The sequence below is a fragment of the Nyctibius grandis genome, chromosome 2 (assembly GCF_013368605.1).
Source record: "Nyctibius grandis isolate bNycGra1 chromosome 2, bNycGra1.pri, whole genome shotgun sequence".
NCBI lineage: Eukaryota > Metazoa > Chordata > Aves > Nyctibiiformes > Nyctibiidae > Nyctibius > Nyctibius grandis.
This window is the reverse complement of record NC_090659.1, coordinates 62330111-62474289: the sequence shown is the minus strand read 5'-3', so window position 1 is coordinate 62474289 and position 144179 is coordinate 62330111.

Sequence of the window (144179 nt, the reverse complement as noted above, 5' to 3'; positions counted from 1 at the left end):
GGTGGAAAGAGACCTGGGGGTGTTGATCGACAGCCGGCTAAACATGAGCCAGCAGTGTGCCCAGGTGGCCAAGAAGGCCAGTGGCATCCTGGCCTCTATTAGGAATAGTGTAGCCAGCCGATCACTTCTAAGGAAGTGATCGTCCCTCTGTACTCGGCACTGGTGAGGCCGCATCTTGAGTACTGTGTTCAGTTCTGGGCCCCGCACTTCAAGAAAGATGTTGAGGTGTTGGAACGAGTCCAGAGGAGGGCAACCAAGCTGGTGAAGGGTCTGGAGGGTCTGACCTATGAGGAACGGCTGAGGGAGCTGGGGTTGTTTAGAGGAGGCTCCGAGGTGACCTTATTGCAGTCTACAACTACCTGAAGGGAGGTTGTAGTGAAGTGGGAGTTGGCCTCTTCTCCCGGGCAACTAGCGATAGGACAAGAGGGCACAGCCTCAAGCTTCGCCAGGGGAGGTTCAGGTTGGACATCAGGAAGAATTTCTTTACAGAAAGGGTTATTAGACATCGGAATGGGCTGCCCAGGGAGGTGGTGGAGTCACCATCTCTTGATGTGTTTAAGAAAAGACTGGACATGGCACTTAGTGCCATGGTCTAGTTGACAGGGTGGTGTAGGGGCAGCGGTTGGAGTCGATGATCCCTGAGGTCTCTTCCAACTTGGTTGATTCTGTGATTCTGTGAAGACACAGCCCAGTGCCTAATGAACAGTTCATTTACAAACTAAATAGTTTTGACATTGACTTTGAAAGGGTCAGGATTCACACCTGCTTTCTCAGAAGTTTTGGTGATACCTGATGTTGTAATATTACTCCTGTTAGAAGTTGTGATATTGTGGATTTTACTGGATGAACCGTAACTGTTGTATGTTAGCCATATGTGTTACCAATTAATTGTTAAATATTTTCTTCCAGAAAATATCTACCATATGGGAATTTTGTAAAAGGTCATGCCACAAAGCACCTTAAATTTATTTCCATTATGTTTTTTTTGGTCACAGAATTTCAGCATTTAATTAGAGTGCATTTACTTGGAGTACAACTGTACTGAGCAATAATGTGTATAAATTGTCAATGTTAAATCAAGACAGTGTGACTCACTTCACATTTCACTTGTACCTTGCTCCTGAAGGAGGGTAGGGGAAGAAGACAGAGGAGGAACGGTATATGAGTAGATAGAAATAAGGAAGTGGGTTTGAGGGTATAGCAAAGTCTTTACAAAATCTGTGACTATAATTAGAATTGTCCTCTAATCTGCTCTAAATTTTAAGAAATCAAAAAATATGTATCTTTCTATTCAATGCCTATTCTTTAAACCTTTTATAAAACAATTATATTAATAAGCAGAATGCAAGCAGGTAAGCCCTTTCTACTGAGAGCGCTAAGAACATTTTATTTTCATAATACACTGTTGATTCAAATTTAAACAAAATTGGCTATGCTGATGTTATCCATTCTGGCTCCTGGAAAACCTCTCTCTCTGCTTCTTGCACGTTTTTCTGTCACTTTTTGTTCACAGGATCTAAAGGGCTGCTCTTCAACTCTTTATTCAGTATGTCTGGATGAAAAGAAATCAATTTACTGGTCAGGGCCCAAAGGACAGTTTGTTTAGTTGAGTAATCCTCAGTAGCTACTGTTTCTAATCATAAAAGGATAGTATTACTTAATGTATTAATTTGTAATATGTAGTACTGTTATAGATTGGTGCATTTATAAAATTACTTTTGGTTTAAAATAATAAAGATTTATTCAATATGACTAACGTAGAAGGCTACTATGAAGCTATAGACTGGTATCTGTCTATGAAACAAGAATTCTTATTCCTCTGAGATTTAGTTACAAGGACATTTTCATCTCTGTAACTAGTTACTCATCTGTTCAGACAGCCTTACTTGTTCTTTCAAAAACAAATAAATCTCTTCGCTTTCCCTCTCTCTAAAAACTGTCTTCCTATGTATCTTGCCTAACTACTTTGTACGAGATAATGAACTCACCATGAGATGTCAACATGCTTTTGAACCGTTCCATTGTTCACGTGTTACACAGATTCTACGTGTCATACCGTGCGTTACGTACATTAACTTGCTGCCTGTTTGTTAGGTATTTAGCTCAGAGAGTTACTCAATCAAAGCCACGTTTAGGTACATCTTATATGAGCAAGAGGAGAACAGACAAAGAAAATTGTGCCATTTCACTTTCAAAAGATGTTTTTACTGACGCAAATTAAATCACCCCAAACAAAGGTCTTAGTTATTGAGAAAAAATGTATGTGACAGTAGGTATTAACACCTGGAAAACATTCCTGTGCATGTGAAAAACAGGTCTGGAAATTGACTGCAAATGGGAAAAAGCAGCAGCAACATTTTGTGCATTAGCCATGAAAATATTTTACATTTTTGTAAGTAATTTAATAGTTTTTTTAAATGGTTTTATACTTAAATTCATTTTGAAACAAAACACATTCCTTTCTAAGATTGTTAATATATGTGGAGTACAAGAGTGTGATGTGTTATACAAGTGCACAATATAGACTACCTAATTTTAAAACACAATATGCTCCTAAATTTTAGTTACCTCTTGAGAGACTGATTGCTTTCATTCAATTGTTAGTCAGTTAAGAACAGTAGAAGCCACAGAAAGTCTCCAGAAGGAGACAGTGTCTGTGTAAATGAGATCTCTCTTCATGAGAGCTAGGCTAGAAGCATTTTAGTTTGGTTTGCTGAGACTACCTGTTGCAAAACCATGACTTGCCTTCAGTATTCATCATCATCCCTGCCCTCTTTACCAGAAAAAATGTGCTTGGCTTGACTTAGAAGACTGCTCCTCATTTTCTTCCCTTTCCTGCTAAGCTTGGATTCAGAAATGCTTCCCGAAAAAGCCGTTTTGGGGATGCTATGTCAGAGAAGGAGAAAAATACCTTTTTGAGGCACATATTTTATCCAGTATTGGAGGGTCAACACTTAGCTTCCATACACAAAGCAAAACAAAACAAAGCAACATGCAATACTCTTATTGCTACAGAATGTTTTATACAATACAGAACAGAAAAAAAAATTGTGAATACTTCATACTACTCAGGGCTTTTATTTGAAATTATTTACTTGTGTGTATGATGCTAAATACTTTACCTGTTTTGAGCTTCATGAAAGAGAACTCAAAGAGAGCTATAAAAATCTGTTAAAAATTATGGATACCTTTTCAGTACATAAAAATGTTACAGCTTTAAAGTTCATTATCTCTCATCCTCTAGGGCTAGAAGTGAGAACTGGTTCCTATTTGGAAAATGTTTTTCCTGCTACAGTCATATAGCTCCCTGTAGCTGGGAAAATCTAAAATGCCTTCTTTAATATACTGTACCCATGTTTTTATAGGACTTTTGAAAAAAACCCCAAACAATAGTATAATATTTTATGTGCATGTTTAAAAATTAAATAAATTATGGGTTACAGTGATCTGCTTCTGTGCAAAGTGTCATAAAACTCTACCATTCTGATTTTTTTGTCTTTTATTTACAACCATTTTACGTTCTTGCAACAGTACATGAGTGTACACAGAGAAGTGTAGAAATAAGAACTAGTATCTGAACAGAAGAATTTAGGATTTGATCCAGATTTTGTGGAAGTCAAGAAATGTTATTCTGGAAAAGAGGAAGAGAAATATTTCATAACTAAATCACAGCTTCGGAAAACATTTCTTTGAAATGGCCTTGATATCAAAAGAAAAAAAAAGAAAATTAAATGACGGATATAGAGGGAACTGAAAGCTACTGAATCAAAATAAAAAAAAGAACTAGATAAAGCTAAATATTAGGTAAAATAAACTCAGGATAAGCTCTATTTCCCCAAGGAATAAAATCTCAGTGATAATTCATGAACACATCCAAATCAAGTGTACATGTTAGGGATATCTAAATTATCGAGCAATTCTTCAATAGCAGTAAAATAAGTCACAACATTTTAACATATATTTTCCATCACCAATTTTTATACTATGAAAATTTAGTTAAGTAATGGAACAACTTTTCATCATGAAATAACCTTTATGTTACTTTATTGTTCAGTGATCTCTTGGGGAAATAGTCTTTGCAGTCTGTTAGGAGGGCTGATGGCATGGAGTTGAGCAATACTTAACTTGTGACTTACCAAAATTATATTAAATATCAGAACTCATATTACATGTTTGAGCCTCTTGTCTATTCTACCACTTCACCTCCTGCCTTTTGTGGTTGCTTTGATATTTCTGAAGGCTTTGTGTTGAAGATGTGGTTTCCTACTATTTGCTTCTTATTCTGTTTTTTACCCAGCTGGCCTTTGAAATGTGGCCCTCCCATTGAACATGGAGACTGTACCATCTGGCTGAGAAAAGGCAAAGACTTTTGATCTCTAACAGAAGCCATTGAAGCTATAAAACCAACCAAAAACAAAGAACCAACACAAATAAATGTAAAATTGTAGACTTAAGCATTGATCATTATTATTGCAGTGACAATAACAGTGATAACTGAGAAAATGAAAACAAAGACAGAAATTCATAAAGATAAGCGAATGAAACTAGCATTCAAATTCAATAACCCAGAATAATCTATGATCAATAACAAATTATAAAAAGTATAATTTATACTATTTTCTGTAAGGGTTTATTATGAGAAATTTTAAAAAATCTTGTATTATAACTAACATTTTAAAGCTTTTATTTTAAATCAGCTTAACAGAAGGAGAATAATTGTAATGAGATTGTACTTTGGGACAGATTTAGTGAAGAAAGGTTAAAGATTTTGTATAAATAAATCTGATTTTAACGGATACATAAAATTAAGAAATATGGGTTTGAGTTAGGAAAGTAGTAGAGGCAGGCATTCTTAATGTTACACTTCATAAAACTTCTAGACTGATTTTATATATAAGGCTTCATGTGTACAGCTACAGATATTTGATATGTAAGTTAGTGTGTGAATATATATACATATTTACATGTAAAGATATTCTGGTCAGATGAACTGTTAATAGCAAACGTCTGTATTTATTTTCCTTGCTTTCTATTTGATTTCTATAAATTTGTGTTTTTCGTAATAATTTGGCAAACCATCCTATTTGCATACTTCCACTTTTGTAATGCTTTACGTTAATTGATAGCTTTTTGATCATTTAGCTATGCTACACCCTGATTGGTTTAGTTGTTTTTTTAAGGTGAATGGAGGAAAGCCTAATTAATTAGCCATTGCATTCTTTCAATGAAAGGATAGTCCGTTTAGGCTCCTTAGAAGTTAAAAGTACATAAAGCTGATTCAGAGAATCAAATCTCTCACCCATTTACAATGTATATGTAGATGTGTGGACAGTCTGCACACTAAGTCTGCTCCAACTTCTAGTGGAAAATCCTGTTTCTACTGTCACAAAGTTCTCTAGGAGCTTTATAGACCACATTAAAAAGGAAAAAATGTTGTATTATATCAATAGGAACCACTCTTCAAGAATTATCTGCAAGTACTTGGATATGCTGAACACTTCCTTTGTAATTACTTTTCACAAATATTGTCCATAGGCTCTCCTTTGACTCTTGAAGTCTGTTTGCAAATCTTGGGCTATTCATTAAACTTTACTAGACTATGTAGGGTTATACTTTACCTGTGCAAATCTGCAAAATGCTTTTCTTACCCCATGATTCCTGTGAAAGAGGGGTGAGCACAGCAGTTCAGAGTTGTTACATTTCACCCTTTAACAAATATTTATGTTCTATTCATGTAAATACATACAGAGTTGTGTGGGATTTTTAAAGAAAAGTTATGAAAGCCTGAGAGACATAAAAGTTTAAGTGAATCAGCTGATGGCTGGTAGATTTTTAAAGATGACTCTACATTTTTACCCCAAATTTTACAGAAATAGAATATAAACCACTGACTCAAATGTATAAACTTAATAAATCTTTCCACTTGAACATGTGTCTCTCACCACAGCTATATGGTTAGCTTAAGTGGTTGTACCTCTTTCCTGAGATGGACTATTCAGATCTGGACTAATTTAAACAAATTTGACCTTGAAAAATTTAAAGCTCATTTATTCTAGGGAGTGAATGAAGTATATTTAGTTTAAGTTAGTTGACAGATGCATATAGATTATCTTCAGAGACAAAAATCCTAGCTGTGCTGAACTCAGTGGAACCAAGATTTAGTCCAAAGTGTCAGGAGCAACTGGGCTGGTGACAGCCAGCTCTCTGATGCACTTGTGCAGATTTGCAAGTGTGTTTGATTTCGGTTGCCCTTGTAGTGCCATAAATAATCTTTTATCTACTCAGTTAACATTCCTTTGATGAACAATGTCTACAGCAATAATTATGAAGGAGCCTCTTCTTTGACATGGAGGAGAATAGTGCTCAAAGCATACTCAAATAGCTAATCAGATACCTCTGTTTCTCCAACATGTATCATCTCCCCTTCCCTGTCTCAAAAGAATTAAAAAGCAATCCAGCACCATAGAAAATAACAAGGAGAGATGATTCAGTTCATCTTCTCAAGTTGCAGCTTTTAATGATGGGAAGATCGTCCTGGGGTTTCTTTTGTGTGTGATGTAACAGCAAAATATATTTTAGCAGTAATTTCTAACTGAGAACAAGATTCTGCTGTGTCTGACATCCAACCAGCCATGAAGAGAGCTAAATACAGTGGCTGCCCTGGAGAGAATCCAGCAGCCCCACCACATGAGAGCAGTATATAACAGATGGGACTAGGATGACTGATTTAATTAGAATATTTTAATAGAAGAATGGGGAAACATTGCACAGCTCTATCAGTTAGTGAAAAATCCCATTAAATTCCCCAAATTAATTGTTCCATAGGGAGAATATGTCAAATAAAACATATCTTACTGTAATCTCTCTCTCTTTTTCTGTATTTCTCCCTCTTCACCTCCCTCCTCCCCTCCTCCCCCCTTCTTTTTTTCTCATTTGGGGAAATTCCAGATTATCACCATGGAAAAGAATCTGTTACATTAAATTTTTAACACACCTAAAACTCTAAAAGAGAAATAATCATTTGGGTATATTTATCTAGGTCTGTTCATTAAAATCCTGAACGGCTTAAAGCATTTGAATTTTTCTGATACCTTCAGTTCCAAAGATTTATTGTAGAAATATCTTTCCTAATCATAAATTCATAAAAAAAAAACCAGAAACCCAGCTGCTCATGACAAACTATTTGTTTTATTTCATATTAGATGCAAGCTTTGTCCAAAAAAAGTAATTTGCATTTTTTTCAGGGCGGGGGAATTTTTTGTTAATAAACAATAGGTTGTACCATGTATTTGAATTGCCTTTTAGGATAATATTAATTAAATTAAATGGATTTTTGTTTAGGCTTTTTTTTAAGAAATGTCAAAAGAAGCCTTTAAATTCTCCGAATAATATCTCATTATATCATCGCAGGACAGAAAATTCTGTAAACTATCTTTCCAGTTCTTAATAGAATCTGTATTAAATAATTTCAGTAATATAATAATTTCATCTTTGGGTTTGAAAAAAAGTTCTATTTTAGGAAATATAGCAAGCCTACTGATGATAATGAAAGAACGACATACCAAAAAACTTAGCAACACAGTGCATAATAGTAATTCAGTTGTTGGAATAATGGAATCTATATCAATTAGCCATGATGGAACCTCCTATCCAGTAACTGTTCAAGTGCCAAGAAGAAGAACAAATAGTCTAGCTAATAGCACAAGAAGAGAATCTCAGTATTATTTTGTGGTGCCTTTCTATTATATCAAATAATAAAGAGCTGGAAAATTATTGAAAGAATATTTAAAGAAAACAAACAGAATATTTAATAATAATCATCATCATCATCATCACCAGAAGTGGGGATAGGTTTTTTTATTTAAAGAGAGGGCTTCATTGTTGATGGTGATTCAGATTTTTATCTTTCCTATTGCGAAATGACAATGTTACATTACTTGAATGTGAAATTTAGCAAATCCAGATTTTTTAAAGAAAATAAGGGTGATGTGTTTTTCTGCATATGCTAACCAGACATTATCATTTTCATGATGATTTCACTGAAACAACCGTCTTCAAGTTGCTCTTATTTTTTCCTGGAGGATTTTTGTATAAGAATTTCATTCCACAGTTTTCTAGCTTTTTAGTCTACATTATTCTTTCTTAGCCTTCAACAATGGTCTATCACAAAAGCACATACAGTAACTCACCATTCAGGAGTAGCTCATAACTGCCTTTGAATTTGTTGATTTCTACAGAATATTTGGAATGATACTCAAAAAAAGGGAAAAGATCCACATTTCTTTCTATTATGTGGCCTGTCAATCTGAGCTCCTATGTTTTTCCTTGTTCAATAATTCAATGTGACGTACACTAGTATACTTTTTCTTTGGAGTCACTGAATATTTCAACAACAGCCTAGATCGGAATCCTACAGAGCTCAAAACTTGCACCTCTGCAATGTCATTCTGACATTGAGAGTGTCCCAATAAAGAAATTAATGTAACATACAGAACGCAATTATGGTACAATTAATGCCTCAGTAAGAACAGCAGTTCAGGTTAGAATTTACAACTTCTAATACATCACTAAATCTAAGTGGTTCCTTAAATTTTCTAAGTTTTGAGAAGGAATTAATGTTGCCTTAGTTATATATTAGTAACACCATGTTCTGGCATTTATTGTGCATACTCAAGCTCAGCAGTACCATCTCTGTTCTAACTGCAATAAGGTTACTTGTTAAATTTGCTAAAGCCACTGAACACAGATCCTTTACTGCTTTGGAGTATATTGTCCTCCTTGGGAGAGAGAATTTCCTCTTCATATACCTATTACTTTAGGATTAATTTGTTGCTGTCTGCATGCTAGTGCATTTGGAAGGTGAACAGTGCTCAAAGTTTAAGGAGAATAGGAGGAAACTAAAATGGTAAGTACAAGCTAAATGAGTTGATCTTCAGAAAATGTACAAGTAATTGTTATTGAGGTCATGTAAAATGGGCCTCTGAGGAACTGTCAAACATATACAGTGGGTGAGAAATGACAACGTGAAGGGTGATATTGCTTGACTAATAAGTCAACTTCTTGCTTGGAGTTAATTTTCAATTAACGCTTCAACTTTATCTTTTATTATAGTGTGTAAGAATATTTAAAAGCTAAAAAATACAGAATAATAAATGAAAGATATGTGTATTTCATCACAGATTTGAAACTAGAGCCATCATGTGATTAAGAAAATGTCCATGAAGGCTTCTACAAACATTGGCCACCTATAGTCTAGGTGATGTTCCTTTTCTACTTTTCCATCACTTTAGAAATCTTATAGTTTGAAGATCTGAGATGAGAGGAAAGGAGGAAGAAATGAGAGCAAAGGGTTTTTTGGTTTTGTTTCGTTTTGGGGGGTTTTAATATCTATAGAGAATAATTAGGGTCACAGCTGTGATTACAGATTTTGGATCCTCTGCAAATAAAAAAAAATAATAAACCTAGAATTTTGCTACTATGTGTATATAATTTTACTAATTGCTCTGTTCCCAACGACAGTGAATCAGGATCTCAGCTGGACTAAATTATTTATGAACATTTTTGTCTTCCTTTGTGTATTGCATTATATTTGCATTAGAATGTTTTTATATACTTAAAATATTTCTGATGCAAAGTAATATTTTTTTTAGAATTCCAAATTAAAGTAAAATGTGATCGAACTGTGAAAATTTGAGGAATGAAACAATATAAATTTTATGAAACAAAAGCAGAGATTGTGGTTTTCTTTCAAATCCCAATAAATGGTTATCTTTTCTGTGATTTTTCAGTTGTTGCTCTTGTACTGATTAACTGAAACTAGGAAGAAATCTAAAATACATAATTAACATTTTGCTTGAATTATGCAAAAACACCTGATACTTTTAAAGTAAAATAAGACACGTATTTCACATATAGGACTATCTTTACATTAAATATATAACTGAACCTATACTAAATATTTCAAATATCTCTTATGATTATAGAAAATTAGTCATTGGTAAGCAGGAACATATGTTGGATGGAACCTTCAAGGCATTATATGCTGAAGCTTGATATTTGACATTAGCATATGATCACAGGATCATTCAGGTGGGAAGGGATCTCGGGAGGTCTTCAGTCCAACCTTGTGCACAAACAGGATCAGCTGTGAGATCAAATCAGGTTGATCAGGGATTTTTTTTGAGACATATCCTGCAAAGCTCTGAGGATGGAGACCGCCCAACTTCTATGAACAAATCTGTTCCACTGCTTAACTTTCCTCATGGTGACAAAACTTTTCCTCATATTGTCTGAACATCTCTTGCTTCAGCTTATGTCCTTTCTCTCTTGTGTAGTCCCCTTTTCCGCAAATCATGCTCCACTGAGAAAAGAACAGCTCTGTTCTCCTTGTTCAGGGGCTCTTAGGTGTCCCTGAAGCCATTTTTGCCCCAGGTTGGACAAGTCCCTCTCCTTCAGTCTCTCCTTGTGGTGCAATTACTCCAACCCTGAATGTCTTCGTGGCATCTGCTGAACTTGCTGCAGTTTATCAGTGTCCTTCCTGTATTAGGGGGCTCCAACATGTTAAGGTGTGATTTTAACAAGAGTAGAGTAAAAAGAAACAATCAGTCCTTTGATCTGCTGATACAATCCCAGCTTCTTTGCTGCTAGGACACACTTCTGGCTTGTGTTCAGTTAGCTGGCAATCAAAGCCTCCAACTCCTGTTCCACATAGCTGCACCCCAGCCAGAGAATCCCCAGCCTGTGTTGCTGAAAAAGGTTTTTCCTTCCCAGGTGCAGGTCTTTGTTGAGTTTCGTGAGGTTCCTGTTGGTCCGTTCCTTCTGCCTGCTTAGGTATCTCTGGATGACAGCCCTGTCCTTGAGCATATTCACTCATCCACCCAATTTCGTGTCATTCACAAACTCTGTTAGTGCTCTCTGTTCACCTCTTTCAGATCACTGATAAAGATGATGTATAGTACAGGTGCTAATGTAGACCTCTGTAGTATGCTACTTGTTAATGGCCTCTAGGTATAATGCGATGGATTAACCATGATCATCTGACTCCATCCATTCAACCATTTTTCCTATATAGTCGTCCATGCACCCAGACAGCAATGTGCCAACTTGGATACAAGAATATTGTGGGACAGTGTCAAAATTCTTGCTTTCTATACTTTCTTTTTTTTCCCTTTTTTTACACTTAGTCTTAAGCTCATCTTGTGATACGTCTATTTGTTTTCCTGACTATCAAGATGCACTGTTCTTGTTGTACTTAAGTACCCACAAGCTTTCCTGAGCTCCTTCACTCTTCAGAGCTGATTGTCACATTCACAGACAGTATTTTCTGGTTTATGAATAGAAGATCCAACTGTGTTTGACCTCTGGTTCAAAGGTGTCAAGCAATTATCCTTGACAACCTCCAGTTACCTCTCAGATTGTTTGCATCCCTCCATGTTTCCCTTCCAATAGATGTCAGAGACGTTAATCTGCCCCATGAGAATTAAGGTCTGTGATTCAGAGACACTTCTAATTGTTTAAAGAAGACTTCACCTGCTTGCTTATCCTGTTCAGGTGATCTGTAACAGATTCCCACCACGATGTTACTCTTATTGGCCTCTCTGATTGTGTTCTACAAGCTCTCAACCAGCTTGTCATCTGTCCTATAGGAGAGTTCCATACATCCGATTGGCTTCTTCACACAAAGGGCAACCCTCCTTCTTGTCTTCCCAGCTTGCTTTTCCTGAAAAACTTGTATCTGTCCATGGGAGCACTCCAGTTGTATGAGCTGTTCCCTCAACATCTCAGTTATTCCAATGATGTCACAGGTCTGACACTGCACCTAGATCTCTGCTTCCTCTTGCTTGGTTCCCAGGTTGTGTGCATTTGAGCACATACATTTGACATGTCCCCCTTTGTATTACTGTTTATTGTTCCTGAGGTCTACCTTGTTACCCTCACCCTACACCTTTGCTTTCACCTCCAACTACCTATGCCTCACTTAACTGTGGGACATAATACCCTTCCCCTGTTGTTCCCAGTTTAAAGGTCACCTCACCAGGTTGGCCAGCCTGCTAGAAAAGATGCTCTTTCCTCATTTGGTCATGTAGATCCTGCTTGTCCCTAACAATTTTCAGTCTTCAAAGAAGTTCTTGTGGTCATAAAAGCCAAACCATTCTGTAACTGCCTACAGCAGTGGAATAGTTTTTGACCTGAGGATCTCTCTGCTCTTCCTCAAGCCTTTGTCTTTATCACAAAGATAGAGGAGATCATCTCCTCCCTTACCAGTTGTCATCATTATCTGGTTATTTCTGTCAGCTTTGGATGTATGACCATGATGGCAGTAGGCCATCCACATGGAGAGTAATTTGAACTCCCTAATCTCCCATTTATACAGATATGTAATTTAATGAAATATGTACCTAGGAATGGCAATGTTGGCCCAATCTCCAAAAACGCAAATGAGTTCTGGAAAGGTAAGGCTTTCAGTAAGGTTTGTGATTCATAATAGGAAGTCTTACAATGACAAATTTAAAGAGACCATCTTATAGACATTTTAAGAGGTACCTTGCTTAGATCATACACATACATTCTAGGAAATGATAGTAAGTGATAAGAGACTTCTGCTTTCTAAGTAAAACAAAACCAAAAAAAAGGGGGAAAAAACCATTGATTTTTTTTGTAGTCATTTTACAATACTTCTACAGGAGCACCATTAAGGTTTTGATCAAAATTTCATTTAAGATAATGGCAGGGGGTCTTTGATCCTTTTACTCTTTCTTTCAATTTGAAAATATTCAAGTCCTTTTTATTTTTTTTTAAATTCTCTAGAATTTCTCTGAAACTTTCTCATTTCACAGTTTTAAGCTTCACTGAGGGAGTTTGCTTCATCCTCTTTTTTAGGACAGAATTAATGTCACTATTAATGTATCAGCAAGGAGAATTTAAAGAAATATGTTATAAAAAAAAATAAAAAAAAACAGTGAACCATCTTTTGGGCTTCTGTGATCATTATGAAATCAAAGTTGATGTGTTCCTCTATAATTTTTGAATATATCTGTATTTTCCTATGCATATACACAATAATGTTGTTTGTCAGTAGTGGCACTTGAATGGACGATTTAGATATTATTTAAGTAATGCATGTAATTGCAGGAATTCATGCAGTTTCTGTTACACCAGTGTCTTAACTATACACCTTCTTTAAAAGAAGACAAGTTATGACTGGAATTCTTGCAGTTAGAAAATTTGAATTTCTCTTTAGCTGGATTGGCATCTGTTCAAACTCTAAAACAAAGCACTACGTAAAGAGAAAACAAATGAGTAAGCGCTTTGTGCTCCACGATCACAACTACTCTTCAAGTTACTCTTAAATAATTTTGTGCTTGGTTGTAGGGTTCTTTGTTTCAAGTCACAGGTTTCTTGTTCAAAAGTAAGCTTTTAGCTTGAAAGCATGAGTTGATTTCAAGTGAGTACTAGAGTTGGAAAAAAGCCACCACGCTGCATCTGTGTTTTACTTCTGCGAAAAGAGGACTAGGAGATTTAGAGATATCCAGGAAAAATCAGTACATCTATTTTTTACAAGAAAAATATCTGAAAAAACTTTCAGAAAACTTTCCTAAAATCTGTAGAACTCCCCTGTTCTAAGAGATGTGATAATGGAGGATTTGAAGTTGTAGAGAGAAGTGTAAATCATTACTTGACAGGCCTGTTAGGCAGTGGCTGTGCTATATGATTGCCTCTCTGTCTCTGAAAGCACAATTGTTTTTCTTGGGAGTAAGGTGAGTACAGATACCATAATGAGAGCTGTGGGCAGAGCTGCACAGGGTAAGTTAAGTCAATGGTTTGTTTTTGTCTATTTTGCTGCTGCTTTTTTGGTCACCAAGACGTGGTTTGCAGAATTTAATGCTATACCAACCCTTTATTTTCCTTCTTTTCTACTAATAAAGCTTAGCTGAAATTGAAGCCAGGTGTGATTAGCACTGACTTAAGAGTTTCTATGCAATATACATAGAGTTGCAGTTCCACCATGTTTATAAATCTTCATAAACCAAACAAAACTAAGACCCTAATAAAGCAGAAGGTGTCAAAATATGTAAAATTTGGTTCCAGGAAGGGTTAGGGTAGTACTGTAAAGCTCAGAACAATTTTCTCTGGCTATACTATTAATTTATTAAGGGAAAAACCTCTTAATGAAAAGCTTGATTAACAAATTTCACATGATCCTATCTGATATATAAATGGTAAGGTCTCCTGTGATACAGCCTATTTAGATTGATCAAAGTTTTAAATAAGAGATATAAATCCAGCAAAAGCTACCCATGTATTGTAAAATCTTAGTGTAACAAAAATATGGCCAGGGACAAGGGAGAACTGTTGTTCATCTTGAGGATAACTTCTAACACCTGATATTCTGTTATTCTGCATCCCATGCCATACTCAACTTCCCATGAAGAAAGATGATAAAGGTAAGGTTTAGGTGTTCATTAAACTTAAACCCAGGTAATTTATTATTCATCATACTTAAGATTTTTGTAACAAGTATAAAAAAGCACGCATATCTAAAGTATACTCTGCTGAGTAGCAATAAATATAATTAAATGAAAGCAGCAACAAAGAACTTCGAACAGCTGACTCAAATTTTCAGTGGGCCCCTTACTACTCTACACATTTTTTTTCAGGAAACTAGATGGCAGTCTTATTTTTAATATTTGCCAGTTGGAGGGCTCATAACTTCGTTTTTACCTTCTATGCAAAAAAAAAAAAAAAAAAATCAGTGAAGACTTGTTCCTGAAGTATGAAATCGCTGAATGACATATTGGCAAATACTTTCTTCTGTTCTTTCTCTGAGGTTGTGCATTTAAACACACTATTTCTTCATTTTCAGTGAAACACACTGGCAGCAAATTCATTTTCAGTGAAACACACTGGCAGGATATGTCCAAGTATATTTAGTCTGAGGCACTAGAAGTTCAAGCACACAGTATTATGTAAAAATCTTTCCTTGTCTTCTACTAATCAAAAGACAAATACCTTTGTCAGCAATAAGTGGCAACAGGAAACACATACGTTAAGCAATACCTAATTACTATCTTTCTTTATTGCCTTGCTAATACACCCTTTTAATTCACCACACAGACCTTCTAAGACTGATCACTCCATACAGTGTATGTCTCTATACATCTGGTGAAAAGAAAAACATAGTACTTCTTTTTTTATCCAGCTGTATCACACAAATTCAATTCCATTTCATGTTTTGCACTTTGCATTGAAGAATATCTCATAATTCAAATTATGAACAGTTTAATGCTGAGCTCCCATTTCCATATCTCCTCAAAATAAATGACAAATGTTTACCTCCTCGCAACAGGGTCAGACTATTCAAAAAGGAAAATCTATACAGTGACCTAATTTGCAGTTTAAACTTTTCAAGGGTCATAATGTCTAGTGTAGTCATGACTGTAGAAGTCTAGAGAATAAAGGGTTTATTGTGTCTGTGCAGACTGTGAAGTGCCTGCATACTTATAAGCAGAGAATGCTGAAGTATTATAATTAATTAATTTATCTGGTGATTTATAATTTAGTCTTTGTTCTCTTTTTGAATTATGCATGAGACAGTGACAATTTTGAAAAAAAGTGTTTATTTGTACCTTTTCTAATTTTAACCTACAGTTAGTTCAGTCACTGCTAGCTGCATTTGCCTATCCCTGCTTATGAATTGGGAAAATAGCTCTGTAGGAAAATTTTCATAATGTGTTTTACTCTTATTTTCCCTATTTAGGAGGGCTTTTTTTTTGAAAGAGTGATTTTACATTGTCAATGCTGTTCAGTGAGTATAGAATTATTAACTGACAGCGACACTCTTGTTGTCATAAAACTCAGGGCTTTTAAAATTCCTAGCAAGAAGCAGCTTCCTTCATTCTTAGGTATTTTAAATCACAAAAGTGACTTTGTACACTTATTGTAGAAGATATTGCCTTTAGTGCATAAAATGAAACATTTCTTACCACCCTGTGGCTTGTACAATTTCTCTCATTTGCACCGTGATATCCCATATTGCTGGCTTCTGAAGATTTTTTTCTTGGTCCACACATTTAATAACATCCAGCAAGAACAATCAAAAGGTGGATGTATTAAAAAATCAGAGGTATTTTAGTGCTAGTTTCAAGAACTATCTTCAGTATTCCATCACAATACAGTACACAAAAATATCAGTTCTTGAAAAGTGTGAGGTTATGGTTTTATGGAGGCTTTGCTTTGTTTCAGTTTTTTAATTTAACATCTCAGCTAACACCCCTAGTCAGTAATATGATTAAGTCTGTGTTTAAAACTAAATATTTGGTAACTTTCACTCAAGCCAATCCCAAATTTGCTGTTCTTTCTCACTAATTATATCTTAAACCTCAAAGCAGGTATGTCGGTTCTACAAGTGCTGTATGACATTATGAGCTGCTAAAATTGCTATAAAACACTTCATTTAAAAATAAGTGTTTTCATAATGACTAAAATTACGTGCCTGAGCTTTCTCATTTGAATGTTCAGGTAAGTGATGTGAATAGTGAAATGACAATGTTTGGCACTGTTACAAATTACTAAAGATGGTTCAATAAAACAAGACTAGTCACAGAAGAGTTTCACAGTACCAAGTGATCAGGCAAAAATTCTGGATGAAAGTTAAGGCTGATAAAATCTAAACAATCTGTGTGAGTCAGCAGTGACTGGGTGTGTCCCAGGGCAGGAGAGGCTGCAGTCGTTTGCAGCTCGTTGGGGAGGGCACTGATTCCCTCCCGGTGCACAAGGCGAGGAAGGTGCCAAGGAGCTGTGAACCAGGGGTGTCACCAACAGGTATTTCCCAGCTCAGTGAAAGAATAATGGTATCTACCCGGCGGAAGAAGACCAAAATGGATGTGGGAACCCAGACAGAGCTCCCACAGAAGGAGGCGATGGTGCAGGTCGCAGGCTGCAGGGAATGCTACACCGTCTCTGTGGTGTCAGGGGGCTGTGTGCGCTGTGAGCAGTTAGATGATCTGCTCGACCGAGCAGCACAGCTGCAAAGCCAGGTTGAAAGGCTTCAAGCCGAAGTAGAAAGGCTTAGGAGCATTCGGGAGGCTGAAATGGAGATAGACTGGTGGAGCCAGGCTCTGCCCTCCCTGCAACAAAAATGGGAGCACCTGCCGGAGAGCTCCCAGGGTCGAGGGACAACTGTACTCTGCCCCTCTCAGGTGGAAAACAATAACCTAGAGGAGAGGAGTGAGTGGAGGCAAGTCTATGGCCGTGGCAAAAGGCGAGTGCCCTCCTTGCCTACTTTGCCTCCACAGCTGCCTCTGAGCAATAGATATGAAGCCCTAGTGGAATACAGCTGGTCCAATGGGGATGTGGTGGAGAGGCAACCTATATCAGAGGTCCCACCACAGTCAGAAAAACCTGACAGACGTATAACTACCTCCTCCACAAGGAAGAAGAGAAGAGTTTTAGTGGTTGGAGACTCCTTTCTAAAGGGATCTGAGGGCCCAATATGCAGAGCTGACCCCCATCACAGGGAGGTCTGCAGCCTGCCTGGAGCCCGAATCAGGGATATCACCAGGAAACTCCCCAACCTGGTGAAGGCCACAGACTACTACCCCCTGCTGATCTTCCAGACAGGTAGGGAAGAAGCTGCATCCCGTAGTCTGAGGGGGATGAAGAAAGACTACAAGGCCCTAGGACGGTTGGTGAAAGAGTCTGGGGCACAAGTTGTTTTCTCTTCCCTCCTTCCATTTTCAGGTGATGATGTGGGATGGAATAGCAGGATTCTCTCTATTAATGCCTGGCTACGAGACTGGTGCTACAGGCAGGGCTTTGGGTTCTTTGATAATGGCTGGTTTTATAAGACACCAGGCGTGACCGTAATACATGGGAAAGGTTTATGTGGTAGGGGCAAAAGGGTTCTGGGACAGGAATTAGCAGGGCTCATTCGGAGAGCTTTAAACTAGATTCGAAGGGGGATGGGGTAGTAGCTGGGCTTGCACCACTGGGGCAACGCTCTAGTGTTGAGGTAGACCAGGAGGCCCCCCATCCCCCTGGGGTGAAATCGGTGTGCTCAGCTCGCTCCCTGAAATGCCTGTACACCAATGTGCGCAGCATGGGGAATAAACAGGAGGAGTTGGAAATCCGTGTTCGGTCGGGGGGCTATGATTTAGTGGCAATTACAGAGACTTGGTGGGACGCCTCGCATGACTGGAATGTGGTCATGGATGGCTATGTCTTGTTCAGGAAAGACAGGCCACTAAGGAGAGGTGGTGGAGTTGCTCTTTATGTGAGTGAGCAGCTAGAATGTATTGAGTTCTGTCCAGGGGCAGATCAGGAGCGAGTTGAGAGTTTGTGGGTGCGAATTAAGGGGCAGGCTGGCAGGGGTGATACTGTTGTGGGTGTCTATTACAGGCCACTGGATCAGGATGAGGAGGGTGATGAGGCCTTCTACAGGCAGCTGAGAGCAGTCTCGCAATTACAGGGCCTGGTTGTCGTGGGGGATTTCAACTACCCTGATATTGGCTGGGAGGCCTACTCAGCCAGCCATCCTCAGTCCAGGAGGTTCCTCCAGTGCATTGATGATAACTTTCTGATGCAAATTGTGGATGACCCAACTAGGAGAGGAGCGCTGCTGGATCTGATCCTCACTAACAAGGAGGGTCTGGTTGAAGAGGTGAAGGTTGAGGGCAGCCTTGGTTGTAGTGACCATGAGATGGTAGAGTTCAGGATCTCATATGGCAGGAACAGAATAGCTAGCAGAATCACAACCCTGGACTTCAGTAGGGCCAACTTTGGCTTTTTCAAGCAATTGCTAGGGGAAATCCCATGGGACAGGGTACTAGAAGGTAAGGGGGCCCAAGATAGTTGGTTAGCATTCAAGGACTGCTTCTTCCGAGCTCAAGATCAGAGCATCCCAACAGGCAGGAAGTCAAGGAAGGGTACCAGGAGACCTGCATGGTTAAACAGGGAACTGCTGGGCAAACTCAAGTGGAAGAAGAGGGTGTACAGATCATGGAAGGAGGGGCTGGCCACTTGGGAGGAATATAAGTCTGTTGTCAGAGGATGTAGGGAGGCAACTAGGAAAGCTAAGGCCTCCTTGGAATTAAACCTTGCAAGAGAGGTCAAGGACAACAGAAAGGGCTTCTTCAAATACATTGCAGGTAAAGCCAACACTAGAGGCAATGTAGGCCCACTGATGAATGAGGTGGGGGCCCTGGAGACAGAGGATAAAAAGAAGGCGGAGTTACTGAATGCCTTCTTTGCCTCTGTCTATACTGCTGGAGGCTGTCCTGAGGAGCCCCGGACCCCTGAGATCCCAGAAGAGGTCAGGATAGAGGAGGAATCTGTCTTGGTAGATGAGGGCTGGGTCAGGGACCAATTAAGCAACCTGGATGTCCATAAATCCATGGGCCCTGATGGGATGCACCCGCGGGTGCTGAGGGAGCTGGCGGAAGTCATTGCTAGGCCACTCTCCATCATCTTTGCTAAGTTGTGGGCAATGGGAGAGGTGCCTGAGGACTGGAGGAAAGCGAATGTCACTCCAGTCTTCAAAAAGGACAAGAAGGAGGACCCGGGTAACTATAGACCAGTCAGCTTCACCTCCATCCCCGGAAAGGTGATGGAACAACTTGTTCTTGGTGCTGTCTCTAAGCACATCAAGGATAGGGGGATCATTAGGGGCACTCAGCAGGGCTTCACCAAGGGGAAGTCATGCTCAACCAACTTGATAGCCTTTTATGAGGATGTAACCCGGTGGATAGATGATGGTAAAGCTGGGGATGTGGTCTATCTCGATTTCAGTAAAGCGTTTGACACAGTCTCCCACAGCATCCTCGCAGCTAAACTGAGGAAGTGTGGTCTGGATGATCGGGTAGTGAGGTGGATTGTGAACTGGCTGAAGGAAAGAAGCCAGAGAGTGGTGGTCAATGGGACAGAGTCCAGTTGGAGGTCTGTGTCTAGCGGAGTTCCGCAAGGGTCGGTACTGGGACCAGTACTATTCAATATATTCATTAATGACTTGGATGAGGGAATAGAGTGCACTGTCAGCAAGTTCGCTGATGACACCAAACTGGGAGGAGTGGCTGACACACTGGAAGGCTGCGCAGCCATTCAGAGAGACCTGGACAGGCTGGAGAGTTGGGCGGGGAGAAATTTAATGAAATATAACAAGGGCAAGTGTAGAGTCCTGCATCTGGGCAAGAACAACCCCATGTACCAGTACAAGTTGGGGACAGAGCTGTTGGAGAGCAGCGTAGGGGAAAGGGACCTGGGGGTCCTAGTGGACAGCAGGATGACCATGAGCCAGCAGTGTGCCCTTGTGGCCAAGAAGGCCAATGGCATCCTGGGGTGTATTAGAAGGGGTGTGGGTAGCAGGTCGAGAGAGGTTCTCCTCCCCCTCTACTCTGCCCTGGTGAGGCCGCATCTGGAGTATTGTGTCCAGTTCTGGGCCCCTCAGTTCAAGAAGGACAGGGAACTGCTAGAGAGAGTCCAGCGCAGAGCCACGAAGATGATTAAGGGAGTGGAACATCTCCCTTATGAGGAGAGGCTGAGGGAGCTGGGTCTCTTTAGCTTAGAGAAGAGGAGACTGAGGGGTGACCTCATTAATGTTTATAAATATGTAAAGGGCAAGTGTCATGAGGATGGAGCCAGGCTCTTCTCAGTGACATCCCTTGACAGGACAAGGGGCAATGGGTGCAAGCTGGAACACAGGAGGTTCCACTTAAATATGAGGAAAAACTTCTTTACGATGAGGGTGACCGAACACTGGAACAGGCTGCCCAGAGAGGTTGTGGAGTCTCCTTCTCTGGAGACATTCAAAACCCGCCTGGACGCGTTCCTGTGTGATATGGTCTAGGCAATCCTGCTCCGGCAGGGGGATTGGACTAGATGATCTTTCGAGGTCCCTTCCAATCCCTAACATTCTGTGATTCTGTGATTCTGTGTAATCTACATAAGGGAATATACTGATCTTTTATATAGAATGATGATTTCTAAATTAATTATTGCTGCTTAGAAAAGAAATCAGCAACACTCTTGTCCTGGTTTTCTTTCAGCGATTTTTCCTTGCAGCTAAGTTTCTTCTAAGTAACTGCACTTTCTGAAACTAACTTCATGTTTTGCAGACAGTGTCTGCTTCTGCTTCTAGGACTGATAACGCTCAAAGTTTATAGTTATTACTGAGACAGCAGTAGGAATGATATGCAGAAGAGCTCTTGCTTAGACTTATTCCTATAGAAACCAAGGTCACTGCTAAATTCCTACCAAGGTCACTGCCAAATTCCTCACTAATTACATGAAGGGCGTGTGTAGAATGGTCGCACCTCCAGGGAGGACCAGACAGGACAGGTGACCCAAAGCTGACCAACGAGGTATTCTATCCCATACACATCGTACTCGGTTTAAAACTGATGGATCACGAGGGTCTCTCTCTCTTCTATGGCTGGCATCTGAAGAGGAATCTGTCTGATTTCCTCCTGCCCTCAATCCCAGTTCATGCATTCTTGAATCCAGTTCCCATCTGTCATTGAGTCCAGTCCGGGACTTCCCAGAGCCTGTCCTGAAGCGCCAGTGGTGACGTGTTCATCATTGGGGGAGCTTGATCTTGGTTTTGTATGTATTTGTATGTATTTAATTATTTCCATTATTATTATTATACTCTTTTTCATTGTTATAGTTTATTAAAACCGTTTTAACTTTCCAACCCATAATTCTCTCTCCCTTTTCTCTTTTCCTTCCCATTCTAGAGGGGGGAAAGAGTTAATAGAGAGCATCTGCCATCGGTTTAATAGCTTGCCCAGCTTTAAACCACGACACTGTGAATACAAGAAACAAAACAGCAAATCAGAATTTACCAGGGGAATAGTAGAAAACAAAGCAATAAGTTCATTATGCCAATGAATAAATCCACAATAACCTATATCCTGAATGCTACATAATGTTCGGTCCTTTCATCTCTAATATGTTACTTTGGAACCAGAAAATATATGGAGAAGGGCAGCCTCAGTGATCAGAGATATATAATGGCTTCCATACAAGGGGAGATTTAATAGAGGAGAATTATTAAGTTCAGAAATTTGGAAAACATCTACACGGTTATCTCTGGTTTTATATTGTTTTCTTAAGCATCTGCTAGTTCCTCTTGACAGTATAGGCGTATAGTGCTAAATACGAGGTACAGGATCTCTGATCCTGGCCCGGTGGTGTAGACTGCCCTGTATTCAGGCTGTGTATTTGTCTTGAGGAAAGTGAGGTGGAACAGTCCAAAAAGAAACCAAGGGTGTGAGCTAGAGAAACAACCCAAGGCCATCCAGAGCTTGAGTGTTCTCCTTGACCATCCTCTATTTATCTATAAATAGCAGCCCATCTATAGCACTACTGATGTACTCCTAGAGGCAGGATCATCATCTAGATGAAATTTTGTACCGAAGCACTTTGGCTGTTCTCACATTCTTGTGCCTACTGGTGACATGCAATGGGAGTTTAGATGTAAGAAAAAACATGTATACAGAGTAAAGCAAAATTGCACAATTTTTAAGATTACCTGCTAGAGGACAGTTTAGGTAGAGTATATAATGTTTTCTTGTAAGAAGGTATGCAGAAAGAGTACCTTAGTTTTGCTGTCAGAGATATTTTCATGTTCCAGTTTGAACAAACAGCTATTGTGACTGAACTTTTGGGAAGGAAAGCCCTTTTGCATAAAGCTATTGCTTTGGAAAACAGGCTGAAGGGACAGATGAAAGGTCTATCAGGGATGGGATCAGCCATACTGATTGCGATGCACTTCTAGTGATTTTGAGGGCTTTAGCTTGTGTCAAGAGTGGACAAAGACGATGGACTGAGAATCAAAGCATCCCTTTCCTATTCTCATGGTTCATTCAAAGAAAACTCTTGACTGGACTGTAGCTGGCAAAAAAAAAACAACATTCAACTTATGCTCTAACATTGCTTTGACAGTCAGGCTGGTCAAAGCCACCTTTTCTTGACATTTAAGGCCAATAACAGAGCCTGTAGTAAAGTGGCATTCCCCAGCTGGTGTGTGGGATAGACACCTGTTGTTCAGCAGCAAAAACAGAGAAATAGATGTGATTATAAGCAAATAAAAGTGTTCAGTTTTCTTTCAGAGCATTCTTCAATCCTTTAAGTCAATCCTTAAATCTTGTTGTAATTTAGAGTGGGTTTCAAAGTGCTGTAACATTATGCAGGGGAACATCCATGAGCAGACCAGCAGGAGAAACAGGACATTCAAAAGTGAACTGAAAGATGTATTACACTCTGTATGTGTTGTTAAACAAAATGATCTAGTAATGTGGTGGGGTTTTTTCTTTCCTTATGTACCAGATTTTCCTCTCCACTTTTAGTTTGTTCCTGAATTAATTTTTAATATATTAATTGTATTTTAATTGTCTTTTGACTAATGGAAAGGAGAGGAATAGATATGGCTTCCAGCAGTTACAAAACCTTAATTAGACATGGTGCTGATAGGAAAGAGGATAACAGTACTATGTGGATTTGTGTTTTACTTGATATTTTACTCTAGAGACAGCATGTTCTGAAAGTCTGCAAGTTTCAGAAGAAAGCACTGTGCAAGAGTTGCACTGAAAGAAAGCTAAAGGACATTGGTGTTGTCTTTTATATTTTTAATCTTGGAGTTCTAATTTTTTTAAATTCCAGAGAGTCCATGAGTTTACTGCTTTGTAAAGTAAATGCAGAATATTGCAAATGTCAGTTTCTGGGTTTTGCTGGATGCTAATGACTTTTGCCTGTTTGTCTTTGGTGTGTTAAGGAAGGGTGATAAAGTTGTAAATAGAAGTTAAGCTGCAGTATATCTTTAAATTAAGAACAGATTGAGGACACCGATTGCTTTGTGGTGAAAAAACAGACTTTTTCCTGTGGGTTTTTCTTCTTTTTTTTTTTCCTGTTTATCACTTGTCTTGAAATATGCTGTTAAGTTCTTAACAGCTATTTCTTTTGCAGCAACACTTGCTACCTTTCCAGTGTTCCAAATATGACATTTATTTTCCCATTTGTTATTTTGGAAGTTTTTAAATGGAGGCTTTAGTGGCACCTGAGGAGAATAATTCAAAACAATTTTGAGTGTTATTATATTCTACCTAACTGGCCAACAACAACTTGTGCATTCACTGCAATTAAATAAAACCCCATAATTAGATGTATATAAATCTTTAGCTTCTCCAGGCCCCTGCTTCTCTCTAGCTGGACTGGAACTACTTCCAGCAAAAATATTTACCATAAAATTATTAAAATTTAATATTGGTCTCTTGGATCCAACTCCTTTCTAAAAGTGAGTTTATCTTGTTAAAAAAATGCACATTTTTATCCTGCTGTATTTCTTTTCTGTCTTGCTTATATTTTTTTAAGTTTACATTTGTTTCTCCTTCATGATGGCTAGTGAATCATTTTATCTACTGTTTCAAATCAGTATGTTTTGTAAGCAATAATTGTCTAAAATTCAAATCTTTTCTGTAACATTTTTACAGTTGAACTATTTCCTGTGTACTTTGTGCTTTATTAAAGTTCTTCACAACTCAGTACAATTTCAATTTCGATTCAAAATCAAAAATTTTACCTCCACTATACAACTAATAATGTTATAGAGAGTTGACAGCTGCCTGCAAGAAATAATCCAAACCCACCCTTCATACACGTTCAACAGTTAGCTCAATTCCACAAGAGTTAGTCTGGAGAACCTTTCTACCCTGGAGTTACCAGAGTACCTCTCCCATTGTGTACAGTGCGGGGCTGTTTAGGGCAGCCTGTTCAGGGCAGGTGGTTTTGAATCAAAGGAAATCTGGTTCATAAATTGAACAAGGAAGTCAGTTAATAAAAAAAATACCAGAACCAGAAGACAATGGAAAATTTCAGCGATTGACTAACAGCTCCCATAAAGCACCTTTTTGAGTTTTCAGAGATCTTTTTAATCTGATTTTAAGGAAAATGCCTAAATATGCAAAAACTGCCATTCACAGCTTTAAATATGGGGCATTACACTAAAAATATTTTTAACAGATTAAAATATGCACAAAATGTCCGTTTAGCTACTAGTATGTTCTGTGTTGAGACCTCCATTGTGTAAGTTTCCGTTACTTGTTCAATTTCACAAGTTAAGCAAATTAATAAAATAGCAGGCTGTATTTTCTAGTCCTATGTGTTGTTGTCACTGTCATCGTATGTATTGTTAACTTTGTAGAGTTACAGAATCATCTGAATATTTCACAAGACAAAATCTTATGGATTATCAATTTCCTCTCTAAAAGGAGAATGAAAGCAATCAGGAAACTTAACATGTGGAAGTACACACTATCCATTGGAAAAACAGTTCCCAGACCATCTAAACAGAAGTCCCACTGGGATTTCAATAACACACTCTTCTCTATAGTTAAACAGCTTAATGGATTTGGCAGCTTAACAAAATCCATTTCTTTCTGAGTGTAACATCCATGATTTTGAGTTTGTTTTTTGAACTCCATGATGCATCTCACACTCTCCTCACATAGAGGGCATCTTTTACCTCTCTATAGCAGATCCATATGCCATTTGAATCAACCTTTTCCCAGACAGGCAAAACTGACTAATGTCCAAAACATTATAATAACATTTGTATCTGTAGTTGAGGAGGGCCAGCACATATTAATTTGTCATTTGGTGCATATTTATCAACCAGATTGCACACTGTTGCCATATTTAGGCTGTTAAAAGCCTTTATTAAGACTAGTGCTGCTGAAATCAAATGGCCTTCATTATTTTTGTTCTAAGTGTACACATACTTTTATAAAAAGTTTATTATATATACTATAGTGTGAGTGTTTCTAAAAGACAGCAGGTTTTGAAAAGCTAATAAAAAATCCAGCACAGTGTGAGCAAGGAAGTATTTTCCTTTCCTTTGTTGCATTACAAGTCTAGCATATCCTTAAGAAAACTGTATCACTGGTGGCACTGGTACAATAGCAGGTGGTAGTTACCATGACAATCATAATTTTAAAATATTTTTTTTCCCATAATCTTTCTTATACTACATCAGTTGAAGAAAATGTATTCAATGCCAGGCAGGCTTATAGTTCAATAAATATTTTCGTATATCTTTGCAATGGACGCCATCTAGAAAAATAGAGGAAACATGCATGCTGGATTATCTTCTTCTTTGTGACAGTTCTTACTTGATGAGAATAGGTCTGTACCCATTCATAGAATAAATATTTGTGCCTAGGGGAAAAAAATGTAATGTAGATATTAAAGGACATACTATGCTGTAGCTAGATGAAAGATGTTCTCACTGCATTTTCTCACACTTAATTTTACATACCATTAAAGTACTTCCTCTTTAAAGTATAGTTAGTGAATGCATAAAGATTTTAAAAAGGCAAACAAAATTTTATATATATGATCCAGATTATTGTGTAAGAATTTCTGTTTCACAGCACACTGTACTCCTTCATTGTACATCTCCCAAAATAGTTCCAGTTTAAAACACAATAAAAAAAGGAAAATATATAAAAAAAAATATTTACAAATTAGGTGAACTCTGTTTTCTCATTTCCTGTTGCTCTTTATTCACATGAGTGTTAAAGATTAACAGGAAGATACTTTATAGCAGAAAAAAATGAAGGTATCAGTGTTCTCATTGCCCCAATGGTTTTCAGTGAAGGTTCTAGTGGAATAAATTGTGGGGGTTCATCTTTTTAAATTAACTGCATGTATTTAATACAAATCAGATTCAAACAATAGTGGTCAGTGAATCACAAACCATCCTGTTCTTATGCATGCTTCTGCTCATTACACGTACAGTCAGTTTTTCAGGTGGGTGCAATCCTATTATGTAAATATTTTTCTCCATACAAATAAAAGAAAAGCCCTATAATTTTTAAATATATGATTTTTCTTTAAAAAAAATTTTGGGACAAGGTTGCATTTGCAAGAATAACCTAGACTTACATGGACAGACTTCTAGTTCAAGTTCTGAACTAATGCGCTAATAAGAGCTTGAAGAAATGAAGTAAGTATTCAAGTTCCAAAAATAAGATTTGTCGTACCTAATTTTGACTGATGAGGCATATAGTCTTATGCAGATTATCCCTATCATAAATGGAGACATGCAGGTAACTTCAAAGGTTGATTCCCTTCTCTAGAGCAAATACTATAAAAGTCTAGAGGAATAATTTGCTTACGATTTGAAATTATCAAGTAAATATTTTGTGTGGTCAAATTGTAATGTCTGAAAAACTTTCAAGTTTTGCTGTAGCAAGTGCTTTGAGAGTGAGTGGCAGATACTGCACAATGAGTGACCTAAATCAAGGGACTTTGATGCTACCTATTGATTGGAAGGCTAACATAAAGTATCACAACATTTTCAGGTCTGGAGTAGTTTTCATAAATATTTTTTCACAAATGTTACCAAAAAACAAGTATAACTCTTCACTGCTAAAAGTAGTGAACTTTTAATCAAATAACAGGTTTGATTCTGTTTTATCTATTCACTACTAGGAAAGTTCTGTTTTCTTGTATAGGTAGTCAACACTCCTTTAGATAAATTACCTTCAGGAAGTTTATCAGTTCATTTCTACTGCTCAGATCTCTCTGCAATGCATACCATCCTCCCTAGTATCCATATTGAAAGGTAAAAATCATGAACGCTGTTTTCCGTGAGGGACAGGCTCCCTCACAAATATGGATAGCTCCCATGATTGATAAACTTTTTTCCTAGGTGAAATACTTCCACCTCTACTTTTGTCTATAGGATCAGGATTCTACTTAAGCCCTTGCATAGACTTAAATGAAAAGAAGGAGATCTTGAAAATTGTTATGAAATGCATTTAGTTCTTAATGGAAGAAGTAAAGGCATGGGTTCATTTAGTTGCCTTTTTGTGCATGCTGACTTCAGTGGCCTAACTCATGCTTGACATGTTTAAGATCTTCCTGTAGACTGTGTCTGGTAGGCTACCAGCAAGAGAGAGAATTACAGTGTATATAGAATCAAAGAACAGAATAAAGTAGGATTGAAGGGATCTCTGAGGTCATCTAATCCAATCTGCTTCTCAAAGCAGTTAGACCAAGTAGCTCAGGGCCTTGTCCAGTCAAATTCTGAGTATCTCCAAGGGTGGAGACTGGACTTTTCTGTGTGATTCAGGAGCAGAAACCCTACTGAAATCAGGAAAAGTTTTCCATATTTAACTGTAATCTCAAAATAACTCTTTTTAATGTTTATTTAAGAATGCATAGAGATGTTCATGTGAATTTAATGTAAGTCAGTAAACAGAGAAATATTTTTGGCAGCTATGAATGAAGAATGAATTATTTTCTGTACTCGGTCTGAGAATGTTTTATTCCCTGCTATGACCTTGTGTAATCACATAACATCTCATCTTTCCTGCATGGTTTTGGAAATCTTTTTTTGCTGTTCACTTGTCAAAAGTCCTTGACCACCTGTCACTGGATCCAAACTTGCAGGGAAATGGAATTTTTGCTATACCTTCCTCCTGACCAGTTGGCATACCTAGCCCCATCTGGAAGGTTTTCCAGGAGTAGGAGTGGATAAATGTCTGCAGATTCTGTTGGAGGTTTTAATTTACTGAATTTAAAGGCCTAAGAGAAGCATTCCATTTGCTTTCTTCTGTGGAAGAAACCTTAAGTTAACTATTTGTCTATTAAATGGTTTGGAAAGTGGCAGTAGGAAATATTTTCAGTTTTCCACCCCACAGCACTTACACACATAGGAATTTTTTTCTGGAACAATTTTCAGGAATGTACATTCAACTGAGTCTGGTTTCTTTTCCATTCTTGGTCAAACATTTCACAGAATCCAGTTTGATGTGTCCAGCTCTGTACTCTGTCATAATTTCAAGTAACTTTTCATAATGAGAAACTTTTGAAAACTTTCTATTTGAGATGATGGTAGATTTTTTAAGATATTTAAAAGAAAACTTTGTCTTTTGTAACTAGGTTTTGATGGCTCATTTTCTTTATATTTTTGTATGTATAGAAATTTCCCATCATCTGCAGTGATGAATGTTTCACAAATACTACTCAGTCAATCTACAGGCTACATAGATTTCTATATACAATACACTGCCATCACTGAATTGTTTGATTACTTATTAGGAGCGTCACACACATACAGTCTTCTATGTCTGGAAAAACATAAATAAGAAACAGAAGTTAAGAACTTCCTAAAGCAGAGAAAGGTTTTTTAATTTTTACAGAGAGGGACAAGCCCGGTGGCTGCTGAGATAGGAAAACTTAAGCCTAACATACATCTGTGCTAAAGTGAGAAAGGACTGTAAAGTACATATTGTTTCAAAAAGACCAGTGTAGAAATACTTTAGCTGATTCCTAGATCAGCTAATAGGACCAGCTCTTACAACAGTCACCTAGCATGTGGGAGATGATAGCAGTCAGTTCTTGAACTGAGGTCACCTACATCCTGTAACTCCAACCTACACCCTGTATCTCCAGATGTACAGATATTAGAGATTATAGAAAGTACCATGATCTTTTTATGCATAGTACTGACCCAAAATTGTGGCTTGGGCCCCAAAATAATTTCCTCCAGAAGGTGAAATTTATGTTCCTCTTGAAAATTTCATTTAATTAAGGTGACATTTTCTGACATTACATGAGTGGCACACTAGCTAAATAATTAGTTAGAAGGAACATAGGAAAATACTGACTGGAAACAACGGAATAACTTGTTATTAGATGACTGCTGTAGTGTTTCGTAATTCATAAACTGGTGTCTCTGCTCTTATCATTGCCTAATTTTTTATCAGTAATAGATGTAGAGTTAAATAGTATACATTTCCAGTGGATCATGAGCAGCGTCCTAGTGGCACTTCAGCAAAATTTTTGCAGCTTAACTAAGGACCTCTTATATCTAAAATGACAATAGGTTTTTGCATCACTTTCATCTTGGGCATAGTTTTATGGAGTAGAAAGGAATTCTAATATAAAATTACTCTTCATTGTAAGCTGCACAGTACATAAAGATGTTGAGAGCTTTCAGGTTGCGTAAGGGCACCTGTACTTATCTCCAAAGCTGTTTGTACTACCAATGGAGTCTTTAGTATATATCCTCAGAAAGGCTTTCAGTATTTACTGGAGGTTAAGGATGGTTCAGAAATTGAGAGGACAAGCCTATTTGTGGATCATATATTCCCTTATTTGTTAAAGCCAAACTTGTTTCTACTCTGCATTTCAATTTCAGGCATGTTAAATAGCTTTCTGCTGTGTAGAAAGCAAACACAAAAGATCAGAGATATTTGCCTTGATTTTTGAGAGGTCAGCAAGTCATTTCCTGTTCGTGAGAGAAATGAAAGGATGAAGATGTATAATGCTTTACTGAGTCTGCTTTTATGTATAATATACATAACCTTCCTGATGACTGTTTTTTTGAACAGAGGTATGAAGTAATCAGAACAGACTTCAGAAATCATTTGAGTTCCCAGCAAGACTCTCTGTAGAGAAGCTGCTATAAAACAGCATTGAATGGCCTAACATACTAAGCCCTTGTTTTAATAACTAGATGCTCTTGTTATCAATCAATAGCAGTTGATCTGGTGAGTAAGATGTCAGTTAAAGCTCATATTCATGGATTTGGACTTGTATTTCTATGTGAATTTTGCCGGCAAGTGATCAAGCCACACAGCCCAAGTCGCAGAAGGCAAATGCAGGGACTGGGAGGATGAAGAATCGCCCACTGCAGGAGAAGATCAGGTTCCAGACCATCTAAGGAACCTGAAGGTGCACAAGTCCATCATACCTGATGAGGTGCATTCGTGGGTCCTGAGGGAACTGGTGGATGAAGTTACTAAGCCACTATCCACCATTTTTGAGAAGTCGTGGCAGTCTGGTCAAGTTCCCAATGACTGGAAGAGAGGGATCATAACCGACATTTTTAAAAAGGGAAAAAAGGAAGACCCAGGGAACTACAGGCCAGTCAGCCTCACCTCTGTGCCTAGCAACATCATGGAACAGATCCTCCTGAAAATTATACTAAGGCACATGGAAAATAAGGAGGTGATTGGTGACAGCCAACATGGCTTCACTAACGGCAAATTGTGTCTGACAAATGTGGTGGCCTTCTATGACAGGTTTACAGAATTGGTGTATAAGGGAAGAGCGACTGATGTCATCTGCTTGGACTTGTGCAAAGCATTTGACACTGTCCTGCATGACATCCTCATCTCTAAATTCGAGAGACATTGACCTGAGGGATGGACCACTTGGTGGATAAGGAACTGGCTGGATGGTCGCACTCAAAGAGTTGCAGTCAACGCCTCAATGTCCAAGTGGAGACCAGTGACGAGTGGCTTTCCTCAAGGGTTGGTATTGGGACCAATGCTGGTTAACGTCTTTGTCAACGACATGGACAGTGGTATTGAGTGCATCCTCAGCAAGTTTGCTGATGACACCAAGCTGTGTGGTGTGGTTGACACTCTGGGGGGAAGGCATGTCATCCAGAGGGACCTTGACAGGCTTGAGACATGAGCCCATGCAAACCCCATGAAGTCCAACAAGGCCAAGTGCACAGTCCTGTACACTAGTTGGGACAATCCCAAGGACACATAGATGCTGGGCAGAGAATGGATTGAGAGCAGCCCTGAGGAGAAGGACTTGGCTGTGATGGTTGATGAGAAGCTCAATGTGAGCCGGCAATGTGCACTTGCAGCCTAGAAGGCCAAACGTATCCTGGGCTGCATCAAAAGAAACGTAGCCAGCAGGTTAAGGGAGGTGATTCTGCCCCTTTACTCCACTCTCATGAGACTCCACATGGAGTACTGTGTTCAGCTCTGGGACCCCCAACATAAGAAGGACATGGACCTGTTGGAGTGAGTCCAGAGGAGGGTCATGAATAAGATCAGAGGGCTGGAGCACCTCTCCTATGAAGACAGGCTGAGAAAGTTGTTGTTCAGCCTGGAGAAGAGAAGGCTCTGGGGAGACCTTCTAGCAACCTTCCAGTACCTGAAGGGGGCCTACAAGAAAGCGGGAGAGGGGGTTTTTACAAGGGCATGTAGTGACAGGATGAGGGGGAATGGTTATAAACTGAAAGAGGGTAGATTTAGATTAGATATTAGGAAGAAATTCTTTACTGTGAGGCTGGTGAGACACTGGAACAGGTTGCCCAGAGAAGTTATGGATGCCTTGTTACTGGAAGTGTTCAAGGTCAAGTTGGATGAGGCTTTGAGCAATCCAGTCTAATGGAAAGGTGTCCCTGCCCATGTCAATGGGTTGGTATTAGATGATCTTTAAGATCCCTCCCAACCCAAACCATTCTATTATTCTATGATCTTCTGTAACTACAGCAGTTTTCAGTACATAATTTTCAGTAAATATTTCCAGATAATTACAGGAGATACTTTTGTCTTCTGTGAGCATGTGGCACTGGTGTTATATTCTAACATGATATTCTGAAGTGTATTCTGCATAAGAATATTACCCACAACTTGATAAACAGCAAATTTAATTTTTCAAATAATGAAATTGATAAGTCACATAAAAGCATTTCCTAAGAATTTTTGTATGATCTGTAGCAACAGAATGTTTTCTTTTTACTTAGAGAAGAGAACAGAAGATCAAGTGACAGATTTTCTCAAGTATTTGTAAGATTTGTTAAATAAAACTATTTTGATTGTGTTTGTGGTTATGCGTTTTTTTTTAAATAAAAAATAAGAAGTGTATTTTGGGTGATTGGAACAATTAATGTTAAATTAAATTTAAAATACTTAAATACTTTTGTGCTACGAAGTTGATACTAAATGTTACCTTGTTCTTAAGAGGCAGCTAAATCTAACAGGATGATTTATTCCTCCAATCAAAACAGAATGAATTCCAAATATGAAATATTTATTATGAAAGCACAGAAACTCCACACCATAACTGTTTTATTAAATTTTGTAATAAATGACATGAACAGTAAATGAATTAAAGAAGTTCCATTTACTGACAATATATTACTAAATATACATTTTGTTCTAAATTACTTCCACAATTGTAATCTATGCTACATTGAATACATTTCATATTCACCAGCATAAATTTAACATTTTATTTTATGGAACAACCTGGATACTTGCAGCTGCACTCAGGGAAAAAAATTATTTTTTCACTCACTGTGATTTCTTTGCAAATATCTGAAAAGAAGTATGTTTCATATATCACAGAATTAACACGATTATACTTAAACTGTGTGTCCTGGCTTTAACTGACATTTTGTTTTACTTTAGTACTCCCACCTCTACCATGTAGATCTTAGAATTACGTTAAACACAGGCATATGGATCTACTTAACATGGTTTCACGCTAAATTTGTACAGTGCTTGATCTTCCCACTATATAATGGCACTTTTTTGTTGCCAACACGTTCATGGCCTACAGCTGACTGCTTTTATAGCTTTTAATTAAAATCTGAAGTGGAAAGTGTCTATTAGTCAGTGTGTGAAACAGTCATAAAGAAGAGGTTGTACAAACCCTGCATAAGATGGATAGCAGTTACATCACTTTTCCCACCTTTGTCTTCATGACGAGAAGCTCATTCAAGTTAATTGTATCAAAGTGGGAGGTCTGTGAGGCAGAGCCTATTGTGACAAGTGCCCTCCATTATTAAGGACCTACAAATAAATTTGCAAGCCAGGGGTTTTATCAATATTTTATTGGCTTTCACAGACTCGTTAGAGAATCTCTCCTACAGTTTGTGGACTCATTTTTATTCATGTGGTTCTTTTTCTTTTAGATTGGCAGCTGACCTTGTATGTCATGTTGCAGCTTTGGATATTAACTTTTTCTCTAAAATGTATGTTTTCCAAATGCCTGGAATCTACATACACATTTACACTTGTGAATTTGAAAAATGTTAATTTGTCACACACTCTGTAATACATTTCCATGAGTGTCTTTACCTTATATGTGTGTTTGACCATCACAGGCAGTTTCAGGGCCTCTTCTCATGAGCAGCACTGCTGCTTCATTGCCTCAGTAAATGATACTGAAACTTGTCTCATTCCCTTGCAGATATCTCCTCTTCCTATTCATAAGCACACTGCTGAAACACCCACAACAGATTTGAAATAATTTAAGAAAAATCTTAATGTACTTTGACTGCCTTTGTTAAGAAAGTTTTTAGTTCCTTTTTGGAAGGAAAAAAAAAAACACACAAAAACTCCCACAGCAAAAAAGCTATTGCACATTCTGATATAGCTTTGACTTTCAGATTCTTACTACTCTCTTTCTTTCCTTCTCCTTAGTCTGCAAATAACTTCCTGCTTTCCAACGCCTTTCTCCTTTCTTCCACAAATATTTTTTTCCACTTTCCCTCTGTTACTTTCCCTGCATGTCCCTTCACCTCTGATAATGTTTTGTAGTTTTCTTCTTTGTATCTGGAATATATTCCTCATGAAGGTGGTTGTTTTTCTTGGTGTCCTTGGTGACAGACTGATTTTTTTTATGCTTTTTGAGTGGTTTTGAAAGCTGGCTTTTTCTTTGCAGTAAAAGAAGTGTCTGTCAAGAGAGAAATCAATGTCATGATAAATTCCTACAAATGTTGGAAAAACTTAATTTTAAAAGGTCTTCAAAAATGAGGTCATATAAAATGAAGTCGTATCATTACAGTGTTCATAATTTTGGATCTCTGTATTTAAATCAAAATCTGGATCATAATATGTTAAATGAATGTAAAATTATTTATACATTAATAAGATCATTTATTATCACTACAAATTTATAAATATGCATATGGCAATATTCTACTTTTTTTTAATTGAATGAAACAAAAATCTGATTTGATTTTTTTTGTTCCAATAAAAAAGCACATTTTATTCTTTTGAAGTTATCAACCCAGAGCCCAACTTAAGTATTTCAGGCAATGAATGCCAATAGGCACAGCCTGTGGTAGTGAGTACAGAAGGACTGGCAAAGTAAGATGTGTAGAGATTACTAATTACACTAAAAAAGTTACAAGATATCTAACTTGATGTGTTTCAACTTGGCATAGAAGATGAACTCTCTATTACTTAGGTCTACAGAGCTTGTAAATATTTGGTAATTACACAAAATGTTACATATTCCAGCAATTTCATTATGTAAACTACTTTTGGCCTTTATTAGTGTCATTCTGTGCTCTAGCAGTCACTGGCATGCACCTAAATCCTAACTGACCAAGTTCAGTCCAGTGACAGGTTTTAATATTTTTGATTAAAGAAGACAGCTTTTCTGATTTTGCTTTGTACTGTGAAAGAAGAGAGATTGATTAGCTGTGGTCTATAATGTATTTGCTAGAGGTCTACAAAGAATTCAGTCACATGGTACCAACCTTCCTTTTGCTTAGCTGTTTCTTTCATGGTAAAGGAAAAAAAAAAGAAAAAAATCCAAACCAACAACACACAGATGTATCCTAACTTTGACTTAATTTATGGTCACATTTCTATGAACATATAGCTCCAAAGAAGGGAATGTCTTCCCTAGTAATTTTGAGTAGATATTTTAAAATTACTCTGGTCTCTTAAATGTCAAAATAAAAGTAAGATTGTATTTGGGGGAAAAAGGTAAATCCATTATGCATAGTAATTTTCATGAGAAGTCAAACCAGTGTTCCTGAACATAAAAATATGCAATATATGTCATTGTGTGTTAGTAGCATTAATTTATCAGACAAAGACATAAAGTATTTATATCAAACATCAGGGAACAGGTTATCAAAGTTTTTGTATTAGATAAATTTATGATACTTACTAGCATCTAAGCACCCAGAAGAAAATAATGCTTTCAATTGTATCTGGTTTGGATTTTCAGAATCTTAACAGCTATTTGGACATTCAAAGACTCAATTATACAAAAAAAAAAAAGCAAAATATACCACTGCATTATATAAAAATGGCTGAGTTTCACATCATTAAAAAAATGAATTTCATAGGAAATTATCTTGTAAGTACTGAATTTCAATGATTAAGAAATATTTTTTCAGGTGCAAGAGGAATATTGCTTTAATTGGACAACATGAAAGATGAATGTTTATTCAACAATATACAGGACAGGTGGTAATTTAATTGCCTAATTCTTGATCAAAGGATTTTAGGAAGCTAATAGTAAGTAATATTCAATTATACAATTCTCTGACAACCAGTCTATGGCAAGTCTTTATACTATTCAAAGCTACTAAATCTTGGATATCATATCTGGAGGTCAAGGGAATGTAGTACTGGAGTCCCAACTCAGTCTGGCGGTCTGAAGAGTGACTAAATACCGAGAAGAGCCTGAGCCTCTTTATCATTCCCTTTGAGGGGACTTGTGACAACCGTATCAGAAGGATGTTCTTTTTCAAAATGGACTGGTGCAGGTAGATTAATTTACCTAACATTCCTCATAAAAAATAAACAAAACAACTAAAAAACCACGAAAATAAACAAACAAACAAAACCTTAGCAACTTAATTCACTTCAGTAACAGAGAAAACTTGAGTACTAGAACTTTTAAATCTGAACCTATATTTAAATTGTTTCATTTTTCTACTCGTTCCTAAGGTTTTAGTTGTTCCCCATCTTCAAGAGGGAAACAAATAAAAGAAAATGATGGAAATGCATAAGCATCTCCACTGTTCTGCATCTGGCACAAAAGCAGAACTCAATGTGCAGCATGAGGAATGAGGTTATATTTATAGCAGGAGTTAAGTAGAATTAGTCCGTCTGGAAGGACAACTTGGATGTGTGTAAAATATCTTAGAGGCTGAAGATTCAGCACAGACCAGGACTGTCACAGAAGGTTATTATCAAGATAAGTCTGTTGTGTTTGTGAGTACAAAGAGGCTACTGTACTGGTAACTCAAGAGGGATTTAAGGACTGCACCTTTTCAAATAACTGTGTTTTTTATCAACTGCCTTCTATACACCACATATTTCAAAAAGGAGTGTGTTTTGTAGAAGGTGCTACAGTGACTGATAAGTGAATACTTTGTCCATTCTCACAGAACGCAGTCTTAAAACAAGCAGTTGCTGCCATGCAGACATTCCTCGAATTACAGACTATCATCAATAATTGTGACAGAGAAGGCCAGAGAATAAAAAAGGACGTTAACAATGTGATTTGACAAAAGAAGAGTCAGGGACAGTCTTTCTACAAAAAATAAATGATGCTTTGCTTTCTACAGATTTTTTTATCAACTTAATGGAATAGTAGAAGAGCAAGTAATTTTTATTTTTTTTAATGACTTACCAAAAAGAAATGTATTATCTGCTACACACCTTCAAACAGTATGTTCTGTTAATATTATTAGTTTCTTAAAAATGTGTTTCCCAGCTAATAGTTTTAACCAATTCCAGGAGTAGTTTTATAAGAGAAAAAGTGAAGTCTGCTATGTTGTCACATGCACAGACTTTCTGAAACAATATGAGAAGACGTTTATTTCCTCTTAATTTCTTTCAGTTGTAGTCTTTGTAGTTAGTGTATGTGGTATACTAAAGTCAACATTTTCAGACAGAAACATAACATAATCTGACAGTGTCCCTTTGTATTGTGAAGTGGGAGCCACATGGAAAGCGCAAAAGAAAATAGTTTCTGTGGAACAGACAGCCCATTTACCAGCAATAGCTTTCATTTTATATATTTCATGTATGACCTGTTGTGCAAAATCACTTTGTTCTTTGAAATATCTGTGGTATGTTGCTGAGGAGAGAAGAGATGGATTATTGTGTTATACGTTATTTTTTTATTTTTTCATCCTTTGTGGGTTTGGTGCCAAACAGCAAAATTTAGGAACATAACATGGGACAAAACCTGTCGCTATGACTCTATTTTCTTCTCCTTCATCCTCCCAGAGAGTGGCATCCAGTACAAATAAGCAGTAAGCTTTCCTCCACATTGAACCACCATGGTTTTTTTAAGAGAACACAGCAAAGAGCAAGATGCAGAAAATTAAATGCAATAAATTTCCATTTGCTATACCTCATTATATGATAGTTTTATTTGGTTCTCTTTTATAGTGGATACTTCCAGGCCTCCAGTGACAAATGGATATCAATGGGCTTGTCATAGGAATGCTGGAGATTTTGAGATTTATCATACACTAGGGTTGAGAAAACAGCCATCCTTCTGCTTCACTTTATGAAGTGACACTGGGAGCCCTGGAGCTGAAAGGAGCTGAGTATTTTTCATATTTGTCACCTTCCAGCGGTAGACACTGCAGGGAAGTGATACGGGCAAATCTGTCATGCAGCAGGAATGTCCGGTGATTCCAGGCAGGCCTGAGAAGGGGGTGTTGACTGGGACACTTGCAGCAGCACATCATCCAGACCCTTTGTTGAATTTGGCCTGGGATCAGTGCTGCATGTAGCAGATCTGCTGCTAACGGAATTGGCATATGTCCAGTGGGCTGATTGATATGCCAACTACTGTTTCTATGGGAGTACTTGTTTTTTTGTGGTGTGGGTTTTTTTTGTTAATTCCCCTAACAACCGTTGCCTTTTTACCAGTCCTCACTGAAAGGCAGATTGACTGGTTTAGTGTTTTCTTTTCCTGCTATGAAAACTTCATCTTGTCATTTTAATTATGAATCTATGGAGCACCCATATACAAAGCAAATTGTGTCCGAAACTGCCTGGAGCACTTCATAATCTATGGGTAATGCATATTTTGGTTAGTCATTGCTGCTGAGTATTCGTGGAAATGGAAATTAAATACAATTTGTTGTTTGGTCATTTAAGCATTGTTCTCATATTGTCACGGAAGCCTTACTATCAACTGAAAATAAATGATAATTTATGTCAATGCATATTAATGGCATCAGATTGTCATGGCAACATTTGCATAAACGTTGTCTGTGGCATTAGATAGTCATATGACAGTTGCACCCTGAAAATGATGTCTTTTCATAAACCAGTGATTTAGCTAGCCAGACCTTTGCCCTTTTCATTCCATGAACAGTACTAGCAGTTATAGGTGTTGTGTGCATATGAAGCATTTCCTGGTGGACAGAGGTTTTCAAAACAATGTATAACCCAGGTCTGCATATCATATTGAATGATGCAGATCTAAAATGCTCTTCTTTCTTTCAAAAGTACATATACAATTGTAGGATCTTAATCTATGCAAATGGTATCCATAAATAGCAGCCAAACTTCTGTCATTCTCTTTCACTGCTGTGGCACTAAAAGTGTGATAGAAAATATGTGGCCTCTGCACTTTCCCAGTTCCAGATTCTGCCACAAAATTAGTATTCAACTTAATGTTTAGGGGCTTAGCCATTGTAATTAATCACGTTGTAACTGTAGAAAGATACCTAATACCCCATCCCTATGCATTATTTAGGTTATTTCTGTAGTGAAAGGCACAGGCAAGAGATTAATTAAATCAAACACTTTGGGGTCTGTTTTCCCACTGATGAACAGAGGATTTATGTGCAAAACTCAGGATAGCATTAATGTAAGTTTTTTGCATAAATCACCTAGGTATTGACAGGAGTGCTAAGACTTTTAGTGACTTCCTTACACACTTTTGTACATCACTGCTGTTTAGATGGTCATCGTTGTTAGTGAGTGAATATTATTATAATGTTTTATTGGACAATGTAACAAGTAATTTCAGTCATGAACTGTAGGTGAAAACTCACTGTACAGGCAAGCTATGCATACACTAACAATAAATACAGGCACAAGCAAGTTTTTGATGCCATTATAATTGTAAATGGTTTATACATATCTGAAAAATAGCACTGGTTATTTTTTGCTGGGTTTTCCTCTGAAAGATGCTGTCTTTATATATTACCAAAAAGGGTAAAAAGCAATTAATCATCTAAAAAGTCTTGTTGATGGGCAACCTTTCTTCATATGTTGAACTGCATGATATGACCAAATAATTTGCAAGGTGAATCACACTGAAATTAAACCCTAGCCTATTTTCTGTAGACACTTGAAACTTCTACTAACATCAAAGCCATTGCTGAGTATCAGTTGGTCACCATGGCACTTCCTCAATTCTTTCTTTTTCTGAGGTGAACCTTATTGCTCTGGGTCTTCATATCTTGTTGGCTCCATTTAACAGCAGCTTTTTCACTGATCTCCAGATTGATATTTTACTCTCAGCATTTTTCTTCATTGTTTCTGTTAGGACAGGCAACAGCAATAAGATGTCCTGTAGGACTGATAATACCAATGTGTTATCCAATGTGGATGAACAGTGCTTTTCCATCTACTGTGTTCTTCTGTCTTTCCATTCCTTGAAGGAAATCCTCCTTAGTTTGCACTGTTCTTTCCAATGTGCTTTGTAAATAAGCCATATTTTCTTACACATCTGGGCATGACTCTCTCCATGGTTGGGACATATCCCTTGTACTCTCATCAGTGAAAGCAATGTTTTTTCAAGTTCACAGTTTAACTTTGAATTTTGAGAAAGTGTTTTTTTGTATTAAAAAAAAATGTTTATGAGAGATTAACTGATTTGATAATCAGACATGATTTTTTAGGTTTTGCCAGCTGCAGTAAATCAGCTTACTCAACTACCATCTTCACAAGGTGTATATTTTAAAATATGGGGGATCCCAGTCTGTGAGTAACTGACTGCCAAACTTACATTTTTCAGTGTTTTTCAACCCATTATTTAACTGCACATCTGAAATATTATAAATCATGTCATTCAGAATTAGCCTAGTATTTTTATGAGGTTTTAGACAGCAAACCTCACTCTCCAGTCTGCTCTTCATTTTTTCTCATAAAACAGGCAAAATGTAAAGACCGGTATGGTAGAGGGTCCCTTCACTAGCAGTAGCTGCTAATATATCAGGGGGCATTGTATAGATATAACCTTATTCTAGGGAGGAGATGTTCCACCTTGACTATTTACTTAGCTAGTTTTATGCTTTGTAATTGTTATTTATTTGAATATATGTTGCTAGCCACGGGAACAATCTGTAGAAGGAAAACTTACACATTAGTTGCTTATCCAATGCCAGTATAAGGTTATTCCCCAGTCTACAGTCATGACTGTAATCATGACCTTCAGTGTGGCTCTTTCTGGGGCAATACAGATAAAGCATAGTGACCTAATCATGAAACCAGCATCACTTTGTTCCTATGGCTCATTACTGTGCCTGTGTATGCATATTATGTTGGAAACTCACTTGCGAATAATTCATTTATTACCACCAGAAGTTCCATCTTCTGATTGTCAGCTGTATATTTTCATAGTATTTTAAAGACAAGTACCATTCTTTAATGAAAATGCACAAATGAGATATAAGCTATTAAAACAAAAGTGATTATTATGCAAAATGAAACAAGTGACTTAGTGTTGGAGGTGTATGTTTTTGAATCCTGAATTGCTTGGGGAGTTGTGGGAGTGCAGCAATGAATGCAAAATGTGAAAACAGCAAAAAAGCTAGGATTTTTGAAAAATGGATGATGGTAATTATCATGAGCCATGACTGACTATCAGTCTCCACTTTGTTTCTCCATATTTCTTTCTCTTTTTTTTTTTTTCTTTTTCAAAACATTAACTCCAGACACTGAGTTGCAAAATCCTAGCATCTTTCAATAGTCTAAAAGGCACAGTCTTCACTAACACTTCCTAAAACTTGCTCTGTCTTCTTCATGTCACAGAACATCTATGAATACAACTTAGTTTATAACATTGATAATAGCTTATGCTTTAGTTACCACCTGCTAAAGAACAACTTACAGTATTTTTTCTCCTCATATATTAGAATTGGTTTAAGTATTAGCTTTCATGGGTTCTATTGCTTATTCAAAAGAAATGTTTGCATAAACGTACTTAAAATGCTGAACAGCTTTGTCCATAACTGATTAAGTCTACATTCCTGTGTTTGTTCTTGTCATGTTATCCTCCTCCTAGTCACATTTATGAAAACAAGAACAATGTTGAAATTAATCCTTTAGTAAAGAAAAGAACAGTTAAGAAATGAGTTGAAAAGGGCGAGTTTACACAGAGGAATATGTCATGGAAATGTCTAAGGGTCAGACATAGCACGGCAAAAGTCTAGCAACAACTGTTTCAGACTCCATTGACAGCAAAAGTGCTAACTTCTCTGAACCAGCTGTGCCTTGTAATGAGAGGGGGTGGGAAAAAGAAAGGATATGGTGCTGGGAAGACACAGAGTGATGACAAGAACAATTGACCAGAGAAACATTGTGTAGAGGAGGGATAACTTAACAAACAAAAAGAAAAAACCACCAAACCCCAAAACCAGCCAACAAACCCCAACAAAACAAAACTAAACCAAAGAAAAAAAACAACCCACCTGTTTTTGGGAATGGAGTCAAAGAGAAAAGTCAGGGAGGACTGCTAAGATAGGTGTAATAACAAGAAGAAAGAAGACTCCATGAGAAAGAGTAAGGACTGGGAAGAAGGTAAATAAGACCTCAACAAACCAAAAGGGAGGGTAATGAAGTAACATAGCACCAGAAGTGCATACAGAGAGGTAACATAGTGGACACAGATCAGCTTGGAAGAAATTAATCCCCTTCCAACCATGAGACACTTTTTGTAGAGGAGAATTTTCACGCAAGTTTTGTAGAAAACAATGGTTTCTTTAGGAAAATGTATAGAGTAACTGAAAGAAAACGAAAAGACTGAGTTGAGAGATGGAGAAAAAATTTACTAAGTACAGAAAACATTTTGCTGTGATACAGAAGACTGGATGGGAAAGGATGAGGGAGAAAACCAGAGATGAACTATAAGAGTAAGGTGCTTAGCAAGACAGAGTAAGACAAGAAAGAAATAAACGAATGAATGTAAAGTCGCATTTTCAAGGAGGGAGAAAACTAAATGAAAAGAAGACAGTTAGGAAAAGCATGTAAAACAATAAAAACCATCAGAAGGAAAAAGACAAAAATGTACAGGAAAAATTAAAAGTAATCTAAAAGAAACAAAAATGGAGAAAAATGAAGAAAATGTACCCTTACATACAGCTTCATATGATCTAATCTCTCAAGAATATGGCAAAACCACAAACTTCTTTGTTGGGCTCAGAAATGGGCAATTTAAGCCTGTTGAAGGTTAGAGAGGGTTAATACTCTTGTTCTGGCTATTCCCTGACTGCAGAGATTAGCATGGCTAGGAAAGCTGTTTTGAATTAAACAATTCCCCTGTCTTCTGTAGTGTGTGTTGCAGCAGGGAGCTGTGAGTAAGTAGGTAATGTTGGCAACCAGTCTCTCTAGTGAGTAGTGGAAGGGAATTTTAGCTGGAACCTACTTTTTATGTTCAGTGATCGCATCCTGGGAGGGAATAATTTGTTATGTTTCATCTGAAGCACTTAGCACACTTCTGAGTGTTGAGGGTGGTGAGACACTGCAACACATTGCCCAGAGAAGTTGTGGATGCCCCCTCCCTGGCAGTGTTTAAGGCCAGACTGGATGAGGCTTTGAGTAACCTGGTCTAGTGGAAAGGTGTCTGTGCCCATTTCAGCGGGGTTGGTACTAGACGATCTTTAAGGTCCCTTCCAACTGAAACCATTCTATTCTATATGTCTATAAGCTACTTATTAAAATAAATTCTTGAATATTTTTAGATCTATTTAGATCAGCATTAAATGCATCCCAGCTTCTTAAATTGTCATTGATTGTGTTTATTGGACTAACTTCTACAAATAAGTAGCTTTCAAAAATTATGTTCACTTCATCAGCCCATGAGGACAGAATGAAAATACAGTAAATGATACAGTGCCAAGTTATTAATTCGGATCTTATAACTTAATTAATTCCAACAAGAAACAGGCAAATGCAGAAGTTCAACACAGACTTTTTTGTTTTCCTCTTTTTTTTCTTCCTATAAGCTTGGCTGCCACAGGGGCTTAATGTAATTCAGAGTTTGAAATAGCATGAGATAATATCTCTGTAGATAGTTTACTAGTTACCTCTTTCCTCACTCACTAGAATTTCTAATAGTCTCTGTATATTTCTAAGATTATGATACAGTAATTATGATTAGAAAGGCAGTGTGGCATGTCTTCTAGTTGAAAATTATTAGTGTTTCTCTTCCTGTTTTCTTTTGTCAGGAATAAGCCGAGAATAGAATGTTACAGACTGCTTACAAGGATGACTCTTGTTTTTCTTTTAATTTAGCATTACTTTGTTTTTAGCAGCTCCCACAAATTATAGAACATATTTTTCAGAAATTTTTATGAGCTTTAAGAATCAAACACATTGTATTGAGTGTGACTGGGACAGAGTTTGTCTACCTTCTTCATAGCAGCTTGTACAGTGGTATATTTAAGATTTGTGATCAAAACAATGTTGATAGCACACCAATGTTTTAGCTGTTGCTGAACAGTATTTGCACAGAATCAAGCCCTCCTCTGATTCTCATTCTCAGTGAATAGATTGGGGGTGCACAGAGGAGGGGATTTAGGAGGTCAGCCATCTTTTTCTTGGGAACTGGCTGGGCATCGGGCTATCTGTGGGAGGTCACGAGTGACTGCTATTGCATCACCTGCTTTGTTTTCTTTTCTTTTTATCTTCTTCCACTTCTCCTTCGCTTATCATAAATTGCAATTTGAGTTCTGCTTGGTCAAATAGACTTCTTTCTCCTATGTTTCCTTTACAGTCCTAATGCATTGGCTAACTGAGCTGCACTACTCTGCATCAAAATCTTTCCTTGTGGTTTGATAAGTTTTTTTCTGAAACACTAAGTGAGTTGAGTTGTTCTGAGTGTGCACAATCAGAGCAGATGACATTGTAGTGTTCTTGGAGAAGGAACAAACATGTTTTTTCATGGCTGATTTTACTGAAGTCCTGTTCAAACTAGAATTTGTGTGACCGCACTAAGGTTTCACTGATCCCAAGCTCGCATACTCAGCCTCATTTCTATCTTTCTTATTATTGGCAGAGCACTGCATAATGTGCATTTACACACCTTCTTGCATAGATCTGACTTGCATGTGCCTACTCCTTGAATACAGTGAGAGTAAGATCAATCTAACTGGAAAAAAAGAAAATAGAGTGCAGAAATACTCATAACTGTCTGCAGAGATGTGTGTTAGCTAATACAGACCTTTTTATCTGCTGGAGGAAAAGTGAGGGAAAAGGGAATTTTTAGACATGGTTTGGCTAGGTATTACATAGTACTTCTCGTTCTATGTCAATGAAACAAGAGTCATCCACTCTTTTCTCCCTTTGTGATGATAAACTGTATTGCAGTGTGGTGTGTTGTAGCTGTGGAGTGGTGCTTGCAGTCCAGACGGCTAAGATATTATGTCAGTGACTATTTGGAGCAATATATCTTCTACATGTTGACACACATGGAGTTTCCATAATTTGCATTCAGTTCATATAGCTTCAGTTTACTGCATACTAAACAGATAACATTTTACTCATAACTGATATTTTTGATGCCGTTATTATACAAATAGAAGGGGAATATTTCTAATAATTACATCACTTTTCTGTTGTATTTTGTTGTGGTGGTGGTTTTGTTTATTTCTTTGGTTTTACAATTATGTTGTGTTCAGGATCTATTTTTTGAATCTCTTATCAGTACTTCTGAACTTACTATACTGACTCAGCTGTGTGAGGTAAAATATAAATCCAATAGTGCACACTGTTACGTCTTGTTCAGTAGTTTACAGTACTGTTAAATGTACAAGCTATTAAACAAGAAGATAGGAAAGAAACAAGAATGGAATGAACTTAGAAACCAATTAACAAACTACATCACCTGGTATATTATATGCAGTTTCCTCTGTGACTACCCCGCCTTCCCAGGTGCCCTTGCATAATAGGTATGAGGCTCTGCAAGGGGACCGGAACAGTAATGAGGATGATGGTTTGGCTAGCTCAGAGGTGTCACTGTGGTTAAGTCGACCTAAGCCCTGTGTCAAAACAGCATCCACAAAGAAAAATAGATGGGTCATTGTCATAGGAGACTCCCTTCTGAAGGGAAGGCCCAATATGCAGACAAGACCCACTTCACAGGGAAGTCTGCTGCCTCCTTGGGGCCCAGGTTAAAAACGTGAAGAGAAAGCTTCCTACCCTGGTACAGCCTTCAGATTACCATCCATTATCTGTTTTTCAGGTAGGCAGCAATGAAGTTGCAACAAAAAGTCTAAGGGCAATTAAGAGACACTTCAGGACCTTGGGATGACTGGTTAAGGGACCAGGAGCACAAGTGGTGTTCTCCACTATCTTTCACTTGCAGGGAATGATGAGAGAAGAAATAGGAAGATCCAGAAGATCAATATGTGGCTCCAAGCCTGGTGTCACTGGCAGAAATTGGTTTTTTTTTTGATTATGGGTCAATCTGCACACCAAGCCTGCTGACGACAGATTGGGTGCACTTGTTTCAAAGGAGGTAAAGGATCTCTGCATGGGAGTTAACAGGGCTCATCAAAAGTGCTTTAAACTAGATTTGAAGGGGGAAAGGGATAAAACCAGGCTCTCTAGAGATAAGCCTGGGGGCAACACGCCAATGTTTGTGGGACGGTGTGCTAACGAGGTCCTCTGGTCTGCCATCTCAGTGGAGGCAGGGGATGGAAAGCCATGTGACAGTAAAGATACAAGGGTTATTGATGATGTTAGAAAACACCTGAGAATGGTCATGTAGGAATTAGGGCTTCTCCCTCCTCCAAAGATGGCGGGATCAACAGCCCAACTGAAGTGAATCTACACCAATGCACGCAGTGTGAGCAGCAAACAATGGGCTGCTGTTGTGCAGCAGAAAAGCTATGACATAGTTGCTATCTTGGAAACATGGTGGAATGACTCGCACAACTGGAGTGCTGTGATGGATGGCTATAAACTCTTCAGAAGAGATAGATAGACAAAGCAGGAGAGGGTAGGGTGGCTCTGTATGTTAGGGAGTGTTTTGATTGTCTAGAGCTTGAGGATCCTGACCGTAGGTTTGAGTGTGTACGGGTAAGAACCAAGGGAAAGGCCAACAAATCAGATATCATGGTGTCAGTCTGTTATAGACCACCCAAGCAGGATGAAGAGGCAGACTAAATATTCCATCAGCAGCTGGGAGAAGTCTCACAATCGCTAACCCTTGTTCTCGTGGGGGACTTCAACTTACCAAATATCTGCTGGAAATACAATACAGCAGAAAGGAAACAGTCTGGGAGGTTCCTGGAGTGTGTGGAAGTTAACTTCCTGACACTGCTGCTGAGGGAGCCAACTAGGGAAGGTGCCCTGCTGGACCTGTTGTTTGTGAACAAAGAAGGACTTATTGGTGATGTGATGGTTGGAGGCTGTCTTGGGCATAGCGATCATGAAATGATAAGAGTTTTCAATTTTTGGAGAAGTTGGAGGGTCAGCAGAACTGCTACCTTGGACTTCCGGAGGGTAGACTTTGGCCTGTTTAAGAGCCTGGTTGACAGAATCCCTTGGGAGGCAGTCTTGAAGAGTGAAGGAATCCAGGAAGGCTGGACACTCTTCAAGAAGGAAATCTTAAAGGTGCAGGAGCAGGCCGTCCCCATGTGCTGGAAGACAAGCTGTCAGGGAAGAAGACTGGCCTGGCTAAACAGAGCGCTTTGGCTGGAACTTATGGAAAAAAAAAAATGAGAGTTTATGAACTTTGGAAGAATGGGCAGGTGACTGAGGAGGTCTACAAGGATGTTGTGAGGTTATGCAGGGAGAAAATTGGAATGGCCAAAGCCCAAATAAAACTTAATCTGGCTGCTGATGTAAAAGACAATAAAAAGTGTTTCTATAACTACATTAGCAATAAACGAAGGGCTAAGGAGAATTGTCATTCTTTATTGGAAACATAGTGAAAAAGGCTGAGGAAAAGGCAGAGGTGCTTAATGCCTTCTTTGCCTCAGTCTTTAGTAGTAAGACTAGTTGTTCTCCGGGTACACAGCCACCTGAGCTGGAGGACAGGGACGAGTTGCAGAATGAAGCTCTCATAATCCAAGCGGAAAAGATTAGCAACCTGCTATATCACTTAGATACACACAAGGCTATGGGGGTGGATGGGATCCACCCAAGGGTACTGAGGGATCTGGTGGAAGTGCTCACCAAGCCACTTTCCATCATTTCCATCATAGTGGGCATGGTGGCATTGGGTCGATGGTTGTACTTGATGATCTTTTAGGTCTTTTCCAACTTTAACAATTCTATTATTCTATGATTCTATGTTTATCAGCAGTCCTGGCTAATTGGAGAGGTCCCAGGGGACTGGAAGTTAGCCAGTGTGACACCCATCTACAAGAAGGGCCAGAAGGAGGACCCAGGGAACTACAGGACTGGCAGTCTGACCTCGGTGCCGGGGAAGGTTGTGGAGGAGATCATCTTGAGTGCCATCACATGTACAGGACAACAAGGTGATCAAGCCCAGTCAGCATGGATTTATGAAAGGCAGGTCCTGCTTGACTAACCTGATATCCTTCTATGAAAAGATGACCCATTTACTGGATGAGGGAAAGGCTGTAGATGTTGTCTACCTAGGCTTTAGTAAAGTCTTTGACACCGTTTCCCACAACATTCTCATGGAGAAACTGGCTGCCCATGGCTTGGATATGTGTACACTTCGCTGGGTGAGAAACTGACTGGATGGCTGGGCCCAAAGTGCTGTGGTGAATGGAGTTGAATCCAGTTTGTAATCAGTCACAAGTGGTGTTCTCCAGGGCTCAGTATTGGGGACAGTTTCGTTTAATATCTTTATCAATGATCTGAATGAGGGGATTGAGTGCAACCTCAGTAAGATGACACCAAGTTGGCCAGGAGTGTTGGTCTGCTTAAGGGAAGTAAGGCTCTGCAGAGGGATCTGGACAGGCTGGATCAACGGGCCAAGGCCAATTGTATGAGGTTCAACAAGGCTAAGTGTCAGGTCCTGCACTTGGGTCACAACAACCCCATGCAAAGCTACAGGCTTGGGGAAGAGTGGCTGGAAAGCTGCCTGGCGGAAAAGGACCTGGGTGTGTTGGTTGACAGCCAGCTGAATATGGGCCGGCAGTGTGCCCAGGTGGCCAAGAAGGCCAACAGCATCCTGTCATGTATTAGAAATAGAGTGTCCATCAGGACTAGGGAAGTGATCATCCCCCCGTACTCAGCACTGGTGAGGCTGCACCTCAAATACTGTGTTCACTTTTGGGCCCCTCACTATAAGAAAGACATTGAGGTGCTGGAGAGAGTCCAAAGAAGGGCTACGAAGCTGGCGAAGGGTCTAGAGCACAAGTCTTATGAGAAGTGGCTGAGGGAACTGGGGTTATTTAGTTTGGAGAAAAGAAGGCTCAGGGGAGACCTTATCATTCTCTACAACTACCTGAAAGGAGGTTCTAGCGAGGTGAGTGTCTGTCTCTTCTTCCAAGTAACAAGTGATAGGATGAGAGGAAATGGCCTTAAGTTATGCCAGGGGAGGTTTAGATTGGGTATCAGGAAAAATTTCTTTACTGAAAGGGTTACAAAATGTTGGAACAGGCTGCCCAAGAAAGTGATGGAGTCACCATCCCTCGAGACATTTAAAAGATATGTAGATGTGGTGCTTAGTGATATGGTTTAGTGGTGGACTTGGCAGTGTTAGGTTAACGGTTGGACTCGATGATCTTAAAGGTCTTTTCCAACCTAAATGATTCTACGAATCTATGATTCTATAATCTAGTTCCTAGACTCTGCAATTTTGCATAGCCAGTTTCCTACAACTATATTCTTAAGCATTATTAAGAAACTGGAGTGTCATTTAAAAATTAAGAATTAAGATTCTTATCATGTGTAAACATTGTTTTCAAAAGTCTATAGAACATACAGAAAAGTTTACTGAAATATCTAAGTTTGGTGGTTACAGTAGTTGCAACGTTTGCATATCACTCAAGAAATACTCTTAAGAAAATTCTTGCTCTTTGATGCAGCTGTATTTGTAGTTTTTTTATGGTGCAGCCTGTTCTTACAGCTGGAAATAAGGTGCTGAATATCAGACTAGACATAAATGGAATAATCCAGTTTAGATATTAACATGTACTCTAATTTCTTCATTATGATTTTTTTTTTATTTTTTTTGATCTCTAATGTAAATATGATGCCATAAAAAACACTCTGAGTATTTCATGTGATGTTGAAAAAATTCTCTGTGTCTTTATTCCATTCTTTCCTTTCCCTTCCCCTTACTTAAAGCAGAGCATGAATCCATTGTTTAAAGAAAGAAGTAGTTGCTCTCCTTCAATATATTTTGGGTATTCAATTAGTCTTAGTTTTTTTCTTTCTTTGGTACTTGTGTTCCTCCTATTTGTTAACCAGTAGCTTTATTGACTCTGCCATTCTGTTGATTATCTGTCTGTGTTGATTCAGTTTTCAAGATAGTGATTTGTTCTTCCTTATCTAAGTTACCTTGTTGTACCTCTGCAGTTGTAACACTCATCTTCCCTAATTTATTGCCCATTTTGATTTCCAACATGGTAAATATTGAGTGCAGAATAGTGGTAGAATTAATGTTGACTTCAGTGACAATTTATTTGCCTCCTTATCTGGGAAGTAAGGAACTTATCCCAAACATTTCCTATTTCCTGTGAAAAGCATATATTTATATAAAAAATTATATCAATGATACTCAAAGCACATCCTGAAGGCACCGGTAATCCAGCACCTTTACCCTCTCAACTCATCTATTGCTTTGCAGATTTTGTTCAATATGAGCAAATGCTAACTCTTTTTACAGGCTTTCAAAGAGTTTCATAGGGTTGCCAGAGAGAGTAAGGCAATCAATATTGCAGCAGCTATAAAGTTGTATATTTCCTACAGCTAATAAAGTATATTTTGGGAATTCCTTACAGTAAGCTGATATAAAACAGAATTATCCATGTAAGTGATTAATATGGGGATGATAATGTATGAATTACATTATTTGCTGTCAGTGTGAGCAGCAAACCTGAGGCTTTATATATAATTCAAGATTGATGCATAATTGAGTGTAACTATTGGCTGATGCATAATTGACTACAAATTTACTATCTATAACTTAATTGTTACTGGAAACAATTCACAAATTTTTTGTGTGCATGCCAAACTCAGCTGAGTGTTTCAGCTACAATAACATGTCCCACCTAAAAGTAATAAGATTGCAAGAAGTGAACTCAATTCAAGGGGTTTTTTTGTTTGGTTGGGTTTTTTTTAACCATTATAGAAAGTGGATTTGAAGTGAAGGGACGTAAGCACTGGCTGTTCTCTCCGTTATGATTCTTAACAATGAAAGCAGTGGCGGGATTTTAGGAAAATATTCTTCCACAGGTGCATCACTAAGCCATTTGAAAATTCTAATGGTAATACTGGAGGGAGTACTTTCCACAAAATGAGGTTTTGATCCAAACACTCAGTTGGTATGAATCATAACAGTTCATTGAAGAGGACAACACAGCTCCAGTGTCTTTGAAGTTTTCCCTTTACCTGGTTAGAGTTATGGGTTAGAGTGCTTCTCTGAATGGAAAGTCATGTGACATACTTATTGCAGGACTGAAATGCTTTTTAACAGTGAGTAGTACGGTTAGCAGATCTGTCTGTCGGAAATGAAAGGAAATTAAAGAAGCAGTTACATGAAACTACCTGTGATCAACTATCTTTTCTCCTAGTGAATCAGTTTACACATACTTATTCAGAAACTACTGTGCTCATAGCTCACACCTATTCCTGGTGCCAGGAATGCTTGAACCTGACCATGATTTCTCCAGACAAATAATAGGGATATTAGGTACTTCTTGAAAGTTATTACGACTCAGTCTAGACAAGTGCTTACCCATGAAGTAATAACATGCCACTTTAAAGTCAAAGAGATTCCTTATCTTTTTAAGGTTAAGCAGGTGGTGAGGTGCCTGTGACATCTAGAGCATTATGATTTCTTGTTCTCAGCACTTAAGCTGCCTTTTCAGATTGAGGCAGTTTTGCAGAATTTCCTTTGAACACATCCAAATTAAGAAGAAGGATGTATTCCTGAAATCAAGACCTGATGATATATATTTCTCCACTTCCAGAAATAAACCATTTTAAACAAACAGAAATAGTTTTTAAATTTTCTATTGGCCTTCTATTTGGAGTTTACTGCTACTATCTTATTAATGGAGTACAGAAAAGAAGATCCAAGAAAAAAATGAGATGTAATAGCAGATCCCATGGTAGTTTTCTTGGTCTCTATCCCTTTAATTCAGAAAGATATAAAAGTGTATGAGGTTATGCTTTGCTCAGTAAATTGTTCTGTTTTGAATTTACTTTGTTATGAACATGAGAGTGTCACAAGAAAAAGTAGGTTTCAGCTGATCAGCTGTTCACATCCGGTTCTCTACACTTCCTGTCTAGTCAATTGAAAGATATAAATAGATTTACAAAGTTATTTTTCTCACTCATTCTAACACAGAGGTCTAAAATCAGGAGATTAACTATGATCTAAGACTACTCTTCTTTCCTCTCCATTAACTGTATAGCAGATATCTGCAGTTAGCTGAGAGAAATCCAAACCAAGATAGCAATATTATAGTTTTAGGTCTTAATTTTTTATTACAAAATAGAGTACATATCATCTTTAAAAAAACCTCAAATATTTAAATGAGTAGTCTTAAAGCTAAATTGACTTCTTCCAAGCACATTGTATGCCAGAAAATGGACCACTGATGTGTGCTAGTATGTTCCCTATTACATTAGTACGGGATTGGTTGCTCTGACGTGATACACTAGCTTAATTACTTGTATTTGTGTCTCATGTTTCTCCATGAATAAAACATTTAAGCAACGCTCAGGATTTTTTTACTGGAGCTTTTATAAAGTATATTTTATGTTTTACTTACTTACACATTTTGGATTCATCTATTAGATTGAATTCACCCATCAGCCTGTAAATCCTGATTACCATTTTATAAGGCTTTGTAGAGTGGTCTGTGTATAATTATTTACAGGTTTTATAAAACAGCAAAAATGGTGCACCTGTGGCCAGCTAAATATTTGTTGCATGTGTGTTTGGTATGTCAGGAGTTTTGTGTTTTGCATTTATAGTGAATCATTTATGTACATGGTTCTTTATAATAACTGAACTCAAAGATTGTTTGGTTCAGATGATAAAAATAAATAAATATGGTGAGAAATTGTTAACTAAACCTTGAAAAAACCATATTTTCTGTTGAAGTGATGTGAATTTGAATTTATACCAAGTAAGATTTACTTTTTTTTTTAAAACCTATCTTTCACTTTAAAAATAACTGAATATGTCCATCATTAATTAAGAATAATTCAATCCAGAGCATGAATCTTATAGACAAACCTGTGGCAATCACGTGGCTGAGTTAAAAACTTCTGAATCAGCAACTTAATGGAAATTCTATTTCAATCTAAACTGTAGAAAAAATAAAGTTGCTTCTGTAGCTATTTAAATCAAATAGCTATTTAAGTTAAAGGAATGAAAAGTATCCAGCTCAAAAACCTTTTCACAAAGGAACAGAAAAGGTAGTGACTGAAATACAGTGTTGCAGAAAGTCCCAGTAATGAATGTAAATCTCAGTTTTTCTCTCTCTGTCACACGTACACACACTTACATACACAGTTCCCAGCATTAGTTACTGCACTTATATGCTGAAGAACTATAAACCTCTCTAAAGCTATTGATCTGCAGAGTTTCTGAAATTAAACTGCCAGGTATTGCTGTGCTCTTGATATGTTATTGATTTTCTTTGGAATGTTTTGAGGAAGAAAATGTGACAGAGCTGTAGGACAAATGGAAGGTCTCAGTTTTATTTAGTAGACAACTTGATTATGCAGCAGCTGATCACAACATTTTTGTTCCTTTCCCCAGCTTTCTTTTGAGAGTAACTGCTAAAATTATGGCATTTTTAGTTATTTTTATTTTATTTATTTATTATTTTTATTATTAGGTTAAAGTGTCCTCCTGAATCATCAAATCTTTATTGATCTGATTCGCACAGGTTCTGAGCCCTTCAGGTGGCAGAACGCTCACCTGCTGCTTTAAGGCAGTTTTGACTTTGCTTTACATCCTTCAGAGACTGATGTGTGTGTGGAAAGAACTTCCAATGCATTATAGGGCTGCCTCTTGTTTACAGTCATTGTTCAATTCACAGCCCTGATACTGAATTAAGTCTCAGACCCTGTAGTTCTCAGGGTCACTTTTGCAAAAAGATAAAGTTTTTTCACAACCAGTTTACTGATGCAGTATCACTGATTCAGAATGGATTGAATATTTTTGTTAGTAGCAGCAGAATCATTCTTACAGAAATCTTACCTGTTTCAGCCAAGGAACTTGCAGTTTTACAATTTTTACTCCATCAGATCTCTTTCTGAAGTCTCCATTTTCTGACAACAATTCAGCTTCATTACTGGGAATGAAAAGAGTTTGGCTAGAACACTCCTGTGTTCTCTGATGAAGCATGCCATGTGAGTATGAACACATACATTTTGGTATTCACAAGTGTCTAAAGGCTTCACTTAGCTTGATGTGTAGGTGTCCCCCTATGAACTGCTCACAGAGTAAAGCAAGGTCTATTTTCTACTAATTTAAGATACATTTAGAAAAAAAAAGCAGAAATTGAAATAAGAATATGGAATGGGGAAAGAAAAAAGGATGTTCTTACAGTTGTGTAGACTAAACTTTTTTTCCAGTTACTCCAAAGATTTTACTTTTTGCCCTCTTATCAATAATTCCTAACCAAACAGCTATTTGCTGCTTTCAATTTTCACAACATTAGCTTGTGTATAATTATGTTCACCATCATAGCTGACATCTATGCTCCTGTAGTGGTTCTCACTGGGACAGAGTAAATTTTCTTCATAGTATCTTGTATGACGCAACGTCTTGGATTTGGGATGAAAACAGTGTTGATAACACACTGATGTTTTAGTTATTCCTGAGCAGTGCTTGCACAGCGTCAAGATCACTTCTTCTGCTGATATGCTTGCTGCTATTAGTATAGTTAAAGTTTTTTGCTGGTTTTTCTCTTTTTTTCCCAGTTTGTTTATAATTTTATGTCCTTTACTTTTTGCTCTGCAAATTTCTTTCTTCCAGGTTAAGTATTAGCAGCCATCACTATTTTGCCTGGTGAAAGTGTGTCTTTCTGCTTGACTTACTATCCTGCTTAGGGTTATCTAAGGTGGCATTCACCCTGTTTATCTATCTTCATCCTTTTCAAAGTTCAATGTCAACAAGGAGAAAGATTCCACCAAGGAGTAGTAAAACTTATGCCAGGGTAGGTTCTATATCAATGAGGTAAATCACATTCTGGAAATACTTTTCTCTCCATCAGTTACCAGGAGAGCTCAGAATAACTAACTGCTTAACTTTATATGGATGAAATATCTAACTTTTTGGTGGCAAAGTAAGACAGGTAAGATGGTGAGCACTGACAGTGTCTAAAGGACACTGGTTTTATGTCCTCGTAAACAAACTTCCTTTTTTTTCAAAGTTCCCCTCTCAAATAGTCTTTTTGATTCAGTTTGCAAAGTGTCACAGAAGAATACTGAGTGTAATTATACTGCAAATGTCGTCTTAATTACTAAGTTCTGCTGAATGTAGTACAATTTCCGTCACCTGATTGTTGCCATCTAAAGATTAAGAATTGAGAAGGAAAGCAAGTCTCTTCAAACCTGTTCCAGCTCTCTGCAACCCTCTGTACCACAAATCACTTATAGCTCTCACCTTACTATATAGAAACTCTAGGTTGGAATTAGATGGTTAAGGTGACCATTAGATACTACATCTGTATTTTAGACATAGTAGAGGTAATCACCTATTTCTTTTCTTGAAGAGTAGCTGGCTGAGCTTGGATCCAGTCAAAGATATGGCATATCATTTAATAATACCTCCCTCTATTCTTTCCCTTGAGTATAAAATTGCTTAGAAGCTTCAAAGACTTTGGATACTGTTGCAGTATACAGCATACTAAAACATATATCACTAGGAAAAGACTATTTCAACTCCTTTGGGAGTACTATAAAAATCCTAGGCTCTTATGACATTCCATATTGAGTGAGTGTCCAGGAGAACCCTGTCCTATGAAATAACTTATGCTACCATTGTGATTATACAGAAAGGCTGCCAACAACTGTAGTTATTTGGTGAAAATTTGAGAAAATATACACTTAATATACTAAAAAGTAGTCAAAAGGAAAGGACAAAATTAAATACAAAGCTTTTACTACAACTTAAAAGTTCTAGCAGTTATATGGATAGTAATATCTTTTGAAAGGTGATGTAACTTTTTAGTTTTCTTTCTGTAAGCATGTCTCTCTTATGGCACTTTATCGTCATAAATAATCGTTACTGCTTCAACAGTTTTTCTTTGAATTATCACCATGTAAACAATTTTGTCACAATTTAGAAGGTTCTGTGCATATTCTTTGGTTTAAAAAATTGTGATATAGTTGCATAAATTATTATACTTTGATGGGAAAAAAAATAAAATCCAAATGGTTAATACTTAAAATTCTTTCTTCAAAAGGCTGCATTATTTTGAGTATAAATAACAGCTGTATCAGTTTAATAAGCATTCATTTGGCATCACTGCCCACAGAAGTGCTTTTGCTTTCCAGACCAATTCTGATCTTCGTCAAAAGTGCAATTTCTTTTTGGTTGTTAGATAAGTCATTGCATTTCATTGCAACCATGGAGTACTGTACTTTCAAACTGAAAGTTCGTATAAAAGAGTGGGATGTAGCAGAATCATCAGGTTCAGGTATCAGAAGCAGTGATAGGTCTACACCTATAGTAAAATATTGGATATTTTAGTTTGTGGCAGTGTTGAAAATTATATTGTTTTCGGTATTTGCTGTCTCAGTATGTGACAAAGGTTCATATTTTCTGAGGGATTACAGTAACAAAAAATCAGGTTCAAGACCATCTAAGGAATCTGATGAGGTGCAACCATGGGTCCTGAGCGAACTGGCAGATGAAGTCGCTAAGCTACTATTCATCATTTTTGAGAAGTTGCGGCAGACTGGCTAAGTACCCATTGACTGGAAAAAGGGGGACATAACCCCAGTTTTTAAAAAGGGAAAAAAAGGAAGACCCAGGGAACTACAGGCCAGTCAGTCTCACCTCTGTACCTGGCAAGACCATGGAGCAGATCCTGCTGGAAACTATGCTAAGGAACATGGAAATAAAGGAGGTGATTGGTGACAGCCAACATGGCTTCACTAAGGGCAAATTGTGCCTGACAAACGTGGTGGCCTTCTGCGACAGGGCTACAGAGTTGGTGTATAAAGGAAGAGTGATTGATGTCATCTACTTGGACTTGTGCAAAACATTTGACACTATCCCACAGGACATCCTTGTCTCTAAATTGGAGAGACATCGGCTTCACTCACTGGATAAGGAATTGGCTGTATGGTCGCACTCAAAGAGTTTCAGTCAACAGCTTGATATTCAAGCGGACACCAGTGACTAGTGGCATTCCTCAGGGGACTGTATTGGGACCAGCACTGTTTAACATCTTTGTCGGCGACATGGACAGTGGGATTGAGTGTGCTGTCAGCAAGTTTGCAGACGACACCAAGTTTTGTGGTGTGGTTGACACGCTGGAGGGAAGGGATGCCATCCAGAGGGACCTTGACAGGCTTGAGAGCTGGGCCTGTGCAAATCGCATGAAGTTCAACAAGGCCAAGTGCAAGGTCCTGAATGTGGGTCGGGGCAATCCCAAGCACAAATACAGGCTGGGCAGAGAATGGATTGAGAGTAGCCCTGAGGAGAAGGCCTTGGGTGTGATGGTTGATGAGAAGTTCAACATGAGCCGGCAACGTGTACTTGCAGCCTAGAAAGTCAACCATATCCTGCATCAAAAGAAGCGTGGCCAGCAGGTCAAGGGAGATGATTCTGCCCCTCTACTCCGTTCTCATGAGACTCTACCTGGAGTACTATGTTCAGCTCTGGGACCCCCAACATAAGAAGGACATGGACCTGTTGGAACGAGTCCAGAGGAGGGCCACGAAGATGATCAGAGAGCTGAAGTACCTCTCCTACAAAGACAGGCTGAGAGAGTTGGGCTTGTTCAGCCTGGAGAAGAGAAGGCTCTGGGGAGACTTTCTAGCAACCTTCCAGTACCTGAAGGGGGCCTACAGGAAAGCAGGAGAGGGGCTTTTTACAAGGGCATGTAGTGATAGGACAAGGGGGAATGGTTTTAAACTGAAAGAGGATAGTTTTAGATTAGATATTAGGAAGAAAATTTTTATGATGAGGATAGTGAGACACTGGACCAGGTTGTCCAGAGAAGTTATGGCTGCCCCCTCCCTGGCCGTGTTTAAGGCCAGATTGGATGAGGCTTTGAGCAACCTGGTCTAGTGGAAAGGTGTCTGTGCCCATTTCAGGGAAGTTGGTACTAGGTGATCTTTAAGGTCTCTTCCAACCCAAGCTATTCTATGATTCTGTGATTCTATGAAATAGCTGATGGAATGTTTTCTAAGTGGGAAGGAATCACCATAAGTCTCTCTAAACTGGCCTTGCATTTCCCACAGGAACAAAAAAGCATTACATCTTGAACTTCTCTACCCTCAGATCCCCACATAAAGACCTAGGAAATCTTAAAGTGATAGCAGAGTTGTGGTCAAGGAGAGATTTTAAGCTTCCTCAAGAGAAACTTAACCTTTGCCTTGGTAACTGCCACAACACACATCTGAATACATGTGAAAATCACAGTATATAAAAACATGGAAAAAAATTGAACAAGCATAGTATAATTCTGGAAAAGAACTTGAAGTTGTACATGTGGTTGTAATCTTTTTTTTTTTCTTGCATGCTGAAACTCTTTGCTTTTACTATCTGTTTTTGTGTACAGAGGTAATTTTTTTTGTTATTTGGCTTTGCCTTCCACTCTCGTGTTAGGGACCTACACACTGTGCTGTCTCCTGGAGCCTTTTTATTTTATTTTTAAATTTTAATTAGTTTAAAGTGACTGATCAATCTGTCTTACTAGCATAATGTTTTCCTCATTGTAAACAACGATTTCTGAAGTCAAACTAAGAATAAGTAGCTACCTAGTGAAATCACCTAGTAAATCAGACTTAGAAATAGCTTAATCAAAATGCTATCTCTAAATAGGGTATATGAAGTTTCTGAATATACTTACAAATTTGAACTTTGAGTTGGATTTGTTTTGATTTAAAGAACTAGTTCATGTATTTCTATGCTGTGTATATAGAGGTGATGCCTTTCTGCCTTTCTTACAAACTAAACATGTAATAGATTGTTTATCTTAGGCTACTTTCCCTCTTGTTTCCCACTCTACACAATACAGTTTTACGAACTGATGTCAGCTAAACTATTTTCACACATAAATTTAGATGTGTCTAAGCACCTTGTGGAACCAGAACCGGTACAAGTTTTAAAATTTTAAGGGTCATTAAAATTATTTCATCATATAAATCCATTTAAACCAGTTAGTCTTTGTATATTTTAATTCCTTTCTGTAATGGATGTCACTGATAATATTTTTATAATATTAGTAATGTAGACCATGTTAAGACTATACAATATCACTTCTGAAGCTATAGCTAATTCTTTAAATAGCTGTCCTACATCAAGACTACAGTTATTTATGTAATAAAAAGGTGTCATGATCCAGCTGAGTTAGTGTTGAAATTGGTTAAGTACAAGTGTTGCTTAACTGTGTTATGCTTAGCTTTGGTATGCACAGTTAATTTGTAACAGCTAAAATGCATGCTCTTCCAAACCCTTCAATTGCTGGGCATGCTATACAAGATATCAGACATTCAATCTCTCTGGCAAACTCATAGTCTCTTGCTACAGGGTAATTAATCCTTATCACACATTTTTCAAAGGTCAGTTTTTTTAAGTCAGATGATAAGGAAAAGAAAAGTCAGTGAAGTGGGCTTTTTTTTCTTTCTTTTAGCATTAGTAAAAAAGAACATTTACTGGTTTAGAATTGCAGTAAATTTACTAATTAACTATTTTTATTAATTAATTTCTATGTGATTTAACTAATTTAACTAATTTCTATGTGATTGTATCAAAGGCATTCCATTCTCTGATTATTCAAGTCTTCAAAGAAAACTACCATAGAGAAAAAAAGCTGTCTTTAAACCATCATTGAGCTGCTCATGCTAGTAGAAGTTGGAAGCATAATATGAGGGCAAAATCTAAAAGTGCAAACATTGAAACACAGATGCAATATATTATTCCTTTGCCCTTAAGTATTTGGATGATAAAAATCTAGACATCATATCTAGACATAATATCCTAATATCCTAACTTTTCTTTATATTCTTTTGTTTTCTGATGCTTGAACTATTTCTAAAAGAGCAGAATAATTTTTTCTGACACATGTTGCTTGCTATATGTTACTAATTCAAGGGTTTCCAGAAGGACTGAAGTATTTCTTTCAAAAACAAGGAGATCAAAAAGGTGGATAAGTGCAATGAAGAGAGATGGGCCATGAGAGTAGATTACACCAACTTTTATTTTGGTGGCCAAGCTGTTAATAAAGTCAACATTGTGAAGACATTAAGTTTAAAGTGTATGCAATGAAGGTACTTTCTACCTAGAAAAAAGAATGTAGCTACTGTTTATGACTCTTACAAGAGGCCATATTAAAAAAAAAGATTCAATATTTAAACTGAAATCTGAAAATTAAACCAAACCCAAACCAATTTGCCTTGTAAATAGTCTCCCTCCCCTCTAAAAGTCAGACTTTACCAGCAAACAAAAGAAAACAGAAAACTGTAAAGGAACATTGGTTTACAAATAAAGAAAAACTTGAAATTTTGGAGGTCTTGTAATCAGCAAAACTACATTTACTGTGGAGGAACTATAACAATATGTCAAATGAAAAATGGAAGAGTGCAATGTTTGATACAAAAGAGAGGATGATGACAAATTTGCTATGATTACAAGACAAAACAGTTTATAAAACAAGCTTATTGACATTGAAGATCTATTTAGAGAGATATTTATATAAAGATAAGAAAGGTTAGATGGAAAGCATGCTATCATAAATAAAAGTGCAGAAGATTTTATGTAATGACACTCTGCCTCTAAAATAGTATTAAAGTCAGTTTAGCTCAATACTCACAATTACTGAATTGATACAATGGGTCAACAGTGACCTCAGATAAGATGAATTGGATAATACAGTGATTTCGTTAGTTGTTTTATACATGTGTGGCTTCAATATTTTTGCTTTTGTAAATATTTGGTAGGAATGTCATGACAGAGTATTGATACACAATACAAAATACAATATTTCCCACTGCTGTAGAGGGAAAAAACACAACCCACCCCCCCCCAAAAAAAAAAACAAATCCTTCTCCCAATAATTTGTTTTATAATTTATGAGAAGTGATCAAACTCTCCTTAATTACAAGAGTGCACACTCCCTTTACTTGCATTTACTCTCAATGGACCCTGCCATGTATAATGTAATTGGAAAAAATAGTGTTATAGAAATGCATAATCTTCTTTAGAAACAGTAGAAAAAATTTCTTTTAATTAGTTGCAGATCTATTCCTTTCCCTATCCACTTGAAACAAAAAATGCTACTTTCTGTTGTGGAAGGCTAGCACAAGTATAGCTGACCTAAATATAGTTAATGAACATGGAAGTGAAGAAGGCATTAAAGATGAAGCTTGTTGATGACAGAAAACATTTGTTGCAGGTTAATAATCTTCTGTTGATTGGGTTATTTATGCTATTCCCAAGAAGTGAGCATGGCAATTTACAGGAAAATTAATACTTCTTTGTTTCCAGTCTTAAATATTAGTACTTCACGACATAACAAAAGAAGAGGTTGATATGCCACCTAGGTAATTTAGTTGCAGCTCCATTCCTATGAATCACAGCCATGCAATTAATCTTTTACCTAGGAGACAGTATTAGTGATATTAATAAGACATGGGAAAAATAATCATCTTTATGTAAGGAAAAGAACGTGCCTGTTTTAGGGGGGATTGATACTTTTGCAGAAATATGGAGAAATGGAATTTAGCTATCAGTGTGTCAAATATCTCATTAATGGATATTGCTACCGAACAACAGAAGCACAGATGCAGGAACTGAACCTGGATGAACGTATACTAAATTTATAAGTATTGCAGCAATAAGACTTGTAGAAAGTTTGCTACTTTGTATGCGGCATGTACTGCATTCAGTCTAATTGGTTTTTCATGGATTTGGAGACATATTCTACAGATAGGAGTGCATCTGTTTTCACCAAGACACACATTATTCTGATTAAATATTTGAAATTAAGATGGAGTGATTTCATGTGTTAGTTTTGATTATGCTGGTTGGTTCAATGAAAAAAAAAGAATAGGCAATCTCTTATAAGTGTTTCAAAAATCTGAAGTGGCATTACTTTGTGATTAAAATTGTTTAATTAGCATTTCCTGAAATACTAGGAATTAATGAGAGAACAGAATTACTCTAAGAATTATCTGAACGTTTTACACTAAAAAAAAAAAGTGGGTTTTTACATTTGTGCTTTTTTTCTTTTTTTTTTTTTTTTTTGCATACATGTGTCAGTAGGAGACCAAAGCAGTTAATTCTGTCTCTATAAGTGAGGTAAATTTTCTTGTTAATTTGCAATGTGTGATGATTCCTAAAATGTTGTCTTGTATTCCTTACAGCCTCTCTGTCTGAAAGCTTTTGTTTAAACAATATTCGCTGAGTGTCTACTACAGGATCTATTAAAAAAGCCAAACCAGAACAAACTCTATTTCTTCTACTTTCAGAATTAGAATCATAGAATCATAGAATCACAGAATAGTTTGGGTTGGAAGGGATCTTTAAAGGTCATCTAGTCCAACCCCCCTGCAATGAACAGGGTCATCTTCAACTAGATGAGGTTGCTCAGAGCTCCATTCAAGCTGACCTTGAATGTTTCCAGACATGGGGCATCTACCACCTCTCTGGGCAACCTGTTTCATTGTTTCACCACCCCCACTGTAAAAAATTTCTTCCTTACATCTAGTCTAAAAATATCCTCTTTTAGTTTAAAACCATTACCCCTTGTCTTATCACAACAGACCCTAATAAAAAGTCTGCCCCCATCTTTCTTGTAAGCACCCTTTAAGTATTGAAAGACCCCAATAAGGTTTCCCTGGAGCCTTCTCTTTTCCAGGCTGAACAGCCCCAACTCTCTCAGCGTTTCCTCATAGGAGAGGTGTTCCAGCCCTCTGATCATTTTTGTGGCCCTCTTCTGGACCTGCTCCAACAGGTGCATGTCTTTCCAGTACTGAGGATTCCAGAGCTAGATGCAGTATTCCAGGTGGGGTCTCATGACAGCAGAGGGTCAGAATCAACTCCCTCGACCTACTGGCCTCATAGAGTCAGAACAAAATATGGTATTGTGTCTATTAGAAAAATAAATACCAAGAAGATATTACTGACCTTTCCATTGAGTAGTTCTAGAACGCCCATACTTGAAAGTAGGAATCTGACATTTTCTAATTATTATTTTTACATTGGGAACATATTTTACTGCTCTTATCAAAATCCACAAAATATTGGCCAAATGAGAAGGTGTTGAAAAATGAGTTTGCTGGTGTTTGCTGAATGCTTCTTAGACTTTCGCATCAAAAATCTCCAAGGACTGCAATGAGGTGAGCTGGATTTTCTCTGACTGTTCCCAAATGCTTCAAGATACATAGCACACAAACATCAAAAACAAGAGAAGTAAAATGTATTACTTGCACCCTCTGTTATCTGCAGAGTCCATGAAGAATAAGCCAGTTTGAATAGAGAGCTGGAGTTAGAATAAGGTATGTAGTACAGAGCCTGAGTGAGGATCTGGCATGGGAGGTGAAATATAGGAAGACAGAGGAGAATACTTGGAGAATTAAATTAAGAAGTAAACAGAAACACTGGATAAGGAAATAACAACTGAAAAATGGATGTTGAAAAAAGGGAATATATGGCACTGGGCACCAGATTGGTGATGGGAATGCAGGCAGATTTATGAGAAGCCAAAATACCAGTCCTTTCCCACAGTGTCCTCAGACAGTCCAGCCACATTAGGCAAAGATCATATTAGGTGAAGACCTCTGTTTCTGTGTTCTGGCTGGTGCTTCCTAAATTTTTATCAGGTAATATGGTCTACTGCTCAGTTGGCAGGTAATGGCATTTAAAGCAGATCTTTTTTCTTCTCATCAGTGAAAATTCCTACATGTTATTTTGAATCATTTTCTTATTAAACACTTTAAACACTTTTAATGCACAGTTGCAGTACTGACTCACATCTGAAAATAAAAATGGTGTAGTGAAGTGTTTAAGAAAAAGCAGAGGAGTTTTGAAAATTCAAACCTTGTGGAATTTCAGAAGTATTTTATCCTTGCTTTCTATATATATGATACTCTCCATATTTTGCATTAGATCTGAAAAAAAAAAAGCAAAATGCAACCTACTGACCTGTTAGACTACTTCTTTAATATTTCAACTTGCATCAGAAGTAGACTGCTGTTGAGATTCCATAGTATATTCTGACTGGTTTAGATGGCTGGCTAGGATTGAACTTCACTAAATTATGAACTTTCTGAGACAGGAAGCCTGGAGGAAGCTATGAATATAAGTGCAAGATATATCTCACCTAACATTAGCAACTTTAAAATTAAGAATCTTATCTGCTCTTTCTTTAGTTAATAGAAAGAAATAAGCATATTGCAAGAGCAAATTATTCAATATAATCATTCATTCTATTCTAAAATTGAGTGAATCATTCCTCGGATGTGATTTGAACATTTCCCTCTCCATTGCCATGAAAATCAGCATAAAGCGTATTAGCATAAGGTAAAATATTAATTAGGAAAAACACATCTAACACTAGCTGTGCTAACTGCTTCTGGAGGAGTTTACACTTTGAAAGAGGCTATTTAGCTGATTAGAATACAACCTATCAGTAACTAGCAATTTTTTTATGGAAATAATTATGTTTACATGTTATATCTGCTTAACACGATGATTGGGGTCTGGAGATGAAGATAAACCTTCAGCATTCTCAGGAGTCAAAATCTCGTTTTAATAGAAGATTGCTCACGTAAGTGGGTGTTTAATTGAACAATATCTAAATTCAGATACAATATTCTCCAAAGATGAAGTAATCTTTGTATTTTTTGTTTGTACAATAAACAGTTGCCATAGACAATCATGCTATTCATTGATCTTTTTTGAATTGTTTTTATTGTACCTATTGTCTTGTCATTCATTATATTTTTAAGAAAAAATTAATACTTATTAATACTATGCTTGCTACTGGTAGCACAGAGACTACTACCAATGTTGAAAATGACAATTAATGGATCAATGCATCATCAAACTGTCAGTGATGAAATAGTAACAAAATTCAGGTAAATATTTTTGCTTTAAACTAATTTTCTCTAGAAGCTACCAGATTCTGAACTAAGAAGGGTGTTCAAGGGAATGGAAGATACATATCTTGGGTTATCTCTGCTTTGAGAGCTGTTTCATTCATCTTTCACTTGAAATTAGCATTAGAAGCTAGCAGAATATACCTGTCAGGAATAACTGATGCACTACTGAAGCATGTCTTTTTTTATATACTTAAATAATCCTTTTTTTTTTTTCAAATTTTTCCCTGACTTCTTTCCCCAGTATCCATGTATTGAGATTACTTTTTGTGAATTACACATCTAAGCATATTGCCAGGCTGTAGGCAGCATACAAATTCAAATGTCTTACAGTAGCAGCAAAAGTACTAATGTCAATTACATTGTACGTACTACAGAGAAAGCTCTCGGAATGTGTTAATGAGAAAGAGGCAGACGTCACTGATCTAACTGGTAATTTAGGATGACACATTTTGCCAAAAACTGAATGATGTAATTCAACAGATGCTTCAAACACTACATTAGGTATAGCTAGGTGTTTCTGCTATAGAAGTTTTTTTATAGTTTTAATATCTTTTCCAGAGGGAGACAGACTCAAGTCACATTCCTTTAATCCTAGCTATAGGTATATGAAAAACACAAGTCTTGCAGATATTTTGTTGCTAAAAGAAATATAGTTTGTTTGGTTTAGTGGTTTTTTTTTTTCATTTTTGATCGTTATGAAGAATATTACCAATGCAGTGGGTCAAGCCATTCCATTCACAACACATTTGAGTTCTCCTGTTGAGAGAGAGAAAGGAATCTGAACCACATTTAGAACTGTCCTTTTCTCATTATACACATTAATTTTAAAATTAGGTAATTATTAAATGTCTTTTGCAAATAAAAGGATAATGGCTGCTTACAAGTTCCTAGTTGATCAGCTGTCATAACTAAATTCTTGTAATTTTGGGGGGTGGTGGGGAGGATTGAGAATTTAAATATTTGCCTACCTAGAGCTCTGACAATAATAAAAAAAATAAAATTATTAAAAGTCTTGATAATTTTATTGTTTATATCTGATGATAATCTTATGCTATTGTACCATAAATAGAAAAAGCCCATCTCCTTCTGAAAACATTCACAGTATAAAAAGTCCAACTTTACATTTCATGAAGGTATTCTCTAAAAAGTGTCTTATTGTCTGCTTCCTATCTAATTCCTATCTTATCTAATTTTGAGTAAGTAATTAACTGGAAGTCAATGCATATTATATTAAACAAGTGATGTATGTGTCAGTGAATGGGTGGGAGGGGAAGGAAGGACAAGAGGTTGGAATATGCAAAGCACCCTGAACATCCAGGCACTGACTGCCAGCAGAACTTTCTGAATGTTTAGAAAAAAAAGAAAAAAAAACAAAGTTAAAAAGCTGTGATATTGGCAGTACAGTTGGTAAATGTATATATTAATTAATTTTTGTATTATTACATTTCTTAAAAAAATCACATATTATGTTGTCTTCTTTTTTATCTATGATTTTAATACAGAATTTCTATCCAAAATTAGCCAAGACTTTTTCTTTTTAATTCTTTCTATTTAATTCTTTCTCTTTAATTCTTTCTTTTAATTCTAAAACCAGAATATCCTCAGACAATGAAAAAGTAATTCAAAGCAGAAAACCCCACAAAATATTAATTTCTTAGAGCATGTCTGTGCATTTTCAGGATTGATGCCACCAGACAGCCCTACGATGAGAACTGCTGCAGAGACATAACAGTTTCAGCTGATGGTTCAGCAGCAGGGAACACACAAGTGCTGGGAATCCTGGTAAAAATGAGCTGTGAAGGTGTTCAGGGATCTGGCTTCACAGTTTGATGGTGTGATAGCCTGTTGACCACAGCTAGGTTGAATTGAGCATCCAGGTGGACTATAGCCAGCTGGTGATGGGAATGTCTGACTCTCAGACAGATCTATCAAAGGTAAATCTCAAGTCCAGGGAACCAGAAATTTGAGGCTTTCATTACATTTTACTCTATATTTAGGGGAACCAGCCTGGACTTATGATTCAGCACTTCTGCCTCTCAGTCCTCAGTGACACAATTGCATCTTCCATTTGTCTTATTGAACTATCAAGGTTTTTTTGTCTTGGTTTGTTTTTTCTAGTCAGGATCAAGTAGAATGGGCTCGTTTATAGTTATTTGTGGTCATTACTTAGAAAAACAAAAATATTCTTCTCATTTACATCTTACGGAACAATATATACAAAAGAAGAATTAATCTATGTTGGACTTCTCTATCTTCCTAGCCTTTCACCCTTTCATGGCCCTGAAAATAAGAGCAAGGAACTAAACCCGTGGCTTTATCCAAGTTACAGAGAATGCAGTCATAGCAATTTTAATGTAAATGGTTTGAAAGTATGTCTTTGCACATTCCTGTTCATAGCTATCCCACTGGAACACATGGAGGTCAGTTCTAATTTACGTCACGCTGCTGTGGTCACAGAGAGCTGAAAATAGAACCCAGCACTTATCACTAACAGAAAAGGCTTTTCTTCTATGGGAAAAAAAAAAAAAATGAAAAAAGAGAGTGATGTGAGAGTCTTTGTGGGAGGTCTATGCACTGGATATTTATGCTTGTTCTAGGATAATCTTCCTTATCTACCCAATGTCCATCTAAATATAAAATGTTTGTTAGTCTTCAAAATATGTTTCTACTAAAATTGGCTAATAAAGTCCTCTCTCAAACTGGGCAAATAATATAATTCTTTGAAAGTACTTTCTGTAACCCTAGTCACAGAAGACATAATATCCTGTCCCCTACATGCTAAATTGGACTCTTAATTGTGTTAGGACAGAAAAAACATGATACCAGTAACTCACAGAGACATCAGCCGATAGAAAACTTTGTGTAAGGTAGGAGATTTTTTTTAAAAGATTAAATTTGTTCTTACAAAATTTGACAGTAGTTCAAATTGCTTGAGCATCAGTGGACAAGTGAGTGTATTAGTCATGTAGAGGGGATAGTGCCTACCCTGCTTTTAGCGTGTAGGTTGTCTGCATTCTGCATTAGATTTAATATTCAAAACTACCTTCTCCTCATCTTTGTTATCAGCATGTGTACGGTAGGTAGTTGTACAACTGTTCGTCATCGTTCAGTATAATTCTTCATTGATTAAAATCACATTGGAAGATTAAAGCCTTTCCTCAACCCTGGACAAAAATATATTCAGTCCCTGAAAAGTCTTTTCACTATGGCAGGAGGTTTTTAAAAAAATAATTAATATTTATGTTCCTTACAGACAAAATTTATTGAGAAATGACATATACTATGGAACTGGAAACTTTATCTTCCTGTCAGAGCTGATGCAGTAAAGTCAACAGAACAAGATAATAACATACCTCTTGTAAAGGTGGAATGTGAGTCAGCACACAGGGGAAGAAAGATGAAAGAAGCTTTCAATCTCAAATCATTTTGGAACAAACAATGACAAGTTAGTCAGTCTTTAGCTGGCTAACATGATGAGTGCCAGGTCTAAGAATATTGGATATGTAGGTAAAGTTAAATAAGGTGGAACCGAAACAGAGAAAAATTCCCCCAAAGACATTAAAACGACACCTCTTTCATACACTAAGGAATATTTTTATTTTGAGAATGGCACTTGATTATTATTAAAATATATTATCCATGGGGTACACTTGAAAATAATTTTTAAAAATGAATTAGTAAGTCTGGTTTTTATTTTTTTTTTAAAGAGTAAATGGGAAAAATCATTAAATACATTGGGGAGAGATTTAAAAATATCTTAAATTATTAAAACTCTCACTATAGGTGTACTAAACGTTGTATATTTTTGGAAGTAAAGGTTTATCTTGGAAAGCTAATATGTAAGTTTAGTAAGCTTTCTGAACAAGTGGTTTCCTTAATGTTTCCTGACTATTGTGTATAAAATGTAGGAGAAATTGCTCTGGTTTAAGGGGAACAGTATAGGAAATTGGATGATCTTGTTGCACTCTGCTGTGAATTTTCTTAAGAAAGAATATACTCTACTCATTTTCTCCAGCGACCTCATTGCTCAAGGCTGTGAGTAGGTTGGTCTTTGAGAATTTACCCTACAAGCCTGAAGTTGATCTTTAATTTCTTTTTCCTGTATGTTAATCTCCACTAAACAGAATTATCTTCAGAAGCTGAGGATCTACTCTACTCTGCTCTTCCAGATAAACCTTTGAACTCTCCAGAGTTCACTAGCCTGCTCTTAATTTTCCCTAATATGACCTTGAATTCATTCAAGGGAACCATTCATTCAGAGTGACACCTTTAAATTTTAAATCATCCAAAGATATCCCAGCCCCATATAAGTTCATATAACCTATATGGATAATAAAAACTCTCTTTCAGTCAATGGGACAAGTTTACCCTTGGGAAAACTAAATGAGCAAAACGTCAAATCAACTGGCTAACATTAGATGTCTATAAAATACATTTGTTGTGGTTAAAGAAAAAGGCTGCATGATATTTATATACTGAGGAAGTATATAACAAATGGTGCCATGATTAATTTCTTCTTTCACTGCCATTGGAAAGACAGGATTTTATATATGTATGATTATTTTCTCTCTCCTCAGCAGTTACGTCTTTTGCTATGATGATAGCATCTAAGCCTCTCTTCAGTCAGTGATGGTTTTATGTTTCTAAGTGTTCGGAGGTTGGTTTGATGGTTTGGTTTTGGTATTTTTCCTGTTTCTCTCCAAATCTATGGTGTCGGAGAAATCATTAGGGTTTTGTTATTTTTCCTCCTCATGAATAAGCTGTATAAAAATGCTGTTCTTCTACCTGAGGCTACATAGCTGCTCTCATGTCTTGTAATGCAAAGCGAAAGCTGACAGTCATTTTTGAAGCAGTTCATCCAAACCATCCTGAGGGATCCAGCCCAGAGGGGACTCCTGGAAAAACAGAAACCAGAGGAAGGCTACATGAAACAGTATGGCAGCAACAAACTGTTCATGGCTATGCTTTTTTATAGAAGAACCAATCAGGAGGAATAAGGGGTTGTTTTAAGAAGCAAAATATATGACAAATATGTGCAGATTGTGTAGACTTTCTATATATCCTATGTACAGCCATGTTTTGGAAAGAAAGAGGGTAGGCACAATATTCGGATTTTGTAGGTCACTAAAATAAGTTGTATTGCCTTCCCATTTTTGGACATGTACAGAGAACATTATATTTGTACGAGTTTGGTGAAAACTAATGGTTTGTCTTCTCTCAGTGAAAAAAGGAAAGTATACTGCAAAGTGGAGGAAGCACTATTTTTTTCTTCTTTTATAAGTTCTCCCTATCTCTTTGTGATGTGTTTTATAGAGTAAGTAGAGTTTTAGACATCTGTGGCAATCTGCAGGTGGTAAAGGTTCAAAGAGTTTCGATGGAAACATTACTCTCTATTTTTATTCAAATCCTAGAAAACAAATATGAAAATTGACATTTTTTCTCTGTCTTGTTTTTAGATGTCTAAAATGAGGGGGAACAAAAGGTGTCATGGGCTGTTAGAAGAAATTGAAGGAAGGAATGTGGCTGTTCATGAATTTGATGATGTGGCATTCTAACTACACATAAGGCCGTGATGGATGAACATCTGAAAAAACAGTTTATTTTCTTATTTAAAAAAAAACTTTTGGAAGTAGTTTTTATATCTTTCTCTATAATGTCTCTGTCTGCCTCTACCTACATATTTTATACTTAATTCTTTACACCTATTCAGTGTCAAGTCTTATTTCATGTTCAAAACTTTTAAATATTCTATTGCCTTCTCTGGATTATTTGACTGTTCTCATCTTTAAATAGGCTCATCTGAAGACATGACATTCTGGAAATATTTTAGGAAAATCTACAATGGTAAAATTGCCAGTTCTTTCTTCCATACCTGGATAATTTGGATTAATATTTGAACTTCTAAGTACTTAGAATTAAGGCAAAAAAAAAGTCAGACTCCTTTTTCCATATTTCATAACCACTGTGCAACACATAGTTCAATCCACAGTTCAGAAGAAGGTATCCAAACTGCCTGAGCTTTTGTCATTGATCTAAATAGGAAAAAAATAAGAATAGTATGGTTTCCTGCAGAGATAGCAAAAGGTAGAAAGTGATCATCCTATTTCATAAGAAACTTTGAAAGCTGCTGTTACACAAATACTGAGAAAAATTCAAAGCTAAAGCTAATGAGTAAAGAAATGTGTATTGCACTAGAGAAATTACCCAAGGTTCAATGTTCAGAGGACCCAGTGAGATGTGAAAGACACAATTTTCCTTGGTCTACCTGATGCTGAAGAGCAGCTTGAATTTCCCTCTGCCACATCTCATCTGAGGATCCTAACCACTAAGGAAATGAATGTTACTACAAGAGCAAGGTTTTTCTGTCTCAGTTTGACTGGAGAACTTGGATATGAGGGGACAATTTTGGTGTCAGTAACCTGGCATTTTTAAGAAAATGGTCTGTCCAAGGTTCCTGAGAACTCTGTTTTCTAGGACAGCACTTTGTTATTTTATTTTATTTTGAAATGCTATACTGGAGTATTGGCCCTATTTAATAATGGTAATTACACAATTCAATGTTTGAATAAGAAATATGTTCCCATTTCAATGTTACTGTTCTTTTCCAGGTTTTTATTTCCTCCTGCAAGGGAGAGTATGGCTGGTCATTTAGATGATATGGTTTTTGTCCTCTCTTGGATCAGTGACGTAACCATAGGATTTCATTTTAAAGAGGACTCACAGGTCTACTACTGCCAACAATAAGATGACCTGGTAATATTCAGAGTTCAAAGTTTAATTGCAATAGATCAATCACTGCAAAGTTCAAAGAGCATTATTAAGCAAGTTGCATATTCTAGGTCTTGAGGCAATATAGGATTAATTGTCAGGAAAACAGTGGAAAATTAAAGCACTTTAATCTTCTCATCCTCAGTGTGGCATATGTCAAGTTTCCAAATATGCAACATGATATCATAGCTGCAGGAAGAAAGTCCAATTTAGCCAAGAAAAAGGTGCAAAGTGACCTGGTGGAGCTTTTGGGTTTTTATTTTGAAGTTATTAAAGCCAGTAATATTTAAAGGTACAGTACTCAAATTTTCTTCCAAATTTTGGCCACAAACTCTGAAGATATTTACTGATACTAATTCTTTTATTTTTCTCATGCTCAGATTATTTCAGAATATTAGTTCTCTTTGAAAGTTCATAATAATTAATTAAGGTTGAATTGATTTCAGTATTAGAAAACAAACTGCTGTATTTCTTAGAATGAATCACATTTCCCACACCTGTGAGTCTTCTGATGTGTGTCTAAGCAAACTTTTTAACTGAGTATGCTGTGCATATGCATCAAACAAAGCTAGCCTCAATTAGTAAAGGAGTTGAAAGCTTAAAAAACCTTGACTTTGGGAATATAGTGACTTTTCTTTGGAGTCTTGAAAGGAGAAAAATCTGAGAAAGAAATGTGATGATATTTTAATCAAATTTTCCTTTGTTTACTTTTGCTTTGTTTTGTTTTCTCTATGAAACCTGGCATTATCTGTTGTGCATCAAACAAGCATTATAGTTTTTTAAGGTAAAATCCTGTGAATTAGATCCCCACAAAATGAAAAAGAGCTGGATATGTCAGATTCTTGTGTTAAAAAAAAAATATGTACACTGTTGTTCATACATCTTATGCAATCACATACAGAAGCATGAATCATTTTTCAGTCTACTAACAAAGTTTTAGGTGTTCTAATATGTTGACTTTTGGGTATCACTTTTAAAGAATGATGGAGAAAGTCCAGAAGTAAGTAATATGAATGATCAGTGATATAGAACAACTCATATCTGAGCTACACTTGAAAAAAAAAAGGTCTTATTGTTTTAAAGGAAAGATAACTAAAGTTACAACTTAATCATCACTGGAACTCAGTTGAGAGCCTGCACTAATATTCTAACATATTTTGCACAAACATATTGGTCACTCTACTATGTACTAAACCCAAAACATAACAGATGGAAGCTGGAGCTTGTAAACCAAAACCCTACTCTTAATACTGAACATGCTACTTCACGCTCATATGCACAAAATTCAATGGTCTTTTGCTAGTTTTGGTTTCTTAACTGAGAACCTATGTAATCACTGTATGAACACTTTCAGTCACAGAGTAAAATATCTCTAATATGTCACAAGAAAGTCAGACCAGACTGGTGTAACACACCTGTGGTTTTGGTTTAATCTGACCTATTTGCCTTCACACTAAAATGGATTTACATCATCAATTACACCTGAGAAACAGTTTGAGAAGCAAGTATGTAAAGTTGTTGATGACTTCATCTCAGATAAAATGGGGCATTTGACATATGTATTTTTAGTCCCCAGAAAATGGTTTGAATGAAATGGTTCAAACTGGTTTATTCGATTTTACTTGGAGGCTAACTAGAATCACTCAGAGATTCTCAGCCTCTCAGGATGTTATCACAAACAGCTAGAAAGTATTATGTTCTTAAACTATTAAGAGGAATTCACTTAGGTCTGCTGGGTTATGAAGAAGGGCGAACTCAAAGGTGAGAAGTTTGTATACAGCAGTGGAATACAGAAGAAACGTTCCTAAGTGCTACAGTAGGAATGGACGAACCGCGATACCTAGTGTGGGAACGAGAACGGTGTTTTAGTTTCATTGCTTGATTTTAGGATCAAGAGTTTGCCAGGGCTGTTATATGTCTTGAAAGGAAATGCAATAAAATCCTCGAAGCATATATAAGGTTTCAGCAATAAATAAATATATATAATTTTTTTTTTCTACATGTAAGAGAGGAAAAAATGGGCATTTATTTCAGCAAGTGAAAAGCATTCTTCCTGACTTTTCAATTGGAAGATCTTTGCCTCTGTGAGGATTCTTCCTCCTGTCATGTGCTTCAAAACTGTACAACACGAGAATGAGTAAAGCTTTCAAAGACTGTCTCTATGAAGGCTACGGAGCATGCAGCATGTTGCATATTGATATGTAACTTGATGCTGAGAAGATCTCATAGGTCATGTGTAGTGTGGTAAATGCTGGAGGGAATTCCTGTGACTTTCAGCAAAAACAATGATGTACCCATCATCAAGGCTGTCCCTGCTCAACAGTGTATTGGAGATGCAGCATGTAGGCCATAGAAATTAAGTTAGTTTGCATGTAATCTAAGCTAGTTTATTGTTATGGAAGTTGTTCTCAAGAACAGCTTGTTATGTCTGTGTAGATGTAGTTAGTCTTGCCCAACATATTGTGTCAACCCTTAAGAAGCAGCTACTTTTTAAAGAAACTTTAAAGAATTATTGATAATGAATGAGCCACTGGAGACATAAAAGGCTGTAAAAGACATTTGCACAAGGTCTATATTATCATTTAAACATAAAATATACATTTTGCACACATATTGCACCTGAATTAGTAAAAATCTTTTATCAACTTACTTGTCTAAACAGGAGTCAATAGTAAATTTTTCTCTGGAAATATGACTTCAGTTATTTATACTACACATTTCATCCATAGAGTGCGAAACTACAGCTTGAATTTACTTCCTACAACATCACAAATTAAACCAACCAAACAAACCAACCTTAGAGTGAGAGAAATATACTTTCATTACTCTGTGTATTAACTTTATAATGCTAAATGGAATTGAAATTCTAATAATTTTAAATAACTTTTAATATTGTTTTAAGAGCCCAAACAGGGCTTGGGAAAATATTCTTCTGACAGTATTTTTTAAGCCTAAACTATGCATTCATTTCTGAGAATTAATGTACTTAAGTAAGAAATCTATTCCAGCTGAGTATTCTTTTTAAGCTTCTTTAGGCAGAACATGCTTGCAATAAAGTTAGAACCCCTCTTCTCCTCAACAATTAGATTTGCAACGGTAAAGTTAACATAAACCTAACTCTAAACTAATGATGTGTCTGTAGAAAGTATTTTAAATGGCATTATACACTGTGCCTGTTGTTTGAAAGTGGTTATTTGAATTATGGCTCATTTCTGCAGCATGGAAGCTTGTAAAAAAACACAAGAAGACCCAAACTCAAACCTGTTTTTGTTTTTTGACTCTGATCTAATCATTAATTAGGGTAGTTTGAAGTCACAGTAGGGCACACAGAGACCATTTTAGAGGGTGTTTTAAATTCTGTAATTAAATTGTAGGAGCAATATTCTCAAAAAATAAAAATTTAATGGAAAAAAAATCTTGCTATGCCTATTTGGCCAACTGCCTTCTTGTTTTACCTCCCATTTTCACAGCTCTGACATGTAGCAGTGAATATTTTAACATAAAATAGCAAGTCTGAAACTGTGACATGCTGTATATTTATTCTTCTGTGAAGTAAAACTTTTTTTTTTTAAATAGTACAGATGATTATATCTCTTTTTTTTTTCAAATGAAGTGTTTCTTTTAAAGTGTAAGGTTTATTTTCACACTTCTGATTGCCAGAAAGCAGGAAACAGAGAGCTGTACATCAGACATTTAAATCCAGACATTATGCAATCATGATAACAAGGATTAATAAAGATTAATTTAGCTCCCACTTAAAAGCCCTGGTGTTTCAGAAGTACAACTGTCTAGCTTGTAAAAGCAGAATAATTATAATTTCCTTTTCAAATGTGCCTCTTTGTTGCATAGTAGAGAGTTGTCCATGATTTGAAGATTATTTGTGTCAAATTATTCTCTAGCAACTTATTCTTTAAAATGTGACGGTTCAAATCAAATGACAGTTAAAAAAAATCAAATACTCTGAAAAGCTTATTGCTGTTTCTTAGGTTTAACTGCAATGCAAAAAAATTCATTTTCTTCATTGCTCAAAACTGTAAACGATACAGACATAACTTCCAAGGACCTTAATTTTAACAGTTCAGTCCTTTTGAAGAAGATAGCTATTGATGAATGTAATAATTGTGTTCTATTAAAACCACTCTGGAAAATAAGATTTCTGTATAACTAGATACTCTGTGAGGATGTAACAAGTAGCCATAGAAAAAACATGTCATGAGACCTATGTATGCTTGCAAACAGGAACACAAACTTTCAACTTCGTCTTCTGCATTGTATCTTTCAACATCATTCCTTTGGACTAAATGCTATTACGTATTTTCCATTTAAATAATATTACTGCAGTATGTGCTATTTATCCTCTCCCCACAAGGGCAGTAGCAATACTTTTTATTTAAAGTAATTTTTCAGAGATGGTCATGTTTCTTTTAAGGACAAGAATGAACAAATGACCCCATCAACTGCTGGGATTTGAAGTTGGCAATGTAAACTGATGATGACCAGCTGAAAAATGTGTTTCCTTCAAACAATACACCTGGATCTAGAATATGCCACCTTCTGTGGGCCTGTAAGATATTCTGAGATTTTTTTTCTTAGAAGTCAGGAACCTGGAGCCAGGACTCCTGATTTGTCAAGCCCATAGGACGTGCTAGTGCAGATTCAGAGAGATGTTATATTGAGGAATACTGACATATTAAGTAAATTTGTGGCTATTTACTTATACAAAACAGACTTCTCAAAAGGTTGATAAAAGCCTAGAGTGTTAACCCTGGTTTTACCCTTATTCTTGAGGAAAAACAAAGAAACACAAAATTACCACAGATCCTGTGTTGACGCTAGAGGAACTCAGCAACTGACCTGCCATGAGTTGCCAATAGCTTTAATTCTGTAATCAACACTCTGATCAGCACTGGATCACAGATTTGGGAAACTGAGGTAAAAAAAAGGACGAAAAATCTCCTTTAGCAGCAAGAAAAGGCTCATGACAAATCAAAGTGATGTCTTTTGGCTTATACAATCATCTAGCACCTACAGAAGGTCACTGCAGAAATCTGAGGCACAGCATGCTTCTCTGTCTGTCTTCTTTTCTTGATAATAGAATGGTCCAACTAAAATCGTTCAATAAAAACTGATATGTTTACAAAATATCTGTAATTGACTCACAGCTGTCAAGATGAAACTGATTCAAAGTTGTTTTCCAAACAAAAGGGTCAGGAATTCTGACTGAAAAGCAAAATGAAACTGAGAAAGTGATGAAGTTTGTATCTTCCCAGACACAGAGATATGAAATGTTTTCTATGACTCTAATCCAACAAAAGATTTATTTTTAGGTTTGCCTAAATTGGAAAATTAATACCATTCTGGGTTGTCTGGCTCCATCCCAGTAGACAGCAGAACACATCGAGCGTTTCAGAATGAACTCCCATCCGCAAATTTCTTGGCCTGTCTCAAAATCGCTTTCAAAAAGAGTAAAGGGATGGACAGGTAGGCAATACTGAAAGAAAGCAAAGAATGAAGTAGAAAATCCTAAAGCAGTTTGGCTAAGTACATAATAGGGTGGAAATACAATCAAATAGGAGCCACACTAACAATCTCCACTCCTTACATAGTATTTTTTTTCCAAAAACAAAGATGCGGCTTTCATGTAGATGGAGCCTGTTTCACTGGTAAATAACATTTATGGTTATGAAGGAGTTGCAAGAAGTGTCTGACAGAGGATGCCAGAGCACTGCTGTTATGAGTCCTGGGCACTTGAGCCTGAGACAACAGCACTGGGAGAGAGGTTTTGAGGATAACGGTTAGTGAAAACAGACTCTGGACTCTCCTGCTTTTTGACTACAGTGTTCATCTAATCCAAGGAACTGGGAAAGGATTCATTGTCTGACTTTGAATTGCTTTGCACTATGTAACATTAACTTCTGTAAAGTAGTTACAACTAGCTTAGGTCAGAGATACTAAAACATTAATTTCCTAAAATTTCTGCTGTTTATAAGGAAATCTACTTTATTAGTATGTTAGTAGAATGTCATCAACAACAGCTAGCCTCTTTGTCATCTTTTTTTCATATCTAAACAGTCACATAATACCATGTTATTTTTGTTAAGTGTTTGAGATAAAAAGGAAAATAATACTGTGAACAGGGAAGCAAAAATAAAAAAAAAAAGAAAAAGAAAATAAAATCAGGAGCAGAAAAACAATGTCTTAATAAATATATTTAAAAAACAAAACAAAACAAAACTGTATTCCACAAAAGAAAAATGTGTATCAAAGGTAGCAAGAAAGTTAGAGCCAGGAGGAGCAAAACTGAAATGCAGAAGGACTGAAGAGAGGATTATATTGTAAAAGAACAGAATACAAAAGACCAGAAATTCACATCCACGTCAGGAGGAGTCAAATCTGCATTACTAAAACCTGCATGTTACAAAAAATTCATGGTCTGAGCCTAGAGCTGATTCAGGAAATGGAACTTCCTGCTGTCTGGCAGGAACAAGGTGTTGGATCTTGCTAAGGTACGCCTAAGGCTGAAATGGATATACCAGCAGGGAAAATGCTACTGAACTGCATTGTGAGTGGGATAACCGGCATTATAAGAGCAAAAGTGTGAGTATACCCAGCTCTAGAAATGGAAGCTCAGGAGACTTCCTAGGGGCACAGAAATAAAGAGATTTTAAAGATTAGAAGCCAGCCCGTATTAGAGCTATGAGAACAGTTTAGGAATATTTGATTATTGGGATGCAAGAACTAAAAAATATTTTTTTTTTTTCAGAGTGGGTTCAATCTGTGTTCCTGGGAAATAACTTCCTTGAATGAAGATTGATATGAAGAGCCTGACACTAAGGCATGGCAGGAAGCAGGGGAGATAGGCACCGATGAAGGTTTTTGAGGATTCTGAGTTGTCCATAAAGGGCGGATTATACTAAGGCTCTGGATTACATCAGTTAACAAAATGTGTTGAAATATAACAGTCCACAGTGCAAGGACTACTAACAAGAATTTTTGTTATAAGCTTAGGAAGAATAAATTGTATACAGTAGTTTTCACATGATGACTATGATATGCAGCTGAAAATGACTGTGATTCCAAAATATATGTCCTAGTAACGGTAAGAATTATTAGTGATATTAAGACCCTGAGACCCTAAGACTCAGAGTCTTGAGGAAGAAGTACCCCCATCTTTTTCCTGAAATGAGCAAGCTAAAAACTTTTCCTATTTCTGAAGCTAATTTGTACGAAAACAAAAATCTAATCTACGATAAATTTGATGCATATGACAAGCTTAATATAAGACCTGAAAATAAATGTGTCCCTGCACCTATGTGGCCCCTTCTGAGTCCTTTCTCTCACTCCTTCTTTCCTGTTGAACAATTTTCAGTTATTTCCTGGATTAGATTCCAGACAATGTATCTATGAAATTTTCTTGTTCCTTTCCCATCTATCTTACCTTCACCTTCAATATTCTTGCAATAGAATTAGCAGATTAAAAGTTCTGAACTAATTATGCTACAGAGTGAAATATATTTATGTAACATAATATCCACGATGGCAAAGGATTGAACTCGTTGATGCACTGAGCTCCTCCCAGTTTCTCTGTTCTAGACTAAATGTAGTGTTAAACAGGTTAGCAGATAAAACAGAAGAGATTAATCTTTCTTTCTCAAAACACAGTGAATTCAATGGATGACATTCATCTGGTACTGTGGGCACAAACTCTCATGCTCAGCTGGCACTGAGTAGCAAAGGGTGAGACAGACTCTAAATTAGAGCTGATACTCCCTCTACTGTAACATGCCCTAAGGAGAGTTGCTCTCAACAGAAATGGTGCATGGAGATGCCAGACATCAGCTGAGGCTGACTGATCTAGAGTCTGAGATGTGGCTAGATTCTGGTGAGGAACAAAGACCCTGAACTTAATTTTGTATGTAGGTAATCTTAATGGGTATAGATGTGATTAAGTCAATCTGGAGTCTCGTATGGCTGTGACATCTTACAGAATATCACGTGTTACTCACGTTTTCTATTTTTAATTTGTTTCATAGTTTTTCTGCAGTTTTGCCTAAGTACCTGGATGTTCACTTGCTAAGTATTAGATATTACTATTCCAGTTCTAGAGAAAAATGCATTGGTTTTATAGTAAATGGCAAGTACTGGGAATGTGTGAAGTTCAAGACAGAAAAACAATGGAAAAATAGTCTGAGTTTGATCTAGTAAAAATTCTTTGGGATTATTTCTTTTCCTGTTCTGTAAACAGACTTTTTCTATCTGTGTAGTCTGAAAACCTGGTTTATTTAACTGAGTTCAAAGAATTTGAATATTTCATTTTTCTGTTTAATTTATACATTAATATGAAATTACAGAAACTTGCATGCTTGTATATGTATATATAAACACATATATACACACACACAAACAAATATATACACACAGAGATAAATCTAATACTTTATTTAAGTGAAGCATTTTCTATTCGCTAGTCCTTATCCTGCCTGGCTGCCAGCTATTGCTCCAGAATGGCATAGGTCTGTAGTTCCTGTGTCCTATCTGACAGCCCCATGTGAATGCTCCAGAGGGACATGTTAAATGCCACTAGATGTGTATGGCTAGTCACACTAAGTGCACTGCAATGTCTTCAGTTAACTGAACATTTTTTTTTTCCTTTGATGTCATCTCTAGCCTCACTTTTATTTACCAGGAAACAGCTTTTCAAAGCCAGATTTTTTTTTGTTGTTTTTTGTTATTTTATATTTTATTTCCTGGGTCAATGTTTTTTTAACTCCTGGGTCATAAGTATTTGGTATATTTAGTTCTATATTTGCATATGTGTACAACTTCATTTCTGTGGATTAATGACAGCAAATGTCCGTGTGAATGTTAAGCCCTTTCCCCAGCTTGTGATAGTATGATAGCAGAGCCCATGGCTGATAATGGCTTATACAACTTGACATTGTCTGTGGCATAAGCAACTAAAAGGAGCATACTCAAAGTTGTGTCTCTTGATGAGCCAGTAGTACATAGCTAAAAGACTTTGAGTGATATAGTGTCAAAGTTTTCACTATTGATACTTGTTTCCCTAGTTTTTACTTTAATGTGATGTTATAAATAGACCATTATTAAAATCCCTTTACAATGGAAGACGGATACTTAAATGCTCTCGCTTTTCACTAAAATTGTGAGCTTCTGCACACATCACCAGGAATCTGCATATTATGATTACATAATTCTAACATTTATTGTAGCTCATGAAAAAAGCTCTACTGAATTCCTGGAGACCAAGACTGTATGGCCAAAGGACATAACAGACAGGCTTTCATTGCATCTTTTCTCTCATAGATTCAGAGACATCTGCCTACAACAGATAGACTTATTCATCAAAGCTACCTGTCTACAATTCAGAATATACCCTACAATATATTGTAGCCATATGGTTTGAAATTACATATTTTTTAAAAAAAAAAACCCAAACAACCCTTCTCCTCACTTAATAAACATTCTAAATAATGGGAATTTCACATTTTTGCAAGTCATAACATTGTCTGTAACGTAACCAACATTATCACGCTTCTGTGACTTGTTGCCTGGCCTTGCCATGAGAGAATAGGGAGCTGTGGGTACAGTGACACTCTGGAAAGTTCAGCACAGGCAGAACTACCAGCTAGAAGGCCCCTTAGCTCCTGCATGCGACAGGAATTTAGTTTGATTCTCTTACTTACTTTCATCCATATGATCTGCTGTGTTTGACAGTCTGTCCTGAATTCCCAGAGTTTGGGAAGTAACTGTGAATAGGTATTTAGGACCAGGGAGTGGCCAGTATTTTCAGTTGGTCTGATCTGCTGGAAAGAAAAATTACTCTAGATGAAGAGTTCTATGCTATTTACAAGTAATACACTTTTAAGTCCCTCACATCTTAACTTGACATTCATCATAATTAAAAATTAGTTACGATGATCATAATTAGCACTGCAATTACCCAGAATGAAAAACTTGGCTACATGGGGTATTTAATAGTCATTGTGTTAACTACAACAAAAATTGGTGATTTACATATTTAACCACAAAGTTTTGGAGGTACCTCTGATTATGAAGGTAGTTCAGTAATCATTAGCTAGAAAGTGACTGCTGGGTTACATATTATTTTCAGAGTAATCACCTTCCAGAAATTATGCTTCTCTTATTATTTTTTATAACACTCTACAGGTGGTTGGTGCTTTGCAGTAACTATGAAAACAAGCTCACTGTGCAGAAGATCTGGCAATTAAGTAGATAAAATGAAGATAAAAGGAAGAGAATAGAACATGACTGAAAACAATTGAGCATATATATGCAATTAAACATATATATGCACAGACACCTATGAAGTGTTTTATTGCATCATACCAAGATTATTTTCCATATCTGGCCCTCTGTATGTTGGGTGTCATTACCTCTAATCTGTGTTCTTCCCTTCATACTTTTAAGTTTTTTAAGAATTCAGTTTTCTAGGGCTTCAAAATAAAGTAACATTTAAACAGTAACACACATGATCTCATTTTTATTGAAGAGGAGGGACAGAGAAATTTCATCCTTTTATTGCAAACTGGGAAAATAATTGTATGTCTTACAAAATGTTAACATTGTCATTCATAGACATACCTGAAGTGTAGCTATGTCAAACCTGTAGATATTTTAGAAGGAAAAATAATGGAAAAAAATAATCAAACTTCATATGTATTCCCTACTCAGTGAGGAAAATGTGCTTTTATCTTTAGAATATTAAGGACAAAAGCTCTTCAGTGGTAATGTTTCAGTTATCAGAGGGCATAGTCTATTATTTGTATAAGCTTATACTGCCAACTACAAAAAGATGTGAATCAAAACACTAGATTTAATACCCTGAACTCTGAGATGTACAAAATCTGATTTTTGCAGCTTGGTTGCACCTCTATAACTAATGTAACATAACTACATGAAGAGTTTCTTAGGTTTTGGAATGCATTTTATTTTCCTTTTTTCTTTTCCTTCTGATTTTCTGTAGGCCATTTCTCTCTTGATCTTTGATGTATTTGCTCAGGTGTTTCCCATTTTTATGGCAGTGTCAATTAACTCCCTTAAATTTGCCCCTGTTGCTCTCAAAATGTCTTGATGTTTCCCTCTATTATCCACCATTTTCAGCATCAGAGACTGACCTCAGTGAGAAGAGTTTGCTGCCAATAAGCCCTGCCCTGCTAGTAGGTGTGTGTTTAGATGAAAGAAATGAAATTATGAAATGAATCTAGAAAGCAGCACTAGCATAGTCTAAGTACTCTAGACAAGGTTCAGAAACAACTCAGATGGTACGCACTTACTCTCCCAGCATTCAGGAGTGTTTGGGTGTGGGGTTCAGCCTCCAGTGTAGTAATTAAAAATAGTGCTATGAATATTTAACGTTACTTTCCTTGTACGTTTTTGAGTGAAGAAAGGGGAAAAAAGTAAAAAAACATTTAATATTTTAGTCTTAAAGATTTCTCTGAAAATCTCCTATTCAATCTGTGTAAAAGAAAATAGTAGCATAAAAAGCAGTCTTCTTAAACAAAAGTTTCTTATAAAGAAATTAAGAGAAATATGACTCATTTAGTGTTGGCTTGATTATTTTTTTAACCAACCCGTAGGACCTCAGAGTTGGAGAACTGGCATAAAATTGAGTGCAATTTTGTCTGGTCTGATTTTTCCTACTGAAATGACCAATGGCTTACTATCTAGTAAGTTTTACAGATTTCCCTTCTGCCTTCATTTCTCTAATGTGACTTCTTATTTTCTGATGGTGAACTAGAAACTTTAGGTTATAGATAATTGATTATGGGATATTGCTCATACAAAACATGATATTTAAATGAGATCTTCACCTTATTTCTAACCCCAAAAAATTTTCCTTTCGTGTTCCACTTCACATTATGAAGCTGAAAGAGATATGTAGATTGCATGGACTACTACTTCTTGAGGCATAAAGGATATGAGGTTTTATTAGAACTCTCTATGGCACACAGCTGTACAGTAAAACATGACACATATAAAGTGGCACATTTAATATTTTATTACTGTGGGGAACAGAAGTCTTGTTGTTAAAGAGGGAAATTCAGAACAAAGCTTCTCTATTTAAGTTTTTATTGCTGTCTAACATACTTGTTGCGTGATCTTAACTGAATTACTCGTGGTAAAAATTAAGTAGGTCCAGTAGTTTCTCACTACCAAAAGGTTCGATTCCTGTCACCCTCCTGCTCCTTGATTCCAACCACAAGCTATTGCCACATACCTTGCACCAGCTCTGGCACTTTTCAGAGCCTGCCATCAGCTGACTAAACTTTTTAGCCTTGGAGAACACTTGCTATAAAGTCAACCTGAGTGATTGTTGTACAGGCTTGCAGAAGGCACCGGTGGAAGCATGTGGGAATGCAGTGAAATTGCAAGGCAAGGAATAAGGGCAGAAGAAAGGAGCAAAAAGGAAGGAGGACCTTCCTCTTTTGGTAGCTTTTAGCAGTTAAGGGTTTGCCATCTTTATGTATCTTCATTCTTAGGGTAGATTTTGGGAGCTGTTTATCTGCCACTGACGTTGAGATGGAGTATCTACAGCATGCTAAAGTACTAAAGGGATGACAAATCTACTGTTTGTTTCAAGATTAATGAAATAAGATCAATGTGGAGATGAATAGAATAGGAACAAGAAGTTGTTAGTCATAAACCTGTTGGGTAAAATATTGGAGTATGATTCCTGTTTCCAGGATTGTTTCTAATTCTTCACCCAACAACTAAGTTAGCACAGAGTTTAACTGAGGAGTATTTGGTAAATTCTGTGAGGTAAATCATGGAATTCTGAAAAGTATCCCCACCTAATGGGGATTAAACCCTGCAGGAATACAGAGCTGCTGGCATTTGAGTCAATAATGGATTTTTGAATTGTCATTGTATGCTTCCAGTTCTTCCCCACTCTCATTAAAATTACTTACAATACACATACATTCTCTGTATTTATTCGTACTATTTTCATTCATTCTTACAGATTAAATATAACTCTTTTTAGCAAAAAATCTATATCTGTATTTATCTATATGTAAAACTGTTCTATCTTACTAAATTGTTTACGAAACTTCAACCACTGCTACAAGTGAATCACCTAAGTATTCCAGAAAACATGTGTGAAATATATTATTTATCTTCTTGAAACACAAGGTAGAATTTCTGGGCTTGCTTGCCCATTTGTTTACCATTTAATATGTCTAGGCATAGCAAATCAGTAGACTGTGTCTGGCAGTTTATGCAATTTATCTCAGCTTCACGTTTCATTTCGCTTTGTGAATAAAGATATTTGCTCTTTGTTTTTAGAGAAGAAACTTTTATGATTGCTCTGCAGCTTGTTTTTTTCCCCTCCTTCTCTTTCCCCTGTATTAAATCTCTAGTATGATTTCCCTTTCCCTTCCCTTCCCACAATTAGACAAAAATTTGAACAGTTTTTGGTTTTTTGAAAGGAGCATGATGCTGTCTCTGATTTAAAATATTCTGTTACGTAGTGTCATAAAACTGAGAAGAAGGATGAAGGTAATGAACAAGTAAACCAAGCAATTTTACAGATTTAAAGATCAATACCTCTCTGTTCATAACAGAATATTGCAATTACAAATCTTACATCATCATGTTCTGTCATCTATAACTAGGCTGACTGAGATCAATGTTATATGTAATGTCCTCAGGTGTGTGTTGTTACTGTTCATTTTCTCAATCTTTCTTTCAGCTTTCAATTACTTTTATTAGATTGTGTGATTCAGAACACAGCAAGGAAAGTGCACAGCCACTGCATTCTCAACAGGTAGAAAATTACTGTCTCAAGCTGTGTCTGTTATGTCCTTCCAGATTTCTGTCCTTACTAATTATCTTTCCAGAGGACATTTGCTGGTTGCCAAAAAGAAAGTTACTTCATAGAGGAATGTGATTTCTGAAATAGAATGAAAAATAAATGTCTGAAAGAGTAACTTTCATTACACCTGACTAATCTTGTTCAAAATTCCAAAGTGTCTATTGGATTCAGAAGCTTTACAAGACTGCTTATCTTAATGTATAGCAGCATCTGTTCTTGAGAAGAATCAGTTGATACTTTTAAATGCTGCATCCCTTTCTGAATACTTAGTTTGTCTTGTAGTGTAATTTAGGTATCACAGAGTCTCTGGTGTGTGTTTAATTATCAAAGAGTCTGAATTAAAAAGCACAGAAAAGTCCTGATGCATTTAGACCAGGTATGTAAGCTATACTTCTCTGAAAACAGTGAAAAAAAGTTTGTATATCTACCTGACTTCCATTGTAAGCTCCACGTTTGCCTTTGGGACTTTTCCAGAGACTAGGACAACTGAGGTGCAACATAGGCTTGGTGCTCATCATTGTTCCTTCAGTCCAGCTTGAGAATGCAGCTGAAGACTGTTATACTTTACTGTCAAACTATTTCTCTGCACTGGAGAGAGGTAAGGTACCATCTTTTCCTTCTTGTACTTTAAACGAAGTTCAACCTCAAAGTCTGAATTTCTGAGTCTACCTAAATTTTGACATGTCATTGGGAGGAAGGTTTCTTTTCAGGGACTTCAACAGATATTTGTGTTTTAGAGCAAGACACTCAATGTAAATTGATCACCTGGCAAAGACATGCCCTGTTTGCCACTTTGGAGGTTGGAGTAATTCGAGGAGTCACTTAAATTCTCGGCCATACATTTGTTCCATCTCCTGGAATGGATTCATCATGTACTGCAACAACCGTGAATACTTATAGAAAATCATTGAATCATAGAATAGTTTGGGTTGGAAGGGATCTTTAAGGGTGATCTAGTCCAACCCCCCTGCAGTGAGCAGGGACATCTTCCACTAGATCAAGTTGCTCAGAGGCCCATCCAGCCTGACCGTGAATGTTTCCAGGGATGGGGCACATACAACCTCTCTGGGCAACCTGTTCCAGTGTCTCACCACCCCCATTGTAAAAAATTTCTTCTTTACATCTAGTCTAAATCTACCCTCTTCTACTTTAAAACCATTGCCCCTTGTCCTATCACAACAGACCCTACTAAAAAATTTGTCCTCATCTTTCTTATAGACCCCCTTTAAGTACTGAAAGGCTGCAATAAGGTCTCCCCCGAGCCTTCTCTTTTCCAGGCTGAACAACCCCAACTCTCTCAACCTGTCTTCACAGGAGAGGTGTTCCAGCCCTCTGATTATTTTTGTGGCCCTCTTCTGGACCTGCTCCAACAGGTGCATGTCTTTCCTGTACTGAGGACTCCAGAGCTGGATGCAGTACTCCAGTTGTGGTCTCATGAGAGCAGAGTAGAGGGGGAGAGTCACCTCCCTTGACCTGCTAGTCATACTTCTTTGAATGCAGCCCAGGATACAGCTGGCTTTCATGGCTGCAAGTGCACGTTGTCAGCTCATGTCCGGCTTTTCATCCACCAGTGCCCCTCAAGTCCTTCTTCACAGGGCTGTTCTCAGTCCCTTCATCCTCCAGCCTGTACTGATACTGGGGGGTTTCCCTGACCCCAGGTGCAGGATCTTGCACTTGGTTTTGTTGAACCTCATGAGATTCACATGGGACCACTTCTTGAGCTTGTCCAGGTTCCTCTGGATGGCATCCTCAGGCATGTCAAGCACACCACTTGGCCTGGTGTCATCTGCAAACTTGCTGAGAGTGCACTCAATCCCACTGTCTATGTCATTGATGAAGATACTAAACAGTACTGGTCCCAGTATGGACCCTGAGGGACACCACTTGTCATCGATCTCCATCTGGATATTGAGCCGATGACCACTACCCTCTGGATGTGACTATACAACCAATTCCTCATCCACTGAACAGTCCACCCATGAAATCCATATCTCTCCAATTTAGAGAGAATCAGGACAACATAAGCATTGAAGGAAAGGCAATTTGTTGACAATTAGAGATCATTGTTACAGGGTGCTTCATCAGCTAACTTTTGTTAAAGTTTGTTGACTCAGACAATTTTGAGAGATTATTTAAAAGCTGATACATAATTAATTTTGTAATTTACTTTTTAAAAAATACTTTAAAATTTAACAGCTTGAGCATAAATTAAAATAGGCAATGTTTAGACTGAATATCAAGAAATAAATAAACAGGAAAATATTATAACGTTTTGTCCAAAGACAAAAACAACCTAAGTTAAAATGTTATAAGCATACATATTAAGGAGTAGTTAGAATATGGTACAGCTAGATAAATTATAGTAAAATAGGCTCTTTTGCATTAGGGTTGAGTACCTTGATAAGTATAACATAGTATCTACTCCCTTTCAAGAAATACGCTTCTATAGGTATGTCAGTGATAAAAGGAAGACTAGGGAAAATGTGGGGCCTCTCCGGAGGGAAACAGGAGACCTGGTTACATGGGATATGGAGAAGGCTGAGGTACTCAATGACTTCTTTGCCTCAGTCTTCAGTGGCAAGTGCTCTAGCCTCACCACCCAAGTCACAGAAGGCAAAGGCAGGGACTGGAAGGATGAAGAACCGCCCACTGTAGGAGAAGACCAGGTTCGAGACCATCTAAGGAACCTGAAGGTGCACAAGTCCATCATACCTGATGAAGTGCATCCACAGGTCCTGAGGGAACTGGCGGATGAAGTTGCTAAGCCACTATCCACCATTTTTGAGAAGTCATGGCAGTCTGGTGAAATTCCCACTGACTGGAAAAGGGGAAACATGACACCCATCTTCCAGAAGGGAAAAAAGGAGGACCCGGGGAACTGAGTCCAGCCAGTTTCACCTCTGTACCTGGCAAGATCATGGAGGACATCCTCCTGGAAACTATACTGAGGCACATGGAAATCAAGGAGGTGATTGGTGACAGTCAACATGGCTTCACCAAGGGCAAATCATGCCTGACAAATTTGATGGCCTTCTATGACAGGGTTACAGCACTGGTGGATAAGGGAAAAGAGCAACTGATGTCATCTACCTGGACTTGTGCAAAGCATTTGACACTGTCTCGTATGACATCCTTGTCTCTAAATTGGAGAGACATGGACTTGATGGATGGACCACTCGGTGGATAAGGAATTGGCTGGATGGTTGCACTCAAAGAGTTACGGTCAACGGCTCGATATCCAAGTGGACACCAGTGATGAGTGGTGTTCCTCAGGGGTCAGTATTGGGACCGGTCCTGATTAACACCTTTGTTGGTGACACGGACAGTGGGATTGAGTGTGCCCTCAGCAAGTTTCCTGATGACACCAAACTGTGTAGTGTGGTCAACACGCTGGAGGGAATGGATGCCATCCAGAGGGACCTTGCCAGGCTTGAGAGCTGGGCCTGTGTGAACCTCATGAAGTTCAACAAGGCCAAGTGCAAGGTCCTGCATGTGGGTCGGGGCAATCCCAAGCATAAATACAGGCTGGGTGGAGAATGGATTGAGAGCAGCCCTGAGGAGAAGGACTTTGGGGTGATGGTTGATGAGAAGCTCAACATGAGCCGACAATGTGAGCTTGCAGCCCATAAAGCCAACCGTATCCTGAGCTGCATCAAAAGAAGCGTGGCCAGCAGGTCAAGGGAGGTGATTCTGCCCCTCTACTCTGCTCTCATGAGACCCCACCTGGAGTACTGTATCCAGCTCTGGGACCCCCAACATAAGAAGGACATGGACCTGTTGGAGTGAGTCAAGAGGAGGACCATGAAGATGATCAGAGGGCTGGAGAACTTCTCCTACAAAAACAGGCTGAGAGAGTTGGGGCTTGTTCAGCCTGGAGAAGAGAAGGCTCTGGGGATACCTTCTAGCAGCCTTCCAGTACCTGAAGATGGCCTACAGGAAAGCTGAAGAGGGACTTTTTACAAGGGTGCGTAGTGGTAGGACAAGGGGTAATGGTTTTAAACTGAAAGAGGGTAGTTTTAGATTAGATGTTAGGAAGAAATTCTTGACTGTGAGGGTGGTGAGACACTGGACCAGGTTGCCCAGAGGTGTTGTGGATGCCCCCTCCCTGGCAGTGTTTAGGGCCAGATTGGATGAGGCTTTGAGCAACCTGTTCTAGTGGAAAGGTGTCCCTGCCTGTGGCAGGGGGGTTGGAACTAGATGATCTTTAAGGTCCCTTCCAACCAAAACCATTCTATGATTCTATGACTCTATGATTCTATTAAATATAGATAACTTGGTAGACTTGATATAGAATTCCAGCTAAAGAAATGTTGATTTGTTCTTCACAGGATAAATAGGGTAAGAAGAAAAATGGAAAATAGCCTCTGTACAAAAAGAAATACATTAGAGAACAGACTGGCAATACTTTTTAAGACAAGATACTGAAAAAATTAACTTATTGGAAACTGTTTCTCAGTTTTATTTTAAAATACGTAATGCTGTTATATATTAAGTTTTTATTGTATTATTCCTTTTCACTTTTTTAAACTTCAGTCTTCGAATTTAAATGGTATGCATTAAGAGGGGATATGTTATTCTACCCTAGTAACAGTGACAGAAGTATAAAGAATGTATTTCGTTTTGATGTACAGCTCTAACATACATCTCTTTCTGACAAGGATAAGGTCACCTGTCATAAAATTGTATTTTCTGTCCAAAAATTGATACACAACTGTTGAAATTTGTGAAATAGTTTAAAACTTAAGATATGTAATAGAGCTGTTACCTTTTCTTCAGTAGAGGTAATACAGATACCATCACCAATGCGTGTGTGTGTTATTTTCTCAAAATATATGCAACATTTCTATTTGCAAATCAAAGAGAGAGAATTTTGGCAAGTTGATTATTTTTTAAAAAAAATTTAGACTTTCCTTTATCTTTGTGTGTAGTGTACATTTAGGATATGCATATCCCATCATAGTACTATTTGTTTTGTCTTTCATGGGTCAATTGGAAAAAAGGGGGTTTTATTATTACCTCAGGGAGAGTGCCCAAGACCTCAGATCAATATTGAAAATGCAGGCAGACTCCACATATGCAGGATTTTTTTCAAAATTGTTTTTTAAATTAAACAGAGCAGACGAGCAATAGAACACAATGAACATGTAAATTGGAAGATGTTACTAACATTTGCTTTTTTTCATAAAACAAGAAGATACAGCTGAAAGCATTAAAAGACAAGCTTAAATTTGATAAAATGAGATAATTGTTTAGCCTTCGGGATTTTCTACCTTAAGTTATCATTGAACTTATTGTGATTTAGAGAAAACAGTGGAAACTCATACAGAAAGTGAGATCATCCATAATCTACATTAGACTTAAAATTCTAGAAGGAATATGAACCTCTGTTTCAGGACCTGAGGTAGCTCCATTTGGGGGCTAATAAGAAATTTCCTGTAAGCATCATGTTCCCTCTATTTTTCCTTCTGGGGTTTCTCTTACTTTTACCATGAATATGCAGTAGGATATGAATGTCAGATTAAAAGGACCTCTGTTTTAATTCTCTTTATGATGGAGGATCATAATGCCTATGATGCTTTTTTCTATGGCTGAAACAAGGAAATTTTACCATTGGTTTTATTGGAAGTAGGACGGAATTTCAAATAAGCATATAGAAGAGAAAATTTAGAGCTACCTCCTAGAAGCAGGGACATCCTATGTTTCGGTATCATCTAGGTATTATCACCTTGATTTATCTTTCAATACTGACTAATCAAATTTGATTCATTAGGACTCAAAGGTCTACCTTACATTTTACAACACTACACCACTCAATCAATACAAAACCAATGTTTATTCTAAAAAGAAGGAAAAAAACCGCTTCAATCAACAGTACAACAAAGTTATTCTTATGAAAAATCTTTTTTCTCCTTAAATGAATTGGCTGTACTGCAACTTCTAGTGCATGCACCCAGCTTGATCATCTCACTAACTTGCAGATGCAGATAAACATTAGATAAGGTAATGCTGTTCATCTTGACTGAATGCTTCCTTTTAATTTATCTGGGAGAGGGAGGATTACTGAAGGAGCAGGTGGAGCAGTAAGGCATTCATCACACTTCAGGGACTATGCAGAGAACGAGTAGGAAAATTTAAACACCTAAATCCAGTCCTCCCAACCATTCTAAGGATAAAGATTTAAAGATGAAAGCTTTTTTTAAAAAGAAGGTAATGGCAACAGCTATCACATTTTGCTTGATGTGATCAGGATGATTGTGCAGAAAATAGGAGACAAATTCTAGCAAGATTTCAATCTTTGGGAGCTTTGATCTACATCTCAGGAGCATACCTTCTCGCTAGACCTCACTAGTACATTTCAAAGTGCAAGAATCAAAATGTCACCCAGCAATAGAAAATAAGCCAGACAAGCCTCAAGACTGGGTTCAACAGGCTTGCTTTGTCTGGTGTTGTCTTGTTGCTTGGAGCTTTGTTTTAGCTTGCTTACTTTAACAGCAATTACCTAACTATCAGGAGGCTATTACCTTAGCTGTTTTAGTTTTGGTTAATTTTGCATAATTCTGGACTAGAACATCTACTGTTAAAAATTTTTATATAGGTAGCAATAATAAGTAAGCATGCAGTACAGAGTGAAATGTCTATGATCCCAAAATAATGATGTTGCATAAAGAAGGAGTAAGGGCTTAGGGTATCACCTTGAAGGATGGGTGTGGAGTCTTCAGTAACAAGTGACTCAACAGTGTTCAGCTGCTCTTGGAAACAGGAACTTTGAAGGCAGGCAAAAATGATTTTTAGGAGTAACGGAACAGAAAAAGAAGCGTCTAACATAAGCAAAAAATATATGCAACAGATTAAATTCAGACGTAACAGAGAGTTATAGATAACACAGAAAGAACAAGGGGAAAGGTATGCTATAGAACATACTTTTGATAAATATGGCCCCAAACAAATCTAAAAATGAGGAAAAAGAAATTGTCTACATCAACATCAGGGGCCTCCCAGCAAAGACAAGGAAGAACCACCTAATTTTAACATCTTACTCCTTCTGATGAAGGAGTCAGGACACTGCCCCCCTTTCCCAGCCCTGGCAGAAACTGTTGAGTTTAAGACCCAGATGAGCAGCAGAACAGGAAGTATAACAGAGAGGTAGATAAGAAAAGACTTTTTCTTGTATAGCAATATTTAATTGTAATATTGTTAATGAGATTGGTTTTATATTAATTAGAAAATATAGACTGTGAGTCTGCTAGTATTACTATAACTGGACTAATAATAACAGTTTAATTACACTACTGATAAATACTTGGCTTCACATATAAGATGTGTTCCCCTTTTTGCCCATAAGAAGATGACGAATATAACAACAGGGTTAAAAGAGGGTCAGGTCTGAGGGAGCATTACTTGAGTATTTAACATTAGGACCATGTTTGGATAAATAACAAAAACAATATTAGGAAGAGGGACCACAGCCCTACATCTCCTATATACTGCATTAATGCATTAAATAAAGCATAGTATGGAATTAGTCGTTGTCCTGGAGGGTAAAATTTTTTTGAACTTTCCTACAGATCTGCTAGTCTGGATAATAAAGGACTCTGAGATGGTAAGTAGATGAATGTCCATCAGAAGATAACAGTGCCTATCTGTCTAAATTTAAATAGATGTTTAAAATTAGGTTACAATAAAAGCTTTCAAAATATCTAGAGAAGTGAAAGATACTTGATTCATAGCTATTTTTCTGGCTTTGCTACATGGGTAGACTTTGTGCTGAAAATGCTGATGCTATTAAAGAATCTCTGTAGAGCACACAAGCCTGTGTAAGTGGGAGTGACAGACACTGGCAGCAGTTGGGATAGGGGAAACTTGAAGATCTTAGAAAAACAGACCTGAAGGCTGTCTGGCATCCTAAACACTTTAAAAGGTATAACTTTGAAGAGATATCCTTTAATCCTGATAGATTTATTCAGAAATATGCATGACCTCATGCTTGCAAATGCCTTTATATGGGCATATTTTAGTTATCTGGTGTTCCTATGTTCGTCTGGTTTCTATCAGCTTATCAACAGCCATTGTCAACATGGAAAGAAAAATCCAACCAACCAAGTAAACAAACAATGCCAGTAATTTTAAGATTGATCTGTATAATTTCCGGGTGTTCCTATAAAGCATATTTGCCTGCACCTGAGGATGCACACATTGCCTTCCTATGTAACTTGTGCCTCTAAATCTATTTGCCTCCGATAAGTAATCATCAGATCCGACTGCTTCTCTCTGCCTTTGATATCTTCACAGTAGCTACTCTGAGAAGTAGTCATACCTTGGATATCTTTATTATGCTTCATTCTTTAAAAAGGTAAGAGAGAAGGAGCAGCAGGTGTGAAGTAGGGAGTTTTGGTATTTATTTTGTTGAACTCCGTGCAACTGCAAATACATTTTCAGTCTCCATTGCTGCTCATCTATGTATTAGGCTAGAGGTGTGGAACAAAAAGGAAGAGGAGATAAACAGCAGCAGCAATGCAAGAAGTAATTGGCAACATCTGATTAATGTCACAAAGAATGTCAGGTAATAACTGAAGGAAAATAACTCAAATAAAGGCCAGTAAAAGTACTGGTAGTTCTAGGCATTTGTAGGTATCCAATATATTTTTACTTAAACATTTACAGTTGTGTTAAACTCCAGCAGAGAATGAATTTAGCTACTTTATGTCACAGTGGCAGTATTTATCTGAAAACCAATGAATGTACTCTAGAATAGAAGCTTGCTTGACTGAGGTTTTTCTTTTATTTTTATTGGTTACACTACAAACTTGAGTCTGATTTTTATCTATGTTCATGAGATTTCTATTGTGTCTTTTTTTTTCTTTTTTTTTCTTTTTTTTATTTTTTTCTTTTTCCCAAAAAAACATGCTTATATATCAAAAGAAAAAATTAATTGGAAACTAAAGAACTTCTATACTTAATTTGAAGTATCATCGATATGTACTTTTAATGGGTATCAGCAATAGTTAATTCTCTGTTATCGATATTGATCAGTTGTGTTAAATATTCTCTATTAGTTTAGAGCATAACAGGAGTGGCAAAAGGACAGTTTTGATAGACAGGACTTTGACGATAGATAAAAATGTTTATGGATCACTCCATCAGTAAAGGCTAGAGATCTAAATGAAATATAAACCACAAACGGATCTTCACTAATGAACATTACCAAATCCAGACGTCTTTGTCTTTTTATGGAAACAGACTTTTTGCTGCCAGCTGCCCTGGCACATCAGACAAAACTGTTCCAGTGAAGGTTACTATTTCTCTTGCAGCATTCACTGGGTTAGTTAAAAAAAAATGGTTGCAATGAAAAACTTTGTTTCATATTTCCATCTATTTTAAATGTGTGTTTTCAGTTACACATAGAAACAAAAAGTTGCCAAAACTCCAGCTATAACCCCTATTACAATATCTACAAAATTAATAATGTTGGCCTATTGTTTGAGCAAAAAATATACTTGAGCTTTTTCCTTTATTAATTCAGAAGCTGCCAGAATGTGCACCATGATGACAGATTTTCTGATTCTAGCCTCCAATAACAATCTTTCCACTGATTATGATGGCAGCAGATCTTAGCCCCACTGGCTAAAAACACTGTTTTATAAATTATGAACAATATAGATGTTAGGAAGAAAGAAGGGAATTACAAATGTGCCAGAATAATTTCTTAAAAGAATCACCGCTGTAACACAATAGTAACCATATAACATTTTAAGTTTCTTTAAAAGAAAAGGTGGAGATAGGGATTAATTTCTTAAATAAATTAAACAACATTAGGACTGGACTCAAGAATCTTAATAAAAAAATAGTGATAGATGAATGATACTGTTGGCTAAAGATGTGAAAAGAAAGCTTCCTACCCTGGTATGGCCCTCACAGTACTATCTGTTATTGTTTTTTTAGGTAGGCAGCAATGAAGTTGCAACAAGAAGTCCAAGGGCAATCAAGAGACACTTCAGGTCATTGAGTCGACTGGTTAAGGGACCAGGAGCACAAGTAGTGTTCTCCTCTAACCTTCAGTTGCAGGGAATGATGAGAGAAGAAACAGGAAGATCCAGCAGATCAATATGTGGCTCCAAGCCTGGTGTCACTGGCAGAATTTGGTTTTTTTTGATCATGGGTCAGTCTACACACACCAGGCCTGCTGACGACAGATGGAGTGCACTTGTTTCAAAGGGGAAAAAGGATCTTTGTGCGGGAGTTAACAGGGCTCATCAAAAGTGCTTTAAACTAGATTTGAAGGGGGAAAGGGATAAAATCAGGCTCTCTAGAGACAAGCCTGGAGGCAGAATGGCAATGTTTGTGGGACGGTGTGCTAGCAAGGTCCTTCGGTCTGCCGGGATGAAGAGCCATGTGACAGCAAAGACACAAGGGTTATTGATATGTTAGAAACCCAGAAGTACCTGAAATGGTCACATAGGAATTAGGACTCCCCCAACAAAGACGGCAAGATCAATAACACAGCTGAACTGAATCTACACCAATGCACGCAGCATGGACAACAAACAGGAGGAGCTGGAAGCTATCCTTCAGTTGCAGAGAATGATGAGGGAAGAAACAGGAGGAGCCAGCAGACCAATACCTGGCTCCGTGACTGCTGTCACCAAAAGAATCTGGAGTTCTTTGATCATGGGTCAGTTTACAATACATTAGCAACAAAAGAAGGGCTAAGGAGAATCTCCATCCTTTATTGGATGCGGGAGGAAACATGGTGACAAAGGCTGAGGAAAAGGCTGAGGTACTTAATACCTTCTTTGCCTCAGCCTTTAGTAACAAGACAAATTGTTCTCAGGGTACCCAGCACCCTGAGCTGGAGGACAGGGACAGGGAGCAGAATGAAGCCCCCATAATCCAAGGAGAAATGGTTAGCGACCTGCTGTGCCACTTAGACACGCACAAGTCTATGGGACTGGATGGGACCCACTCAAGGATACTGAGGGAACTGGCGGAAGTGTTCACCCATCCGCTTTCCATAATTTATCAGCAGTCTTGGCTAATCAAGGAGGTCTCACTTGACTGCAGGTTGGCAAATGTGACACCCACCTTCAAGAAGGGTCAGAAGGAGGATCCGGGGAACTACAGGCCTGTCAGTCTGACCTCAGTGCCAGGAAAGGTTTTGGAGCAGGTCGTCTTGAGTACCACCACACAGCACATACAGGACAACCAGGTGATCAGCCCCAGTCATCATGGGTTTATGAAAGGCAGGTGCTGCTTCACTAACCTGATCTCCTCCTATGACAAGGTGACTGGCTTAATGGATGAGGGAAAAGCTGTGGATGTTTTCTACCTAGACTTTAGTAAAGCCTTTGACACCGCCTCCTACAGCATTCTCCTGGAGAAACTGGCTGCTCATGGCCTGGGCGGGCATACGCTTCACTGGATAAAAACACCATCTGGATGGCCGAGCCCAAAGAGTTTTTATGAATGGAGTTAAATCCAGTTGGTGGCTGGTCACAAGTGGTGTTCCCCAGGGCTCAGTATTGGGGCCAGTTCTGTTTAATATTTTATCAATGATCTGGACGAGGGGATTGAGTGTACTTTCAGTAAGCTTGCAGATGACACCAATCTGGGTGGGAGTGTTGATCTGCTTGAGAGGAGAAAGGCTCTACAGAGGGATCTGGACAGTCTGGATTGATGGGCTGAGGCCAGCTCTATGAGTTTCAACAAGGCCAAGTGTCGGGTCCTGCACTTGGGTCACAACAACCCCATGCAATGTTGCTGGCTTGGGGAAGAGTTGCTGGAAAGGTGCCTGGCCTACAAAGAATTTCTTCTGCAAAGCGATTATCAAGCATTGGAACAGGCTGCCCAAGGAAGTGATGTAGTCACCATCCCTGGAGGTATTTAAAGGACATGTACATGTGGTGCTTAGGGACATGGTTTAGTGGTGGGCTTATCAGTGCTAAGTTAACAGTTAGACTTAATGATCTTAAAGGTCGTTTCCAACCAAAACAATTCTATGATTCTATGATTCTGTGAAATGGTGGACCTGCAGTTTGCCTCAATTTTATAGAAAGATACAAAATTATGAAGTCAATCATAGTATGAAAATTATTCTGAAATATTGGATTTGACTTTAATGAATATAAATGATGGCCACTAAATGTTGTTTTGCGTTGAAGCAAGAATGTATATTTCATAATAGGGAGATTGACATCCAACAGTGATTTAAGCTGCCAGTTCTAAAGATTATAGCGAAAGTAGAATGAACATTCAGATCACTTCTGCTGACAAAGCTGAAATGCCTTTTTTGTAAGATCAAGGTCTGAGATATTTTATAGCTGCTAACACTAACCTTGACATATCTAATATTATATCACATACATGTAAATCCATCTCATGTCCAGTTAACTTTCTGAGTTTGCAAGATTTTGTTCTTACTGCCTAAAAGTGACTTAAACATGCACTTGCTTGAAAGACTGTATCTGAACAGAAAATAACTGTATAAATGTCTCCAATTTGGTAGTCTTTAGTTATTTTTAGTTAGTACACTGTTTTTTCAAGGCTTTATTTTTTTTTCCTTCTGTGTGTCTCCTAGCAGTAGCATATCTAACTAAATTATCCTTTCTTTGTGTATGTTTCAAAGCATTCCTTAGTATATCAATAGGAGGGGGTGGATTTCCTGTTCACCACAAGAAAAACCCTGAATCTTTTTTAATCATTTCTGGAAGCTCAACATCTTTCCATATGCCATATTTTTAACATAAGTAATTTAGGTCTGTCTGCTGTCTTATCTAAGTACATATCAAGAAAAAATATTTTGAATTTTTGACTGCAGCTTTAATAGACACTACAGTGTGTCAGTGCTTGAGACCACAAAAAGACCTACTGCGTTTTGTTGCTAGAATATTTCTACCTTCTTTCTGTCTAACCCAAAGCCTCTGCTCAGAGCTTTGTGTGACATCTATGATCCATATAAAATGCCTATTAATAACGTTGAATGCCCCCTGGCCGACCCACTCCTCCCCTTGAACTCAGTGTTCTTCCATACACACTGTGCAGTGTACATTTTTTAATCTACAGAAAAGCAATTGGAAGATGGGAAGAACAGAGAGTTTCGACAAAGAGAAGCAAATGGAGAGATCCTCTCTTCTATGTGTACTTTGTGAAGAACAATTGGTCTTTCAAATACACAAAGAATAGGACTGGCTGAAAATTTCCACAACACTTCATATTCAGTGAAAAATTGGAGTTTTGCACAACAAAGCTCTTTTAAAATTAAAAATACCTAATTTCCACAGAACTTGTAAAAAATAATTTAAAAACCCCTGAAACTCAAAACCACAGAATACTGCTACCTCTAAGTTTTGATTTCAGTAAAAAAATTATGTTCTCATTAACAAAAGAAATTTCAGAGCAAGACAAACATAAATATCTTACTAGTTGTAATAAATAAATGTGAGTATGTATATATATAAAATTCCTATATTAACATTTCAAAACCATAAAACTCTTGCACAAATCTTTCATTAAATGGAATTTAACATAAGGAAAGATTGTACATGCATATTACTAATGACTGATTTTATACATTCCAATAATACACGTCAATTCTAAATATGATGCAATATGAATATTTGCTACCAGGAAGACTTCCAGTTTCAAGACCTGATATCTCAGGTCACAGGCAGTATAATTCTTATATAAGTGTTGTTACATGTTGTGAGTGGCCTACTGAACAAAGGGCAAAATTAAGAAGGGCTGGATGGTAGAAGTTTTCTAATTAAATCTATAATTGCCAATTTTATAACTAAAAGATCTAGACACCGAATATTGGAGTTAAACCCGAACCTAGAGATAAACCTATCTGAGTTTTTTGTTGGTTTAGGTTTCTCTTCACCTTTTCTATTTTTCTTTTTATCTTGAGGGAAAGAAGAAATCAGGGAAAGAACCTGTATGAAGACTAGTCTTATGTTACAAATAATTACCACTATGACTGTTTTCTTTGCTGTAATCATCATGGATTTCGGAGTAGAAAAAGTTTTGATTATTTATATTTCCTTTTTCTTAAACTTTGATTTATAGGTGAACTCTCAATGCTGCAACAGAAACCTGCAACACTTCTTTGAAGCACTGACATTTGTGTCTGATATGAACATATCATTAGAATGTCATCTGACCACAGGTCTTGTTTCCTGTGGAGAATATATGTGGCAGCACTTGGGTTGGAAGACATTTTTCAGCAGTGATTTTGTGTGTCTGATTTTTGATTGCAGAATTACCTAAAGCATGAAGATGACTGCTGTGCAGTAGAGTAAAAAAGATTTGCTAGTCAGGGTATATTGTGTAGCAGCACTGTCTCCCGGAGTTTTGTATGAATTTACTTCAGAGCAGAAATTAGCATGTACAAAAAAGTCTTGCATTTCCATTAGCACTATTTGTCTCCCATACTTATCCTGGAGAAGTACATAAACCATCTAAATGTGTCAGTTTAAATACTTTCATAGTTTTCGCTGGATTGTCCTGACCTGTTGTTTTCATTGTATTTGCCAGTGGCTTAGTATGTGGTAGTATATAAGAGATTGCTGAATTCAGTTGATCCTCTTCCTTATTGAAATGTTCACACTATTATTTTCTTTATAAAAAGACATATGCTACTACAAATTATGAAGATTCTACATTTTTACCATTTTCTAACCACAAATCTAAGACATATTACTCTGCTTTTGCTTTCATTATTGCAGAAATAAGATGTGCAGCAATTAATTTTTTTACTTGGCTACTGCTGTGATCCAGAAATTGTGACTGGAGAGACACTGAGCATAAAAATATTCACCATAACCATGGACTTCAAATTTGACTTCTTTATTTAAATTCTAGATTTTTCACATCAGTATCAGTATCAGTATCAGTATCTAGCCTCAAATGGAGACTGAGATAATTAATTGGGCAAGGAGAAAAACTCCTTAAGAATTTGCCAGAAACATTGCAACAGTTTAAGTGTCAAGACAGAATTTTTACACATATTATAGCTGAATTTTTTGTGTGTGGGAGAAAGCACTGGACCAAAGGAGGGAATAACTAATTAAGGGTAATTTTGATTTACTGGCATTTAATTAATCAGTTGAAGTGAACAGGAGTATAGTGAATTTGCAGTTGCCTCTAATAATGTGTTATGTTGCTTCTTGACTAGGTGATGTTTGTTGTATCAGTACAGTCAAATAAGTTAGTGGCAGAATTGACAGGAAATAGAGCCACAGAGGAAAGTATGGATGCTAACCTAGTTGCCAACAAGTACTTGATTGACTTAGCCCTCTGCATTGCTCCTGCTAGACAGCTTTCTCCAACTGTCTGGCCTGTGAAACAGGAATGCTTAAAGACTAATATTTAAAGGCATGCAGCCTGAAATATGCAATTTTTATTTTCTTTTTTATTTTTAGAATGTGAGAAGACAATGTAGGTTCTTACACAGGGCTGCAGGGAGGTGTCTTTGTTCCATGCAATTCCTAAGCGTGAAACTTTTTTCTGATGGTAGAAATTGATCTGAGTTCAGTTTTACAAAACATTGTGGAGAAGTAGATGTGGAGAGTCCAACTCTAGGAGTCTTCCTCTGGCTAAAGAGCATCTTGAACTGAATTTCCTTGTAAGGGTCTCTAATCAATGAGCTATTATATAAAATAATGTCACAGGTGCAAAGCTTTTCCTTCTCTGTGAAAGGAAAAATGCTACAATGTTTTGCAAGCATCACGCTTGCTTTTCTGTGATGTATGCTTATAATAAATTAGAGTGATATATCAAATCCATTAGAGATGTTGGATAAAGAGATGTTTAGGGTATGATGAGGTTCAATGAACTTTCTCAAGACCAGAGTTTGGTATATTCTAGGAAATTTTTAAGAGTTTGTTTGAAATGGTATTTAAGTGCCTTCAGTGCCGGGCAGTAACTGAATTGATTCACTCTTTGAGTCCCATTATGTAGCTTAACTATACGTATTTATATCTACACAAAAGAAGGAAAAGGATTCATGTCACTGTATGTATTCTTATCTAGTATACCCTGTATAGTTCTGATTGTTTACATTGTTGGAGAGAAATCTTAATTGAAAAGAAACTTAAACAGGTAAAGTAATTAGAGATTCTTTTCCTTTTTTGAGTGGAGACACAAGGCAGCTGCTTATTCAGAAAAAAACCCAACACACACAAACTAAAAAAGAGGAGGAACATTAAGTGGGCAAGCAGCAGCAACGGAGAAGGAGATTTTATGTGAAACAGGGAATGATTTAAGACGTATAAGATGGAAATTCAAAAAGGCTCATTGACATACCACTCTCAGACCTTAGTTCTGGAACAGCCTCCAACAGGAGTAGTGAGCAAAACTAGTGAGCAGAAGCAACCTGTTTTTCTGCACCTATAGATTCCTGTTTTCCTGTGAGGTGTATTTTCATACCATTTAAACTTTTTCTACAATGTGAAGGGACAGTGACAGAGGGATGGATCTGAGGACACAGCAGACCTCTTCCAGTCCTGTGAGACTACAAAGTGTATATACTACATTTAGTATAAGTAGGACAAGGTAACGAGCAGAAGTATAAAATGAATATTAGGATCGTTGCACCATTCATGAATTTCCAAAACTTTGTTCATAACCCTGAAGAGTTTATCTATACTTGCTTTCAAATATGATCATTCTTAGATTCATATTAATTCCTTTAATATAGTTTTTTTTTTTTAATTTATTTGCAGTGAAATCATGGCTAATTCGGTACCTATACACCTGGGATCTAAAAGGAATTTCTTATGTTACAGTGGCTAAATTTTACTAATATGATCTGGACACTTAGTCTGATAGGTGTTTTGAACTTCATTCTCAAGAGTAGAGAATTATGATTTATCTAACTTCTCAAGAAACCAGCTGGACAACTGCATTGAAATGCAAGTTCATGTGAATCCTTTACAAGCGTAAGAAGGCCTGATCCATTAAATTATCTTTTATTAGTTTCAGAACCATATTGTTTCTCCTTTACACTAAATCTAACATTTTGTGAATATCACAATAAGGCAAAAAGAATTTATTTAACTTTGAAATGTTTATTTTTGCCATACTCTGAAACCTATGTTAAACTTATACAGTATCTTCTACAGAGAACATAATTTTCTCCCTAATTCTGCCTAGATACTGGACAGTGTTTCCACAGAATCATAGAATTGTTTTGGCTGAAAAAGACCTTGAAGATCATCAAGTCCAACTGTTAACCTAGCATTGCCAAGTCCACCACTAAACCATATCCCTAAGCACCACATCTACACGTCTTTTAAATGCCTCCAGGGATGGTGACTCCACTACTTCGCTGGGCAGCCTGTTCCAATGCTTGACAACCCTTTTGGTGAAGAAATTTTTCCTAATATGCAACGTAAACCTCCCCTGAAACAACTTGAGGTCATTTCCTCTTGTCCTACCGTTTCTTACTTGGGAGAAGAAACTGACACCCACCTAGCTACAACCTCCTTTCAGGTAGTTGCAGACAGCGATAAGGTCTCCCCTGAGTCTCCTTTTCTCCAAACTAAACAACCCCAGTTCCCTCAGACGATCCTCATAAGACTTGTTCTCGAGACACTTCACCAGCTTCGCTGCTCTTTGAACATGCTCCTGTACCTCAATGTCTTTCTTGTAGTGAGGGGCCCAAAAGTGAACAGAGTATTCAAGGTGCAGCCGCACCAGTGCCAAGTACAGGGGGACAATCACTTCCTTAGTCCTGTTGGCCACACTATTTCTGATACAAGCTAGGATGCTGTTGGCCTTCTTGGCTATCTGGGCACACTGCTGCCTCATATTCAGCCATCCATTGATCAACAGCCCCTGGTCCTTTTCTGCCAGACAGCTTTCCAGCAACTCTACTCCAAGCCTGTAGCATTGCATGGGGTTGTTGTGACCCAAGTGCAGGACCCGACACTTGGCCTTGTTGAAACTCATAGAGCTGGCCTCAGCCCATCAATCCAGACTGTCCAGATCCCTCTGTAGAGCCTTTCTCCTCTCAAGCAGATCAACACTCCCACCCAGATTGGTGTCATCTGCAAGCTTACTGAAAGTACACTCAATCCCCTCGTCCAGATCATTGATAAAGATATTAAACAGAACTGGCCCCAATACTGAGCCCTGGGGAACACCACTTGTGACCAGCCACCAACTGGATTTTATTCCATTCACCACAAGTCTTTAGGCGGTTATTTACCCAGCAAACCGCACGCCCATCCAAGCCATGAGCAGCCAGTTTCTCCAGGAGAATGCTGTAGGAGGCGGTGTCAAAGGCTTTACTAAAGTCTAGGTAGAAAACATCTACAGCTTTTCCGTCATCCACTAAGCCAGTCACCTTGTCATAGGAGGAGATCAGGTTAGTGAAGCAGCACCTGCCTTTCATAAACCCATGATGACTGGGGCTGATCACCTGGTTGTCCTGTATGTGCTGTGTGGTGGTACTCAAGATGACCTGCTCCAAAACCTTTCCTGGCACTGAGGTCAGACTGACAGGCCTGTAGTTCCCCGGATCCTCCTTCTGACCCTTCTTGAAGGTGGGTGTCACATTTGCCAACCTGCAGTCAAGTGAGACCTCCTTGATTAGCCAAGACTGCTGATAAATTATGGAAAGCGGATGGGTGAACACTTCCGCCAGTTCCCTCAGTATCCTTGAGTGGGTCCCATCCAGTCCCATAGACTTGTGCGTGTCTAAGTGGCACAGCAGGTCGCTAACCATTTCTCCTTGGATTATGGGGGCTTCATTCTGCTCCCTGTCCCTGTCCTCCAGCTCAGGGTGCTGGGTACCCTGAGAACAATTTGTCTTGTTACTAAAGGCTGAGGCAAAGAAGGCATTAAGTACCTCAGCCTTTCACTCAGTCTTTGTCACCATGTTTCCCCCTGCATCCAATAAAGGATGGAGATTCTCCTTAGTCCTCCTCTTGTTGCTAATGTATTTATAGAAACACTTTTTATTGTCTTTTACAGCAGTAGCCAGATTAAGTTGTCTTTGGGCTTTGTCCTTTCCAATTTTCTCCCTGCCTAAACTCACAACATCCTCGCAGACCTCCTGAGTCACCTGCGTATTCTTCCAAAGGTCATAAACTCTCCTTTTTTTTTCCATAAGTTCCAGCTCTCCATTCAGCCAGGCCGGTCTTCCTCCTTGCCAGCTTGTCTTTTGGCACATGGGGACTGCGTGCTCCTGCCCTGTTAAGATTTCCTTCTTGAAGAGTGTCCAGCCTTCCTGGACTCCTTTGCCCTTCCAGACTGCTTCCCAAGGGACTCTGTCAACCAGGCTCCTAAACAGGCTAAAATCTACCCTCCGGATGCCCAAGGTAGCAGTTCTGTTAAGCCCCCTTCTTTCTTCTCCAAGAATAAAAAACTTTTATCATTTTGTGATCACTATGCCCAAGACGGCCTCCAACCACCACATCACCCACAAGTACTTCTCTGTTTGCAAACAACGGGTCCAGCAGGGCACTTTCCCTAGTTGGCTCCATCACCAGCTGTGTCAGGCAGTTTTCTTCCACACACTCCAGGAACCTCTGAGACGGTTTCCTCTTGGCTGTATTTTATTTCTATCAGACATCCGGTAAGTTGAACTGCGTGACAAGAACAAGAGCTAGCAATTATGACACTTTTCCCAGCTGCTTATGAAATATTTCATCTGCCTCTTCATGCTGGTTCAGTGATCTATAACAGACTCCCATCGTGATCTGCCTTCTTGGCCTTTCCCCTGATTGATACCCATAAACACTCAACTCTATTGTCACCATCCTCAAGCTCTAGACAGTCAAAACACTCCCTAACATACAGGACCACCCCCCCACCTCTCCTACCTTGCCTATCCCTTCTGAAGTGTTTGTAGCCATCCACTGCAGCACTCCAGTTGTGTGAGTCATCTGACCACATTTTTGTGATGGCAGTTATGTCATGCTTTTCCACACAATGTCTTCCAGCTCCTCCTGTTTTCTGTCCATGCTGCATGCATTGATGTAGATGAACTTCAGTTGGGCTATTGATCCTGCCATCTTTGTGGGGAGAGAAGCCCTAATTCCCACATGACCATTCTTAGGTGATTCCATGGTTTCTAACACATCAACAACCCCTGTATCTTTGCTGCCGCATGGCTCTCCATCCCCTTCCTCCACTGAGATAGCAGACTGAAGGACCTCACTATCACACCATCCCTCAAATGTTGTTGTACTGCCGCCAGGCTTGTCTCTAGAGCCTGGTTTTATCCCTTTCCCCTTCAAATCTAGTTTAAAGCTCTTTCAATGAGCCCTGCTAACTTTTTCTCAAAGATCCTTTTCCCCTATTAAGACAGGTGTACCCCTTTTGTCGTCAGCAGGTCTGGTGTCGTGTAACTGTCTCCCATGGCATTCTCCTGGGTAAGCTGGCATCCCACAGCTTGGACAGGTGCACTCTTCGCTGGGTTAAGAACTGGCTGAATGGCCGGGTCCAGAGAGTGGTGGTGAACGGTACCACATCCAGTTGGTGTCCAGTCAGTAGTGGTGTCCCCCAGGGCTCAGTACTGGTCCCAGTCCTCTTTAATATCTTTATTGATGAACTGGATAAGGGTATCGAGTGCACCCTCAGTAAATTTGCGGACGAAACTAAGTTGGATGGGAGTGTTGATCTGCCTGAGGGTAGGAAGGCTCTGCAGAAGGATCTGGACAGGTTAGGTAGATGGGCTGAGACCAATGGTATGAAGTTCAACAAGGCCTAGTGCTGGGTCCTACATTTTGGCTCAACAACCCCATACTGCTCTACAGGCTGGGGGAAGAGTGGTTAGAAAGCAGCCCGGTGGAAAAGGACCTTGGGGTATTGGTGGCCTGCCCGCTGAACACGAGCCAGCAGTGTGCCCAGGTGGCCAAGAAGGCCGACGGCATCCTGGCTTGTATCAGAAATAGTGTGGTCATCAGGACCAGGGATGTGATCGTCCCTCTGTACTCGGCACTGGTGAGGCCGCATCTTGAATACTGTGTCCAGTTCTGGGCCCCTCACTTCAGGAAAGACATTGAGGTGTTGGAGCGAGTCCAGAGGAGGGCAACAAAGCTGGTGAAGGATCTAGAGGGTATGCCTCAGGAAGAGCCACTGGGGGAACTGGGATTGTTTAGCCTGGAGAAAAGGAGGCTGAGAGGAGACCTTATCACTCTCTACTACTACCTGAAAGGAGGTTGTAGCGGGGTGGGGGTTGGTCTCTTCTCCCGGGCAACCAGCAACAGGACTAGAGGATATAGCCTCAAGCTGTGCCAGGGGAGGTTCAGGTCAGACATTAGGAAAAATTTCTTCACAGAAAGGGTTATTAGGCATTGGAATGGGCTACCCAGGGAGGTGGTGGAGTCACCATCCCTGGAGGTGTTTAAGAAAAGACTACATGTGGCACTTAGTGCCATGGTCTAGTTGACACCGTGGTGCTAGGTCAAAGGTTGTACTCGATGATCCCAGAAGTCTCTTCCAGCTTAGCTGATTCTGTGATTCTATGATTCTGTAAACCAACCCATGATCAAAAAAATCCCGAATTCTGCTGGTGGCACCAGGCTTTGAGCCACATATTGATCTGCTGGCTCTTTCTGTTTCTATAATTCCCATTTAATATTAGTTACAATTTTACATGGGTTGTACAAACGACATCTTCATTGATATACAAGTTTTTATGTTTCATCAGAGCGCAGTATAGTTTATTATTCCTGGGCAGAAGCCCGTATGATCCTTTAGATTTCTATGCTGCCTTTTGCAATTCCCTGAAAACATATTATCTGATATTAGTCTCATTTCATATAATCCTTATTATGGAACTTTCTTTCATTGTGAAGATTATTTTATCCAATCATAACAGAAGTGTAGCTCACATTTAAGGGACAAAATGAAAGAGTTCAATGAAGAAACTGGGTCTTACTGGGTAAGCATAGATGTTACAGTTTCTTGAAAGTCAAACACTGCTCAGCTAGATAATTCTATCCTCCCTTCTCAGAGAAAAACATCACAGTTTTATCTTTTGATAATCAAGCTTATTGAGAACAAAACTGTTATCTGGAGACACAGAAACAAGAAGATATATCTTCAAGTAAAGGGGTTTAATTATACAGGTTTCTGTGGAGGAAAAGAGTGGAATGTGTTAGAAATAGCTACAATTTGGAAGGGTAACATCCAAAAGGGGAGAAGACTGTAAGTTTTATACCTATACAGTTTCTGATAGAAAGCTATTTACCAACCACATAAATAAATAAACAGAATAAAGTAAAGTGTTTATCTTTGTCTTTTTAACAAAAAGAGAGACTCCTGAGAATGGAAAGTGTTGCATATGAAAAATACTCTTATACTGTTTCCTGTGAGTCATATTTTTCTTAAGTTATCTTAATCCACTGCATGTTCTATGATGCAGAGTATGCATGTTTGTTTCTGAACTATACATCACATTGTATATTGGATTTCTGATTTCTGTTTATCATACCTAGATTTCCTTTTGATGAACAGAAATATAGAGGAGAACAATACTGAGAAATGTTGGGTGTACTGAGCAGGGGAATGGAAACTCTTATAAGTAGCGCTCAGGTAAAAGGTAATACTTCATACTTCTCTTAATTGGTATAGTCAGTGCTGAATAAAAGTTGTATTCCTTTTGCAACAATATTAATATGGTTTTCAGAGGGCAAAACTAGTGGTTATGGTAGTTATCTGGTGAGTGATTTCTGCATATCTATAATTACTATTAATTACCTCATTCATGCTGGAGAAGTAGTGACAAGCGTTTCAATGAACATGTAAATTCTTTAGCAGCATTTTTTACCCAAAAAGTAGCTGATTATTACAGAATACCTCCAGGAAGACTTACCCAAAATTCACACAGGACAGAAATTAATTAGTTTGCCCTAAGTTAACTCTTTTCTGTCCACATACTGTACCAACTGTGTAGTCTGTTTCCCATTTTTTGGGGACAAGAGAGGGGCAGGAATCTATATCCTTTGGAAAGAGCATGTGTAGTAACAGAGACTACCTTTCTCACTGAAGAAATGTTTGATGCTGGGGGAGTCATGCCAGCTTGAAGATAAACCAGACAGCTCTTAAAAGTCTCCTTTTACATAATGTCTGCAGTCTATGTTTGATTCTACTGTGTAACAATTTTTACGGACACTTTTGTTGGTTTGCAGGATATTTGTTTTCTCATTGCAATTCCCCTTAGAAGAACAATTACACGAGTTAATTTTCATGATAAACTCTTTCTTCACAGCCCTTTTTTCTTTCTGCTTATGAGACCTAAGTCAAGTATCTCTCTCTGTGTTCTGGTACATGATCTAAGCCTCTTTATTCTTAGATTAAGTAGGACCCTATGTTGTTTACGTGAACAAAGCCAAAGATAATTATTTTTATTTTTTAAGAAAAATCAAGGCCATTAATGTTATTAAATGTTTTCTAAAGGTATCTTTTATCAATTTTTATTCTTTTAAGAAAGTTATATCATTCAGGCCTGTTTTGATGGCAATTTCTGAATAGTGACAGGTCATCAGTGAGAGATGTCATCAGCTTCTGCTTCTGGATAAATAGCTAAAGTGAGCAGCTGAAAACATTTACCCTGCCGGCAAGTGAAACCACCACACTTTACAGTGTTTAAAAAGTAGGTCTAATTCAAATCTCCAGAGCAATGAGACATAGAAACAAAACTGAAACAAAGAATATAACAGCATAAAACTAAACAAAATATTATAACCAAAATAATTGGCAGATTTCAAGGTGAAAATACTTCTAATCATTTAGCCCTGACTGCTTCCATAACAGAAGTAGGAGTTCAGCAAAACATTCCTCTTTTCATCTGCATGAGTTAGCAGCAGCATCAGTCAGGCTTAAAGGAGGTGTCCAGTCTTCAGTTTAAAACTTCTAATGAGGGAGACTGCACTACTTTTAATTTGCTCTGGTAGCTAATTACTAGGCCTAGCTGAATTTTTTTGATTAAAACTACTTTGACAGGCTCTTTTCCACTTAGTGAAATACTTTGAGAAACATTTGCTTCAGCCAAATCTCCCACTCTCCTTCCCACCAATGTGGATTAAAGACTTTTCCTACAGAATTGAGTCTACAAAATGTCATGCAAGCTTTTTTGTTTCTTTTCTAATCTAACTTTTCAAGAGTTAGATTTCAATCCCTGTCTCCCCCAGTGTGTTTTCTATCATGAGTCCTCTCTCACTTTAATGTATCTATATTGTTTCTGCTGCTTTGGTCTTTCAGCAGAGCATCAGCGTCCCTACATCTGAAAGTAGACATGTCAGCCTTAAAAGTGAGACACCGTGCAAAGCCCAGATTCTGAAAAAATTATGAATTCAGTGTTTGAACTGACACCACTAGATGGTAAAGGGGGAAACAGAGGCAGTTTGTACCTGAAATCAGAGAACACCTTGAGAGGTCCCAATGAAAACACAGTTGGAGCAAGGAGGATTAAGGACAGCAGCAAGAGTCTCAGGAATTAAAAGTGGCAGGAGATATGAGCAGAATGGAGGCAGGGTTCTAGGAGGTAACGGTGTGTGAAATGTCAACAAATCTGTGATAAGCCTTAAGGAAGAGGAGACAATGAGAATGTGGGAAATAGTAACAAATCACAAGTCAAAAGAAACTCTAAGTGTTAATGAAATTATAGCAAAATATTGTTTTCCAGTATGCCAAGGCAATGATTGCTGTTCCTGAGGCCTTTAACAGAGGATATTATGGGTAGATTTCTTTCTGGGGTAAAACTGATGGTTAAAGTGTGGTGATCACATGGTTAATCAACTGGCTACTCATCTGAGGCACTATCTTGTTAGCTTTACAGTCCCTTGAGTAGATGGAGAAATATGAACTGAAATAATTACTGACCCTTTGGTATGGACAATATGGAGATTTTAAGACTGAAGGGGAAAAAGAGGCACTGGGAACTGTATTCTGAAACCTGTTTTACACTCTGAACAGTTATTAATCCAAACTTCCTTCTATGCACGAACTCCAGAATACAGGGCAGTGCTGACTGATCTTTCTGGGAACCTGTGAATCTTTTTGGAATGTGAAGAGCAGGATAAGAATACCCGTAATTTACTTCCTCAAAAACTTCTTCCCATCACTTCTACTGTCTCACCAGGAAAATCAGAGTCAGGGATCAGAAATCTAGAAAATGATCATGTAAAAGGCCTTGTTGAATTTCATGAGGTTCATATTGGCCCACTCTTCGACCCTGTCAAGATACCTCTGGATGACAAATCTTCCCTCTAGTGAATCGACTGCACCACTCAGCTTGGTATCATCTGCAAACTTGCTGAGGGTGCACTCAATCCCACTGTCTGTCACTGATGAAGATACTAAATAGTATTGGTCCCAGTATGGATCCTTGAGGGATAACATTTGTTGCTGGTTTCCACATGGACATTGAGCCAGAGTGTAACTCTGCACCTGACCATCCATTCAATTCCTCATCCATCTAACAGTCCAACCATCAAGCCCATATCTCTCCAATTTAAAGGTAAGAAGAGACCATATCAAAGGCCTTACAGAAGGCCAGGTAGATAACATCTGTAGCTCTTCCTTTGTCCACTAAAATACCCTATTAATCACAGGTTACTCCCATCCTCACTATCTCTTCTGTAAGCGCACCTTTACTAAAGGTTGAAGGAGTTTTGTTTTTAAACAAAATGTAACTAAGGAGGCAGTGCCTGGTAGAGAACTCATAAATCATCAAAGAAATGCCTTGCATTCTTTTTCTTTCTCAGATTCATTATCAGATAACTGAAAACCCCCTTTTTGTCAGTGCCTTAAATGCTCCACTGTATAAAGTTCAAAACAAGTGTTGGTCAAGAATTGGGCAGAACATAATATTCAGTACAAGTGCCCAGAAAGTTATCGTGTTAAAGAAGATATCTGACCTCAGCAAAGGTTCGAAAAAACGAATGCACCACCTCAAAATCAGCCAGGTGCAAGGCCTGGGTTCAGTCTTGTATTCTGTACACATCATACATTAACCAAATAACAATTGATTCAGAGTTCAAGAATTCTTCCCAGGTTGGTCAACTCGCAGACATGTCCCGTCTCCATGTCAAGCTAAAACTGTTATACACCATTCCCAGTTACGTGCCTAGGCATAAAATCTAGGCATTTAGAAAAAGAAGAGAACGTTACATTTGTGTCTGATTTAAATGACTGGAGAACAACATTCTCCCAGTGCATCCTAACACGTGCCAAGAAGGATTCCTTCTTTTGATGTCATTAACTCTTCCCTATCCTTGACTTCTCTCTTCATAATCTGCCTTTTCCGCACACTCTAAATCATCCAAGTGGGCTTTTTTTCCACCACAAAATCTCCCAGAGATTACCTTTACATACACTTTATTGTCCATGCCTATGTTAGTAAAGTAAATATTTCCAAGGAGACTTGGTCACTGGATCATGAGCATCCACAGTGCTAAATCTTTAATATGCTCTCTGGTATAACTTTTACTCTGTCCTGTTTTGCAGGAAACACTAAATATCTTCTGAGCATACTCCATGAATTGTTCTGAAAAGGCAGTTTGGTGACAGCCACAATGTTTAGCTCTTGCGATGCAAAGCCATATCATTTGCTCTTAGAGCTAAAGAATTGGTGCTGTCCTGTTTTATTTATTGGCACAGATATAAGCAATAATTGGAGGTATCTCAGGTGTCAGGTTCATTCATAACCATTCATAAGATGATGGAAAAATGCCATAATACAACTAACAGGAAATAGCCAATGAACATCTTAAAGTGTTAATCAGTAAGTAGAAGAACAGAAAAAAATATGGGAGGATGTATAGAGTACACCTTCCCTTGGTCTTTGGAATTTCTTGTTGACTTTATAAAATTGCTTCTGTGATTGAAAGATGTTGCTGTTGTTCCAGACCCACATCATTAAAGAACTGGAAAAAAAAATAAAATGAAATAAAAGAAATCAAGAAGTACTAATAAACCTGGGAATAGAAGTATATAAGACACAGTCCTGAGGCAGTAGAAGCAATTTACATGCTAGGTCATGATATACTACTTATAGAATGGTTATATATATCTGTAAACAAAATCAGTATATAAATGAAAAACAAAAAATCAAAGACATCTAAAAAAAAAGTAAATAGGTAAAATGTATGAAAATATGCATATAACTTATTTATGCCACTTTTATATGACGAATCGTGTAGGAGGCATTCATAGATTTCAAGCTTTTGTCATTTTAGTTTTTAAGTGACCTACACTTTGAAGGTTACCCATTTCTGTTTCATTATAATTTTAAAACAGTGAAAGGAACTCACATAATATGATTCGATATTAGAAGTATTTTTTCTTAGTAGAGATTAATAATCAGATCTTATAATGAACATTTCTGTGATGTTTCAATTTCATTCAAACACTGAATCATCTCTGAAGGACACTGTAATTTAATCATAAAGAATTTGTATCGATGTTTCTTTCCTTTGAATATTATATTTCCTTTCTACAGATGCACTAATTAGAACAAAATTAATTAGCTTAAGTGGGTGATTTTGTAAATATAACAGTTCAAACATCTTGTTGAAGAACGAAGATTTTAAGTTCAATTTCTTTGTTATTTTTTCTTCAACATATTTTGAAATAAGATTGATGATTGATAGAGTTGAACTTATCTGACTTAATGATGACATCAGAACAGTAGAAGATGCATATGTCATAGTCACCTGATGCTGTTAGAGAGAATGGCAAAAAATTTTAAACACTTCTAGAAAACACTTAATTCATTCCAAGTAGATGCCTAGTATGTGTTAGGTGAATTGTGTTATAAACTATTTATATTTACTATGTGGGGAGTCCAAGGTGTCAGATTTAGACAACCAGATCTAGTTTTGTGAATCCACTGAACACATGTGAAAAGGATATGGCAATTTGACCACCAAATCTGTCACCCTCCCTAGCACTTAAGAAATAAGATTTTAGAGCAAATTAAAAATAAATAAAAAAACAAACCGAAACCCGAAACAAACAAACAAAACAACAAAAAACAGGGAATAAGCTCTCAGCTATGTTTTCACCTTCCTTGCAGAAATAAGCAAGAGAAAATGCAGGAACAATGCCAGGGATTGCCAATTTTGAATTCTAGAAAATCTAACTTAATGGAGCAAGATTAATGAAGTGTTGAGTAGCCAGAAAGCCATAATGGAATTTTACTACCGCTTCCTATCTTACTATATTTACCCCCAGCAAGGATTTCCAAATATCATGATCCAAAGTTAGTAAATAAATCCAGAAACCATAATGACAACATATCCACAAATAATATAAGTCTTCGTTGTCTTTTCACTGAAGTTATACCAGTTTAAAAGATCAACAGATAACAAAATATCACTCACCACAAGTTCCAATAAAGCTTTACACTTTAAAATAAGCACAGTCCTTGGGAAATTCATAGCAATAATGTACAAATCAAGTGAATAATCCAAGTCATTTTGCAGAGAAATAAATCTTGCAAACTAGGAGTTAATAGTTGCAAAAATGACTCAAGTCTAAAACTATGCAACTGCCCATCAATGAAATGAGGAGCCTGATGCCAAAACTGAAAACACTCTGCACTTCATGTTCTTTCAAATAGACTCCTGAAGTAAAATTAGCTGTTCAGTCTCATTTTCAAATTTGATTTATTAGTATAGCTGAAGTCAAGCAAAAATGACAAATATGGTCAAACCCAGGCATATTATAAATTGCCTTCCAGTAAAATCAGCAGTTTTTAGCAGTTAAGCTTTCATCATCTTAGAACAGAGCAGTATAGATGACCGCAGAGTATGGCATATTTGGTAAAATGTGCAAAAGAGAGAAATTTATATCAGTGAACTTGGTAGAGACATCTGGATTCTTTCTGTACTCTGTCATTATCTCTGCAAGTGGCCTTGGGAAACCAGTGTCACTCTCCCTCCTCCAGTTTTTATGTGCAAGTAGGAACAGTAATACTTTCCTGATATCACATTCTGTCATCTCCTGAGATCCTGCTTCTGCAGAAATAAAATAACTTTAGCTATGCTGATGGAGTTAAAACAGCAAAATCTTTCTCATGTGGATGGTGTTTATTGTTAAATGAGTTTTTTATGCAGTTATAATCTGCTTCTGTTCAAGAAGGGTAGCACACTATGCAGACGTAAAACACCTTATTCGGAAGATAACTACATACATCCTTCAGGTGTTTATCAGTGTTTTTCTATATCTTTTTGTGAAGTGTGGCCCTAAGGGTGCTTCAAAGCCCAGCAAGCTGCCTGTGTTGCATGCCGGTGAGTCATACTCAGGACTGGCTCTGGCTAATGATACTCCCAGAGAGGAATGGTGGGAAAATAATCCAAATGTGCTCATCACTCTCTGGTGCTGACGTATTTTGAAAGTATTTCAACTTTGTGGTCATGTTATCACCTTTCTGTGTCATATGACTTCAAGAGAAAATATTACCTATAGTTTTTCCTTGCAGGTTTTCTGGGATTTTTCTATCTGAGTTTTGATATTACCTACTTCAGAGGTAGATGGGATTTGTATGCAGCTTAAATTTAGTATGGCAGTCACAGATATCAGATCCCTGGAGACACATTTCAACACACTCACCTCAGCCCCCTACTAATCCAGTCTACTGATTTACAACATGACCATTTTTGTACAAAAATACCCCCCATCTTCCAAATGAAAACAGTACATATATTACACACATATTTAAATGGCCTGGCTTTAGGCTGTCACAATTTCAGAGTCTGAGAGCTATAGAGATGTATGGCTCCTAGCAGTTGTTCTCATAAATGCAATTTGAATTTTCTCATTAGCTCTCCCCTCTACTTTTTTTTTTACTTTTTTTTTTTTTTCTAGAGCCATTGTTATGTCTCAGGTATAAATTACAGAATAATTCTTTTTGCTTGTAGGAATTAGTCTGGATAGTATAAAGAAATTAATTAATGTTAGAAATTACTTATCTTGATCAAAGTGGATGGAGGAATAATAATATACAGGACTTAGTGGAGAGTATGTTCACAGAAATTAAGGATAATTCCCTCATCAAAACTTTAGGCTGAATGTAAATGCTAGAATGAGCAATACCTTTATATCCATAGCAGTATGTTATATTTTATGTTAAGATAACAAAAACAAAGAAAAGAGAATAAATAAATGGGTAGATTATACTAAGACTTTGTCTAATAATAATTATTCTAATATTTATTCTTAGATTTTTCTATTGTCTCAGTCAGCCAGACATTATTTCATTTATGAGTTACCTTTTTCCATTGTTTCTGCAAGTGTGTGTATATGTGTAATAGCGGGAATATAAGAAGGGAGACACTGACACACCCATTCTACAGTGCAGTATCATTGTTACCTAATGAGTAAATATATAGCCTGTGTGGGAATCTGCCAAGGTTTTTTCCTGGTTGGTTGGTTTTTGGCTGTTTTTTTTTTTTCATATACATCTTTCAAAGACAATTAATTTGTTTTTAAATACTTTTTGGATTTTTTCCAATACATTTTTTAATGATTCTTACCTAGGGTTCAGGCTGAGTTTGCATCATCACTATTTCCTGCCAGCATCCTTTCAGTAAGTCATAATCTGGTTTGACATAATATACTGCACTGCTTCTGGGGGTTTCTCTGGGTGCACTTTAGTTTGGAACAGGAATGAGCATTTGACATGCAGCCAAAATAGAGCTACTCTGAAGCAAATCCCACTGAAATGCCATGAGGTCTTCAGCACTAAGTTTTACTCTACAAAGCCATTCCTATTTTGCCATTCTACTTGCCAATGAGGAGGCTCTCTGTAATGCAAACACCACATAAACATAATCCCTCTTCCACATATAGAATGATTGTAGTTTTCTTTTTTTTTTTTTTCTCTGTTGACTGCAGTCAGGGTTTGGCTATGTTCTGAATGTCTTCCCTGCAAGAGGCCCCTGCTGTTTTACCTAGATTTGTCAGCTCAAAGGCAAGGGTCACCCCTACAGAAACGTTTGTCTTCTCTTTGGGTTCTGTACTTCATCAGTCCTGTTTCATTTCTTTGTTTCCTTTCCCTAAAAATGCCTAAAAGCCTTTTTCCCTTATGTTCCATCAGTCTGGATCTGGCAGGAATGCACGTCCTTCTCAATGTTCAGCTCCCTCTTTCCACCTAGCTAGAGCCCCAGGTCCCTTCAAGAACACGCAGCTTAGTGCTCTGCAGCGAGGCCTCTGCTTGCACTTACAGGGAAGGAGTTACAAAAGAAAAGCAAATAATTGCAATCAAAAACAGAATGCAAACTGAACTTAGAAAAAAGGTTATTTTAAAAAGGTAAAAAGAATTGACAAGCAACTGAAGTAACTGAATGTATTTTCATCTCCTTTTGTTATAATTCCCTATGTCTTAGATATTAATATGCTATGGGAAAAAAAAAAAGTATTTTCCTGAGTGATTATACCATTACATTCAACTTTTTCTTCTTATATTAATTTTCCCACACTAGTTGTTACCCACAGTAATAACGTGATTGTTGTATATGCATTCTTGTTAAGAAGTGTAATATTTTTATACTTGACTTGCATGTAAACATGCAAGTGTCTTCACCAGGTTATTTTGTGCATTGCCTTTGCAGAAATGTTATGTGTTTAACAGATGTTATATGTTCAAAACTTATTTATTTATTTATTGTTGCAGTCAAATTTTCTATGAAGTATGAAATGGTGAAATTATTTAGAGCTCTTTCCAAAAGGGAAGTAACTATTGGTACTTGTAACCTTAAAATTTCTCCAATCCTAAAAAACTTATACAGAATATCCCAAATGTGACCTGCCTTTCACCAGAATTTTCACTTAAACAACATAGATGGAATACAAAATAGGTTAGTTATACAAATTTGGAGTTTCTCAAACATAAATAATGCTAGATGAATGATGGCTTCAGATATCAAATAATGTAACTGGTAATTTGATGAAATTTAGAGAAATCTCTCTGTTAATTAGAAATGTGCATAATTTTAGGACAGCAGAAGTGTTCTTTAAATAGAAAGTTTAATAAAATAATGAAAATTAAAGATTTAATAATTTTTATTTTTAAATCTGAAATGTAATGTAAATAACATACAGGCATTTTCACTTTATCATGCTGGTAAGATAAACAAAGTTTCTGCCTTTTTGTTAGCAAACAAGTCCTGTGCAAGTATCTTTTGTTTTTCCACGCTTTGTGAGCAGGTAGTGTGTGATCTTATCACTTGGTTAGACTCATTAATAAATTATTAAAGTTTGGTATACACCACTGTTAAAGTTCAGTAGTTCTGTGTTTCTGTCTTTACTGCAAGTCGTTGCACTGTTGACTTCAGCTAAAGTTCAAGCCCAAAGCCTGTGCAAAAGTTAAGTATAGGTGGGATAGGTGCGGACTCTTTTGGTACATATTAGCTGGTTGCTCCAGTGAGAAACATCAAAACAGGACTTGTGCCTACGTCAGCCAGGATGCTGTTGACTTTCTTGGCCACATGGGAACACTGTTGACTCGTATTCAGCAGGGCACTGACCAACACCCCCAGGTCCTTTTCTGCCAGGCAGCTTTCCAGCCACTCTTCCCCAAGACAGCAACATTGCATGGGGTTGTTGTGACCCAAGTGCAGGACCCAACACTTGGCCTTGTTGAAACTCATAGAGCTGGCCTCAGCCCATCAATCCAGACTGTCCAGATCCCTCTGTAGAGCCTTTCTCCTCTCAAGCAGATCGACGCTCCCGCCCAGATTGGTGTCATCTGCAATCTTACTGAAAGTACACTCAATCCCCTCATCCAGATCATTGATAAAATATTAAACAGAACTGGCCCTAGTGCTGAGCCCTGGGGAAAACCACTTGTGACCAAGCCATGAGCAGTCAGCTTCTCCAGGAGAATGCTGTGGGAGATGGTGTCAAAGGCTTTACTAAAGTCCAGGTACACAACATCCACAGCCTTTCCCTTATCCAGTAAGCGGGTCACCTTGTCATAGGAGGAGATCAGGTTTATGAAGCAGGACCTGCCTTTCATAAATGCATGATGACTGGGCCTTATCACCTGGTTGTCCTGTATGTGCCGTGTGATGGCACTCAAGACGATTTTCTCCATAATCTTCCCTGGCACCGGGAATTAAAGAATTCGTGTTGTAAACTAAGTGCAAGGATGCCTAGACTAAAAGACTGAATTAATCAATATAAGCCTGCATTCAACTGATATATTTGTATTATTCATTTGAAATTATTAGCTATTTGGATATTTACCAAACAAAAGCAATCCAAAGACCTAGGTAACTCGTTTGAAAACGTATCTTATGAAGTGTACTTTTAAGTTACATTTTAAGTTTTCAGTAAAACAAATTAAATATATTTTATTACTAATATCCTGTTTAGTTGATTGAGTACCAAAAAAAGAGAAAACCAGAATGTTACAAATGTCACCCGTTCCCTTCAAGCACTGAGGAAAATATGTAATAAACATATGGTGCTTTTATCTAGCTATTATGGTGCTACTGTAAACATGGTGAGATATTTTTGTCAAGTGTACCAGTTACAGATTGGAAGTTTTCCATTATAAACATCTTGGGTTCAGTCTGGTTTTGTCAAAAACAGAATAGAAATTCATTGGGATCCTTCCTGGGTTTCTCTTGGGGTTTCCCTGTTGTTAAAATCTCAGGAAGCAGAGGAGGTGGCCCAGGAGGCTCAATGAGCCCCTGGGTTGCTATACAGCTGTGCAGGGTACAGAGCCCTCACCTCAGAGCTTCTTCCAGCCTGCCTGTTGACACCTCAGCCCGCCTGTTGACACCTCAGCCCCAAGACCACTTCTCTATGATCAGATTTGGTCTCACCTCTGGATTCTTCTAAGTGCCCCAATGCCTTCCTAATCATGCAGCCACCTCATTCCTGTCCTGCCATCATGACTTTTCCATACCAAGAAATCAGGTGTGCACACTGGATAGCACCTGTGGCATACCAGAAATTTCTGTGACCTGAATATTTGGACTGAGTCACTCTTGTGACTCTAGACAGACAAAATGTTTTCAAGGTATTTTATGAAAATCTGGTAGGGTTGACGGACACCTGGAACAACCAAGTATCATATTCCTATGTAGTACAAAGGAACAAACATTTTAAGCACTGACACATCCATGGTGTACAGGAAAACAGACTAGCACATTGCCATGGTTTAACCCCAGCTGGCAACTAAGCACCACACAGCCGCTTGCTCACTTTCTTCTGGTGGGATAGGGGAGAGAATCAGAAGGGCAAAAGTGAGAAAACTCATGGGTTGAGATAAAGACAGTTTAATGAGTAAAGCAAAAGTCACTCACAAAAGCAAAGCAAAATGAGGAATTAATTCACTACTTCTCACCATGTGTTCAGCCATCTCCAGGAAAGCAGGGCTCCATCACGCATAACAGTTATTTGGGAAGACAAAACATCATCATTCCAAATGTCCTCCACTTCCTTCTTCTTCCCTCCCCAGCTTTATATTTTTGAGCATAAGATCATATGGTATGGAATATCCCTTGGTCAGTTGGGATCAGCTGTCCCAGCTATGTCCCCTCCCAACTTGTTGTGCACCCCCAGCCTACTCGCTGGTGGGATGGTGCAAGAAGCAGAAAAGGCCTTGATGTGTAAACACTGCTCAGCAATAACAAAAACGTCCCTGTATTATCGACATTGTTTTCAGCACAAATCCAAAATACAGCCCCATACTAGCTACTATGAAGAAAATTAACTCTATTCCAGCTAAAACCAACACACACATGCTTGAAACTTTGCTTGAAACATTACTCAGTCTTTCAGGTACAAAGAACTGCAATAAAAATAGAAGAGACCACAATTTAAATCACCTGGACATCTCTCTGTTTGATGGTGTAGTAACGGAAGATAATGATGTCAATCTAGTTTTAGTTACTGGTAGTGTAATGATCACACTAAAAATTTACAGGTGAGAGAATCAGAACAACGAAAATCCTACCGGCTATAGTACTGCAATCTGAATTAAGGAAAGATAAGCAAATATTTAAAAAACAAACCTTAACCACGACAAGAAAGTGTTGTAAATAGCCAAATACCTTACATATTCAGTTGTCAGTTATTGACATCATAAAGTCATAAAATCATAGAATCATAGAATGGTTTGGGTTGGAAGATACCTTAAAGATCATCTAGTTCCAACCCCCCCTGCCACGGGCAGGGACACCTTTCCACTAGAACAGGTTGCTTAAAGCCTCATCCAACTTGGCCTTGAACACTGCCAGGGAGGGGGCAGCCACAGCTTCTCTGGGCAACCTGTTCCAGTGTCTCACTACCCTCACAGTCAAGAATTTCTTTCTAATATCTAATCTAAATCTATCCTCCTTCAGTTTAAAACCATCACCCCTTGTCCTACCACTACACGCCCTTGTAAAAAGTCCCTCTCCCACTTCCCTGTAGGCCCCCTTCAGGTATTGGAAGGCTGCTATGAGGTCACCCCAGAGCCTTCTCTTCTCCAGGCTGAACAATCCCAACTTTCTCAGCCTGTCTTCATAGGAGAAGGGAGAGCCTGTCTTCTCATTCATCTTGTGTTCATCAGTCTACTCTCTTGCTAGCAATAGTGCAGTTCTGGAAAGGCCACAGCTTTTAAACTATTGAATCAAACACAACTTTCATGTCTACAGATACTTTTTCACAAGTCATTTGGACAGATGCACAAGCATCTATATTTAGGTAATTAATAAAATAGCCTCTGGGTTATCATGCATCATTCAAAAGCATTACAACGATCTAAAATCATTTTGCATGCTTAACTACGTTTATTTCTCTGAAAAAGAGGCAAATTAAAAGAAAGGCTAGAAAAATTACAAACCTCATACAGTAATTAGTCTTGCAACTCTATTGCTTGAACAATTTCCAGCAAGCCTAATGAAAATTCTTTGTCTTGTAGTCCTGACTATAGTGCTATAAAACCTCCTAAGAACATGTTTAACTTTGAGGACCAGAGTAGATCACACCAAAGGTGCCTTAAGAGAGCTTTTAGCACAACATAGCTTACATGAATAAGATGATCTTGCTCAGTGCATAGGACTGTTTTCCCTACCTTATTCAAATCACATGCACAAAGAAAAATAAATTTGTAACTTTGCATAATATTTTGGCAAAAAATGTCCTGTAAATACCCCCGTAAGTACAACTCTGATTATGATTAAAGTTTATCTTATTATACTTTAGCTAAGAGGATCATTATATTATATACTGTGGCATGATTAAAATGCTTTTTCTTAAAGTACTGTGAATTTATGTTCAGACAGCTTTTATATTCATAAGCTCACAACACTACTCCACACATCCCCAGAGAGCAGCCCAGGAAAGACTAATCAAAGTACTGGCACTTATTTTACTATAATGTGCATTACTCTCAGTACTGTAGTAACTCTACGTCAAATCCATATAAGCCCCTCTATATAACATGTTCAGTTTCAGCTGTGATCTGGATTAACCTTTAAAACAGAAAGAAAAGATCTGCTGTAGAACTGTATAAGGGCTTTGGCTGTTTGAGTCATATATTGGGCTCAGTCCTGTCGTCTGAAGGCAACAGATATTTTGGCTGAGCCATGGCTGAAAGAATGACCACAATTGGTGACCAGAGGGAAAAAAATGTAGTTTCAGCCTCTCCTTTTCTCTTTTTTTAATCAGATTTTTTTTTTTTTTTGTGCTAAGAACTAAATGGTGTCTATTGTCAGCTTCTTGGCTTCAGACGTGATAATATTCTGTTGGGATATATATATATCTGTTGGATAATATTCAAATAGCAGGAATAGCCCTGGACTATGTGTGGACTTGCAAATTTTAAAGCATTCAATATTTTTGACTAACTGGAATCAATGGAACAGGTTTTCTAAGCAAACCTTGCATCCTAAGAATTTAAATAAATTGCTAACAGTAGAGTTTTTGGATGACATTGGCTAAAACCTTGAAAGGTTCAGTAGTGACTTGAGGTGTGTTTAGATGCTGTAATGGAGCACAGGCAGAGAGCTGACCTGAGCTGTTACTTCCACTTGATGCAGAACAGATAGGTGTGAAAGGTAGTTGTCTGGTCCCAAAAAGGGTATAGTTGCATAAGAACAGCTCCATATCTACACTAATAAACCTTCCCTTACAGATGTTTTCTTAACAGTGCTTTTACAGATGTGGATATTATGCCACATATAATATCACGTAATAGCAGATACAAAGCATTTTTTTCTAGTCCTAAAATTAATATAGCAACTCTCACACATTTAGGTGAAGTCTGAAACACTCTAACAAAAGCAATGGCTATTTTAAGTCTTGATTATTTCCTTTTTCTCCTTCAACCACTAGCTCTGTTTCTGATGAGGCTTAATCTTTATGGTAGAAATTTCAATGCTCAGCACATTATGTAGGTGAACAAGGCCTTTGGTATTTGGTTATTTCTGTCCTTTGAACACAAACAGAAAAATTCAACATTTCAGATTGTCTCTTCTGATACATTCACGCTTCTCAGTTGGGAAGCTCCTCCTATATGTTCATACACATTTATTGTTGAAATAAAAGGGTTTACTAACATACTGTGAGAGTAAAACATGCTGTGGCTAGAAATGGACGCAGGAGAAGTAAGTGTTTCCTTCTCTGTCAGGAACTAATAGGGCTTCTGATGTTGAATTTGACTGGTCCATTTTTTGTCCTTTGCAGTATTTATCGAATAGCCCAAATCTCTGAACCTCAAGGCAATCTCACCATGTTTATCCTGAACACTAAAACTATCAGGAAAGTGCTGAACTGTTTATTCCTCCTCCTATAGATTTACATGTGACATCCTACAGGGGTGATTTTTCCATTCATGTTGTTCCCCATAGCTTCTAAGGTTAATCAGAAGAGTGGGAAAGTTGCCATATCTTAATATTATTCATAAGCTAATCATACTTTTGTCTCTGTTCTATTTGTTAGAGTCATATTGCTCTTTCTTTTTCACTGTCTGCCAGTCTAGGGTAAATACGTAACTGTAGAGATCAAGTGTGGTATTAGTACTCCCATATGTTATGCAGACTTTTTTTGAGTTCTGATAAATCCAAACCGACTTTCCAGGTTCAAATAGTAGCACAGAAAAGCTTTGCTATTTCTGGGAGATCTAAAGTTTATACCTCTTTGTTCTGATGAGATCCAGCCAAAGAAATATGAATTTATTATTCACTGAAATCACTGTGTACATTATACTGAGATGTTTCCATAAATAAATAAATTCTAACTGACAGTAGATTTCCATAAGACAAATCCCTAAGTCAAATCACCAGCCAAAGCAAATAAGAAGCAGAGCCTGCTTCCTGAGCTCAGGTTGCAGCAAGGAGAGACTTATGCTTCTACAACTTCTAGTCATGATGATGTAGAAACACAGAATTGTAGAACAGTTTGGGTTAGATGATTCAAAGATCATCTACTCCAACCCCCCTGCCTGGGCAGGGACATCTTGCACTAGATCAGGTTGCTCAGAGCCCCATCCAACATGACCTTGAATACTTCCGATGATGGGGTATCCACAACTTCTCGGGGGAACCTGTTCTAGTGTCTCACCACTCTCATTGTAAAAAATTTTCTCCTTATGTCCAATCTAAACCTACCCTCTTTCAGTTTAAAAGCATTGTCTCTTGTCCTGTCATTACACAATTGGTAAAAAGTCTCTCTGTCTTTCTCATAAGCCCCCTTTAAGTATTGAAATGCTGCAATGAGGTCCCCCCAGAGTCTTCTCTTGTCCAGGCTGAATAACATAAACTCTCTCAACCTTTCCTCACAGGAGAGGTGTTCTAGCCCTCTGATAATTTTCATGGCCCTCCTCTGGATCTGCTTTAACATGTCCATGTCTTTCTTGTATTGGGGACCCCAGAGCTGGACACAGTACTCCAGATGAGATCTCACAAGAGCGGAATAGAGGGGGAGAATCACCTCCCTCGACCTGCTGGCCATGCTTCCTTTAATGCAGCCCAGGATATGGCTGGCTTTCTGGACTGCAAGAACACATTGCTGGCTCATGTCTGATTTTTCATTCACCAGTATCCCCAAGTCCTTCTCCCCAGGGCTGCTCTCAATCCCTTCATCCCCCAATCTGTATTGATACTGGGAACTGCTCTGACCCAGGTGCAGGACCTTGCACTTGACCTTTTTGAACTTCATGAGGTTCCCATGGGCCCACTTCTCAAGCCTGCCAAGATCCCTCTGGATGGCACCCCATATCCTTTGCCTCCCTTTCACATCCCTTGCCTCCAGGGCTGGTGTCCTTTCTCCAAGCATTCATATATTTCCAAAAGTCTTCCAAAACATATGTTACTGGAGGTAGAGTAGTTGCACTTTGAATCAGAGGAATAAATACAATCAAGGCTTGTTGGTTGAGGCAACTCTTTGAACTGAAATATGACTCATTTCTGCATGACCATTATGCCAGATGATGTGAAATTAATTAGTCTCATAATTATCTCTATGAATGTCACAGTTTACATGACAGACATTACCAGCATCAGGTAAGATAAACAATCAGTGTGAAGAACTGATTTGGGAAGAAGGCTTACATTTACCCAAGCAGTGAAATATATATGAAAACTTTTTTATCCTCAGCTTATTCAACAAAAAGTGGGCTTTCTTTTTTCATATATTGTTCATTATTTGAGTGAAGGATGAAAATAGCTTGATAACTTTTGAGATGGGAAGTCATTTAAAAGTAACATCTTTTTTCTTTAATTCTGAATTGTATGTTGTGAGCAGGCTCTTCAAAGATTGTTGTCCATGTTATGAATAGATTTGTTGTCACATGTACTGGAATAATGAGGTAACTTGTTGTCTAACTACTTTGTATTTCATATCTTTAAAAAGGTTTGTCTACAGCTTACTCACAGGCAGATGATTTTAAAGGTGTACTTCCCTATGGATCTGGCACAGATCAGAGCAATGCTTTGGGAATACACAATGTGCTATCACAACAGCAGCCTTTAAGAAAACCAAAAAGGAACACTTAGTTTATACATACCAAGAACCTCTTAGGCAGAACTAGTTCTGATAAACCAGCATACCACTAGTTACTCTCATTTTTTTCTCATCATGGGTTCTCACACAAAGGATTATGTCATGAAAAGCCAATGATTCCTTTTTCAGACTTTGAGTGGACTAGTCAATAATATATATTTCAACTGATTCACAATTTTTCTTTATTTTGAAGGGAAGGTAACAATCATCCTGATTTAATGACATCTTTAATTTTTTTGATTTTTTTTTTCAACCTATGCCTGGTAAAGTGTTTTCTTGGCTGTATCTGTTCATAAACCAATCTTTTTTAATATTTATGTCAAATTAGCTTTTTAGCAAGCTTCTCAGGAAGAAGTTTGGTGTTTAAAATAAACTAACTTTTAAACAAAATTAAAGCTTTACCTGGAGGGTTTAATGTCTTCTGAAGTTAGAGTTAGCTGGCCCATCTGATTTTTTAAATAATTTGCAGTAAACCTAAACAGATGGATGAAATTCTGAAATCTTTCCAGTCCACACGTTACACTAACGGCATTTGAATTTTTATTTCTGGAACCAAATGTGGCACTTTCAAGTTTCATATAAAATGATTGTTTACTGTTGCCTTTGGCATGATTTTTTTTTTTTTTTAATAAATAGCATGAAGTAGTTCAGTGGAAAAGCATCAGCAATGTGCCAGACTGAAATTCTGTGAGAAATTCCTACATTCTTATCTTGCTGGCAGAAACAATGTTTGAAAATATTATTTACAACTGGACTGCTGCAATGGATGGATTCATGCTCTTAAGGACAGATAGACTGGGAAGGTCAGGAGGGCGATAGACCCTTTACGTAAGAGAGAAGCAGGAAGGCATGGAGCTAAGTTTTGGGATGAGTCAGGAAACAGTCAAGGGTTTATGGGTCAAGATTAGAGGGCAGACCATCATGATTGCTGCTGTAGTGGTTATCTGCTATAGACGTGTACTGGTTTTGGCTGAAATAGAGTTAATTTTCTTCATAGTAGCTTGTATGGTGCTATATTTTGAATTTGTGATGAAAACAGTGTTGATAAACCTCAAAGGTTTGTGATCGGTGGCACAAAGTCCACTTGGAGGCCAGTCACTAGTGATGTACCCCAGAGGCTGATACTGGAGTCAATACTGTTTAACATCTTCATTAATGACCTGAATGCTGGGACAGAGCATATCCTCAGCAAGTTTACAGATGATACAAAACTGGAAGAAGTGGCTGATGATACACCAGAACGTTGTTCCACCACTCCGAAGGACCTTGACAGGCTGAAGAAATAGTCTGACAGGAACCTCCTGAAGTTCAGCTACAGTAAATGCAAAGCCTTGCACCTGGGGGACCAGTACAGGCTGGGGTCAGACGGGACCAGTACAGGCTGGGGTCAGACTGTCTGGAAAGAAAGTCTGCAGACAAGGTACAGAGCATTCTGTTGGGCAACAAACTGACCATAAGCCAGAAAAGTACCCTTGAGACAAAGAAGGTCAACAGCCTCCTGGGCTGCATTAGGTACAGTGTCACCAGCAGGCTGGGAGAGATGACATTTCCCGTCTACTCAGCACTGGTGAGATGTACCTGCAGTGCTGGGTCTAGGTCTGGGCTCCCTAGTGCAAGACAGACATGAACACACTGGAGCAAGTCCAACAAAAGACTGTGAAGATAATGAAGGCACTGGAGAAGAAGAGAGGCTGAGAGGGCTGGGACTGTTCATCCTGGAGATGGCTCAGGGGGATCTTATCAGTGTGTATAAACACCTGATGGTAAAGAAGATGGAGCTGGACTCTTCTCAGTGGTGCTCACTCAAAGCAAAAGAGGCAATGGGCACAAACTGAAACACAGGAAATTCCATTTAAAGAAACCAGAAAATAAGAAAAAATGTGATTTGTTTTTTTTTAAAAAAACTGTGAAGGTGATGGAATACAGTACCAGCTTACCTAGAAAGGCTGTGGAATCTCCATCCTTGGAGATATTCAAGGTATGACTGAACACAGTCCTGGGTAACCTGCTCTAGGTGACCCTGCTTGAGCAAGGGGGTTGGACTAGGTGTTCTCCAGAGGTCCCTTGCAACCTAAACAGTTCTGTGATTATGTGATCAAATTACTCTCATTCACCTTCCCCATAGCACATGTGCTCAAATACACACACAGACATGTATGCACACATATACACACTCTACATAGATATTTGTTTGTTTCTAACAGTTTTTATGAGTATAAATGGGAGTATCTCACTGCTGGTTTAGATTAGTCAAGCAAATAGTGACAGTGCTATAAGTGAGCTTGTGGTAACATCTGACATAAAAAGTGGGGTTTTTTTAAATTACAATATTTATTTTTATGATTTAAAAGAAAATATCAGTTACTTTTAGTCAATCTAGTGACTAATTTTTACGGTAGATTTCATTCCTGTTCTTTGTTTATGTGTTTGCATACATAAATATTTAATGTGTTCTCATTTACTTGGCAAATAACAGTCATAGAACCAAAGTTTTGAGAGGGAAATTAAGAAGTCATCCAGCCTGTCTTGGCCAAAAAAATTAAGCAACTGAAAATTCTTACACAAGATGACGGCTTGTGATAGTTCACCTCTGAAATAAAATGTTTCCATTGTTTCAGAAAACACACACAAAATTAAAATTTTAGTGACTTACATGAAAAATCGATGCCTTTGGGAACAAAGCAAATGTCGAAAAATGCTATATCTGTTTGATTACACAACCCCCATGCGGAGTGTGTTGTCTACAAACACAATTGCAACTGATATCAGAGGCAGATCTTTTACTGTGGTTTGCGATTTTACTAATATATGCCTCCTATACTCATAGTACTGCTGAACTGGTTTGAGTATACAGCTAATATCATTTAGCACACTAGTTAAATTGCACTGCCCATGATTTATTAGTTTGTGGAAGAAACAATTCAGTGAAACTATAAATGTTACAGACTAAAAATATATAAATAGCTGAAATTGTCTTGCTTGCCTGGGCTTTTTCTTATTTGCACTGTTTTCCTCTTCTTTTAAAATGAGGACATGAACAGCTGACATAAGGCACAGTTACATTATGACATTCAATTTCTTTTTTTGTTTTTCACAAATACTTGATTATTCCAAGTGATTAAAACTATTATTTTGTCAATTGTGTATTATTAAAAAGTGTCTTTTTCACCCTGGAAAAGTTTATTTTTATCACAAAGGTTTCATTTCAGTAATAGTAACAATCACTTAAAATTAAGTATGTTCAGAACTTTAGTAGTTATAGCACTTCAACATCAAGATTATGCCATATAACTTTCAAACCTGAGAGTACCAAAGACCCTTCCATGATGAACCTTGCATTGAACAGAGCACGGACAGTCCATGATGCTTCCCTCAGAAGTCCTTGCCCCTGTGACCAGTCTGATGAGAATGAAATTAGTTTCTCTATTACACCAGAAAGACAATTATTTTGTTGTTGAAGATAAAATATCAGAACTGTTAGGCTTTAGGCCTTGAATGTTTTGAAGGTCTGAAGAAAATCTTGGCAGATATTGTGAGAAAATGGTAGAAAGTGTCTCTTCAAGATCTAAGTGAGCCAGTGGTCTTTTTGCTGCAATGGATGATTTAATCTTGCTGAAGAGCTTCTATTTCCCATATTAACCAATTTCCTAAATGAGTTCTGGTAGGAAAGTTTCATATTGCATCCCAATCTGAAGCTGGCTAACCTCTACAGTTGTGTTTCTGTTATGTCGTCATGGAAATGTTCTGTTGGAACAGATTAAATGCACCTGTCCTAAATTACTAGTTTTGGTAGGGGTTAGCATTACTTAGGGTGTTTTTTTTGTGAACTTTGGCTTTTATATAGAATTATTTTTTCTTTCTAAATAAAAATATATAATAGTAGTCTATCATATTATCCTAGTATTACCCCAAAATATCCTTCATATCTGCTTCATCAGGGTTTCAGTGTTGTATTTCCAATGTGTGCTAGTCAAATATTAAAAAATCAACTGAAGGCAGTTGTTGAATCTGAGCTTCTTACCTGGGGATGTACAGAGAAGGAAAATTTCCTAAGTAATAATTTACAACACATAACTTCTGCAGAAGAATGAGAGTAAATTATGACTGCATGCACATCTTTCACTTATCATCACAAGATAGATATAATATTGGGTAAATTGGCAATAAACTCAATACAAATTAATAACTATGTGACAACTGTACATGTCTTCCTAGATTCAAAAATCTGCTTTTTCATAAGTCTTGTGTCTACAGTATTGGGTTTAGGTTATTATTAGACTGTGTTTGGACTATTATTCATGTGTCAACAATATTGCAAATATAGCTACAACATCTGATTCTTTTGAAAGATGGATTACAAGCACCAAATACTAAGTTCTCAGTCTTTTGAAACCTAAAAATGAAATGACTGCCATTTATAATAGTGCTTGTTGTTTTAATGACAACATTCACATACCAGGCTAAAAATATTACAGTAGGACAAGTACATCAGATTTGCCACCAGCTTGCTCATATATGTGACAGGAAAAGAGAAATAGCAGATATCAACAAAGAAAAGATACTAGCAAGCTTAGTATCTAGAATTTCTTAAAAGTTCCTTTTCTTGCCAGATAAACAGAAAATGTCCCTCCAATTTTAAGTCCAGTTCTAGGATTCTAGTGTCAGAATTGTCTTCCTCAAAGTAACATAAGTTACTATTACTAGATGGACTTCAGCATGGCTACTATATGGCTGTACAGTCAATATGAGTAAAAACATTTTATAAGATGAAACATCGCTATTTATGCATGTGGTAGTGTTTATTTATTAATCTGTTGATAAAGACAAGGAAAATAAATCTAAAATTTCTGCAGACCTGAACTAGACATTGCATTTTATCACTTCATGATTACATAGATGAAAATTAATAATTCCGTTAATAGCATAGTATCAATTTTCAAATTAAAGCATGGGAATTTAACTGTCTGAATTCTAGTAGTGTCAAAGTGAGTCACCAGTCTGCACCTTTGGAAATGTAAAGCTTTGTGTCAGAATAAAAATTCCATAGTAATCACAAAATGATCTAAAAGTTAAAGTAAACACATTTGAAACTAAAACTAACAGAATAATTCCACTGACACATACAACTTTATGAAGGTGACCTGGAAAAATTTTTTTGAGTATATGGTATCTAAATGAAAGTTTTGGACAGTTTCACATGGTATTTTCAAATTATTTGCAGTTATGAAATGTACAATGCATTCTATTCTTCATTTCTTGAGTATATTTTGTTTATATCTCTTTTTTTTCCAAAGTAATAAGAAGGAAAGAGTAGTTATACTTTATACAGTTTTGATTTCTGCAGGTAATGTGTCATCTTTACTACATAAAGATAGTAAATACTTAAATATTCTAGGCTACAAATGTAATGCATTAATGAGGAAGGAATAGAATTCCATTCTCTGTGACTGTTTATTAGAGCTCAATATAACTACTATTTGAATCAACAGCTACTAAAATTTTAAATTCAGTTAAGCATATATCAATTAACTCTCCTTTTAACAACAAATTACTTTCTTAATCTAAGACAGGCTAAGAGGCCATTATTTATAGCTGGACATATACATGAGAAACATAAGCTATTGTCCTGGTTTCACTGGGATTTTGTTTCAGTTTGTGGCCAGCCATGGTGATCAGGGCCATTAGCAGCTAAATCCAGGGCAGCTGACCCAGGCTGGCCCACAGGTAGTATTCGATATCATTAACAATCAAGTTCATTACAAAAGGGAGGGCTTGGTAGGGTGAGGTGGGGCTGGTTTTGCTATCCTCTCCCTCTCCCTCTCCCTCTCCCTCTCCCTCTCCCTCTCCCTCTCCCTCTCCCTCTCCCTCTCCCTCTCCCTCTCCCTCTCCCTCTCTTCTCCTCATTGCTCATGATGGGTATTCCTGGACAACCTGCTGCAACCTGTAGCTAAGTATACTTTTGTGTGTTTTGGGTTAGCATTTATATTGGTTTATTTTATTAAATCTGTTTAATTTTAACCCATGAATCTCCCTCCTTTTCCCAATTTCCTTCCTTGGTTGGGGAAGGAACACTGGGTGAGAGAAAAACTGTTATTGTTTAGCTCTGGGTGTGGGCTAAATGAAGACAGCTACTTATAAAGCATAAATAATATTTAAATTAGCTTCCTCTTTTCCATTTTTATATTACAGGTTAATTTAGAATAAAGTCCAGAAGTTTGGATGTCATGAGGTGAAAACATCTGTCTCATGCTTTTGATTGTAGGTAAGATTTAAGCAATAAATCAGTCAGACTAGATTTAAGTTTTTGGAAATTATGTTGGGTAATATTCAAAACCACATGAAGCTGATCTTGGGGGTGGAAGAAGTAATGAAGTGGATAACTAACATTCGTTCTGTGTTGAAGTCATTCACGCACTGCTAGGAGACAGGAAGGTGCAAATACTTTCAGAAGTGGAAAAAGGGCCATATTGATTTTGTTCCCGTATATAATAAAAATTACATTGCTAGCATGGTGTCCCGAAAGAAAAAGTTCTCAGAGTTAGATTTGCAGACTAAAGGTGTCCATTCATATGCCCATATCCAGGTGAAATTATTCTCTGATGACACACAGCTAAATTCCAAATAACTTCATATTTGCATCATGAAAGGGAAGATATAAATTTAATGGCTATCTCAACTTAATGATTATCAGCTTTTCTTCTGGGAGCACAATCTTGAGACAGGAATAGGAAACGTACATGAGAAAGCAGCTAAGCTTCCGGAGTCATGGGAATGACACTTCTGGGGGTGGGATTTGGCTTGAATATCACTGAGGCAATCCTTCTTTCTCTTGGCAAACCTTGTGACTGTGACTAGACATGGTGAAAATGTAGCTGTAATGGGTCCAGTACTGGAAGTGAGTAGAAGGAATCTGCACATAGCAACTAGCCATGTCTTTAATATGCCTGATCCGTGTTCACACGCAGACCAATTCAAATATGTCCAATACAGACCATCTCTGATGGGGTTTTTGCACTTGTAAATATCAAGGCATTTATAGACTTCTCTGCTTTGTTTGCTACCTTCAGGCAAGTTTGTAACTGGAAAATGTGGCTTATGGTTATACTGAATCTTTACACTGAGTTTTCAGTTTCACAGAATGTCAAATGTACACTAGGTAAGTTTGCTGACAATACTCAACTAGGAGGAGCTGTGGACTTCTTTGAGGGTGGGGATGCCTTACAGAGATCTGGATAGACTAGAGAGCGGGACAGTCACCAACCATGTGAAATTTAACAAGAGCAAGTGCTGGTTTCTCCATCTGGGATGGGGTAGTCCTGTTTATGTACAAATTTGGGAATAAGAGGCTGGAGAGAAGCCCAGTGGAAAGAGATCTATGGGTATGGGTGGATGGCAAGCTGAATATGAGTCAACCATGCGCTCTAGCAGCCATAAAGGCCATCTGTATCCTGGGGTGCATCAAGCACAGCATAGCTAGCCAGTCAAGGGCTACACTGCACTGGTGTGTCCCCACATCAGCTACTGTGTGCAGTTTTGGGTGCCTCAATACAAGAAGGTCATCAAGCTATTAGAGTGTGTCCTGAGTGGGGTGACCAAGATGCTGAAAGACCTCAAGGGCAAGACTTACGAGGAAAAGCTGAGGTCACTTGGTTTGTTCACCTTGGAGAAGAGAAGGCTGAGGGGTGATCTCATTGCAGTCTACAACTTCCTCAAGGGTGCAGTGGAGGGGGGAGGTGCTGACCTTCTCTCTTTGTTGACCAGTGATAGGACACAAAGAAATGGAATGAAGCTGGGTCAGGGGAAGTTCAAACTGGACATAAGGAAAAGATTCTTCACTGAGACGGTGGTCAGTTACTGGAACAGGCTTTGTAAGGAAGTGGTCATGGCACCAAGTCTGTCAGAGTTCAAGGAACATCTGGATGATGCTCTTAGTCATATGGTTTAGTTTTAGGTAGCCCTGCGAGGACCATAGAATTGGACTCGGTGAACCTTATAGGTTCCTTCCAATTTCAGATATTCTACAATTCTATGATTCTATACTGTTCAGTGTTAAGAAACCACTAGAAAAATTGTGGTACTGTCAGTGTTATCTACTATATGACTAGTGCTGGCAAACCAGATATAAAATGATAGTATGTGACATAATATTTCCCAGTCACAGAGACATGTCTTGTTGGAGGTGTTCAACTTGAAAAACTAGAAAAGAGAAAAGAAGAGAAAATAATTCTGTAGAGAGGGCAGTCCCATAGAGATGTGAAGGGTAGCCTTCCTCAGAAGGCAGGTCTCTACTTACGAAGAAGTTCAGAAGATCAAAGCTAGATGATTTTTTTAAAATAACTGAATGCAACTGAATGATTCTCAGTTTGCAGACTAATTTAGTTCTGCATCAAACAAGCCAGTAATGAGTCAGCATGTGCCAGCATGAGCCAGAAATGTGCCCTTGTGGCAAAGAAGGCTAATTGTATCCAGGGCTGCATTAGGATGACTGCCAGCAGGTCAAGGGAGGTGACTGGTGGGGCCACACCCAGGAGTACTGTGACCAGTTCTGGACTCCCCAGCACAAAAGAGACATGGACATCCTGGAGAAACTCCAGCAAAGGGATAGCATGATATTGAAGGGACTGGAGTGTCTCTCCTATGAGGAAAGGCTGAGAGAGTTGGGACTATTCAGCCTGGAGAAGAGAAGACTTAGGGGAGATCTTATCAATGTACATAAATACCTGAAGGGAGGGTGCAAGAAGGAGAGAGCCAGGCTCTCTTCAGTGGTGCCTAGTGACAGGACAAGAGATAATGGGCACAAACTGAAACATGGGAGGTTCTGTCTGAACATCAGGAAACACTTCTTTACTGTGAGGGTGACTGAACACTGGAACAAGTTGCCCAGAGAGGTTGTGGAGTCTCTGTCCTTGGAGATACTCAAAAGCTGCCTGGACATGGTCCTGGGCAACTGGCTATAGGTGGCCCTGCTTGAGCAGGGGGTTTGGACCAGGTGACCTGCAGAGGTCCCTTCCAACCTCAACTATTCTGTGATTCTCTGAAATGCCACCAGTTGACAATTGTGTCTAAAACTCCAGTAGTGAACATGCAATTTCTAGGAGATGTGGGTAGGTCCCTTAATAGCATTTCAGATATTTTTTTGTCAATACAAACATAGTTTTCATGTAAGCAATTCCTTTTGGAATCAGGAACACTGTTTATTCATCATAAAAGCTGATATAAATTTTCATAGTTTTAATTATAAGTACATATTTTCCATTGTGTGTTGATCAAAGTATTGGTACGAAGATAATACTGTAAGGAACAAAAAACCTAAACACTCAAAGAAGAAAAAAAATTACATGAATTGTAAAATAACCACTCTGATAAATTCTCAGTCTTTTTTCATAGCAAGAAAAGTAGTATAATATTCTCTTTCTGTGAAAGATAAGATTATGAGAGTTGGGCGGGGAGAAACTTAATGAAATATAACAAGGGCAAGTGTAGAGTCCTGCATCTGGGCAAGAACAACCCCATGTATGAGTACAAGTTGGGGACAGACCTGTTGGAGAGCAGCGTAGGGGAAAGGGACCTGGGGGTCTTAGTGGACAGCAGGATGACCATGAGCCAGCAGTGTGCCCTTGTGGCCAAGAAGGCCAATGGCATCCTGGGGTGTATTAGAAGGGGTGTGGTCAGCAGGTCAAGAGAGGTTCTCCTCCCCCTCTACTCTGCCCTGGTGAGGCCGCACCTGGAATATTGTGTCCAGTTCTGGGCCCCTCAGTTCAAGAAGGACAGGGAACTGCTAGAGAGAGTCCAGCGCAGAGCCACGAAGATGATTAAGGGAGTGGAACATCTCCCTTCTGAGGAGAGGCTGAGGGAGCTGGGTCTCTTTAGTTTAGAGAAGAGGAGACTGAGGGGTGACCTCATTAATGTTTATAAATATGTAAAGGGCAAGTGTCATGAGGATGGAGCCAGGCTCTTCTCAGTGACATCCCTTGACAGGACAAGGGGCAATGGGTGCAAGCTGGAACACAGGAGGTTCCACATAAATATGAGGAAAAACTTCTTTACGGTGAGGGTGACTGAACACTGGAACAGGCTGCCCAGAGAGGTTGTGGAGTCTCCTTCTCTGGAGACATTCAAAACCCGCCTGGACGCGTTCCTGTGTGATATGGTCTAGGCAATCCTGCTCCGGCAGGGGGATTGGACTAGATGATCTTTCAAGGTCCCTTCCAATCCCTAACATTCTGTGATTCTGTGATGAAATACACAGAAATATTATCTACAAAATGCATAGAGTATGATAAATAAATTATGAAATATGTAGAATACATGTAATACATTGAAATACATAGAACCTCTGGAAAAATGCCCAGGCACCATGTTTTATTCTGACAGAAAGAAGTACAGAAAGGTACCAGGACCCTCTATTTTTACTTGCTTTAATGGAATCTGTGTTTTCTTAATGTTCCCTAAAAGGCAGTCAACACCATACCAAGACTGGGCCTAAACTATAATTTGGTTGCATTTTTGTCAGATAAGGTAATTAGAGAGTAGATATCCTGAATGCAGCTTCCTTAACAGGTTCAAATAGCTTAATCTCTACATAATCTAGGTCTTTTTTTTGACACACTTCCAATTGAGAATGTCCCTATTTATCAATGGAATGAAATTTGGCCATTGATTTCAGTGGAACTGTTTGTTTGTTTGTTTTTTTACTGCTCAGGGCCAAATGCTGTTTTATGTAGTACCTGCTGCCTTTAGTACTGCTATTTTATACTACTTTCCTTTTGTAATTCTCTGTAGAAAATGGCTCCCTGTTTCTAGTATTGTCCTTCGTTCATGTTTCTTTACAGATAATATTGTCTAGGTTTTATTGAAATTAGAATCTTGAATAAACTTTTGAATTTTACTTATGGTCAAACACTGCTCCTTAAAGTTCATCTTACTTTTATTTCCGGAAAGCTTGGGTTTTTCATATGTAAAAGAGATTTACTTTTATCTGAAACCCTGAAAAAAACAGAAGGAATCGTGTACAGTTCCTTAAACTTAATTTCTTATACCTTATTATTTTTCTTCTTGTTTTAACATATGTGTAAAATATATGAAAGCATTTTTTTCTTTCTTGTTTTGAAGAAGAAAATAGGGAGAGCTACATTGAACCACTTATGAAATCTAAATCATTTACAACAGAAAATGCCTGCAGTGTATCCAAATGTAGAAAGAGTTTTCTCAAGAGTATAGATCACTTATAAGATTTTTTTTTTTTTTCCTGTTTACATTCAGGCAAGAGAAGGTGTTATTGTGTAGAGTGTTTCATCTGCTCAGTGTAGCATTAAATAAATATATCTCTGCAGGTTATCACCATGCCAGCAGGGAGCTGAGATGCATGTGTGCACAGTTGTTCTCAGCATATAAAAAAGAAGAAAACTATATGTTTGAATGTAGAGTTAAACATGTAATGCAAAGAAATACGGGAGAAACCTTATGTATGTAATATAATTTTGTATGTCATATACTGTACACCTCAATCTATGTGCTAGACTAGAGATTTATATTCATACAAAATAGGGTTAAAGACACAGAGAAAGGACTCATGCTGGGATGTCTTAGCATGTCAAGTTTCCACCAAAACCAGTCAACACATGCACCTGGTGTGACTGAAGAATCTGTTTTAATCCTGAATTATACTTTTTTTTAAATTGTTAGTCACAACGTTTTTTTTTCTTAATTTAAGAATGTTTCTCTCTATCATTTTTTAAGAATAATTGATTTTTTTTTTATTACCACATGACTGAGTAAAGTGAGAAACTTCATATGGACCATTGTTTTATAGCTAATTCTTGTCTAAATTAGGAACTTCTGGCTCTTATGCTTCCTCACTGAACTATTCTAGTATCTAGATTTTGGGTGAGGAAGCAAGACAACATTTAAGTGACTGGAGACAGGAAGAAAATTAGAGGTTAAGCAGAGGATAGAGCTAGATATGGCTCACTGGAAATGTTAATAACATAAATTCTTAGCAGTCTAGGAAAAATTTCTTATTAACAGTGTAATCCAGGGTTCTGCCTCTAAACCTGATTTAAATCTACAGATTGTCCAGTTCAGCCTTTTTCCAGTAGAAACAGAGGTTTGATGTGCCTAAAAGGACATAAGGCTAGGCCCAAATCAAGAACTTACATTGAATGTGTCCGTGTTAAGATATGTGGCTCAAAACCTCACTACTTTGGTTTAGGTCCTTAAAGATCCTGTTTTCCCAATTAAGTTTCTTCCCTGCCTTCAGCCCTGCATATAGAAATGGCAGCGTCTCAGTAAGGCTGAGTGTTTCCATATCTGTGTCATGCCTACAGCTATCTTTGATTCAGAGTCTGGTGACACTGAACAAAAAAATGTCCAATCCAAAATCATATGAGAAAACTGATTCCTTGTGTATCTGCTGAGAACATTTAGCATAGCAGAGACCATAATAGCTACTACTTCTGCTTAAAATGTAAGTGAAGAAGGAAACACTGCCACCTATCATTTAATAGCATTGTGATTAAAGTGCTTACCCACCAAGTCACTCATATTTCCAGCATTTTCACTTGTCTGATGATGCTTTTCCACAAAAGTTGTGGGGACACTTTCCTGGGTATAGTTGTGTGTCAATAAGACTAAGGCTAGTATTGAATTAATGTATCTTACTTCCTTCTGACTGCTTTATTAAACAGATTGTAAGTAGTGGGCTTTTGCATACTCTTTTTTTTAAATAAAAGTATGAGTTACTATGAAGCGTTAATTTATATTTCTATGTTCCAAAAGGAATTTCAGGTTCATATATACCATAAGGATATTTCTAGACCAGTTATGTGTCTTTTTCCAGGTTTTAAGAATGTAAGAGAACTTAGGCTTTTAATAATATGATATATAAATTCCATATTTGGAGCCATCCACATCTTTACTGTACGTTACTTTTTTTAGGTCATTTCTTTCCATCACATAAAAGCTTAATATACTGCAATTTGTAATATTTACATCTACAAAGTAAACCAAAGATATGATCTAAAATCTGTTTCAGAGGATAAATATTTGTTAAATAACTTCACATGCCTACAAATATTAATAAATCACTTTAATTAAAAAAGGGCAGAAGGAACAGATCCAAATTTGGAAGAAAATACCAGTATATTGCAGATCTAAAAAAAAAAAGCTATATTAAATAAAATTCAAATAATAGTTTCTAAAATGAGGAGGAAAAAAAGGCTAGATTTTGAAACAAGAGGACAAGATAAAAGATAAAGTGACTGAGTAGCTCTGTGAATTTTTTTTTGTTTCAAGAAAGTTTCATTAAAAGAATGGACTTAGTAATGGCTTTGCCTCTGTCATTTTTATGCTCCTGTAATTAATCTTTTACAAAGCATATTTTGTCAACCAGAAGTAAAAGCTATTTAAAACAAATAACTAGCTAGGCAGGTATCTGGCACATCATATTTTTACTTTTTGCATCAAATTTACTTCAAGTGTTTTGACTTGGACTCAGTAGATTTAGGGTCCTTCAGAACCCATACTTTCAAGTTGGAGGGGATGAGCAGGTGTTGGTATATCCTTGGCCTTGCAAGTGTTCAGTAGCTTGTATTCAGCTACAACATGTTTTTAAAATCATTCAGTCCTGTACTGAGGATTTCAGGAGATGAAGAATCTGTTGTTACTGATGGAACATTGTTGCACAACTTGGAAATTTGGTTATTCTTAAGTTTCTGTCATCTAATATTTGCTGACGTATATACTCAGACACTAATTAAATCACCTTTCTGTCTTTTGATAAGTTAAATGGATTAAGCTCATTAGGTTTTTGACTGAAAGATGTTTTTTTCCTCTCTGGAATAATTTATGTTAATTTCTTTTTTTTCACTCTTGTAAGTTTTTCAACATGTCTTTTAAAATATGCTTATGATACTGACTTCCATATCTTGATATCTATTTCAGCAATACTTCCTTATTCTTATACTTACACAGCAAAAGATCACACAAGACCTATTTATTGCAACTTTGTCTTGGGAGTTTAGGTTGTTTTGTGTGTGCTGGATCACTCTCAGAATTATTTTTTTTCCAGAAGTCATTGCTCATTCCTAAAAAATGTAGCTTAAGCATTTGGCTGTGTTAAAGCCATTTGTTTGAATGGGTCAGAGTTATGAAGTACTTTCAATAACTTTGTATCATTGCTTTGTTTTGCTCATCAATTTACCATGCTGCCAATATTTGTTTCATTAGTAAATTTTACCAAGAGCGTTTTTTTTAATTTACTCCAGAGGACTGAGGGGAACGGTGACTATAATCCGCTGGTACTAATCCTTGCGGAATCTTACTAGAAATAACCATGTTCAATTTTGGGATGCTATTTTTTCTATTCATAATGGACTGGAAAGCACTTCCTAATTCTTCTGAGGCAAAAGTATGTCAATCTGCTTCTTTCTAAACACAGAGAAGAAATGTTTATTGAACATTGCAGCCATTTTTCTGCAAGTGTGAATTGAGCATAATGCTTAGGTTTTCTCCCCTAAATATTGTTGTGTCTCCCATTTTCCTGCTGCAGTATCAGCAGTGGCAGTGATGGGGTTTCTTTCTTTCTCCCTGACCTGACATTGGATACAGGGTGCTGGAGACAACACTGTGCAAGAGGTAAGAAGTATATGCTCTTTTCTGACTGAAGTGTCACAGGTTGCATTCCCAAGAAAGCATGCTCCTACTCACTGGGGAGAGGGAAGAAATTCTTTCTTTCAACATGATGTTCATTACCTCTTCATGTAACTGAATTTATACATGTATATGTGTTTATACAAGATTAGACTGGACATTGACACTTTAAAAATGACTATGCTTTTGAAATACAGGTTAGATTTTCCATTTATTTGTAAGTTAACTACGTATTGTTTTTTTTATATATCAGAGGAGTATTAGCAGAACACATGACAGAGTACATATTTCCTAAGAACACAGAAGAAAAAAAAAATATATATATATATATATATATATATATATATATATATATATATATACACACATTGCTGAATACCCAAGACTGAGCACTTCTGAGTTTGAGCTCTGTGTTGGGAAGAGCAAGGTTGAATTGTTGACAGTTGTATCAGCAACTTTGATTCACCAAACTCATCCACATAGTGAATATTTTCTAGTTGATTGGTTGCACCAGCAAGTTACACTATAATTCGATTAGTTGTTCACATTTAGTACATGGAAGTTGCACACTGACAATACATTACCAACAGACCTTTTGTGCTTACCAGCAATAACTAATACATATGACCACCATGCAGAAAATGGGAATAACATCTCCCACTACGAGTACAACTACTTGCATGCTTTTTAAGACTGAATTATAAAAATCTACATCTCTTAGTACCCAAAACAAATTAGACATTGTAGGTCAGATCTTCAGATTCTATAAATCAGGATAGGTATGTAAACTTTGAAAGAGCTATGCCCATTTAAATTAACTAGTGATTCAGCACAAATAAAATGTGAGCACATCAGTGTGTGTATTCATGGTTCTGTAACAGTTTACACATGAAAACATATTTATGGAGAATATGAGGCAATATTCAACTGCATTCAAGAAACAGAGCTGGATCAGGATTTATCCTCAAGACTGGGATTTTACTTTGGAAAACTCTGCTCATAATGCAAACAAAGTGTGACCACCTGCAGTGTGAAGGGTTTCCTTCTGTTTTCCTAATTGTGCTATGAATCAAACCTTGCTCTTTCCTCAGGAAACAAATTAAATAATGGAGGATGCAATTTCTTCTATATAAGCTTCATGTCTCACTCAATTGTCTGTTACTGTCAATTTCTGTTACTATCAGCTGGTAAGCTGTTCTCATGATGGGTTGCTAGTATCTTTTTTACATTATGCTCCATCAGTGTGGTGATATGTGATGAAAATAAAAGAAGTTTTGATTCTTTCTGAGAAATTTCTAAAGAAATTACTCTGAGTTATCCTGTGAACTCAGTATCACAGTGAAACAGTCGCAAATACATGTAAGTGTTTAACCAAAAGCCGAGTATGAAATGCTAATTGGAACAATTTTATATTAATTCTAGAGGAAGGAATTGGAGGGGGGGCAAAGGAGAGATCAGTAGAATGGGAAAATAAAACTATAAGCAGACAACAGTGACTGTATTTTTGACTTCTAGTAAGATTCTTTGACACATGAAGTGCCCTGTGTGAGGGGGAGTTCCCCCCTTTTTTTTCTTCACCCTCCAACTAACAGAAATGCTTTGGGAAAGACATTTCTGTCTTAACAAGGGTGATAAATGAGAGCTGAAACTTCGCAAGAACCCAAGCACTTGAAGGAATGAAAATTTGAACATAGTATCAATGAGTATTAAGGGCAAAGTGGTTGTTCCAGTACAAGCAGTTTTTTTCATAACTAGAGGAAAAGGGAGGTGAGAATTCTTTCTCAGAATAAGCTGCATCATGCTAATTATAATTTCTGTTTGTTGCACTAATTACCATTTCTGAGAGTAAATTCTTTGTGCTGTTTCAGATATTCTCTATTTGAGTAATAAGGGCTAATATTATTTGTAGTAGTATTGAAAATTCTAAGACAAAACCAAAAATCACAGTATAGATATTTTTTTTTAAATAACTGCATAAGTATAGAATGTTGTGCCACTTCTCCTGTGTTAAGTGTGTTTCATCTCTCTGTTGGGAGTAAGAGAAAAAGAGAGAGAGAGAGAGAGAGAGAGAGACAATACAAATCAGATACCTAGAATTTGGTAAATAGGAGTCTTGAAGTTAGCAGAGATGTTGTAAAGAAGCACACCAGAAGCAGAGAAGAAAGAGGCAAGCCCTTCTTCAACTTTTGCCTAAGACTGATGATATTAAATTGAACTATGAGATAGTTAAGAAAACGGTAAGAAACTTTGTTTTTCATAAGAAATGAAAAATTTAATACCTGGAAGAGTGAATGGATATCAGATGGCATAGATTAGGAGAGACTATTGCTGTATATTGTTAGTTTCTCAGACTTTGAGAAATGAAAAATATAATCATATGAATCACTGAAAACTGTGAAAAGCACATAAGAGCTGGTCTGTCATTTTTCTTTTACAATTAAAACTAATTTTTTTTTTGCTTGTCTCATTAATAAATTTACTAGAAAATAAAATGCTGAAAGAATTACTGAAAATGTCTGCAAGGGAAAAAAAGAAAAACACATCCAAAAAAACTGAGGAAAAAGTATTAGATTCACTAAACAGACTCTGGTATTTGTTGCCTCTTAGCCAATAGTGTAGCCACTGGAGCACACATCAAACACAGTGATATTCTACTAAACATCCTGTAATGTCTAGTATGACCCACAGCATATTAGGATTGTATTCTATGTCCGGTATCAGGCTGTATACTGATCTTAAAGTATATAGATAAACTTCACAAGAAAGAGAGTTATTTCTTCTGTTGATTGTTGTTGATTGTTGGTAGTATCTGTCTCTGTATAAATAATTAAACATTTCGGTGAGTGCTGGAACACAAATGTCACATCACTTCTCTTTAGCCACAAGCTTAGAAAGGCATTTGTTTCCTCTGCTTTAGTTTATGGCTGAGTTACTATATTTTTAAAATGCCATGAAGTAGCTCCAAGAGGAAAAAAACTGAGAGGCAGCCAGAACACACTAGAAGTTGATAGCCAAGGTGTTTTCTAGGAAAATGTCAAATGTGAATCAGAAAAGGTTTCCTAATCACAGGGAAAATAAACCAATATTCCCAAATAAAGATATTCCAGAACCTAAAGCAAATCCATAGCCTTCCTAAATATAGGCTTTCATATATTTTGGTTTAGTTTCTCTTTATGAATGAGGGAAAATAAAATGGTTTAGTTTGGGCTAAATAAAATATTTATCTCTTTTTAATGAAGATAACAAACAATTTCATATAGTTCAAGCAGAAGTATTGAAAAATATATTTTGATCACTAGACAAACCAATGAGTTATTCAATATGGTCTCATCATGAAGCAATAAGAGAAAAACAGTTCAGCAAAGATGGATTTGCTTGAATATTGCTAAAGCCAAACTGAGAAACTGTCACTGAGTCAAATTAGAAAATTCCAAGAACTCTAAATCTCAAGAAAGTTTAGATCATGGTCAAATTTTGTCATTTGTATCTAACTGATATAGCTGTAAGTCTTTAACCCAGCTTCAGGACTTTGTTGTAGGAGCAAGATCTTTGTTCTCGCTCAAATGTAAGATATGCCTGATTGATTAGTTCAACTGTCTTCATTGCTGTTGCTCTGAGCTGGGACAACCAATTTTCTTAGTTCTGCAAAATGAGTTCTGTTGCCCAGGATCTGCTGTGGTAACAAGCACAGTGAGAAAAATACATGGATAGTAATGTTTTTTCCAGCTGTTTTTAAAGTCCTTTTGACT